The sequence below is a fragment of the Mesoplodon bidens genome, assembly GCF_964165515.1.
Source record: "Mesoplodon bidens genome assembly, chromosome: 3".
NCBI classification, from domain to species: Eukaryota; Metazoa; Chordata; class Mammalia; order Artiodactyla; family Ziphiidae; genus Mesoplodon; species Mesoplodon bidens.
In genome coordinates this window covers 130,683,310-130,827,488 of record NC_138178.1, presented here as the reverse complement: position 1 = coordinate 130,827,488, position 144,179 = coordinate 130,683,310, and the positions used below count along the sequence as shown (strand labels likewise).

The window sequence follows — 144,179 nt, the reverse complement described above, 5'->3', positions numbered from 1 at the left end:
CTATGAAATCTGGTCCTTTTTATGATGGAGAAGAAGCAAATTATGTAAGACCAAAACTGACTGTAGCCACTTCTGCCTTCTAAGGACAGTGGAATAGTGATTCTTACCTGTGGCAAAATATCTGCTCCCCACTTCACATAGAGGCCAAAAAGAAAAGTCTTTGCCAGTATTTCTCCTTGTGGCTCAAGGTTCACTTTCCCTTAGATGAGCCATTGTTTTTGCAAAACACACTGATGAGTTTGGAGATATGCAAAGGCAGGCCTGGGAAAGATCAAAATAGTTCTGCACATAAAGAGAATTGAGCTGATGAGTAGAGAACCCGAGAGCCCAGTTAAGTTTAAGGTAAGAAAGTGTGAAAAGGGTCTCAAAGGAAAAGGGAAACCAAGCAACCTTCTATAAAGTTCACTCCATACATAAATGCCTTGTGTGAATGATAATTTAAGGGGAGATGAGGGGGAAAGGGCTGATGCTCCTCATTGGGACAAAGCAGTGCAGAACAATTGATAAATGAAATTAATTCTCCAAATACTGAGGTGATTGGAAAATGCACAGACTACCCAGATTTCCCTGAGGAGGCACTCAAGAGCTCAAACTAATTCCCTTCGAATTTCAAAGCAGAAGGTAATTCACCTGACTTCTGTCTTATACCTCCCTCCACTAAAGACCTGCACAATGAGATTATGAAAGAGGCAATACATTTATTTATCAACAGTTTAAACAGGCACAAAGGAAGTGCTTGGAATTCCCCACTCCTACCTCTAAGAGGAAACTTTCAGAAGTTTAAACCAACCCATTCTTCAACTGATGGTCAGAAAATCAGACTTCTTAAAACTTCTAATTTCTCCTGAGATTTTTAAAATACTTGCTCCTCCAAAGAGCTTCCAAAATTCTTTCTCCAAAGAACTTCCTAAGAATTTAGAATCTCACAAAAATCTTTCCATGTTTTTTTCTATTAGTTTGTTTACTTTTAAATCTGTTGATCTATCTCAAATTTATCTTGGTCTTTAGGTGAAGTATTGGTTTTCACATCATCCCTCTGTTAACTGTCTAACAGTTTTTAATTTAATAATCAATCCTTTCCCTATGTAATTAAAATACCACTTTTATCATGCTAAAATTCTTCATATATAAGTGTATTTCTGTACTCTGGAATCTATTCCGTTGACTTCATTCACAAAGCACACACTGTTTAGACTACTGCAGTTTTATAATGCTATGTTATCTTGTAAGGCTGGTCTTCCTTCACTGTTCTTCTGTTTTTACATAAGGTTCTTGGCTATTACTTTTTTTTTTCCAGTAAGAACTTTAAAATCAGTTTTTCTACTTTAAAAAATTTCTTTTGGTGTTTTCATTGAGATTGTGTTATATTTCTAGATTATTTGGGATGAAGCAGGCATCTTCTTGACGTTGAAGCGTCCTATCTCAGAAAAGGATGTGTTTTTCCACTCAGGTTTTATTTTGTGTCTCTTAGAGCTTTTTTTAGTTTTCTTTCTATGGATTGTGAACATTTCTTAGTTTTATCCTGTACTGAAGTATTGAGTATTTTGTCTTTTTTGTGACCATTATAAATGGCCTCTTTTACCTGTTATGTTTTCTCAGTGGTTGTTATTTGTATACATTAGGTTAAGCTATATGGAACTACCATTTCTGTGAGTCTAAAAAAGTTAAATATTAGCAATTTAATATAGCTTTCCTAAAAGAAAGGCTAATTATTTTTTACATTTACTTTGTTCCTAATTACCTTAGTGAATACTCATGTTGTTTATCATGTTTTTTCAGGTGATTTTCTTTCTTGAGTTTTTCAGGTGTGTAATCATATTATCTATTAATAATGGTTAATCTTAATTCTATCTTTACAGTCCAATTTTTGTACCTCTTATTTATTTCTGTTGTCTAATTAGGTAGGCTATTACCTGCAGAATGATGATGGTGGGTTATAATTGTGAGGGTAGACATCCCTCTGTTTCCTTATAGAGCATAAGAGCATTGGCTTTCTGGTTGGGATATATATATATATGTGTGTGTGTATATATATATATATATATATATATATATATATGTATGAATGATATAACGTGATTATATCATGTTTTAAGCATTTTAACCAAGAATTGTTGAAATTTTTTAAATGCTTTCTAAAAGCACTTATGAAGATGATCATATGATTTTTCTCTTTTTAACATTAATAGGGTGAATTATATAGATACATATTTCCTCAAATGGAACCATCTTTGCATTTCATATATGAATCATATTTTATCAAGGTATGCTATTCATTTTTTTATTATTTTTTATTGGAGTATAGTTGATTTACAATGTTGTGTTAGTTTCTGCTGTACAGCAAAGTGAATCAGTTATGCATATACATATATCCACTCTTTTTTAGATTCTTTTCCCATATAGGTCATTACAGAGTATTGAGTAGAGTTCCCTGTGCTATACAGTAGGTTCTTATTAGTTATCTATTTATATATAGTAGTGTGTGTATATCAATCCCAATCTCCCAGTTTATCCCTCCTCCCCCTTTCCCCCCTTGGTAACCATAAGTTTGTTTTCTACATCTGTGACTCTATTTCTGTTTTGTAAATAAGTTCATTTGTACTATTTTTTTAGATTCCTCATATAAGCTATATCATATGATAATTGTCTTTCTCTGTCTGACTTACTTCACCTAGTATGATAATCTCTAGGTCCATCCATGTTGCTGCAAATGGCATTATTTCATTCTTTTTTATGGCTGAGTAACATTCCCATTGTATATATGTACCACATTTTTTTATCCATTCCTCCGTTGATGGACATTGAGTTTTTTTCCATGTCCTGGCTATTGTAAATAGTGCTGCAGTGAACACTGGGGTGCATGTATCATCTGTATCGAATTACGGTTTTCACTGGATATAGGCCTAGGAGTGGGATTGCTGGGTCATATGGTAGCTCTATTTTTACTTTTTTAAGGAACCTCCATACTGTTCTCCATAGTGGCTGTATCAATTTACAGTCTCACCAAGAGTGCAGGAGTGTTCCCTTTTCTCCACACCCTCTCCAGCTTTTATTGTTTCTAGATTTTTTGATGATGGCCATTATGACAGGTGTGCAGTGATATCTCACTGTAGTTTTGATTTGCATTTCTCTAATGATTAATGATGTTGAGCATTCTTTCATGTGTTTGTTGGCAATCTGTATATCTTCTTTGGAGAAATGTCTATTTAGGTCTTCTGCCCATTTTTGGATTGGGTTGTTTGTTTTTTTGATATTGAGCTGCATGAGCTGCTTGTAAATTTTGGAGATTAATCCTTTGTCAGTTGCTTCATTTGCAAATATTTTCTCCCATTCTGAGGGTTATCTTTTCGTCTTGTTTCTGGTTTCCTTTGCTGTGCAAAAGCTTTTAAGTTTCATTAGGTCCCATTTGTTTATTTTTGTTTTTATTTCCATTTCTCTAGGAAGTGGGTCAAAAAGGATCTTGCTGTGATTTATGTCACAGAGTGTTCTGCCTATGTTTTCCTCTAAGAGTTTGATAGTGTCTGGCCTTACATTTAGGTCTTTAATCCATTTTGAGCTTATTTTTGTGTATGGTGTTAGGGAGTGTTCTAATTTCATACTTTTACATGTAGCTGTCCTGTTTTCCCAGCACCACTTATTGAAGAGGCTGTCTTTTCTCCACTGTATATTCTTGCCTCCTTTATCAAAGATAAGGTGACCATATGTGCATGGGTTTATCTCTGGGCTTTCTATTCTGTTCCATTGATCTATATTTCTGTTTTTGTGCCAGTACCATACTGTCTTGATCACTGTAGCTTTGTAGTATAGTCTGAAGTCAGGGAGCCTGATTCCTCCAGCTCCATTTTTCGTTCTGAAGATTGCTTTGGCTATTCAGGGTCTTTTGCATTTCCATACAAATTGTGAAATTTTTTGTTCTAGTTCTGTGAAAAATGCCAGTGGTAGTTTGATAGGGATTACATTAAATCTGTAGATTGCTTTGGGTAGTATAGTCATTTTCACAATGTTGATTCTTCCAATCCAAGATCATGGTATATCTCTCCATCTATTTGTATCATTTTTAATTTCTTTCATCAGTGTCTTATAATTTTCTGCATACAGGTCTTTTGTCTCCTTAAGTAGGTTTATTCCTAGATATTTTATTCTTTTTGTTGCAGTGGTAAATGGGAGTGTTTTCTTAATTTCACTTTCAGATTTTTCATCATTAGTGTATAGGAATGCCAGAGATTTCTGTGCATTAATTTTGTATCCTGCTACTTTACCAAATTCATTGATTAGCTCTAGTAGTTTTCTGGTAGCGCCTTTAGGATTCTCTATGTATAGTATCATGTCATCTGCAAACAGTGACAGCTTTACTTCTTCTTTTCCAATTTGTATTCCTTTTATTTCTTTTTCTTCTCTGATTGCTTTGGCTAAAACTTCCAAAACTATGTTGAATAAGAGTGGTGAGAGGGGGTAACCTTGTCTTATTCCTGATCTTAGTGGAAATGGTTTCAGTTTTTCACCATTGAGGACGATGTTGGCTGTGGGTTTGTCATATATGACCTTTATTATGTTGAGGAACGTTCCCTCTATGCCTACTTTCTGCAGGGTTTTTATCATAAATGGGTGTTGAATTTTGTCAAAAGCTTTCTCTGCATCAACTGAGATGATCATATGGTTTTTCTCCTTCAATTTGTTAATATGGTGTATCACTTGAATGATTTGCGTATATTGAAGAATCCTTGCATTCCTGGAATAAACCCCACTTGATCATGGTGTGTGATCCTTTTAATGTGCTGTTGGATTCTGTTTGCTAGTATTTTGTTGAGGATTTTTGCATCTATGTTCATCAGTGATACTGGCCTGTAGTTTTCTTTCTTTGTGACATCTTTGTCTGGTTTTGGTATCAGGGTGATGGTGACCTCATAGAATGAGTTTGGGAGTGTTCCTCCCTCTGCTATATTTTGGAAGAGTTTGAGAAGGATAGGTGTTAGCTCTTCTCTAAATGTTTGATAGAATTTGCCTGTGAAGCAATCTGGTCCTGGGCTTTTGTTTGATGGAAGATTTTTAATCACAGTTTCAATTTCAGTGCTTGTGATTGGTCTATTCATATTTTCTATTTCTTCCTGGTTCAGTCTTGGCAGGTTGTGCATTTCTAAGAATTTGTCCATTTCTTCCAGGTTGTCCATTTTATTGGCATAGAGTTGCTTGTAGTAATCTCTCATGATCTTTTGTATTTCTGCAGTGTCAGTTGTTACTTCTCCTTTTTCATTTCTAATTCTATTGATTTGAGTCTTCTCCCTTTTTTTCTTGATGAGTCTGGCTAATGGTTTATCAATTTTGTTTATCTTCTCAAAGAACCAGCTTTTAGTTTTATTGATCTTTGCTATCGTTTCCTTCATTTCTTTTTCATTTATTTCTGATCTGATCTTTATGATTTCTTTCCTTCTACTAACTTTGGGGGTTTTTTGTTCTTCTTTCTCTAATTGCTTTAGGTGCAAGGTTAGGTTGTTTATTTGAGATGTTTCCTGTTTCTTAAGGTGGGATTGTATTGCTATAAACTTCCCTCTTAGAACTGCTTTTGCTGCATCCCATAGGTTTTGGGTCGTCGTGTCTCCATTGTCATTTGTTTCTAGGTATTTTTTGATTTCCTCTTTGATTTCTTCAGTGATCACTTGGTTATTAAGTAGTGTATTGTTTAGCCTCCATGTGTTTGTATTTTTTACAGATCTTTTCCTGTAATTGATATCTAGTCTCATAGCTTTGTTGTTGGAAAAGATACTTGATATGATTTCAATTTTCTTAAATTTACCAAGGCTTGATTTGTGACCCAAGATATGATCTGTCTTGGAGAATGTTCCATGAGCACTTGAGAAGAATGTGTATTCTGTTGTTTTTGGATGGAATGTTGTATAAATATCAAATAAGTCCATCTTGTTTAATATATCATTTAAAGCCTGTGTTTCCTTATTTATTTTCATTTTGGATGATCTGTCCATTGGTGAAAGTAGGGTTAATTATTAATTTTCTTGGGCTTTGGATTTATTTATTAGTATTACTATTTTCCTGTTTTCTAATTCTTTAAAATCTACTTTTATCTTTATGCACTTCTTCCTTTTGCTGTACTAGGTGCAATAATGTCAGTTCATGCCTAATGTAGCATTTTGGAAATTGTTTAAATAAATAAAAATTAGTATGTCATTTCTATTGTCCTCCATATGAAGAATTTTTTAAAGAGAGAGAATTAAATTTTAGTGAGGAGAAATGGAATAAAGTCCTTAATTTTTTCCTTTGTTTTAGGTAAATGTAATTATAATTTTTTTTCCTTTGCTTTAGGTAAATATAATTATAAATTTAAGTGTCTTGTGATTTTTTTATTTTGGAATTGTTGACAAATTCTCCTAAGTAACAAACCTAATATGACAATAGGAGTAAAAAAAAAAATGCTATTATTGACTTTCTTTAAAATGGCCTTCCTCTCTTTTCTTATTTCTTCATAAATTATTCTACAGTGGGTCAAGCTATAATATGAAGATCAAGGAAAAATACTTTCCCAGCTTCTCTCCCTGCCAAAACGTTGCTTTATCTATTAACTTAATTGTTTAGCTACCTAGCAAATATTCCTTGTTTGTGTATGGTTTTGATATTATGGGCCAGTTAGTTCCACTCCTTTTAGTTCAATTCAATCCAACAGTCCTTTACTACCTGCTTGTAAGTGTTCTTAAGTGCAAGAGAGAGAAAACTCAGTAAGCCAAGCCTCCCTCTTTCCACACCTTCCCAACCCCACCCTAAAGAGCTCACAGCCTGTTCTGTTAGTACAGATAGTTCTTTAAGCCTCAGTCAGACTTTGCTGAAATATGTGTCACAAGACAGGACAGGGAGAAGAAGAGATGGCTTAACCCAGATCATTTGCCATAACTGTAAAAACACGGAACAAAAGTTAGGCTGGTTAATATGCATGCTCAGTAGTCAGAAGGATCCTCACAGCAATATTGCTTTCAGCAGTCCTCATGAGCCTGAATGAAGCCTTGTTTGACTCTCTAAATCCTGCTGGTATTGAATCTCCAGATTGTATTTCCCCTGGAGAAGCCTTGGTCCTCAGTGCTCTGCCAAGGAGAGTTGAAGGTGGGGGAGGCCTTCATTTCCCCACAACTTTTCTCAATTCCTGATGCCAGTGGATCCTGAGAGTGGTAGAACCAGTTTACATACAAGCTAGCAAAAGAGTTTAATGACCTTCAGAGGTTTTTATTTCTTGCAAATGCAAAATAACCTTAATTATTTCAATTCTTACATTCCTCATAGAAGTTAGAAGAGATATGCAAGTAATATATGCACTTCTGAGATATATTTATCATTTCTTACTTGAAATAGTTAATTCAAAATAATCACCATTATTCTCAGAGACACACTGATGATGGAAGTGGCCTTAGATTTATTATGAAGTTGCAAGGAAAGAACAGGGTTTGGGGCTTATCACTCACTTTAACACATTAGAAACCAGAAAGCAAAGTGAGAATATGAGAGTATACAATAGTATACCTTTGGAATATTTCAGTAAATTTAGATCTTATATTTCTTCTGTGATGGAAAAGGTGAATCATCTGGAGCCTCTGGACTCTAGTTATTTAGTTATTTTATGAACATTTTCTGGGAGGAAGATATCTGCATCCCATGAGTAAGGGCTTCCAAGAGGAAAGTGGGTGGAACCAGGAAATGGTCCCTCCAGGCTCATTCTACTAGTGATGGAAGTTAGTTGTTCAATCAACACTCGTTTCTCATCCTAGTCCCATCTGGAAAGTTTCATCTCTCATTTTCTCTCACTTTTTGTGATACCTACCCAGATCCGATATTTGGTGCAGAGAGTGGGTGCTGTTTTTTTAAAGGCCATTTTTCATCTGCCTTTGTACCGTTACATTTTTATAAAATTATCTCAGTGGTAACATAATTTAAAAGAATCATAGAATGTCTTCCGTATGGCTTTTCTAAGTTAAATTTCTCCAGTTCTTCATATAAAGACTCATCACCTTCCTAATCACTCTCCCACTGGACAAATTTTAATTTGTCCCTGTCTGCATTAAAATAAAATGCTTTAAACAGGAAAATACACTCTAGTTGTAGTTAACAAGAGCAGAAGGGTGAGGAAGCAGGCCTCTGACCTTCCTTGTGCTACCTGCTGTAGCCTCTGGCAGCTACGCCACTTTATTGACCCATTATATCATGGTGCACAAAAATTCCTAAGTCTGTTTCACATGAATTGCCAAGTATCCAGGTCTTCTCGGTTGATTTTTGAATCCTGAACCCAGATATATTATACTTGTCAGGGTTCTTGATTATAAATAACAGAAACCAACTACAGTTCCTTAAGTAGAAATGGAATGTATTGGATGGGTATCTGGTGGCTCCTAGAAGCAAAAAAAAGTAGAAATGGATCAGATACTCGCCACAGTAACAGGCTGCTCAGGACGTGCCACTCACCGACAGGGCACTCAGTACCCCAAGACTGGTATCTGCACCACTGGACACCTACCATCCTTGTGCTGGGTTCTACTGTCATTGGACATGCACTTTGCCCTTCCAGACTCTCCTCCCTGCACAGCCACCAGGAAGCATCCCTAATTGGCCTGAGCTGTGTTGTCACCCCCTCAGGATATAAAGTCCAGGTGGCAGCATTTGATTGGCTGTGCTTAGGTCTTGTCCTTGCTCATACTCCCAGGGGGATAACAGCCCTTTTGGCCTCCATAGTGGAGGGGGCTGCTTCCCTATTATAATCTTAGGGTTCCTCCCTGATAGGTAAAGCTTTTGGACACTGAGCAACCATACATTATCTTTTTTTCTTTAATTTTTATTTCGTATTGGAATATAGTTGATTTACAACATTGTGTTAGTTTCAGGTGTATAGCAAAGTGATTCAGTTATATATATACATGTAACTATTCTTTTTCAAATTCTTTTCCCATTTAGGTTATTACAGAATATTGAGTAGAGTTTCCTGTGCTATACAGTAGATCCTTGTTGGTTATCTATTTTAAATATGGCGGTGTGGGGAATCCCTGGCGGTCCAGTGGTTAGGACATGGGCTTTCACTGCCGTGGACCCAGTTTCAATCCCTGGTTGGGGAACTAAAAAAAGCCACATGACACAACCAAAAAACTAATACCAAAAAAATACCAAATCAAAAAAAATAATAATAATAAATAAACAAACAAATAAGTATAGTAGTATGTATATGTCAGTCCCAAACTCCCAATTTATCCCTTTCCCCCACCTTTCCCCCTTGGTAACTATAAGTTTGTTTTCTAAGTCTGTGAATCTGTTTCTGTTTTGGAAATAAGTTCATTTGTATCATTTTTGTTAGATTCCACATATAAGCAATATCATATGATATTTGTCTTTGTCTGACTTACTTCACTTAGTATGATAATCTCCAGGTCCAGCCATGTTGCTGCAAATGGTGTTATTTCATTCTTTTTAATGGCTGAGTAATATTCCATTGTATATATGTACCACATCTTCTTTATCCATTCATCTGTTGATAGACATTTAGGTTGCTTCCATGTCTTGGCTATTGTAAACAGCACTGCAATGAACATTGGGGTGCACGTATCCTTTTGAACCATGGTTTTCTCTGGATATATGCCCAGGAGTGGGATTGCTGGATCATATTTAGTTTTTTAAGGAACTTCCATACTGTTCTCCATAGTGCCTGTACCAATTTACATTCCCACCAGCAGTGTAGGAGGGTTCCCTTACTCCACACCATCTCCAGCATTTATTGTTTGTAGACTTTTTGATGATGGCCATTCTGACCGGTGTGAGGTGATATCTCATTGTAGTTTTGATTTACATTTCTCTAATATTTAGCCATGTTGAGCATCTTGGCATCAATATGTCTTCTTTGGAGAAATGTCTATTTAGATCTTCTGCCCATTTTTTGATTGGGTTGTTTGTTTTTTTGATATTGAGCTACATGAGCAGTTTGTAAATTTTGGAGATTAATCCCTTGTTGGTCACATCGTTTCCAAATATTTTCTCCCATTCTGTGGGTTGTCTTTTTGTTCTGTTTATGGTTTCCTTTGAAGTGAAAAAGCTTTTGAGTTTAATTAGGTCCCATTTGTTTATTTTTGTTTTATTTCCATTACCCTATGGATTGAAAAAGATACTGATACAATTTATGACAAAGAGTGTTTCGCCTATGTTTTCCTCTAAGAGTTTTTGTTATCCATTCAGCCAGTCTATGTCTTTTGGTTGAAACATTTAATCTGTTTATATTTAATGTAATTATTGATATGTATGTTCTTATTGACATTTTGTTAATCATTTTAGATTTGTTTTTGTAGGTGTTTTTTCTCCCCTTCCTGTTTTGTTCTCTTCTCTTGTGATAACTAACTTTAGTGTTGTGTTTGGATTCCTTTTTCTTTTGTATGTGTGTTTCTATTGTAGATTTTTGGTTTGTAGTTACCATGAGGTTTTGATATAGCAGTGTATATATAAACAAGATTGTTTTAAGTGCTGGCCTTTTAATTTCAAATGCATTTCCAATATCCTGCATTTGTACTCTCCTCTTCTCATGACTGCTGGTTTTGATACCATATTTGTATGTGGATGATTTCCTACCTTTACTCTATGTTTGCCTTTACCAGTGAGCTTTTCCATTAGTGATTTTCTTGTTTCTAGTTGTGGCCTTTTCTTATCCACCTAGAGAAGTTCCTTTAGCATTTGTTGCAATGCTGGTCTTGTGGTGCTGAATTCTTTTAGCTTTTGCTTCTCTGTAAAGCTTTTGATTTCCCCAAATCTGAATGAGGACCTTGCTGGGTATATAAATTTTCATTTTGTTAATTTGGGTTCAAACTTAAAACTAATATCTTTCAAGTAATGGTGCTATCATGCAGTTAATTGGTTTTCATTACCAGGTTTCTGCTGCTACACATTTTCTAAGCTAATCCTTTGTGTTTCTCCAGACTAAGTCAAAGGATTGCATAGGATAGGGTAAAAAGTAAGCATTGTGACCAGGCTTCCCTCTGGTTTGAGGACCACATGTATATCTTCAGGAAATAGTTGTCCAAACCTAAACTCAAAAGTATTCCTCCCCACACCCCCCAAGAAGAGAATGCAACCTCCAGCTGGGTGAAAGAAAGCTGGTACAGGATACTTAACAACATTTCAGAAAAGCAGAACTCAAATATTCTAAGACTGAGAATTGCCTCAGCTGATGTCTATCTCCTCTATCCACTACCATCACCTCAAGTCACAGACAGCACAGTGTGAAGACACAAAATTTCCAGCCCTCAAACCATATAGAGAGGTATAGAGAGGGAAACAAAGTGCCGCAAACTGGTTTCAGAAGTTTACAGAGGGAAAAGAATCCTGATTCAAAGCAAATAGAAAGTAGAAAATCTAGATAGAATGTGAGCAAAATGAAAAAAAAAAACTGCAAAGCAATTTTATAAACATACTTGCTTTTCCAACAATTCACAGAAGGAAAAGAACATAAACATGGTAGATAAAGGACACAATTTAGAAGAGCCCTAGAAACAAGGGAATTGCCTACAAATGCTTTCCACCACAAAACATTTTAAGAATATGCATTAAATAAAACAAGAGCTCACATACCCTGTGATGAAAAAAGAAAAAAGCAGGATGAGCTGAAAGAAAATAAGGACAAAACAACATACTTATAAAACTAATAAAAGTAAAACAACAAGGAACAGAGTAGAAATAGCTAAAACTTGATTTACTACAATAGAGCAAAAGTTCGAAGTAATCACAGTAAATACAGATTTCAAAACCCCAAAAAACCCAAGACTAAAGTAAGTAGAAAGAAGGAAGGTAATGGAGACTAAAGACTAAAGATTATCTAATATAATCACAAATGATGGCCCTCATATAGTAAACCCATCAAATTAAGCAAAAATATTCAAGAGAATACCCCTGAAACAAAGGAAAGTGAATCTTCAGAATTAAAAAATACATTTTGTTTCAGAAAACTTCAACATGGAACATTCAATACTGAGACATAGCATGACTTACCTACTGAAACTCAAAAGTACGAAAGAATTCTTTGGGCATTCAGACAAACAATATTAAATTATCTGCAGCGGACAAACTGACCTCAGAATTTAATGTCAGAAAACAGGAACAATGACTAAAGTAACGTTAACCAAGAGTGTCTTATCCAAATAAATTGTCATTCCAGTACATAGGCAAAATGGACTTTCCTAAACGTGCAAAAAATCAGGAAACACAGCACCCATGAGCCTCTCAAAAAAACTACTTGGTGATATCCCAGGATTTAAGAGACAAATTTAAGAAAAAAAGGAACAGAGAAACCATATAAAGGGCTTTTGGTGAACACCAAATCTATTTAAATATAGACCAGAACAAACTGTTGCACTGCCACTGAAGGGAACATTACTGTTGCAAACATATAAAGATAGTACTATAAAAGTTGGGGAGAGAGGGTGTGAAGATGGGGGACCATGTTATCCCCATCTTTCATAAAAGGGGTCAACTAATGTATGAATTTGAAACACGTGACTCAAACACACTTAGTGACTTCGAAAATCTCTAATTAATCTTTTTTTTTTTTTTAAGTTTTTTTTGGCTGCGCCCCATGGCATGTGGGATCTTAGTTCCCCGACCAGGGATTGAACCCGCGCCTCCTGCATTGGAAGGCGGAGTCTCAACCACTGGACTGCTGGGGAAGTCCCTCTCTTCTTAATCTTAAAGAGATCTTTTAGGAGCTAATATTTCTTTTTTTTTCTTTTTTTTTTTTTTTTGCGGTACGCGGGCCTCTCACTGTTGTGGCCTCTCCTGTTGCAGAGCACAGGCTCCAGACGCGCAGGCTCAGTGGCCATGGCTCACAGGCCCAGCTGCTCCGCAGCATGTGGGATCTTCCTGGACCGGGGCACGAACCCGTGTCCCCTGCATCGGCAGGTGGACTCTCAACCACTGTGCCACCAGAGAATCCCAGGAGCTAATATATCTTATAAAGAAGAAAAAGTTATTGGAAATTCAGCAATTCTTTGCACTTAAATTTTGTTTTCTAAGAAATCCAAGTTGTTTTCATCTATGAAACACAAGTGAAACTAAATCAAATACTATTATTTGTTTGATAGTAAAGGAGACTTAACATGAGATGATGTTACACCCATGGGGTTAGGACAATACAGGTGAATATTAAATACAGTTTATCTCCCCTTTAAAAAATGTACATTCATTTCATTGTGTTCATATCTACTAAGCCAGTTGTTTCAAATTATACCTTACACGGGTAGATACAATTTGCCAAAACTTATCAAACTGTACACTTAAAATGGGTGTATTTTATTGTATGCAAATTTACCTTGATGAAGTTTATTTAAAAGATTTGTTTAAATTATGCCCTATTGGAGCCTGCACAGAGGACCAGGGAAGAAATGAAGGTAAAGGTCACTGGGGAGGACTTTCCCCTCCCCCAGCTCCCACCCATGTCTTTTTAATTAACCCAGGCAGTTTAGAATTTCTTTCTTTTACACAAAGACTTCAACACAGGGTTCCATAGCTTTAAGGAAGAAGAAAAAAGAACACAACTGTTTTAAAAGTAGATATCAGTTGACCTGAATATAAACATAGATTGTGTACAGTTGTAGGTGGTGGGTAGGAGAAATAAGCTAACATAGTAATTCCAGTAAATTCAAGGTAAACATATTTGAAGCAAACATTTCTGGATGAGACACACACTTCTGCTTTCCAGAGTGGCTTCAACCCAGGTCCTTCCTGGGCAGATGGAGGTGGTCTCCAGATGGCCTGTGGTGCTTTTGCATGTGTGATTGGGCCTCACCGGGTCTTGGACAACCACTCCCTATAACTCGGCCTCTATGGCTTCCCCCAGCCCTGATCAAATTACCAGCAGGCCCACGCCAGGGAGCGGCTGGCCAGGGTCCTGCTCTCACAAAACGTTTTCAGTTTCCCTAACAATTTTTCCCCTCATACTTGGCAATGTTTTGGCAGCTGCGGGACCTCTTTTGCTCCTCCCTTTCAACTTGCCTAATGCTTTGAGCAGCAGGGGAGACCCAAAACCCTGCAGAACCTCCCGGAATGCAAAGCATTTGCAATGAGTCACAGCTGCAGAGGTGCCAGCAAGGGTTGTTCCAGACTGAGAGAGGGAACGAGGGAGGAGGGGTCGGTGGCAGCAACTGCAGAGCTTGTGTCAAAGGCTAGACCGGGAAAGAGGAGCGGCAGCATTGGCTGAAATGAAGAAAGAAAACAACCAGGGGAAAGCTGTGTAGGGACCACTCCTCTGAAGCATCCCCGCCTGCTCTGCGTGGAGCTGCAGGCTCTTAACAGACACATCCTCTAAGCCCCAAACATTTTCACAGGAAAAACAACCTGGAATATAGAGGATTGCAAGTTAGCTGGAGGAAAATGATCCTGACAGTCCTCTAACCAGCAACCAGAAAGGGCTGAGCCCACTGAGCTTTGCAGTACACTATTTTAAGAAGCTCTTTAAAAATGCAGTAGGCGTTCTCTCCTTTTATGCCAACAGAGGGGGCATTCACTGGCTCTTTCTTCCTGCCTGAAAGCACTCCTCCCTTTTAAGTCCTGGAGAGAGCCTTTGGTGTCAAAACACTACCCTCTTTTAAGTGTTTTTATTGATAATTATGAATAGAGAATACATTCGTAATATCCATGCAAAATATTTGAAAAACTGTAAAATAAGAAGTAAGTGCCCCTCTCACTTGTGTTCACCCCAGTCACCTAGTTCTCCATCCTGGAAGCAAGCATTATTTGTTTCTTGCATATTTTTCCAGAAGTGTTTTTCGCATGTACAACCATGTCTGGTATATGTAAATTTTTGTACAAAGAGTATATGTTACACAATGTTCCATTCTTTGTTTTTAATAAACTTAGAAAACTGTTTCATATCAGTACAAATAGAACTCCCCTGTTTATTTGTTGATTTTTAACTAGATATTTAAACAATAGCCTGTTACATTTTTCACAGAACTAGAACAAAAAATTTCACAATTTGTATGGAAACACAAAAGACCCCAAATAGCCAAAGCAATCTTGAGAAAGTAAAACGGAGCTGGAGGAATCAGGCTCCCAGACTACAGACTATACTACAAAGCTACAGTAATCAAGACAGTATGGTACTGGCACAAAAACAGAAATATAGATCAATGGAACAGGATAGAAAGCCCAGAGATAAACCCACACATATATGGTCACCTTATTTTTGATAAAGGAGGCAAGAATATACAATGGAAAAAAGACACCCTCTTCAATAAGTGGTGCTGGGAAAACTGGACAGCTACATGTAAAAGAATGAAATTAGAACACTCCCTAACACCATACACAAAACTAAACTCAAAATGGATTAAAGACCTAAATGTAAGGCCAGACACTAGCAAACTCTTAGAGGAAAACATAGGCAGAACACTCTATGACAAAAATCACAGCAAGCTCCTTTTTGACCCACCTCCTAGAAGAAGGAAATAAAAACAAAAATAAACAAATGGGACCTAATGAAACTTAAAAGCTTTTGTACAGCAAAGGACACCATAAATAAAACAAAAAGATAACCCTCAGAATGGGAGAAAATAATTGCAAATGAAGCAACTGACAAAGGATTAATCTCTAAAATATACAGCTCATGCAGCTCAATATCAGAAAAACAAACAACCCAATCCAAAAATGGGCAGAAGACCTAAATAGACATTTCTCCAAAGAAGATATACAGATTGCGAACAAACACATGAAAGGATGCTCAACATCACTAATCATTAGAGAAATGCAGGTCAAAACTACAATGAGATATCACCTCACACTAGTCAGAATGGCCATCATCAAAATGTCTACAAACAATAAATGCTGGAGAGAGTGTGGAGAAAAGGGAATCCTCTTGCAGTCTTGGTGGAAATATAAATTGATTTAGCCACTAAGGAGAACAGTATGGGGGTTCCTTAAAAAACTAAAAATAGAACTACCGTACAACCCAGCAATCCCACTACTGGGCATATACCCTGAGAAAACCATAATTCAAAAAGAGTCATGTACCACAGTGTTCACTGCAGCTCTATTTACAATAGCCAGGACATTGAAGCAACCCAAGTGTCCATTGACAGATGGATGGATAAAGAAGATGTGGTACATATATACAATGGAATATTACTTAGCCATGAAAAGAAATGAAATTAAGTTATTTGTAGCAAGGTGACGGACCTAGAGTCTGTCATACAGAGTGAAGTAAGTCAGAAAGAGAAAAGCAAATACTGTATGTTAACACATACATATGGAATCTTAAAAAAAAACATGGTTCTGAAGAACCTAGAGACAGGACAGGAATAACTATGCAGACGTAGACAATGGACTTGAGGACATGGGGAGGGGGAAGGGTAAGCTGGGACGAAGTGAGAGAGTGGCATGGACTTATATATACGACCAAATTTAAAATAGATAGCTAGTGGGAAGCAGCCGCATAGCACAGGGAGGTCAGCTCGGTGCTTTGTGACCACCTAGAGGGGTGGGTTAAGGAGGGTGGGAGGGAGATGTAAGAGGGAGGAGATATGGAGATACATGTATATGTATAGCTGCTTCACTTTGTTATAAAGCAGAAACTAACACACCATTGTATAGCAATTATACTCCAATGAAGATGTTAAAAAAATGTCTACCATTAAAACAATAATAACTAAAAAAAAAAAAAAAAAAAAACAATAGCCTGTTAATACACATGGTGGTTATTTTCAATCTTTGCCTATTCCAAACTGTGCTTCAGTGAATATCTTTGAACATATATCATGTTCAGGTATACATGTAGGTCAGATTTCTAGAGGTGGGATGTCGCATTTTGACATTTTGATAGATAGTTTGTCAAATTTCCCTCCATAGAGATTATACAACTGTATACGCACATCCATGAGAGTTTCCCCTATTCAACTTTTTTACGTTTGCCAATTGATAAGTTAAAAAATGGTATCTCGTTGTAATTTTAATTTAGTTTCTTCTTTAACAAATGAGGCTGAGCATCTTTACCTATGTTTGAGAGCTGCTGGCATTTTCTGTTCTGTGAACTATGTTCTCTGCCCATTCTGTATGGCATTGTTTGTTCTGATTCACTGAACTCTGTATGTTAAGGAAGATAGTCCTTTGTCAATGTATATACAGGACAATTTTTTTCCACTTTATTTTTCTCTTCCCTTTGTACTTACATTGTTTATTTCATACTGAACTCTCTTTAGTTTTATGTTATTGAAGTTATCTTTTTATTCGTGGCATCCAGAAAGTTTAGCATTTAGATTGTATGTCCCCTGAAATGACAAAAGTTTTCCCCATTTCCTTGAAGATTTGTTATTCTATGTTTAGCATTTTAATCTGATCCAGCTGGGATTTATTGTAGTGGCAGGATAAGTAGGTCTCCATCTATATCTTCCTCAGGTGCCTATCCAGTTGTTCCAACACCATTTACTGAATAATCCAATCCTCACCCATGCTACCTCTATCAGAAACTAAGTTTCCATATAAATTTGTGCAGTACTTTTTTATTGCTACATAAAAAATCACGAGAAATTGAGGAACAAAATAACACACATTTATTACCACACAGTTTCTGTGGGTCAGAAATCCAGGCACACATTTACCTGGGTCTTCTGCTTCAGGATCTCTCACAAACCCTCACAATAGCCCGATGAGGGTAAGTACTATTGTTATCCTTATTTTACCTAAGAGCAAAATGAAGTACCGAGAGGTTAAATAACTTTCCAAGAGCGTGCAGGTAGTAAGTGGCAGAGTCAGACATAAGATGAGTATTCCTGGAAGAGTAATTTATAGGAGGTTTGAGTGAAGGAGGAACTGAGCCGGTGTTGTCAGCTGGCAAAAATTCTTCCCTGTTCCGTGTAACACAAAGTTGTATGTGTGCGCGCATGTGTGTGTGCATGTGTGTGATGCTTTAGCCCTTTCTGTTCCCCAGTCGGAGCGATCAACAGCTGTGGGGCTATTCACAATTCATAGGTATTTTTTTCCTACCTTATTTCACTGACAGGCTGTTTCCAGCAAATACAGCAAGGGTGTGTGTTTCTCCTTTTACCCCTCCCAACCCTGCCACTCCTCAGTGCCACCTGGGAACTCCTGCAGCCGCCTAAGCCAGCCTGTTTGCATCCCTCTCTGACAAGGGAGTGTGGAATTCTCCCTCGTGACGTAGGCACGCCACACGGAGGAATCTATCTGGGATCCACACTAAAAGGCCTCTGCCTGACACCTGCACCAGCCCTCACTGAGCCTCACTGCATCTGGCATCACTTCCTCTTTGTTGTAGATCAGGGCTTGTAGTTTCACTTTGGTTGCCCATTCAGTACCATTCCCCTTTTCTCTCCTTCTAATAAAACCCCAACTTTTTTCAAGCATCCAACATGCCCACACACAGCCCAGGAGATTCAGGGGAAGATGGCTCCATCCCTCGATTCTCAGTCAAGAAATGGGCTGTGGTTGGCCTAAACCGATTTCAGTAATTCTTCCCACTCCTTCACCTGTGTTTGGTTCAGTGACCGAGGTTTGAGCCAAACAACACGTGGCAATCCTTTTGGTGACAGTTATTGATCCAGAGGCAGGCATGTGAACTAAGTTGGCCCATGAGGACTTTTATGGCTTTCTCACCTAGAGGATGTGAACAAGAAATCAGGTAGCCCAAATTGCTATGGGCAGCCACAAGAAGAACACAAGGGGAACCAGCCTTCAGATGAATCCTATGGACAAGAGCAAAAAGAGTCAGAAAAAATCTGGGTGACTGATGATATTGTCCAGCCTGACATATCTTTGGAGTTCCTGTTATATGACTTAATACATTTCCCTATTTTTTAAGCCAGTCTGAGTCAGACTTTCTGCTACTTGCAGTCAAAAGCTTCCTAATTAGTACAGAATTAAAGAAGTTGCCTAGTTTGGTCAAACATATATCTTGTATTTTTATTGTTTTAGCTTTTTCACTTATTTTTGAGGATGTTCAAAACTAACTAGGAGTTCAAATTACCTTCATGAACTCTACTAGTTCAATCAGAATTTTAAACTATCGAAAAGTATGATCAGCTTCAAAACACAGAGCAGCAAGGGAAGCTCAGCTTTGCAGTAACTGTCATACTCAAGGAAGCAGGGGGCATCCCACAGCATTACACGTGTACAGGCCTCCTTAGACTTCCCACTTCCCACTGTATTTATCTCTCTATATGCCAGTCACCCGCACTGGGGGGTGCGGGGTGCTTGAGGCAGGGATTGGGTTCTCTTTGTCCCATGTCTTTGTATAGGACCTGCAACTTAAGAATGAGTGCCAGGCACAAAACACTCCAATGTTCATTTCCAAATCTCAGAGTAATTCCAAAAGCCCTCAGGATGCCCCAGGTATAAAAACTGAAATCAGAATAGCACTCTGAGTATATAAGGGGAGGTGCTGAATAAGTAAAGACTTCTCTGAATTTTCAGAACCCGTAACTATGGTGGAGTGTAGGAGGAAATGTTACATCAGGGTTTTTCTTCCTCAATTACTCATTGTGTTGTTTGTGCTAAATTTGTTGTATATTGTGTCTGAGTGGTCCTTACTACTCTTCTTCTCCCAGAGAAAAGAAAAGAGTTTTTGTATTTCAAGCCCAGCATGGAGGATTGATCTAAGTGAATGTAGAGGAGGATGGGATAAGGCTGAGCTTAGAACTAGGCATTTCGGGGCTTCCCTGGTGGCACAGTGGTTAAGAATCCGCCTGCCAATGCAGGGGACACGGGTTTGAGCCCTGGTCCAGGAAGATCCCACATGCTGTGGAGCAACTAAACCTGTGTACCACAACTACTGAGCCCACGAGCCACAACGACTGAGCCCATGCACAACTACTGGGCCTATGAGCCACAACTACTGAGCCTGCAAGCCACAACTACTGAGCCCATGCACAACTACTGGGCCCGCGAGCCACAACTACTGAAGTCCGCACACCTAGAGCCCGTGCTCTGCAACAAGAGAAGCCACTGCAATGAGAAGCCCACGCACCGCAACGAAGAGTAGCCCCCGCTCACTGCAACTAGAGAAAGCCCGTGCACAGCAAAGAAGACCCAACGCAGCCAAAAATAAAAATAAATAAATAGATAAGTTTATTAAAAAAAAAGAACTAGGCATTTCCCCAAACTTGGGTAGCTGGGAAAGGATAGCTTTTACAGGTTTCCAGGAAGTGAGAGGGATGGGACTCCATTTGCACAGTGTCTCAGGTAAGGGATTGAGGGAATGCCTGTGTCTCTGGGAGTGAGTTTACCCATCAGCAGAGTGGACAACTCTGAAGAGCTATCAGGTTGGCTCAGATAAAATTGTCTTAATAAGTGACCCTGGAGGCCCAACACTCAACAGCTGCCTCAGTGAGCAGAAAGGGCAACCTCAACAATATCAAGAAAATCTTGTTTCCACTCATGGTTTGTGCATTTAAGAAGTCCTTTCCCACACATAGGTCACAAGTATATATATATATTTTTCTATTAGCTTCATGATAGCTTTGAAAATAAGTCTTTAACCCTTTTGGAGCCAACATTTGTTTATGTAATTGATAGGGATTTGGTTTAATTTTTCTCAATATAGTGAGCCAGTTTTCCTATCTAGTAAACAGTCCATCCTTTCCCAGACTTATATGTGGGGACCAAGTTCCAATCTAAACACAGTTCTATCTCGGAGTCTGTCATTCTGCTCCAGTTGTCCATTTTGTCTCTTCTTGAACCAGTACCATAATGTTTGAATCATATAGCTTAGTAGTATTCTTAAATACTCTTTGCCTTTCTTTCTCAAGGTAGACTTAGCTAAATCATGGACTTGTGTTTCCAAATAAATTTTAGGATAAATTTTCAGTGTTTCTCAAAAAACAAACAAGCCAACCCTGCCATTTTGACAGAGATTGAATTTAATTTATAGATTAATTTGGAGAGAATCTGCATTTTCATATTATGCCATTCTGTTCATGAGTGTGGAATACCTCTTCATTTATTCAGATCTTCTTTTATGTCCTTTAATAGAGTTTAAAATTTTTTCTTGTAGAGCTCTAGTGTATTCTTTGTTAATTCCTAGATATTCTAATAGTCTGTTGCTACTGTGAAATATGTCTTATTTTTCTACTATATATTTTCTAGTTTATTATTGCTAGTGTACAGGAGTGCTATTGATTTTTGTCTCGTCAATTATTTATACCTTACTGGGGACAGGTTCCATAGATTTTTCCCTGGGAGAGATTTTAGTAGGTAAAAGGGGAAAGGAAAAAGAACATGAAGATACATGTGAGGACAAGAGGCTCTGCAAGAAGCCAAAAGGACAGGCTGCCAGATGCTTTGGAAACCAATTTTATTACTTCATCTTTTTCCCTAAACTTTCATAAAATTATCCTAATTCTAGCAAAGAGAGCAGCCTCTTCAGAAATGTTTCCGCCATTCTTTCCCCCATGACTGGTTCCACCATCAGAATCTATCTGGAGTCCAGTCCCCCTCAGCACTGTCACCACTACCTCTATAACCCAGGTCCTCTCCTCTAATCCAAGCTGTCACCTATGACAGTAGCCTTCCAGTTGGTCTCCCACATTCTACACTCCCCTATACAATCTGTCCCGTCAAGCCTGTCCTTTCCTCATGTCACTCAGCTACTCAAAACTCTGCACTCTGGATACTTACCTCATTCGGCTTAGAAGCCAGAGTGTTACTGTTGCTCTCCATGGCTCCCCGTTTGCTCTCTGACCTCATCACCTACCATGCTCCCTCCTGTTCACTTTGTTCCAGCCACATTCCAACTTGGCAAGCAAGCTGCAGCTTTGAGGCCTTAATGAATTATACTTTTCTGCATAACAAATTATCCTAACACTTAGCATCTTGAAATAACAAAGCTTTATTATTTCTCAGTTTTTGAGGGTCAGAAAGCCGGGGGGTGGGGGCGGTTCTGAATCAAGGTCTCTGATAAGGTTGCTGTCAAGCTTTTGTCTGTGGCTACAGTGTCATCTGAAGGCTCAACTGGGGGAGGGGCTACTTCTAAGCTCATTCACGATGTTGTTGGCAAGCCTCAGGTCCTCGTGGATTTGGGGACTGAAGGCTTCCTTTCCTCCCTGACTGCTGGCCAGACACAGCCCTCAAATTCTTGCTGCGTGAGCCTCTCTGTAGAGCAGAGGGCAGCTCTCCTGGCAGCTTGCTTCCCCAGGCAGAGTGATCTGAGAGAAAATGAGCACCCAGAGTGGAAGCTGTAATCTTTTTAAAACCTAATCTCAGAAGTAACATATCATCAGTTTTGCCATATTCTACTTATTTCAAATTCAGCATACACTCCAGGAGAGGGGAGTCAAGCTCCACCTCTTAAAGAGCACCAAGCATTCATGGACATATTTTTTATAACCATCACAAGAACTTTGCACCCATTACATCTGCTGGGGGTGGGCAGTCACTGAAATGCTGACTCCTTCTCTTATACAGGCCTCTGCTCATCATAGAGGCTTCCTGTGACCTTCCTGTCTAAAACAGCATCATTCCCTGTTCCCTTCCTCTGTTTTTTTTTTCATAGCCCTTATCATCTGACACGTTAGGTTTTATTTGTTTATAATTTGTCTTCCCACTAGAATATTAGCTTGATAAGTGTAGGAACTTTGCTTTGCTTGCTGTTAAATCCCCAGTACCCTAGAATTATGACTGGCATATGGTAAGCATTCAGTAAATACTTGTAGGGAGAGAGGAGAAAGGGGAGAAGGGAATCCCAGAAAAGGGGTCCCTGTCTTTAGTGTCTTCCAGATGGAGACCTTGTTCATGTCTTGAGTCAACTATCCATCCAACCCAGCCCCTTGGGTCTGGGATCCCAGAGGAATCCCAGGTGCTGGATGGCAGGTCAGAAAGGAACCGGTGGCTTATCTACACATGGGAATTTGTAATAGGTTAAATTATGTCACCAAATAAGATATGTCCAAGTCCTAATCCCTACTACCTGTGAATGTGACCTTATTTGAAAATAAGGTCTCTCCAGATGCAATTAAGTTAAAGATCTCAAGATGAAATCATCCTGGAGTTAGGGTGGGCCCTAAATTCAATGGCTGGTGTCCTTATAAGAGGAATGGGAGATCTGAAGCACAAAGACACAGGGAGAAGAAGGCCAAGTGAAGACGGAGGCAGAGATTGTATTTATGCTGCTGTAAGCCAAGGAACGCCTGAAGCCACCAGAAGCCAGAAGGAGAAAGGCAGGATTTTCCCTTTGGTCCTTCAGATGGAGCGCAGCCCTGACAACACCTTGATTGCAGACTTCTCGAGCCTCCACAACCATGGGAGAATACATTTCTATTGGTTAATGCCACCCAGTTTGTGGTCATTTGTTAGGGCAGCCCTAGGAAACTAATACAGGATTTAAGCACTTCTCTGAGACCCTCTTCCTTGGGCCTCTGATTATAAGTGATTAAGAAGAATCATCTCCAAGACTTACATAAAAATGTATGACTCAGATCATTTTTCATAACTTACATGCCAAATAAAAACCCTTTAAAATCATATTGCTAACTACATATATAACTTTTTAAAAACAACTCGCTTATTATATATGCTTAGAATTCTAACTTCAGGATATATAAGATATGGTATCATTTGATGCCTCTACTGAAGGGGGCAAGGGCAGGAGGGAGACATTTTGAAGTATATACCCCTTTGTGCTACTTGAGGTTTTATCTTGCACCTTCCTTTCCTTAACATACAAACGCACAGTTAAGAAAAAATAGCATAGTATTCCTATTGCTTCTATAAACTAGGATGTAGTTTTCACAGAGTTATGTAAGAGTACCTTTTAGCCAACAATTGCTTAATCAAAAACAAACAACTATCAAACTATTCATTTGTTTACATAAAAAACAGCGATAGAAGCAGGGTGGTTATGGGGGGCGGTGGAGAGGAGGGAGAATCGGGAGGTGTTGGCCGAAGGGTACATAGTTTCAGTTATGCAAGATGAGTAAGTTCTAGAAAATCTGCTCTACACTATAGTGCATATAGTTAATAATACTGTTCTGCATATTCCAAAACTTGTTAAGAATGTAGATCTTATATTAAATGTTCTTATCACAAAAAAGAGGGGAGGAGGAGATGTTTAGAGGTGATAGTTCTGTTTATGGCAGTGTTTATTGTGACAGTTTCATGGCTGTATACTTACTTTCAAACTCATCCAGGTAAATATGTACAGCTTTTTTGTATATCAAGCATACTCAATTTAAAAATATTTTTTAAAAGGACACTGATAGGGCTTCCCTGGTGGCGCAGTGGTTGAGAGTCCGCCTGCCGATGCAGGGGACACGGGTTCGTGCCCCGGTCCGGGAAGATCCCACATGCCGCGGAGCGGCTAGGCCCGTGAGCCATGGCCGCTGAGCCTGTGCGTCCGGAGCCTGTGCTCCGCAAGGGGAGAGGCCACAACAGTGAGAGGCCCACGTAACAAAAAAAAAAAAAAAAAAAAAAAGGACACTGATACTACTAATAACAGTTTGGCACACAGTTGTGAGATTTTGGGGCTTTGTTACATTGCTGCTGCCTGAAATCTGTTGGCAAATCAAATGTCTTCCTCCACTTATTTAATTTCTTTGTTGTAGCTTTGGACTGTTCGGGTAGGTTTACACCTTCCACAATATGGTTAGATAAAAGTGAGGGCACGCTGGATGATTGTTACCACTGGATTCTCTTTAAAAAAAAAAAGTAACCCCAGAACATAGGCCATTTTTTGTTTTTGGGTTTTTTTTTTTTTCCATACCGAGAGCTGAGACAAGCTTACATGTGAATGTTAAATTTAAGGACAATGATCATTGTGTCTGTCAGTAAGTAAGCATTTTGGGAGATCCAAAATAAAACTGCACTCATTGATATTCATTTCTTCTTTCTTTCATTCAAATGTGTTGCCTTCATGTGCCTTGTAATGTGTTAGAGGCTAAGGACAAAAGCAATGAGGCAGGGAATCTGCTCTCAAGATGGTGACAGACTTGTAGCTGAGTATGCATGATTCACTACGATGGGTACAGTAATAGCACACAGCAGCCCACATGAAAGGAGTGAATTGCCATGCCAGGGACCAGCGAGGAGCTTAAAGAGGAGACCTCAGACAGTAAAAGTCATAGAGATGATTAATTTTGTTAATGGCTCCAGGATGGACTATATTACTATACTATAACTGTAATACCAGGCCATCTGAACAGAATTGTTTATTTGTCTTATATTATGAATGTCTGTGATTCTTTTTTTTTTTAATGCTTCACAAATTTGTGTGTCATCCTTGCGCAGGGGCCATGCTAATCTTCTCTGTATCGTTTCAATTCTAGTATATGTGCTGCCGAAACGAGCACTGAATGTCTGTGATTCTTGGCAGTGTATATTCCTGATGTGCTCTTAGCGAATTTCAAAGACTTCACTGGGCTCAATCACATATGTCATGGGAGGATGATGACCATCAAACAAGAGGTATAAATTGGAAGCAGAGAGAGATTTCTCTGTAAGGAAAGTAAAATGAAGGAGCTATACATTTTGCAATTAAAATTTGACATTATTGGCTAATTCAGAACTGTAGTGATTTGGTCCATGCACTGCACTACACTTTACAATTCTCACTGTTAGGAGCTAGACAGAAACTTTATAAAACTGTTTTGAATAGTGTGGTTCTATCAAAAGTTTAGTCTTGATTTTAGAATTAAAAAAATTGTTTTAACTTTTTTCAATTAAAAAATATTTTAGTACAAACCTAGTACAAACCAGTTTTGCAAAAGGACATCATTTCCATTCTATGGCAGAGAAGCTAACTGCTTCTCCTCTTCTTCTTGGGTACGTGGCTAGACCACATGGCCCAGCTCCCCTCTTGCTGACAGGAGTAGCCCTGTGACTGAGTCCCAGCAAGTGGGAAGAGTTAAACTGGTGTGTGCCACTGCCAGGCCTGACCCATGAAAACCCCGTGCTGACCCTTCTTGCTCTTTGCCCCTTGCAGCTGTCTGGAAGGCAGATGACCCCCAGGACCACCTTGGAAGCCACCAGTTAAAGACAGCAGAGCCTCTATCAGCTCGGCTGCCCAAATGATACACAAGGAGGAGCCCCACTGACCCATGCAGTTTACCCAGTCCTGTTCTGTGAACAAGAAATAACTCTATAGTATTTCAGCCATGATATATTTTAGGGTCAGTCTGTTGCAGTAGTTAGCCTTTTCTAAGTCATACACTTGCCTAGTAAAATTCTTCCCTCTTACTTTTTTGGGGGAGGGAGGAGACACACAAGAAGGGACAAGTTGAGGGAAATTTAATTATAGTGTTTGTGCTGAGCCTCTGTCATTTGCCCCTTTAAACCCATGCTCCATCCTTCTGTACCCTGCTTTCAGTGCCTGAAGACTGACTTCCATCTCTGGGCCTCTCTGCCCTCTGAGTGCCTGGGAGATGAGTGGGAGGGAGGGTAGGGAGGTCAGGATATTTCTGGCCCTGGTTTGCTCCCTGTGAGGTCCTAACCGAAGTTCACTACTCCTCTCAATCTGGCTGTTTCACATGGCTGTCTCACTGCTTCCGGATTCAAGTAGCAGTTCCCTGCCCTTGTCCACGTGGGCTTTGTGTTGGTCATCCCAGCTTAGTCAGCTTCGGCTGCCGTAACAAAGTACCATAGACTGGGTGGCTTCAACAACAGACATTTATTTCTCATAGTCTAGAAGCTGGGAAGTCTGAGATCAGGGTGCCAGCATGGTGAGCTTCTGGTGAAAGCCAACTTCCTGGCTTGCAGACAGCTGCCTCCTTGCCTTGTCCTCACATGGTGGGGAAAGAAGAGAGAGAGAGAGAGAGAGCGAGAAACTCTGGTCCCTTCTCATAAAAGCAGTAATCCCACCACGGGGACCCCACCTGCATAACCTCCTCTAAACCTAATTACCTCCCAAAGGCCTAATTACCTCTTTGATGCCATCACACTGGGAGGTTGGGGCTGCAGAAGGGTAGGGGGGTCACAAACATTTAGTCCATAACAGGCCTAGGCATGTGTTGTCAGTCAGGCTGCTATGAGACCCAGGTCACCATAGCATCCCTTGCCCACACCTAGCCTACGCCCACACCTGTGTGTTGTCCCTCTGTAAATAAACCCTCCTAGAATCATCCTCCTTTGAATGTGCCATCTGTTTCCTGTTAGCACTCTGACTGAGACCATATTGCTTTGTTTTAACTCTCAAAAATGATAGTAGCAAATACTGTGCGTATTACCAGAACCTAGTAAGGCAATTGTACATTTTAGGACAATAACCATCACAAGCAGTAATTCACAGGCAAAGTATTCCATCTCCGTCTTTAGTGGCAGCGGAACTCTCTCCACAACCCAAACGTAATATGTCAGTCCCCTTAGCCTTTACGCCAGAATCTGAACCTTAGCCCAGCATTCAAAGCCCTTCATAATCTGGTCTCTGTCTCCTCTCCAGCATTATCATCGCCATTTCCTTCCCTCTCACCCGCTGCCCCCATACCATGAGCTGGGAGAATGGTTACTCTATGATTCTGCACATTACAAGCCCTCTCTCTGAATCCCCTCCCATCTTCCTCTTCACTTAACTCCTGGTAGTCTTTTAGAACTCAGCTCACCTCTCTCCTGCTGGGGCAATCCTGACACCTACACCCACACCTTTCCCCATCTGCACACGTGCATGCCTTCCTAGGCTGGAGGACGCGCCTCTCACGCTCTCACACCACTTTACTTTCCTGCCCCCTGACTCCTGGATCATGATTCTTTTTTTTTTTTTTTTTTTGCGGTACGCGGGCCTCTCACTGCTGTGGCCTCTCCCGTCGCGGAGCACAGGCTCCGGACGCGCAGGCCCAGCGGCCACGGCTCACGGGCCCAGCCGCTCCGCGGCACGTGGGATCCTCTGGGACCAGAGCACGACCCTGCGCCCCCTGCATCGGCAGGCAGACTCTCAACCACTGCGCCACCAGGGAAGCCCCTGGATCATGATTCTTTTAAGGACTAGAGTTGACTGTTATTAATGGCTATATGCCCATAGTAGGTACTTCACATTTGTTGAATGCATGTCTCCAATGGTTTTAGGCTTTTGTTAAAAACTTGCATGTGCACTGGACTTCCCATAGGGGACTTGGATAAAGCTAGGACCAAGATAGAGGCATGTTCCTCTTCTCTCCCCATTCATCCACTACAAGAGCTGGAGACTTGGGAGAAAAGTCTGTTTCTCTTCCAGCATCTCTGAACTTCCCTCCTCCCCATGGAATGAAGACAAAACTCACCACCCACCCTGCCTTTAACATGTTCAACTCACCGCAAATTCCCTATGAGTAGGACCTGAGTTACTCAAGTTTTGCTGTTACATACTTTTAGGGTTTCTTTTTTTTTTTTTAATTTATTTTTATTTATTTATTTATTTTTGCGGTACACGGGCCTCTCACTGCTGTGGCCTCTCCTGTTGCGGAGCACAGGCTCCGGACGTGCAGGCTCAGCGGCCATGGCTCACGGGCCCAGCCGCTCCGTGGCATATAGGGATCTTCCCGGACCGGGGCACGAACCCATGTCCCCTGCATCGGCAGGCAGACTCTCAACCACTGCGCCACCAGGGAAGCCCCTTCTTTTTTTTTTTAATTTAACTTTCTGAATAGGTAATACGTCCTCATGAGTCAAAACCAAAACGTATAAAAAGTTATATAGTGAAATGTCTCCCCTCATCCAACCAATGTTTCCATTAACTCAGTTCCTACCCTCCATATGTAACCACTTTTCTTAATTTCTTACATATACTTAGTTCCAGAATTGTTTAATGCAAATACAAGCAAATTTCAAATATACATTCTTATATTTCTCACTTCTTTACCAAAGCATGCCATACTTTTTTGAACTGTGTTTTGTTTTGTTTTGTTTTGTTTTTTACTTAACAGGTTTTGGAAACCTTTCCTTACCTGTTCATAACTTGTTTCCTCATTCTTTTGTACAGCTGAACAATATTCCAGTATGTGAATGCATCATAATTTACTTAACTAAACCTTTATTGATAGACGTTTGAGTTGCTTCTAGTCTTTTTTTGTAACACCTATAATGATGCACATTACAAATTTTTTTAATTTATTTTTTTGTATTGAAGTATAGTTGATTTATAATCCTGTATTTGTTTCAGGTGTACAGCAAAGTGATTCGGTTATACATATATCTATATATATATATCTATACTCTTTTTCATTTTTTTCCATTATAGTTTATTATAAGATAATGAATATAGTTCCCTGTGCTATACAGTAAATCCTTGTTTATCTATTTTATTTATAGTAGTATGCACCTGTTAATACCATACTCCCAATTTATCCCTCCCCTGCTTTCCCTTTGGTAAACATAAGTTTGTTTCTACAATAATGATGCACATTTAATCTAGACGTGATGCTATACTATTCAATGTATAATTCTTTTAACATTTTGACTTTGTACTTTATTTCAAGAAACTTTTTATCTGTGGGCCCATCAATACATGACATTTGCTAAAGAATACATTAAGGTTAAACCACAAATCAATGACCAGAAAAAGTTATTTAACTTTATGAGTTCATTTCTGGGCACTTATCCATAAGAATGTTGGACGACATAGCAGAGTATGAGTTCATTTCAATGGAGCAGGCAGTGCGTGTGTAAGCTTTGCAGTTTCTGCCAAGGTCATTTGGACAAAGGAGCATTCCGGGATTCCCCTTGGGAAAAATCTTAATCATTCTTGTACTTTTGATGATCAGTAATATTTTAATATTACTTGGGATGCTAATGTGTTGTATTCAGCAGAAGTTACAAAAAGAGGAAGGACTCAGTGTGTCCATCCAGAGCACCATAAGCCTTTGAAGGAAGGCATAATGCATCAGTGTCAAACTATGCTCATTCCAAAGGCTAAGAGGTCAGTTGTGGGTTCCCTGTCTACTGCCCAGTACAGAATAGACATGTGTGGGATTCTGTATGTTTATCCTGTACATACCTGCTGCTGTACAGACTGGTGTCCCACTTGGCCACAGGGCATTCCATCCAGCGGCTCCCTCCTATATGGCTGGTTGGCAGGATTGATTAATGAGGTGAGCCCTCAGGCATGGCACATGCTACATCTGCTGCAGGGCAGTGATGGGCTGGAAAGGGCCAATTGAGTATTACTAGAATTTACCAAAGGCTTGTAGCCACTCATTTCCTCAAAGAGAAGGACCGTGGGTCTTATGAAGCTACTCAGCCTAAACAATGTCTGAGCTTTAGACCCAACCTCAATACGAGACGCATCTCCCTTCAAGAAGGCTGGACCTCCAGGACCTCTGAGACAGAACCAACTGAGGACACTCAGTGGGGCCACACCACCCTCTGCCAAACCTTGCTTTGGGGCCTAGAGACCTAAACTCATCTAAAGCAGTGAGGTGCTCCATCTCCTTTATCTCTGTACATGTATATTTTATACTTTCCAAAGTGAAGGTCTTTTTCTGATTTAAGGAAATGAAACAAAAGAAAAAAATGAAGGTAAAATCAGAGGTCTAAATTAGAGAGAACTACTGCTGAAAAATATAGGTTTAAAGCATTTTTATGAATAGTTTTCACAAACCTTGGCTTTATTTTGACTGTGACCCTTCTGAACTCTTCTGAGCCTCTGGTAATGGAATTATATCTCTTTTATAGGTTTCTGGAACTCTCTCCAAGTAACTCATTCCGCCTCTTCCCACCTCACCAGTCATCAGGTTGGAAACCCTAAATTGGATGAACTACTCTATTCCATTTCTGATATTTATTAGGTAAGAATTTTTAATTATATTATGGTTTCCATGTGTGTTTATTTCCTGCCACAAGTCCTCAGTGAGCACTTATGAGTTCCCCTTCCAGTCACCTGGGGATGCATCAGTGAGCAAAACCAGTGAAATCATGTCTCTACCAATCTCTCCACTGAAGGGTGGGGTGGTACATAAATGGTTTTTTATGATCAATAGTTGAACACAAGTCAGTTTAATAAACTGGTTTCCAGTGCTTCTCAAGTTAAAATATGGTCCTGAAAGGTGAGCCCTTCTGTTAACTGCTTTCCCTTTTCTTCTTCCTCCTCCTTCAATTTTCCTAGACATCTCCTTGACCTTCCCCCAACACACACACACATACACACACCTGTCTTTGTAAACTTCCTGACTGAACCCTCATGCAATTGATTAATTAAAATTTTGTATTGTGACAATATTTGTATGTTTCAGTTATCTATTGCTGTGTAACAAACAGCCCCATGATGAAGAGGCTTAACATAACAGCCATTTTATTTGCTCAGGAGTCTGTGGATCAGGAATTTGGGCTGGAGTCAGCTGGTGGCCCTGCTTTATATAACTTTGGCTGGGCTCACTCATGGGACTGTGTTCAGCTGGGAGTTTGGTTGGTGCTGGAGTGTTCAAGGTGTCTTCAGGCCTGTCTCCACTGGTCTCCAGCAGAGCAAGGAAACTTCTTACATGACAGCTGACTTCCAAGATGGAAGACCAGCCTTGGGAATTGCACATCACTTCTGTCACATTTCATTGGTCAAAATAGCTCACAGAGCCAGCACAGATTCAAAGACAGAGGTAACATACACCACTTCTTGTTGAGGGAATGGCAAGGTCACGATGCAGAAGAGCATGTGGGAGGGGTGATAGCATTGCAGCCATCTTTGGAACCATGAGCTACTGTACAGACCTGTTTTATGTTAACTGTTAATCCACTATAAACCATAGTTGTGGGCAGTAGTAATGAACCTAGTATTAGTTTATTTGTTTTCTCTCTGTGTCTGTCTGCTTTTTACTAATCAGTACCTCAGCTCTAAGGAGGTTTTGAACTATAATCCTGAGTTTCATGAGTGTCCATCAGTATTTTCAGCTCCAAGGCACAGGAGGTGATTCTGGCTAGCTTTAGCAGAAGGGAATTTTTGTTGGTTTACCAGTTAGTTCATAGAAGATAGGAAGGTTGGAGAACTAGACTTAGAACATGGACAGAACCTAAGGAAGACTGGGTGGAAGGCATATTCACGGTGACTCCACCATGACACTCTGGGCGGGGCACTGCTGCTGGCACTGCACACACTGCACAGTGGACACAGCTGCCATGGGGCTCTTACTGCCACTATGCCTGTGCCAAAGGCTTTGATTCTTTCTCTTATGGCTCCAAGTCCTAAGAACAATCAATTGCCCAGTCTATTTGCTCCCTCATTGACCGGGAAGTGGGGAGAGGGTCCTTTCCACTTCAAACGTTGGGGCTGAGGGTCAATAAATTGTCCTGATCTGACCTCTGCTACCTCTCTGACCTCAACCCCTATTCACTCTGCTGTAGCCTCAATGCAAAACACCAAGCATGCTCCTGCCTCAGGGCATTTGTACATGCTATTTTCACATCTAAAGTGCTCTTTCCCAAATGTCTGCATGACTATCTCTCACCTTATTCAAATCTTTATACAAACATCATTTTCTCATAAGGCCTTCCAATAGCTATACTATCTAAAATTGTAAGGCTTTACCCCACACTTCCTATCTCCTATCCCTGCTTTTTTTTTTTTTCTTTTTAACTCTTAACTTTATCTAACATAGAGTCTGTATATATTTTCTTTCCCCCTAGGATATAAGCTCCACGGGGGCAATAATTTTAGTCTGCTTTGTTCAATATTGTGTCCCCAGCATCTAGAACAGAGGCTGGAAAATAGTAAGTGTTCAATAAATATGTCTTCCTTAAAATGAATGTAGAGCCAGTATCTACATGATCCCTTTGAAATCCCTTTGGAACACATTTGTTGTAAGGTTGACAATGATTCTTCTTAGAGTTTAATCCTCTTACCAGTATATCTGCCTAGAATATATTTTTCTCATTTTAATTTGTTATACAAGACAAAATGAAATTTTTTGATAGGTTAAAAATTGTTTAATTTATTGTTTCTTTTCCTTCAACCAGGCTTATCCCTCTGCCTAGAAGGAAATTAAACGAGTTAGACAAGGATCATTTATTATAAAACCATACCTTATGCTTTGTTCTCTTCTCAGCATTTCTAAATTGATATTTGGCTGATTTATTGCACTACTTTTCAGGGTATTGCCGCAAGCTTAATAGTTTTCAAGGTCATCCCTTTCATCCCTCATTCAGAAAGACATGAAGTTGGCCTTTTTCCAGTTTTCAGGAATGTATTAGTCCTCAGGAGCGGCTGCAAGCAAAGCAGCACCACTGTGACCTTAACTAATTCATGATGTGTCCCAGGAGGCGAACCATCAGGCCCTTCCCAGAGACTCAAATACATTGATAGTGTCCAAATAGTCATCAGTGAGTCAAAAACACGGACTGAGTATCTACTGAGTGCAAAGCTGTGCTAGCTGTTCCCTTTCTGTGGTTTGATGTCCGGCCTTCTCGTCAGTGGAGGAGTTCATCAAGCTCTGCCATGTGCACACTGGGCAAACAGGAAGCAGAAGGGAGAGGATCCAGCCGGCTTTAACAAGCGCTTCATGACATTTCACATTTGTGTCACTGGCAGGGGGCCCAATTTCAGTGGCCCTGTATCTGATGATAGGGTATTTCCTTCTTTGGATAATAATTGATGAACTCTCATTCATTCATTCATTCATTCACCAAACACATTCAAATAAATGAAATGTTTCAGTAAGTAGGATGATCTCTATATCCACAAGAAGAAATCACTTTAAACAGATGAGTTTTGGTGTTAGAAATTTTAATTTTTAAAACTACAGAAAATTACAACCGCTACAACAAAACCCATATTCCTACCAACCAGAATTAGTAACCATTACTATTTTGTCTTATTTTGTTTCCAGCCTTAAAAAAAAAGTCATACAGTGCATGACAGAAATTAGAATAATATCAAAGGGCTTACAGTAAAAAGTAAGTCACCTGCCCCCAGACCCCTGATTTTCTCCTCCGAGGCAACCTCTATTACAGGTTTCTTGTATTTCCTTACAAAGATATTCTATGCACATATAAGCCTATATGTAAATGTATTCTCCCTTTTTTGTATTCTCTCTTTTGTTCACAAATGGAAGCTCATAACATACAACACTCTGTAACTTAATTTTTTTCAATTAGTATATCTTGGAGACTGTTGAAACAGGAGAGTTTTAAGTCTAACATGAGAAAGTACTTTTTAGCTGCCATAATGATAAAATTCTGGAATGAGTCACTAAAACTGATAATATTAGTTTCAGCTCTCTCAAGCCACTTCCAGCACCACTCTGGTTGACATTCCTGAGAAGCTGACTCTGAAACAGAGACTAATATGCAGGAATTTCACTGGGAAGTGCTCTTGGAATCAACACCTATGGAAGAGAAAGGAAGAGGGAAAAAAGCAGAAATGAACAAAGAGAAAGTTTGGGTTGCAATGCAGTCTCAGCTAAGGCCTCATGTCCCCTTGGGGGGCTGAAGCTGGAATGGCCTTTCCAAGTTGTCCTAATTCAGGAAGGAGTCCAGGCCTTTATAACTCACATCAATCATTCATGGAATTCAGATGGCCCTGGGGAGGGTGTGACCATGGTTTACATGGTCTCCCCAGCTAAGACAATTTCCAGGGAAGGTCGACAGCTAAGGGCTATCTGCCAGTGGCACTCCCAAAATAGGGAGGAATAATTTCTTCATCCCTGAAGGGGCATCTGGGGAAAGCATCGTAATATCTACTATTTAAAAAAAAGCAGTTCTTATTTCTAAGACTATATGCCACAGTATTTAGGAGTGAAATTTCATAATATGTAGAGTTAGCTTTCAAATGGTTCCAGAAAATATATTTGTGGGAGTGTGAGAAAGAGAAAGAGATAAAGCAAATTTACAAGATGCTAACAATTAGTGAATTTAAGCAAAAGATATATGCGTGTTCATAGTACTGCTCTTGCAATTTCTCTATGGCATAAGTGACATAGTATAAGAGCTTGTACCTGGAACCCAAATGCTAGAACTAGGTGACATGACTTGTTAAAGGCAGATTTTATAACTATCTAAGGTAATTATGCTAGAGTTTCATGGTGACATGACTGGGGAGTACAAAAAACTTGGTGAGCGCCCCCTCAGGTCTTCTCCCAACTTTCAGACCTCATTCTGGATAGGAAGGATTTTCCACCAACACAGACATGCCTTTAGTAAAAGGATAGTGGGGAAATTTGAGAAGACTTGCTCTCTGCACATCATTGTAAAGAAAAATACCCAAAACTTAACAAGTAAAACAGAAAGTACTGGGTGCCCTTTCAATATTCTACTAGAGCGTTATCTCTAACAAGACTGCCTAACAAGGCTGATTGTGTAGGAAATGTAATTTTGTTTGGTTGACCATTTACTGTTGATCAGAGCCTAGGCTCTGTAAAGTTAAATATTAACATAGAAAATTGATAATGATTTTTGCCCAGTCAATAAGATAACCTCAAAGATTATGGTTTTACTGCCCTTAGGACATCTACCAGTTTTGTATCTAATTTTGCCATCTTATTCCAGCATTCTTTTTTTCACCAATCCTATATATCAGCTTCCTAGATCCCCTCTGGATCAATTTCACCATCGTACTGTTTCCTTCATTAATAAGTTAAATAAATTTTTAACATATGCTTATTATACATTTATATAAAAGTCAAGTTTTTGAAAATTATACTGTGACCTCCCACAGACTGCCATCTCCTAGTATCCTTTGTAAAAAATGCATTCCTGGGCCTCCCTGGTGGCGCAGTGGTTGAGAGTCCGCCTGCCGATGCAGGGGATGCGGGTTCGTGCCCCGGTCTGGGAGGATCCCACATGCCGCGGAGCGGCTGGGCCCGTGAGCCATGGCCGCTGGGCCTGCGCGTCCGGAGCCTGTGCTCCGCAACGGGAGAGGCCACAGCAGTGAGAGGCCCACATACCGCAAAAAGAAAAAAAAAAAAAAAAAAAATGCATTCCTTTTGCTTATCACCATAAATTCTCTTATTAGAATTTATAGATCAGAATGCTCTTTTACACCAAGGCTTCAACCCTGTCCTCCATGGGATGACTCTGAGGGAGTTTTCTGTGCCTTACCACTGACAGCATTCTCCTTGAGACATGTAGTTTATTCCTCTCCCCCAAGTACTTTAGGGGACCTAAAACTCCACTAGGCCTGCAAAACAAAAACAAAAACAAAAACAAAAAACAAAAAAAACTCTAGACAGTCAATAAAATCAGCTGCACAACTATATTACATAAAAAGAAAATAATACAATACAAACAGCAACATTAGCATGAGTTATATGAGAGAAAAAGAGTTACTGTGCAGGTGTAGGAACTGGCCAGGCTGTGCTGTTCTTTACATCCGTCATCCACTCTGCCTGGGCTGAGCTTTGTTCTCATTGCCCAGGGCCCCTGCCATGCCAATTGTTAAATATTTTGAATGTCACCCTTGAATTAATACAGCTGTAATAAGGTTATTGTTATTTTTGTCATCACTTAAAAGCATAGTTGTTAGAGTTTAGAGGTGTTACTTCCTTTAAAAAATAAGAATAATCTTATATGAAGTGCCTACAGTAGTCAAATTCATAGAGTCAGAAAGCAAAACAGTTACTAGGGACTGGGGTTAGGGGGAATGGCAAGTTAATGCTTAATAGTACAGAGTTTCACTTTGGGAAGATGAAAAAGTTCTGGAGACAGATGTGGTGATAGTTGCACAACAATGTGTATGTACTTAATGCTACTAAACTGTATGCTGGAAATTGGCTAAAATGGTAAATTTTATCTTATGTATATTTTACCACCAAGAAGTCACTACTAAAAAGAGTTAATTTTAAAAAAAGAATGAGACTCAAGTAGAAAATAAGTTCATATAGATAAGGATAGAAAAAATGATAGGTGTTCATAAAATAAATGGTTAGAGGTATTAATTTCATTGAAGAGACTAAAGGAATAGATTGCCTACTGGGAAATTGTTGGTATACTTACACCATATTTGAAAATTTTATCTTCTCACAGAGGGGAAATAATCTCCATGAGAACAAGATGAAATTTTAAAATTTGGGTTGATTACTGGAAACACTCCCTGTCTAGGAGATAAATATTGAATTATGAAATGGTCTCCTCAGGGAAATTGTGAAAGTCATCATCCAAAATATTAAAAATTAAATCAGATAAAACATTAGATAGGCCTAATGTAGGAAATGATCCTGTTCTGGTTTTGGGGAGACAGACTGGAAGACTTGTTGGGGCTTTTCTATTATTTATTTGAAAGGTTCTGCCAAGAAGCAAACCCCACGTGCTCAGTTTCAGGCATAAGCTCTGAAATTACTCTTCAGAGTTCCTGAAAAAAACAAGTATTTTCATAGAGATTGGAGGTAGGGTTTGAGTCCTTTTTTGAGTGTATTCGTCTAGAGACCTAGGCGTGCCCAGATCCTGCACTGCCAAGCATCCTTCATGCTCAGTTGGCTCGACCACATGAAAACAAAGAACCAAGTGCAAAGTGAAGTTGTCCTTCATTAATATCTGAGCAAGCACTTCATACTCCCACAGAGAGGGAGGGAGTCTCTGGCTGGATTGGAGAATGTAGCTTCTGCTTAAGGTCTAAGTGAGGTCTCATTTCTTTCTCCCAAATAGGAGGAGCCTGAGTCTCTGGAAGCCATATAGAATGGAAGAGAGGAGGCACGGAGCCTGCCCCAGGAGGAGGATACCTACCGTGCAAAAGATGCTGGATAGAGGTTCCAACTTTAACATACAGTAAACTTGCCTGTTAACAAAACTGCCCCAACTCATAATCTAAACTACAAATTAACAACTCCTCCCTTGGGGCATGCAGGCAACAGAGATGGGCAAAGACCTAAAGCTATGGGGAGAAGGGGGATGTGTCCTTTCCCATTTTTCTCACACACAAATGTAAATTATTTATGAAGGCTGATTCTCAGGAATGCAAAATTATTTAATATGTATTCATATGTTCACCTCCTGTAGAAGTGTGAAAGCCAATGGAAGCCTTCAATGAAAAGCCTTTATAGGCTTTGAGGATGGATGCCTGGGAATATTGTGATTTGAAATTGAAAGTCTTATTACAGAAGGAGTCGTTTCTATAGTTAGAATAGGAGGACAAATGTTTTGGTTGGAAAGGAAATACTTTAAAAGATAAACTTGGACCAAACTAAGGGAGAGTCATAGTATTATGTGGAGAACGTCATTGTCCTAAACATGAAATGAAAAATATTGAATTTTATGAAAGGAGAGAGGAGACTAGAAGGAATGTAAATGAAAAATATGTTGAAATGTAGGTGACAGAAAACCTGAGAATTTCTCAGCTAGCCCTTCAGCAAGTTATGAATGAAAGGGTACTATCCATTCATTGTCATTCATTCGACAGACATTTACTGGGTGTCTATTTTTGTGCCTGGCACTGGCAGGTGTTGAGGATAAAACAGGGTGGGATAGACAGTGTTCCTTCAAGGTGGGGATGCATACATTAACCAAAGAATCACACAAATATCTAATTATAAACTGTGGAAAGTGCTATGATGCAAAAGAAGAGGGCTTAAAAAGAGCATGTGGCAGAGTGAACTGATTTAGTTTGGGAGTAAAGGAAAGCTTCCCTTACATGGGGTATCTGCACTGTGTATCCTAGTTTGCATTTCCCCAAAAGCAGACCCTAAGACAAAGATTTGGGCACAGGTGACTTATTTAAGAGTTGATTCTGGAAAGCTCTGTGAATGAGTAAGGAAAGGAAGGAAAACCATTAATGAGCAAGTTGCCACTATGAGTAACCAGGGTTCAGTTCTCCCAGGGACCCTCTGGGAGACTTTGTGGAACATCCTTAAGAACGCCTCATGAAGGGGTATGAGGCTGGGATAGTTATCCACCCACTCCCGTTCCTCACTAGTTAAGGGTCACTCCAGGGGTGTTCAATTCTCAGCACTTGCAGCCACCCCCTTAAGCAGAGGGACATAGGAAGCTTATACAGACACTACAAGCCAGTGGTTCTCAAATCATCCGAATCACCTCGAGGACTGAATAAAACACAGATTGCAGGGCCACACCGCAGAGCTTCTGATTCAGTAGGTGTGGGGTGGGGCTGGAGAACGTGCATTTCTAACAAATTCCCAGACGATGCTGATGCTGCTTGTTCAGGGATTACACGTTGAGAACCACTGCTCCAGACCAGCCATGGGGCAGAGCATCAGCAGTATCCGCCACATACTAAGAACTAAGGGATCATAGGCGCTAAGTAGACAAAGGGTGAGAGGGAAGCTAGGGTTATTCAGGTAGAGAAAACCCTCTACAAAGACCCTGAGGCTGGAGGGAGTCTGTGTGGCTAGACCACTGGAAGGTAGTGCCAAAAGGGAGAGAGCAGAATGAGACGAGGCTGGCAAAGTGTGTGGGGGTCAGATGAGTCAGGGCCTGGGGCGTGGGAAGGATGTTGTTCTTCCTAAGAGAAAGGCAAATGCTTCAAGTGGTTTTAAACAGGGGAGGGAGCCCATCAGATTTGCATTCTGGCTACAGTGCTGAGAACATTAGAAGGAGCAAAGGCGGGTGTGAGGACCCCTGTCAGCTTCTATTGCAAATCCAGATGGGACACAATGGTGGCTTGGATTAATGTAGTGGCAGTGAAGATGGAGAGAGGTAGGTGCATCTAATAAATACATAGGAGAAAAAAGTCAACAGAACTTGGTGATGGATTAAGAAGAGGAAAGAGAAAAGGAATGAAACTGGGTCATTTGTAGAGACATGGATGGACTTAGAGACTGTCGTACAGAGTGAAGTAAGTCAGAAAGAGAAAAACAAGTATCGTATATTAACGCATATATGTGGAATCTAGAAAGATGATACAGATGAACTTATTTACAAAGCAGAAATAGAGACACAGGCTTAGAGAACAAACGTATGGACACCAAGGGGGGAAGGTCGGGGGTGGGATGAATTGGGATACTGGGATTGACATATATACACTACTGATACTATGTATAAAATAGATAACTAATGAGAAACTACTGTATAGCTCAGGGAACTCTACTCAATGCTCTGGGGTGACCTAAATGTGAAGGAAATCCAAAAAAAGAGAGGATATACATATATGTATAGCTGATTCACTTTGCTGTACAGTAGAAACTAACACAACATTGTAAAGCAACTATACTCCAATGAAAATTAATTTTAAAAATTAATAAAAAAGAAGAGGAAAGAGGGGAAGAATGCATAAAAGATGACTCCAAAGTGTCTGGTCTGTACAGTTGAATTGATGAATCTCACTGGCAAGAGAAGACCCAGGTTTCACTTGTGTGCATGTTCAGTTTGAGGTCCTTGTGGCACATCCAAGTAGAGATCTGGAATGAGCAATTAGGTATAGAACACTGGTGCTCAGAGAGTACTCTGGGCTGGTGATTTAATTTGGGAGTTATTAACATGGAGCTGGTGTTTGAAGCCATGGGTCAGGGTGAGACCCCAGAAAGAGATCCTTGCATGAGAAGAGAAAGGGGTTCAGAAAGAACCTCAAGGACTCCAACAAATCATGAACATGATGAGGAATGTAAGCCAGCCAAGGGGTCTGAGAAGAAGCAAGGAAGGGCCAGGAAAACATGGTGTGACAGGAGGCAAAGGAAGTGTTGCAAGGCAGAGGTGATTGCCAGCGTTAAGAGTGGCCAAGAGGGCTTCCCTGGTGGCACAGTGGTTAAGAATCTGCCTGCCAATGCAGGGGACATGGGTTCGAGCCCTGGTCCAGGAAGATCCCACATGCTGTGGAGCAACTAAGCCCGTGCGCCACAACCACCAAGCCTGAGCTCTAGAGCCCGTGAGCCACAACTGTTGAGCCTGCGTGCCACAACTACTGAAGCCCACGCGCCTAGATCCCGTGCTCCACAACAAGAGAAGCCACTGCAATGAGAAGCCCGCACACCACCACGAAGACCGAATGCAGCCAAAATAAATAAATAAATAAGATAAAATAAATAAATTTATTTAAAAAAAAAAGAATGGCCAAGAAATCAAGTAAGATGAGGGTTAAAAATGCCTTTGAGGGCTTCCCTGGTGGTGCAGTGGTTGGGAGTCTGCCTGCCAGTGCAGGGGACACGGGTTCAAGCCCTGGTCTGGGAGGATCCCACATGCCGCGGAGCAACTGGGCCCGTGAGCCACAACTGCTGAGCCTGCACTTCTGCAGCCTGTGCTCCACAAGAGAGGCCGCGATAGTGAGAGGCCCATGCACCGCGATGAAGAGTGGCCCCCGCTCGCCGCAACTAGAGAAAGCCCTCACACAGAAACGAAGACCCAACACAGCCATAAATAAATAAATAAATTTATTTTAAAAAACTGCCTTTGAGTTTAATGACCTGGAGGTAATTGTGCCCCCAACATGAGCCACTTCATTGGAGGTAGAAACAAGGATGAAGTGGGTTCCATAGTAAGAGAGTAGCAAGGAAAGGAAGACAGTGAGTATATAGACAATGTTCAACATGCTTTTGAGAAGTTTTGCTCTCTGTGAAGGGGAGGAGAGCAGCTAGGGAGACTGTGAGGTCCAGGAAGGCTTCCTGACCTGTTCTCTACCGGCCTTTCAAATGTTGGGAAAGACTTGAGTGTATTAAAATGCTGATGAGAAGTCTCTGGTTTAAGGAGAGAGTTTGAAGACCCTGGAGAGGCATAATTGAGAATTGATGAATTAAGAATAGGAGGAAGTGGGATGTGGGACACAGGTGGATTAGCTTTTGATAAGAACATGGATGTCTCTTCTGCCTAATGGCAACAAAAGAGGAGAGGGCACCTTGTGCTGCTGCAGGCAGGAGGGAAGATTTGTAATGTAAGTCAAGGCAGTTCTACCCTGATGGCTTCAACATTCACTCTGAGATAGGAGATGAAGACGTGGGAGAGTGAGGAGGGAGGCTGGGATGGAAGGGGCCAGTGTTGACTCTTCAAGGACAGTGGAGAAGATTGGAGAATGACTTTTTTTTAAACACTGGAGAAAAAAATTATTGCTTGAATTCAAACTGATTTTCTCAAGTGGACTCTCCTTGTATGAGGATGAGGACAGCACCTATCTACATTGATACACTTGTTTATAGCTCAAAGACCAGAGGCACCATGCTACTAAATATGCATGTGGCTCCAAGAAACCCATCAGTATTTATATGTGATGTTTATACTTTTGGTTCTAATGGTCTTCTAGAGTGTACGTTTCTTGGAGGCTTGGATCTGAGATGTACATCTGGGATCGTCTGGTTCACTACATTTCACTCTTTCATTGTTTCCACAACCTTTTATTGAGCACTTGCCATGTGCCAGGCACTGTGCTAGATGCTGGGGGGCTATGGCGGTACACAAGGAAGAGGAGGGCAGGTGGCCACAGGGACCTCCATTCCCATGGACTACAACACGAATGGTGCCCACGTGCATCGCGATGCAGTTGGAAGTTTCCTCCCTTCAAGGAGGTTACATTCTAATGGCAGAGGGGAAGCCTGGGTGGGAAGGAGACAAATAAGCAAACAAACAAGATAATTTCAAATTTTTGATAAATTTTATTGAAGAAAAAAAGCAGATGAGGAATTAGAAAGTAACTGGGCAGTAGAGGGTGGGGGCAAAGGCTACTTTAATTGTGTGTCCAGGGAAAGCTTTTCTGAGTTGATGACATTGAGGCTGAGAAAGACAGAGTCATGGAAAGAGCCAGGGAAAAGCCTGGCGGCAGGGGAGTGGCAAACGCTAAGACAGAAGAGCCAGGAGGACTGTCTGACTGGAGACAGTGAGTGGGAGGTCAGCAAGGTAGGTTGGTCTTGGCCTGGTGAAGCCTTTTAAGACACTGTAAGGAGTTTCGATTTTATTCTAAGCACAGTGGAAAGCTGTTGATATTTCTAAGAGAAGAGTAGGGTCTTCCCTGGTGGCGCAGTGGTTAAGAATCTGCCTGCCAATGCAGGGGACGCGGGTTGGAGCCCTGGTCCAGGAATGCCGCAGAGCAACTAAGCCCATGCGCCACAACTACTGAGCCTGCACTCCAGAGCCCGCGAGCCACAAGTACTGAAGCCTGCGCGCCGCAACTACTGAAGCCCGGGCGCCTAGAGCCGGTGCTCCGCAACAAGAGAAGCCACTGCAATGAGAAGCCCACGCACCGCAACGAAGAGTAGCCCCCGCTCACCACAACTAGAGAAAGCCCACACACAGCAACAAAGACCCAATGCAGCCAAAAATAAATTAATTAAAAAAAAAAAGTAAATGTTGTGATTTACATATTTAAAGGATCACTGTAGGTACTGTGTAGGAAATGGACTGGAGAGGGGAAAAGCAGAGAGACAATTTAGGACGCTATTGAATAAATAATACAAGTGAGAAGACAGTGGCCAGGACCAGGTGGGTGATGGTGGAGATGTAAAGAAGTGGGTGAATTTGGGATATATTGTAGAAACAGACTTAGCATGAACTGAGTCACTGGAGGAGGGGTGGTGAAGGAATGTGGGAAACCAAGGCTGACTCCCAGTTTTTTAGGCTGAGCCAGTGGATGCATGATGGTGTCATTTACTGAGATGGTGAACACTGGAGTGGGAATAGATACTGTAGGAAAGTCAGTCTCATGTTGCACAGGTTAGTTTGAAATATCTATTACACATGGATCTCCAGGTCTAGAGCTCCAAGAACAGGTCTGGGCTAGAGACTTGGAATCGTCAGCATAGAGACAGTATTTAAAGTCTCGAGGCAGAAGGAGGTAGGCTAGAGAGAGAATGCATATAGAGAAGGAAAGAGGTCCCAAGCTGGGTCCCCTACGTAGCATGCTGAATTTAGAGATTGGCTAGGGGCAAAGGATCCAGCAAGGGAGACTGAAAAAAGAAGACAGAGAGGTAGAAGAAAGAGTCCAAGAGGAGCGAGCATTCAGAAAGAGCAGACGGACAGCATCAAACGCTGCTGAGAGGTCGAGTGAGAAGAGGCTGGAAAAAGCACTGTGAGTTTTGCAACAGAGAGGCCATTAGTTTCAGTGGAGTGGTGGAAACAGAGACCAATTTGGGGGTGAGTTAAAAAGTAATTTAGACTTGAGGAAGTAGAGATGTTGCATATAGGTATTTCATTTGAGTGGTTTTAAGTTCAAAGGGACCATAGCAGTAACAGGTAGTGCAGGGATGTATGTCATCAAGAAAGACATTTTTCTTTCTTTCTTTAAATGGGAGATGTAGAGTCTGTTTATATGGTGATGGCAATGATCTAGAAAGCAAGGCGAGAATTATATGAAGCAGGAAAAACTGCTGATGCAGGAATAGGTGGCTACCTCCAAGAGTGCTGTCCTAAAGAAAGGATGGGATCCCAAAATGAAGAGTTTAGCTTTTAATAGATGCATTTTTTTCCATTTGCTCCTTAAGTTCACATTGAAATTTATGTTGAATTTGGTTCAAGGGAGAGAAAAGATTTGCAGTGACACCTCCCAGGCACCAGGTGGTGATGTTCAGCTGAGGTCAATCCTCTGTCACCTGAGTACCTGCCTAGGAGCAAGCTGATAAAAGGCACTTTTGTCCTTCCAGGTTGAACTGAGTTGGCCTTAGGGCAACTGGAATTGTAGGTGACTTTCTGGTTTGGCTCTTTTAGTGGAATTGCAACTCCTGGTCTGGGAAGAATAGAGGGTTTATGCATTTGAAGAGGACATTGTGATACAAGCACAAAGGATAGGGAGCCTTTCTCAGAATGAGGGCTGGGAGTAAGCAGTTTACCTGCCAGGAAAAACAGGGAGGAACTTGCTAGACTGTAAACAACACTGAATATCTGGGAGGAGTCTAGTGTGTTCATTAACAAGGAAACACTAATCTAGTGGGAGTTTCTGCTGTGTTGCAGGAATTGACTGCATGAAGGCAGCTCTGGGGGTTGGCCTCGTTGGCCTGTGGCCTTCCAGTGACTTACACGTGATGACTGTACTGTCCCCAGGCCAGCTGATCCCCAGCAGCACCTATGGGCCAGGCAAGTTGGCATCTGTGCTGTTAACACTGGTTTTCCCTTGTGAGCCTCTGAATCTGTCTTCGTTGTACTGAAATAATCTCTTAATCACATCCTTCCTTTCTTACATCCTGGCCCTAATCTGACCTCCTGGGAGGGTGTCCATCCGAGCAGCACAATAACTCAGCCAGCCCCACCCTCTTACTGCCTAAGATAAACATTATTTATTTAAATATGTTTATGCTCTGATTTGTTGTATCCTTTGTGTGTTTCCACACTTATAAGATGGTTCCAGGGCTTCCCTGGTGGCGCAGTGGTTGAGAGTCCGCCTGCCGATGCAGGGGTCACGGGTTCATGCCCCGGTCTGGGAGGATCCCACATGCCTTGGAGCGGCTGGGCCCGTAAGCCATGGCTGCTGAGCCTCCGCGTCCGGAGCCTGTGCTCCGCAGCGGGAGAGGCCACAGCGGTGAGAGGCCTGCGTACCGCAAAAAGCCTTCCAATAACCCAATTCTATCCTTGCAACCTGGTGTGTCTTTCTTCTGTCTTGGCAAGGGCTGCTCCTCTTCCCCCTGAATCTTCGGCATGATCCCAGATAATCCTGGAGGGAATCCTGGTTTCAATGTTAAGCAACAATTTCCCCCTTACATCTTCCATAGTCTTTACGAATGCTTAGGTCTCCTTTGTTTCAAAAAAGCATCTTTGCTCCTGTGGCACCTCCAAGTCACCATCCTATTTCTTGCTTTCCTTTCATTGATAAACTTCCCTTTTCTTTAGCTCTTTGAACTCTGTCTTTGGTCGGTCAGCTATAAAGTGGTCTCTGCAAGGTGAACAATGATTTTCACCAGCCTTGTGTTCTTAAGCACGTCTATTCTCCTGGACTTCTCGGCATCATTTGATACTACTGACCACCTTTCCTTCTTGAAATGGTTTCTTTCTTTCTTTGTTTTGGCTTGTCTGACACTGTACTTACCTGATTGTTTTCCCGCCCCTGATCCTTTCTTCTCTGTTGCCTTAGATGCCTCTTCTTCCAGCTTCTGCCTTTGGGAAGCAGTTCCCCAAGGGTCAGTCTCATTTTGGGGGGTTGAGCCATCCATGAAGGCTCACCTCTTTGTTAATGATTTTTCTCTGTGTGATCTGATCCTCTCACAAGATTGCCAGGCTTATTTATCTAAAATGTTTCCACTGCGATATACAGCTTTCACCGCAAGTTCAATATTTCTTTTTTTAAAAGCCTCATCTTTCCCTTGGTCCCTGAAATCAGCTCCTCCCAATTTCCCTTTCCCAGTTCAGTAACTCCACTGTTTTTCCTGGTCACCCAAACGTGAAAACTTTGAAGGATTTATGACCTTCTGTTTTCAGACCTCGGTTTTAATTCCACTTCTTCCATGTACCAACTGTGTGGCTTAGAACAAGTTATACAACCAGATAATCACTCTGGCTATCAGTTAACTCACATTAAATAAAGATAATAATAAAAACTCAAGGTTGTTGTGAGGAACAAGTAAAGTGTCCTGCATAGCACTTAGAATGTCAAAAATGCACAAAAGCTTTTGATAATAGTAACTTTTTTGAAATTTCCTCCATCTCCCACCCCCTATTACTTACCTCATCAGCCAAAGGCTTTTTCTTACGTCTAAGTTATGAACAGATTCCAAGCCTACCTTCTGAATTCTAGTCCCTTGCTCTTTCAATCCATCATGCATATTTTTCTTGGATTAATCTTATTTGAACATTGCTTTCATGATGCTTCTACTATGTGCCAACTTTTTAATGGCTCCCCATTTTCTATCTCAGACTCTAAATTCCTGTCCTCCCTAGTCAGCCTCACTCCCTGCTCACTCTTCCTCAGAGCACCTCCTGGACATGTCTTCCTCTCTTCTCCCTGGCTGGTGATCATGCCATGCTCACTTCTGCCTCATGATTTCACATATCACTCCCCTGGAAAGGCCAAACTCCATCTACTCCTTCATATCTGCTTAGATTTATCTTCTTCATAAAACGTTCCATGACTGCATTGATGACTTTCTTTCAGAGGCTAGGTTATCACAATCTTCAAAGTGGGTCTGTACTTCACTATTTAGTCCTTAGAGTAATAGAGTTTTTCTCCCTTCTGATTTTTTAATGAATCGCTAAAAAATACCTCTATATGAATATTAATAATAGTCAAAAGATGGAAATAACCCAAATGTCTTTCATTCATCACTTGAAATACACTTGGGTTGTTTCCACCTTTTGGCTATTATTAATATTTGCATATAAGTATTTGTGTGGACATATGTTTCCAATTCTCCTGGGTATATACCTAGGAGTAGGATTGCTAGGTTACATGGTAACTCTATGTTTAATGTTCTAAGGAACTGCCAAATTGTTTTTTGAAAACAGCTGACCATTTTGCATTCCCATCAGCAATGTATGAGGGTTGTAATTTCTCTACATCCTAGCCAATTTGTTACTGTCATCTTTTTTTTTATCATATCATTTTAGTGGGTGTGAAGTGTTAGCTCATTGCAGTTTTGATTTGCATTTCCCTGATGCCTAATGATGTTGAGCATCTTATTATGTGCTTATTGGCCATTTGCACATCTTCTTTAGAGAACTGCCTATTCAGATCATTTGCCCATTTTTTTTTTTTTTTTTTTTTTTTTAAATTCGTTTTTAATCTTATTTATTTTTGGCTGTGTTGGGTTTTTGTTGCTGCACGCGGGCTTTCTCGAGTTGCGGCGAGTGGGGGCTACTCTTCCTTGCAGTGCACGGGCTTCTCATTTTGGTGGCTTCTCTTGTTGCGGAGCACGGGCTCCAGAGCACAGACTCAGTAGTTGTGGCGCACGGGGTCAGTTGCTCCGCAGCATATGTGGGATCTTCCCAGACCAGGGCCCGAACCCGTGTCCCCTGCTTTGGCAGGCGGATTCTTAACCACTGCGCCACCAGGGAAGTCCCCATTTGCCCATTTTTAATCGGCTTGTTTTTCTTCTTATTGTTGAGTTGTAATAGCTCTTTATATAGTCTAGATATAAGTCCCTTAAAAGATAAATGATTTGCAAATATTTTTTCCTATTCTGTGGGTCTTTTCACTTTTTTTTTTTTTTTTTTTGGCTGCACTACTTGGCTTATGGGATCTTAGTTCCCCGACCAGGGAATCAAACCTGGGGCCCCCTGAAGTGGAAGTGTGGAGTCCTAATCACTGGACTGCTAGGGAATTCCCTCCTTTTCACATTTTTGATGCTGTCCTTTGAAATACAGGCATTTTTGACTTTGATAAAATCCAACTTAGTTTTTCTTTCATCATTTTGGCTTTGATGTCCTATCTAAGAAGCCATTGTTGAATCCAAGGTCACAAAGATTTACTTTTATGTTTTCTTCTAAGAATTTTATAGTTTAGATCTTACATTTAAGTCTACAATCCGTTTTGAGTTGATTTTTGTATATGGTGTAAGGCAGCGGTCTAATTTAACTGTTTTTGCATATGGACATCCTTTCTGGTGTTTTAAATATGTCTCCTGTATTAGATGTTCCTTAAGCGCTTGTGGCGTGTGCTATACATCAACACATGTGTCTCAGTGCCCTGCACTGTGCTACGCACACAGTGAGCTGCCTTGTTTGTGTGTTTGTGTGAATCGTTCATATTTTTGTCAGAGGCAGAACATTTCACAAGATGACGTGGTGCTCAAAAATTGTTTTCTAAGTATCACCCAGCATGGTTTTCTACAAAAAGCTTTCTATAATCTAGACCAGTAAATGCAAGCAGTGCATTTCTTTCCCCTTGAAGTAGAGATTTCATTGTTATCTGAGAGGCTTTCTTTAGATCTGTGTCAAAACAGCCCCACTCCGAAGCAAGTCTTCCTTGCTGCTCAGTTTGCCAGGCCTTTTCTTTTTGTTTACCGTGAGTATCCACTTCTATCAAAAAAGTGGCCCCTGCAACCTTCCTTCCTATTCTTAGTTCACACTCCATGCTCCTTGATTTCTACCTCCTTAGTAGCTTTACCAGTGGGCTCCATTTTTGGTAATCCCTGAGACAAACAGGAATTCTGCTCACCTGGTATTTGACAGGAATAGTTCATTACATTTCATCTTGCTGGCCTCATATGGCATTTTTACGTGCATTTTAAACTACCCTTACACATTCACACTCACACAAACCTTCCCTTATGTTCTCCTCTCCCCCAACCTCTCTTTCTTTCAAATTCAGTGGTTATATTTTGTATTAACCTTTTAAGAATATAAAGCACAGTTTAAGTAGGCTCAGAGAAAAAGCTGAAGTCAACCTGCGGATAACCAAGCCGGAGGGAGGGCTGCATTAGACGGCTGATCTGTGAGGTATCATTTGGTCTAAACCTAAGCCCAGTGCTTGGTACCTTATTTGGATATTGCTGCTTTCAATGCTTGAGCTGTTCTTCCAAACACTGGAGTTCTCGGCTACTTTTCAGTATGATGTAAGTACCAGAAGTATTGCATTGTCTTAGAGGTTCTAGTGGGGGATTTCAGATAAGATTCCACATCTGAACACACTGGGAAACGTTAGGTGGAAGTAAACATCTAAGAAATGCACTTGAAGGTCTCACTCGATAATCTACAAAAAAATCCCGCTTCAGAGATTCAAGTCTGACTCTTCTTTAATCTTCAAAGCAATCAACAGCTTGAAATACTCAAAAAGAAGGCCTAAAGGGACCAGCTGCACCCATCTCAGCCTAACTATTCCTCCAGTGGTTCCTTCAGAGGGTCACTGCCTTCCTGTGCTTTATACTGCTCAAACACAAACTGCTGACTTTCTAAAGCTAGTAAAGTCTCTTATAAAGATATAATTAAGCTGTTTCCAATGCTAAGAAATGGGGCTGGTATTTGCAATATTAACATCTCCCCTTCCCGCTCCCCGTCCCTTATGTAGGGATCATTCACAGAAGTGGGCAGCAGTCAGAGTAGTGGGCACTGTGGAGGGAGGTTGTTCAGAAAGTAACTCACTGGAGAGTCAGAAAACAAGAACTAGAATGTGGAAACTGAGCATTAAAAGGGTTTCTGAGACACGACAGTTGGCTTCGACAAATTTGTCTGAAGAAAAGGGAATATTCAGAAAGGACATGGATATTTTGGGTCCTATAAAGGCATGTTTGAGAAGCCATAGTCATTCAGAGCTTACTGGAGCACTTGTAAAGGTTGTTAAGGTACAGTTCTTAGCCTCATTCCTGGCTCTATTTGAAATTTCTAACCCTCCACTTCCCACCTTTTTTTCCTGTTGTTTTTTGCCTTTTATAATGTATGCTATCTCACAGTTTATGCATCTTATACATTGCCATAAGTCTTTGGGGGATAAGGTGTGGAAATAAACCGCACAGATTTAAAAGCCAGGATTTTCCCCAAAGTGAAATCTCTCTGGGGCAGACCTAGTGTTTTCTTGACATTTGTGTTGATTTGGTACCAGCATGTTTTCCGTTTTCTTTGTGCCAAGCTATTTGTGAATCTGTGGGCAACGCAAAGAATTTGAAGTCCCTGCTCTCAAAGTACTCACGTTTTATTTGGGGATATTAAAAAACACAAAAGGAAACCTCTGAAAGTCCTGTCCAGGTGTCCAGCAGCTGCTCTATCAGTTGTGTCTATCATTGTGAAGGTAATGGCATGCCCAGAGAAATCGAGATGCTGGATGCAATTAAAGCCGGCGACAGACAAGTCCTGAATGCAAAGCTTTGGAGTTTTCAGAAAATAAAGAATAGAGGAAAAAAAAATCTCCTGATCTCAACACCCAGAGAGCTTCTTAACATTTTGGTGTATTTCCTTTCAGTATTTTTTCTCTGAATATTTAGGACTAGATACGCTTGTGATTTTACAGCTGCATGTACAGTTCTGTACAGTTTTTTTTTACCCTAACAAGCTATTCTCTATTTTATTAAAAACATTTTCCTATATATTTCCAACACCATAATTTACATAAACATTCCCTCTTCTCAGGAAGTTCATACTGCTTCCAAGTGCACTATTTAGACCCTCTATGAGTAGAAATGATTGGAGAGTGGAGAGACTACAGACTCGAGGCATCAATTTCTCCATGATGACGAGCTGAAAATACTGTAGTGGTTTTCCCTATTTTTGGTGCCAAACCTCTGGCATCTTGACTAAATTTCTCTGCTTTTCTTTCACTCCTTTATGGGTCCCACCCCTTACTTGAGGCCTCTAACCTCGTTTCCCAACTGTGTTGCTTGAACACAGGGTTATTTGCGGGGGGGAGGGGGGGAGGTCCGTCTTTTTGACACAGTTCAAGAAGACTTCGAGACTTTTAAAACGGGGGTCTTTTGTGGGATCTGGGATATCTTATCTGCATCTTCCTGACCTAAATTCGTCGAGCCATGCGTTTGCCAGCGAGGCAATTTCCCCGGCTGGCTGTTTCTGACTGGAGCCCTCGCCACAGAGTGCGCCAGTAAAAGGGGGAAGTGGAAGTAAAGTGGGAAGCAGGAGGACCGTTCTCCATCACTGGTCAGTCTCCACAGGTAACATTCTTTAGTTCTTCCCATACCTGCTGGCACCGGTCCAGAGCTATTAAAATTCCTTCAAGGTGTGGCCCAGGGTGCGGGTGAGGATGTATATCCATCTAAATGCCTTAGTAGGCTGTTAGTGCTAAATTGCATATAAAAATACACAAATACATACAACGAGTTGAAAAGGCTGGAAAAAACAGTTTCCGAGTAAAACTCACTGCCCTGATATTTTTCCCCCTCTAACAAGCGCATCGTAGGACCTAAATGACTCACTTCTGGTTGGAGCTTCCGAATGGGTTAAGAGCGCAAGCAAACTCTTGGGAGTCCAGTAGGAGTTGCTGATTGTGCCGGACATTGCTTGCAAAGCAATTTTTGTGGTTCATCTCCCTCCGGGTTTTCTCATTCTTTTATTGGAGGTTCACGGAGCTGGCCTGGGCATTTACTTTTTAAAGTTTTTACGTCCCCAACCCTCTGCCTCCAGCTCCCAGAGTGCGGCCCCTCTCACCGCCCTGAGACTTTTGGGCTCGCTCCAGGCAAGGGAAGGGGGCGGGGGGACTTTGTTCCCTGCAAACGACATTGCCCTGGGAATTTCCTGTGGCCGTTTCTCACGGACGAGCCCCCTCCGCCGGCTGCAAGCGCCGACACCCACCGTCGCGAGCCCTCGCTGAGCCAGAGACGCGAGCGCGGAACCCAGCGCCCGGCGCCCATCCGCGCCCCGGTGCTAGGCAGCTGCGCTCCCTTGGCTCCCCCTCCTCAGGTCCCGCCGCCGAGAGCCCGGATGTTGGATTCAATCCCTACGCCGGGTCCTTCATTTCCATAAAAGGGCAGCCGCACGGCGGGGCAGAGATTGCTGCTGCCGAGGGCGCCCCCGCCTCCCCCGCACTGCTCGCTCCCCCGCCGCGCGCCGCCCCGCCCCCAGCCCGGGAGTCCGCGCGGCCTCGGCCCCGAGTGCGGCCGCAGGGGACGCGGGGGGAGGGGCGAGGCGGCTGGACCCGCTGCGTGCGCCTTGGCGGGGCGAGGGGGAGGGAGCCGGACTCGGACTGAGGGGGCGGGGAGAGAGGGGTGGAGCGCGGAGGGAGAGGCGAGGGGCCGCGACGACCGGACTCCATTAGTCGCTCCGGCTGGGACGCAGCGTTTCGCCCGCAGAGAAGGGGACCCGCCGCCGCCGCCGCCGCCGGGCGAGCCTTCGCCCCGCGCCTGTTGCCGCGCGAGCCCCGGGCCGGGAGCGCGAGGAGCGCGCGGTGAGGGGCCGGGCTCGGCGGGGACTGAGGGGGAGCGCGGGCGGGGAGGAGGACTGTGGAGCCCGCAGGCGGCGTCTCCCGAGCCTGGGTGCGGCCAGCAGGCGGGCAGGTGAAGCCCGCCGCGGTCCGCTAGGCGAGGGCCGCTAGGCTGGGGCCGCGCGGGGCGGGCGGCGCCGTGTCCGCCGAGGGCCGCCGTGGGGCGGGAGCGCGGGGCAGTCGCTGGGAAGGGGCGCGGGGCGCAGGATCCTGCCTGCAGCTGGTCTCGCCGCCTCTCTCCCGAACTTGGGTTCTTCCGGAAACCCTCGCGTTCTCCGCCTTCTCTCACCTCGCGGCCGACTCTGCGAGTTCGGTGGGATTTGCCTGCCTTTGGGGGAGTGACGCTGACGAGAGCCATTTCCTCCGTGCTTGCAGGAAGGAGCCATGGCTCTAGACGGGATAAGGATGCCAGATGGCTGCTATGCGGATGGGACGTGGGAACTTAGCGTTCATGTGACGGACCTGAACCGCGATGTCACCCTAAGAGTGACCGGGGAGGTGCACATTGGAGGGGTGATGCTCAAGTTGGTGGAAAAACTCGGTGAGTAGCATCCCGGCCGCGTCAAAGTAACGACTACCCAGACTGGGCGCGGGGTTGGGGGGGTGACTTAAGGCGGGAGGACGGGTGGATTTTGGAAATCTTGCTTGGCATCCCGTAAATACTTTTTTAAAAAATGTAAGCTCTTTCAGTATTTAAGCAAATAGACCTTTTCCCCTTTGAATCTTGTTTTGTATCGTTACTCTGAAATTTTCGTAATGTGATTAATACGCTCAACTGCGTAGTAAAGGGAGAAGATTCCTTAATTCTTTACACTTGCGATTTCACATTAAAAGAAATGAGAAGAGTGCGCAAGTGAATGTTGAGAGGGTTATATTACAGGGTTTGTGGTTATCAATTACTTATCTTCAGTGTACCTGGATGTTGGTGACGTTTGGTATTGAGGATGATGCAAAATCTATTTAAGAATAAATTCTACTGGAAATTGTTCAACTTTGGCGCTGATATGAAGGTCTTGTAGCTGTACTACTACGTGATGGAGTATATTAAAATGTTGCAGTCATCCACTCTTAGAAGGGGTAGGGCAGTGTTTGACTACCTATAGTAGTCCGTGCTTTAAATTATTTCCCGCGTTCGATTTTATATAAATAACAAGCTGGTGCAAGAAATTTGTTTTAAAAAGCAGACATTATTGAACTTATTCGAGATTGACATATTTGCTTAGGTACAAATATATTGATTTAAAGCTGTTGATTGATTTAAAACTGACTCAGTCTTAAATAATAGGGTATCCAACAATGTGAAGTGTAAGAAAATTTTTCAGTACACATTTGTGATGAATGAAACCATTTTCAGCTGGAAGAATCAACTAAAATGATTCAATAGATGCTTTTATCACAAGAGAAATGCTTGGAGGACTATTCCTGAGCTTTAATGGGCCATTTGTTTGTAATACAGGTTCTGAAAAGTGGAAATGCATGGCATTATCTTTTTAGGCTTTGTGTGTTTGTCTCTTTAAAACACAGCATTCCTTCTTCTGGCCATTCTGGAAAAGTAGAGAAGTAGTTATTTATCAGGAAATGTATTTCTTACCAAGGGATTAGTGTATACCTACCACATAAACTTACCGAAATAGTGCTCCAATGTAATTTGCAGTGTAAGACAGCATTCATTTAGGTGGGCCTTCTTTGGATTCCTGCAGGAAGTTTAATTATTGAAGGACCATAAAGAAGCTCTTTGCAGGGTAGCGTCCTCCTTAGGACTGTGCATTGTTTGGTTCTCTGAGACATAACCCAGGACAGAGCCCCCCTGGGTGGCCCTTTGAAAACGAGATTTTGCTGTGTGTTTATCCACTTAACTGTTGGTTAGCATTGTTCTTATCTGATTAATCAATCACTGTGCAGAATATTTCTGAACCTTTTTTGTTCAGCACTAGTGAGGGATTATGTTTAAGGAAGAAAATTTCAAATATAATTGTTTGTATTTCCTTTGTTTTCAACGGAAGCAAGCATTTTCTTCAGAGATTGCTTTATATATGATAAATGGACCTTATTAATACTCCGGTTTCAATAAGAGATATTTCTTATTGTGAAAAAGGACCTGTTGAAGGTGACTGAGATAACTTGTAGTTCTTGAAAGCCAGGCTTTATCTAATGAATAAATAATGACTTCTATATTTATATTGCATTGATTAGAACTGTTTATTACAGAATCACAGGCATAAATAGAAATACAGAGAAGAAACTTTTTAGACAGAACTGATGTTAATTTGCAGTGACTATAATTTTAATCTTTTAATGTTGATGCATTTTAAATATTTTATGCAGTGAAAAGAAGCCCAACAAGGTAGGAGATGTTGTGTATGTGAAAGCCTTACATCTTTCTTGAACTGAGCCAATATTTATTCTCTTAGATTTTGACTTTCAAATAGAAAGTGTTTTTCAGCATAATTCTAACTCTCCTGTTTGGTAAAAAGTAAGGCTAAATGATTTTTTGCTCCTGGTTTTAGGATTAGATACTTTGAATGGCAAGCTGTTTTGTTACCTATTGGCAAATAAATAGAGGAGAAATTCAGGACAGCATTTAAAATTTACAAACTAGGCTACTCAGATTAGAAAAGAACTTTATAATGCTTCAGAGCTGCCTAAAACTGGAATGGCCTGCCTTCTGAAGCCCTAAGTTGTGTTACTGAAGGTACTAAAGGGCAGACTGGATGGTTACTTGTCAAGGAGGTAGATCAGAGCAGCTTGCCGAGTGTAGATAAGAGGTGGAGGTCATGGTAGGGATGAGACAGGGTGTCATGTTGGAGGGGATTGCAGAGCAGAGATGGACAGTTAGCAGGACCAGGGTGCTCTGGCCTCAGAACACTTACGGTGCCGCAGAACAGCCTTCACCTACGTTTTCAAACTCTGGATGCGTGTTTGATACCCTTCTCATTCTCATCAGAGTGTGTATGAATACCAAAGCATTATGTTTTAAGGCTGTCTTCCATATAATCAGCGGTAGCAATTACTTCTCTGGGATGGATAGAGTCCATGATGACTCCTTCCCTCAACATTGTGTTAAAATTTTGTGTGTATGTACACATGTGAAATTTTCTGGTTAGAGGCTTCTTAGCTTTCATTAGATTCACAAAGAGGTCTGTGATCAAAAAAAGGGTTATGATATACAACACTAAGGTTTGGCCCTTGAAGGTCAGCCTTATTTTGAAAGTACAGTGTTCATCCCAGACTTAGGCACTTTAATTAAGCAAGCTGTAAAAGTAAATAATTGTTCCTTAGAATGTCAACAACATCTTTGTATTTAGTTAGAATTTTATAAAGAACTTGTGTGCTTCTTCAGCTAAGATCATTCAACCATGATTCTTAGATTTATGACTTTCATTCAAAGATCTGAACGATCCCTTTTAAATTTTAGTACACAACACATTTGTCATTTTGCACTAACCTTTTACAAGAAAATAAAGAGTGTATACCATGAAAAGGTGGGCTTTAGGGAATTATATCCTGATGTCACAGAAACTTTTTGCATCTGTGACTTCAGGTTGCTACTAGACAAATAATTTCGACCTCATTCTGAAAATGAAAAGTTACTTCACTTTATTTTTTTTAAAAATCCAGATTTGAAGCTTTAAATAGAATTTTTAAAACTTATTGTACTTTTTGTTAAAAACAGTTTTGAAAGCTTATAGTTGTTTTTTTTCTTTGGGCCGCACTAGGAGGCATGTGGGATCTAGTTCCCTGACCAGGGATGGAACCCGCGCCCCCTACAGTGGAAGCACGGCATCTTAACCACTGGATCTCCAGGGAAGTCCCTAGTTTTTTTTGTTTGTTTTTTTTAAGAAAAGAGTTAAAATATAAGACACCAGCGTTAAGGATTATAAAAATAAGACATTATAAAAATAAGACAATAAAATAATTGTATTCAAAAGTAAATGTTGTAAGGAAGAGGCCCAATTTTATGGGATTCCCTGACGTTCCTCTGGAGATCATTGAGAATTATTAAAACTGTTCTACTCAATAGGATTCAGAGGTTAGTAAGTGTTGAGGATTCCAAATGCCAGAGAGATACTTTGTTTCACTGCATTTTATTAGTATCACTTTATAAAAATTGTCTTTTTAGGACTGTGTACAATTAGATCTTTAATTTTCTGGAAAAATTTGTGGTAGTTAGAGAGTAAGGAATTTATTATAACATGGAACTTAGTGAATGGAAATCTCCAGCCAACAGCTCTATGAGGTTGGAGGGAATAGGCTGTGTGATTTCTAAGTTTCTTCTAACTCTGATTCTATGAGTAGGAAGAATGTAGAAGTTGGGTTAAATCAGATTTAATGATAATCCAGAGGAAAAAATGTAAATTGGCAGACTCAGGAGCACCTAAAAAAATATATGGAGTTGACTTAGAAAATTTGAGGAGTATGTTTCTGGATGTAGCCTTTGGAAAGAAGTCATCCTTGCTTTAAAGTGTGTCATGTTCTTGCTATAATAATGAAATAGAGTACATTTGCGTTGGAGTTGCATGTTAGGATTGAGTTAAACTGTGAAATTTAGCATACGTGATGACCCTCCCCCCCAAAAAAAATATTTTGGTTCAAATTGCCTTAAAAATTCCTTAAAGTCATCATGAAGTATGGTTTCCATACATTCATTCCATCTCACAGAAGTGCAAAATAGCTAGTTTTTCCTTCAGAAACTCCAAAAATAAATTTCTTTAGTTGAGCACCAGATGAAGAAATTGGCTTGCATTAGGGGCTTTGTTACACAAAAATACTTTGAATACTAGGATCAGAGCTTGGCAAGATGCACACAGGGAGAGACACATATGTTACTGGACAGCTCCCTTATACTCTTGCTTAGTGCTCCTTGGGGAAGGTATGCTTATTTCGTGGAATGGTGCTGTGCTGTTGAAATCCTCAGTTTTTCCCCCTGAGAGCTTATGGTTGAATTCACGGAAGTGAAATGTCTACATGATGCAGCTTCACTGCATTCGTAGTGAAATATATTAAGATAAAAATAAATTTGAAAATCTTTTGAAGTGGGGTGGGAGAAACACCTAATGGTGAAATCATATATATTAGAGTGAGTAAAATTTTAGTTAAATATGTACTGTCTTATAAGTGTTTAGAGTACTGTTAATGATCCACAGGAGCTGGACATTGAATTTTATGTTTCTCAGCACATCTTAAGTTCCTTAAAATAAAGGGCAGTATGTAAATTTTACTGAAATTCTCATAGCACCTAATAAAGTATAAGCTATTCCTTGGATACATTATGTGTGGTTTGCTCCCGTGTTTTATACCCAATTTTTAAAAGATCAACAAATACTGTTTGATTCCAACTAGAGTTGACTTATTTATAGAGGCACTAGAAAGAATATATCTTTTTTATTCAATTTCTTAGAAAAGATCTTGTCAGAAACGTCTATTAGCTATTGAAGAAGATTGAAAGAAAATTTAAAGTTTTGTTTTTTACCTTCAACTACTTATTTTTTGAAATTTCAAACTTACAAGTTCAAGAATAATAACTGTGAACACTATAATCTTCATCTAGACCATCAGTTAACATTTTGTCATTTGGTTTCTCTGTACACGTAAACACATACACATTTTTTGGGAACCATTTGAGGTAGTTGCACACATCATAACCCTCCATCCATAAGTACTTAAAATATGTATCACCTAAGAACAAGGACTTTCTCTTAGGTGTTACGTTACAGTTAACAAATTCAGGAGATGTAATATTGATTCAGTACTAACAGGTCTAACATGTTCAATACTAATTGTCTGGCATGCATCCGTATTTCAGATTTGCCAGTTGTTCCAGTACTGGCCTTTGTCTTTTCCATCCAGGATTTCATTCTACATTTAACTGTCACTAAATTGACCTCTTTACTTAGTTTCCTTTAATATACACAATGACTACCAAGTTTGGAACCATAGGAGAGTATGTAATATGTGGCCTATTAATATTACATTAAGATACGTGTAAAGCAATTGTACCTGTTTTCAGACTTCATAGCCATCCTGTGGAACAGTTCCTTAGCCTTTGTCTTTTCAAGACATTGTTTTACCTTTTTTCAATGATAAGATTCTTTATCAGTGTGAATTTCACTTAGAATGATATTTTTATAGGTTCTTTTTCATACACTTTTATCTTTAAAGTTCAGTTTTCTTCTTAGCTTTCTATTGGATAAGGTACAGATAATAGTTTTAGACATCATTGGGTATAGATTTCCCATAGTGTTGGTTGTCTTTAGACTGTAGTAAATGTTAATGCATCCATAGAATAATAAACGATATTCTGGCTCTGCCACATATTGGTTTGTGTGATCACTGGACAACTAATCCAATCTGCTGAGTGGGTTTTGACATCTGTAAAATGCAAATTTAAGAAAACTTTCTCATAGGTCTTGGTGGGAAAAGAGATACTACATATGAAAATGCATTACATGGACTCTTTGTGCTCTACAAATGAGAGTGGCATTGAAAGTCCCTGAATACCCTGAACTGGGGGTGGGGGTCCGGGAGGGACTCCTTTTGAAAGGAGTTAAGATATAATCTAGACTGTTTAATAGTGGAGAATTGTACTCCTCAGAAGGAGTCTAGTTCGGGACTGCTTTGTGCTCTCACCGCCTAAACAGCAAGGAAAATAGCTATCATTCCGCTCTTTCGTTCACTTCCAAACACACCTGCCCCTGTAATGTAGCAAAGAGCTATTTAACTACTGTTTTCATGAGATTTCTGAAATGGAATGGACCAACAAGTGGACGATGGTATTCCAGAGATTTGAAAAATTTATAACCACGAAGGCCTCAGTAGTATGTTTTTTATTCACTTAAAACAAAGGAATGGTATAAAATTGTGTCTTGGCATATGAAAACATTAAGCCCATTTAGAAACTAATGAAAGTGGTTTAAGAAAAAAGCTAACATATTCAGTTTTTTTTTTTTTTTTTTTTTTTTTTTTTGCGGTACGCGGGCCTCTCACTGTTGTGGCCTCTCCCGTTGCGGAGCACAGGCTCCGGACGCGCAGGCTCAGCGGCCATGGCTCACGGGCCCAGCTGCTCCACGGCATGTGGGATCTTCCCGGACTGGGGCACGAACCCGTGTCCCCTGCATCGGCAGGCAGACTCTCAACCACTGCGCCACCAGGGAAGCCCCATATTCAGTATTTTTATTTAAATAATTATATTACTGAAATAAAAATTAATAATGCTGATGCTACTGTACATTACAAAATGGTATATATGCCCAGTGTGAGGTAAACAGATATTCTAAAAGAATATTATAAAATAATTTTTTAAATGAGATGTGACATTCTATACTTGGGTTTGTGGTTACAAATTCATATCCAGTATAATTCATTTGTAACAAATTTTTGCATAATTGCATTTTTTGCTTGTTAATTTTTTTCCTAATGTCAAGCTTACTGAGGTATAATTTACATATAGTAAAATTCATACTTTTTAGTATCATGTGCTGAGTTTTGACAAACCCATGCAGTCATGTAAAACAATCACAATCAAGATATAGAGCTTTTCCAGCACTACAAAAAATGTCTTTGTGTTGCTTTATAATCAGCCCATCCCTTCAACCCCAGCTTCTGAAAACCACTGAATGCCTTTTCTAGAATGTCATATAAATGGAACCATGTAGCTTTGAGGGTGGTTTCTTTTGCTTAGTATAATACATTTTATTTTATTTAAAAAATATTTTTAGCATAATACATTTTAGATTTGTGTGTATCAGTAGTTTTTTGTTGTTGTTGAGTTATAGTTCATTGTATGGATGTGTACCACAGTTTATCCATCTACCACTTGTTTCCAGTGTTTCCAGTCTACCAGTGTTGTTTTCAGTTTGGGGAGATTATGAATTGGACTGTTGTAAACATTTCCATGAATGTGTATTTTCATTTCTCTTGGATAACTACCAAGGAGAGGGATTGCTGGGTAGTATCCTAAGTATATGCTTAAATTTATTTTTTGAATTTTATTTTATTTTATTTTTTATGCAGCAGGTTCTCATTAGTTGTCTATTTTATGCATGTTAGTGTATACATGTCAATCCCAATCTCCCAGTTCATCCCACCACCACCACCACCACCCCCACCGTCCCCCATGCTTAGATTTTTTAGGAAACTGCCAAGCTTTTCCAAAGTGACCACATCATTTTGCATGCCTATCAGCATGGTATAAGAATTGGAAAAAAATTTTGTGAGAGTTCCAATTGCTGTCAGTCCTCCCTTAGCACTTGGTATTGTCAGGTGTTTTTGTTTTTGTTTAGTCTAATAAAGTATGTAGTGGTATCTCATTATGATTTTAATTCACATTTCCCTAATGACTAATGATGGGAAGCTTTTCACATGCTTATATGTCATCTGTGTATCTTAGTGAACAGTCTTCATATCTTTTGCCTATTTTTTTAAATTGTGTTGTTTGTTTTCTTACTGAGTTTTAAGAGTTCTTTCTTCTAGATACAAGTACTTTATCAGATATGTGTTTTGCAGTATTTCCTCCCAATCTATGGCTTGTCTTTTTATTTTAACAGTATCTTTCAGAGAGCAAAATTTAAAAATTTTGAGGAAGTCCATTTTATCAAGTTTTTTCTTTCCTGGATTGAACTTTTAAAAAATTGTCTCATGCAAGGAAATTGGCCTAGTCAAGGTCTCAAAGATTTTGTCCTGTAAGTTGCATAGCTTCTGTCTATTTGTATGTTAATAAGGAGGAATATGTGAGGTACAGTAGTGATAATGTATTAGAAAGGAAATAATTGCATCATATCAATTTAAAATAATTACAACTTTAATTTGGTAGAATCTGGGGTGTAAAATAATAGTCCAATGAAAACTGGTTTATCATCAATCTACTAGAAAAGTTAGATTTTTTAGAACTTTAGTCATAAAAATAAATCTGTAGTAAAGCATCATTGAATAATAAACGTTTTAGGGTTTAATATTATAGAAAGAATTAAGTCTGGATTCCAATCCTGACCATCCCACTTAATAGCTATGTGATTTTTTTAAAGTTTTAAAGTCAGGGTTTTCACATTAAGGATCTCAGTTTCCTTATTTGTACAATATAGATAAACACAGAATAAGCCTTCATTTATGTTTGTTCCCTTACCCCTGTAATGTTATTAGAGTTCTTTGAAAATTATTTTTCAAGTATGATCTTTCTCTAAACTGGAAGATAAACTAAAACAGTACTGTTGTGTATAAAAGGTCATTATTTGAATCCTGGTCTACCTTCCTTCATTGAGAATACTACACTGTTTATTCATAGTGACTCAGAGTTACGTGGTAAAATGTTTTGAAAATTTTATTTTCTGGTATTTTCTCTCAGTTTCAATAATTTTGCTTCTAAGTGAATCAGTGTTCTTAAGAAGATAAGCAATAAATCATTGAAATGTGGAGTTTACATTTCAATTTCCTTTCCTTTCACGATTCAGTTTTCAGACTCGATTATCTACTATTTAGTTGTATAAGGACCATCCAGTTTCAGTGTATCCTTGGGCAACCCCTATACAGTTTTCAAGGTTATGGAGCTGATAACTTTCGGCCCAGAGGAGGTGACATTTGCTTTGGAATCTGTAGTGAATCTTTTCTGAGATATTTACCTATCTTATATTATGCTGTAACTAAAAACTACATTAAGTATTTTAAAGATCAATTGTGATGTTAAAGCATCAGTGTATTGATGGTTTTGATATCTTTTCTTAATGGAACACTCAAGGTTATGAATAAAACACCAATAAAGTGCCAGCATTATTTATTGTAGATGAAGATGTCTGTTGGAGAAGTGCCTCCCAGCTTATTGTTCCTTAATGCAGTTCCTGAATTTCATAACCTTTGAAATTAAAAATAATTTGAAGAAAGCAAACAATTGCTGTATCATTTTGAGGTTTTATGCAAGGTGTTGATGAAATCGGTTGCTGTGATAGAATGCCCTTGTTGTGGACCACAGACTGTGGGAGGGCCTCCTGACTGTCACAGTCCTGACTTTACCATATTCTAGCTGTGCAGCTCTGTGACCTACCTGTCTGTGCCTCTGCTTGCTCATCTGTAAAATGGGAATAATAATAGTATCTTTATCCTAGGATTATTATAAGGATTCAGTTAGTTAATATATATGAAGTGTTTTAGAATAGCCTTTGTAAATGTAGCTATGTTGATGATGAAATGTAGCTGTGTAAAATGTTCCCTTTTACTGAGCTAGAGAAATAATATTTTATAAAAGATTGAGAAAGTGTCATTTATAAAGGTAAGCCAAATAGTACTGATTTATCCTCTACCATATTAGGAATGCATTTTAACTTTATTATGCTAACTTGCATCACTATGGGTAATATTTTTAAAAAGTATAACATGTTTTAAACACAGTAGATTTTATGCTTCAATATGTACAAAATTATAGATGAACTATGCTTAAATGGAGGGTATTTCCAATAAATTTAATATTCTGGTTTAGGCAAGTGCCTTCTTTAAAAGGTGAACTTTGTTAGTGTTTAAGAACTTAAGTCTAAGACATGCCACTTAGAGTTATATATGACCTTGGCATGTTATTTTAACCTCTCCTGATTATTAGTCTCATTTAACCTTAACCTTAGTTTACTTCCCTGTTTCTTGGAGTTACTCAGTTAACCAGCTGAGTATGGTGTTAAAAGTATTAACAGAATCCCTGGTAATAAGTAGACTGCCTATATTAAGAGCTCAAAAAAATGTTATCCTCAGTTGTCCTTCAAATACTGTGTAAACCTAAAACATAAATTTGAACTGTGGATTGAGGTAGGCTAATTCATTTTCATTGTATTTAGGTAGTACTTACCCAGAAACCCCTTCTTATTTTCTTGCTTTTGTAAGTTTTGTTTAATGGTTCTGAACTCCGAATATATTCCCCGAAGCCACACTGCCTTGGGTTTAAATACTGGCTTCACTCCCTATAAGCTTTGTGACCTCGTGTCAAGTTATTTAGCATTGCTGTGACTTAGTTTCCTTACAAGTAAAATGGAGATAATGGTATACTTACCTCATAGGGTTGTTGTGAGGATTAAATGAATACATATGTGTAAAGCACACAGTGGCACATAGTAAGTTCTGTTAGAGTAACTGGTGTTATTTTATTGAGGGTCCTAATGGACCTCTGGGATATCTCACTATTAAATATCTTACCTTATGAGTTTGGGGAATAAATGCCTTAAAGAACTTAGACTAGGAAAGAGGGGCTTTAGAGCAAGAGGAGACATTCGCATGTAAATATTCCTACCTAAAGTCTGTACACTCATATTCTGTTTTCAATAGGTTAGAGAAGTTTATAACATGAGACTTTTTTGGGGATTAAAGAGGTACATGAACTTGACCTCATCAGTAGTAGCAGCAAGCAAAACGTTTATGGAGGGCCAACCATTATATTAGGTAATGGGACATAGTCCCCACTCAAAATGTGAGCAGCTTTCTAGTACCAAAATGAAAACAGAAGATTGCTTTGAGTTGACAGTCTGGTTGTGAAGTGCCAAATAAGTGGTACAGGAAGGTGGTGGAGATTTAGAAGCATGAACAGAGACTGACTTTATTTAAAGAGGGCCAGGGTGAAAAGTTAGGAAGAAAGGCATTCTGGATTGAGGATTGCGGTGTTTATGGTGTTCTGGAGACCAGCTTAGAGAAGTAGAAGATAGTAATTATAGAGAGGAAAGATATAGTTAAGTAAGTGAGGAAATGATATTCTGTTCTATTATTCCTTCACTCACCCACTTAATGTTTTAAATGAGAACCTGCTGAATGCTGGATACCGTACTATGAATGGGAGAGACAAGAAGTGAACAAAATTAGCTTATTCCTTACACTCATTCAACTTATAGTCTTAGGGGCAAGGCAGTCTTTAAATAAGTAATTGCTATAATGTGATGAGTGTTAGGATAATTGAAATAGTTATGAGAGTATGTACTGGGGAACCTGACCTAGTCAATGGGGAAGGGTTTCTGGAGGAAATTACTTTTAAAACGAGGGCTGACGGTAGAGTAGGAATTAGCCAGAAGAGTGACAGAGGATCTTCGCATGGGGGCATGGGATAAAAGAACAACAGGTTGGGAGAAGATGAGAAGTCCCAGCATGAGAGCATGGGAACAAGGGAAGGCTGCCATTTGAGGAACTGAAAGAAGTCTAATGATGATAGAGGCATGGTCCTGGGGAACCCATGACTTGACAGGCTTAAGAAATAAGCAAGTGCTTGAAGTGCATTGTAAACCAGGTTTAAAAGACTTAGTGTTGTACTAAGAGCTGTGAGATACCAATAATAGATTTTAAATTGGAAGAGACATTGGATCTTTACAAATTTGGAGTTCATCGTGTACATATGTGTCAGTAACATAAAATACAAGCAGTAATAAGCCTCTTGGATTCCAAGAAATATTTTTTCAGTAGTCTGCACTCCAGTCCTGTATTAGAATTTGTTTCTGAGATAAATTTTAAATGTCAAAGCCAATAAAATATTCTTAAGTTACTTCTTTTTTGAACTATAGAATAGCTAGTGCCTTTGACCAACTTGAAAAGACAAATCCAGTTATTACCTCTGTGAGTCAAATACTAACTGATACATTCAGCCTTGATGTTAACTCCCTTAAAATTTGTTACATGTTGACATTGCATGGACTCTGAGTCCAGTCTTCTAAGAACTAAGTCAAGTTGAACCAAATTAGTAGTAAGCCGTTGGATTGGATAGAAAGCTACCCACCCTCTGGAAATGAATAAGTGACATGACTTCTATTTGTGCGCACTCTGTAATTGCATGCATGTATGTCATCTGGTAAAGCTTCTTAACTACTTTGAGTTAGTATATTTTGTAATAGGAAATAATTGATATTGAAATTGATAAACATTATTTTGGGTTTGTGAGTAACTTCAGAAGGCCATTTGTAAACTTAGTTGATTTTGTTTTGTTTTGATGAGTGAATTCCTAATTTTCAATCAAGTTAGCTATGTCAAAGAAACATCAGTTAGTCACTTTTTAGTCAGGAGTTTAGTTTCTAAATGTTTTTGAAAACTGGATGATGCATCTGCTTTAGTCAGTCATTGAAGTCTTAATGTAAACCAATAATTTTCTTAAGCTAAAATTGAATGGGGTACTTTAATTGAAATAATTTGGCAATTTGAATGATATGTAAAGTTTGAAGCAGTTTACTGCTTATGCTAACAGATGAAAAACATCTTTTTTAAGAAAAGGACATATCAGATTTTTGGAAACCATCAGTATTTTGCACAGTTTAAGTATGCACATATTTCAGTTATCATGGTTTAGTTAACACCAGTTATCCAACAACATGGTTCACATTTTAGTTACCACCATACTTTGAGTAATTGCATAAAGTACCAACTTTGCTTCTAGCTCTTCAGTCTACAATTCACTGTGTCAATAACATGTGTATCATGATCAGTGACCAGTCATATCACATATTTCAGTCTGTCCATGATTGGTTACTGTATATTTGTGTTCATGCATAGACAGCATATGTAGTTGTGTTGCTTCTTTTTCTCCCACTGATAAACTCATGAGATTTTTTTTTAATGGATAACTGAAAGAGGGAGTTGGCCAACAAAGATAAATGTGCAGCAGAAAAATCCAAAAAGTGGTGATGCCAGAACTGAAATTTGAATCAAGCATAAATGGAGTTATAGAAGAAACAGTTCACCATGGGAATGTGGGTGCTGTTGCCATTTGAGAGACTCCAGATATACAGCCAGAGGAATTTAGTGAAGGCAAACTTATTGACATAAATGAGATAAGTGGTATGACAAAAAAGACAAAGATGTCTCAGAGGAAGTGACACCAGCAAAAAATTGCATATTAAAGGAACTCTCGGAGATATAGCATGGCATTGAAAGTATGCAGGATAAAATGTTGGAAATTGCTCCAAACCTAGAAAGGAGTGTGATAATTTGCCAGGGCATAGACAAGTAGTATTTAAACTATTCTTGGGGACTTCCCTGGTGGCCCAGTGGGTAAGACTCCACGCTCCCAATGCAGGGGGCCTGGGTTCGGTCCCTGGTCGGGGAACTAGATCCCACATGCATGCCTCAACTAAGAGTCCACATGCTGCAACTAAGAAGTCTGCATGCTGCAACTAGAGATCCCTCATGCAGCAAGACCTGGTGCAGCGAAAATAAATAAATAAATGAATAAAACTACTCTTGGTAAGTTTTTACAAAGAGGTGTAACACTTCTCAGTACTTCTAATGTTTTAAATTACAGTACAGTAAATAACCAGTTTTATTATTTTTTCATTTGCCTGTATACACTTAAGAGTTTACACGTTGCCTGCATATTACAAATATTTATTGGTTTAATTCTATGTGCCAGGCCCTGGGCTCTGCCTTTTTAAAAATTTATTTATTATTTATTTTCGGCTATGTTGGGTCTTCATTGCTGCACGCGGGCTTTCTCTAGTTGCGGCGAACGGGGGCTACTCTTCCTTGGGGTGCACGTGTTTCTCATTGTGGTGGCTTCTCTTGTTGTGGAGCACGGGCTCTCGGCACACGTGGGCTTCAGTAGTTGTGGCATGAGGGCTCAGTAGTTGTGGCTTGCGAGCTCTAGAGTGCAGGCTCAGTAGTTGTGACGCATGGGTTTAGTTGCTCTGCGGCATGTGGGATCTTCCTGGACCAGGGATCGAACCCGTGTCTCCTGCATTGGCAGGTGGATTCTTAACCGCTGCACCACCAGGAAAGTCCCTGGGCTCTGCCTTTGAGGTACAAGATAAATAAGATCAAAGACCCTTAATCGAGTGGAAGAAGGTAGTTACATAAAATCAATTATAATGAAGTGTGGTATATTATTCAGAGTGCTAAGATGTACGTAACTGCTTTAACAGGAGGGTCAGTGAAGGCTTGGAGATGGTAATATTTGGTTTTTGTGTAGGATTTTGTCAGCTTGATGAGGGGGGAAGAGAAAGGTATCCAATCAAGGACGCACAAAACATCAAGTTGTTTCACAAACTGGGCCAGAGCATGAGCTGTACCTGGGGATAGCCAAGCAGTGTGGGGCACAGGTAGTTAAGGTTTGTGTAACCTGCTAAGAGGTGATAAAACACTTCAGCAACAGAAGGACCTGTATACGTAGAGAAGTAAAATGATCAAATTTGCATTTTAAAAGATAACTCAGATAGTTTTGTAAAAAATGGGATTATAGTAGTTCACACAAGAGATGCTGAGGGCTTAAGCTAAAGCAGTGTAATAAAAAGAAAGGAAGGGACAAATTTAACAGCTGTTTGAGAGGTAAATTCCATAGTACTTGGATGGAAAGAAGAGCTGAGGAAGAAACTAGACCTTGGAGAGAGATATTCAATTTTAAAGATTTAAAAGTTAGGTTAATATAATTACTATTTGTATGATCTTGGTGTAGTCTCCCTTAATTTGTTGAATGGATGGGGTGAGTGGGGGACAGTTACTGAATTATGGAATATTTACATGTTCATTGCTAGTGTTTCCTTTTTTCATTTTATTGATCAACAAAAGTATATGTCAGCTGAGTTAGCTCTGGGACTTTTTTTTAAAGCAGTCTGTTTCTGCTTTTCATAGCTGTGGAAAATCAGGAATATACTTCTTTCTAGTATACTTTTTAGTATACTATACTATACTAGTATAGTACTAGTATACTAGTAACTTTGATTCAGTCATAGATAGCGTTGTAGTAATGTAGTATAGAATACACTGCTGAGAATCTGTTGGGGATTATTCCTCTAGAACGAAGCGTAGTCTGGAAGGGAGGGTTACTTTTCTAGAATAAGATTAAAAATAATTGAGGAATTTACTTCTGGTCTCTGTAGAACAGTCTTAAAGAAGAGAGGAATGACTTGGAAGTTATTTCAATTATTTTTAGATGATAGAGTATTCATTTTATATAATTCTAGTTTCTAATGTAAAATCAAAAGTGGTTAATTACATTATTTTTCTAAATTGCGTCTTTGCAGTTGATACCTGTTTGTGTTCTTCACTTATTTTGAACTCAGTTTAATTTTGCATAGTACTATACGCATTCTTCAAATAGTAAAATAGCTACTAACCATAACCTTTTTGAGTTTTATGGTCTGTAGCTGCCATTGTTAAATCAGTTAAAGACATGCATAATATAAATATTCCTTCACACTTGGTGTTTCGAGAGTGAACCGATGAGTGACTTTGTAGTGTTGGCCGGTTCTAGGAAGGACCTCCTGAAACCAGCCCTCACTTGAATCACAGTTTCCATGGTGTAGTCCTTAATTATCTGGTGTAATCCTTATCTTTCTTAGGATATATCTTGAATTGATTAGCTTCTTGGTGTATGGTGGGGACTGGAGTCCATTATATATAAATAAATTGACATTCCAAGGTATGGATAGTATTGGAACAGAGAAATGGAGTGGTTTGAGTGACTATTTCCCCGTAGTTCTTTGAGACCCTAATGACCTAGCAGTCTTATAGGAAATAGGTATTTAGGAGTGAGGAAGAGGATAGATTGGACATCTGTAGGGAGGTAAAGAAATTATTAAATAAAGTGGAAATACCAGGTCTCTGTGTGCCTGGGAGACAGAGTTTGTTTACCTTGGGCAGAGCTGAGTGAACATAAATTTAGTCTGTGAGCCCATTTTTTCATGCTGACTCTTCAGTTGAGATATCAGTTAGATACCTATTAGAACTGGATTCTGATCTTTCTGCCACTGTCTGCGTCCCTCACTTGGACTGTAAGTGACTCTTTGATGGGAATTCTTACGTAACTAATTATATATTCCCATGGCCTAGTTTAGTGTCTGGCCTATGGTAGGTCCTTGGAAAATGTTTATTGATTCATTTATTGGTTGTGTACCTGAAGAGCATCACTTCTTCCATTTTGCCTGTTTCCTTTTTTGAAGGTCTGAGTGATTAAAAACAAGAACAAGAGGGCACATCCTAAAAACAAGGGAGCAGTATCCTCAGCTGCTTCACCTCTGAAATTAAAAGGAGTTTGGGAGGAGAGAGACCTAAAAGAGTGAGAGTGAGGAGTTCTTAAGAACAAAAGATTATGTGATCGAAAAGCAAAATTAATATATAATGTCCTTTACATTTCAGTAAACATTAGGGATAACATTATAGAGATAATTTTTTAAACTTACTTAAGCATTAATTTTACTTGTAGACTTTGTCTTTACACATTATTGGCAATAACATCTCATTAGAAACATCAGAATAGTTGTATGTTTCAGGAATTAGAGAGGAAAGCAGAAGGTAAAGCTCTTCTGTTTTTAGGAGCTTTAGTAGAGGAAAGAAACCTTGGCCTAAGACAACAAATTGTAGCTGGGAATGAGGAAGGAGGCCAGTTAATTCCTGGAGTTTATGGAAGGATGAGGAGGGAGTAGCCAAGTGCCCTACTTTAGCCGGAAGCCCTTGTCTCCCTCACAGCTTACCAGCAACATTGTCTTTCTTCCTCTCCATCCAACCCACAGTCTGCAGGTGCCACTTAGCAGTTTTCCTTACATCTCTAGTTGAACATCAACCATATATTCTGCAAAAGCCTTATATCAGTTTAGTGTAATATTGCTAGTAGTATACTTGGGGCTATTTTAGATTTGAGTAACAGTCTGGAACCTATTTATAATGTTTCTTCGTGGCAAATCTAAATTCTAAGACTTAAAAGAACTTTTGGAACATAATCATTTCATATAGGAGGGATTGTCTTGAGCGAAAGAAGAGGAAAAATTCACTCCTCTGCTTAAAATCAATTTCTAGACCCACACCCAGAGTGGTTTGGGCTGAGTCCAGGCATTACTCTATTTGAAAAGTTGCTCAGATAATTCTAATGCCAAACAAGCTGAAAAACACTGCTCTAGTGGCTTCTCTCACACACATAATAAAAGCTAAACAACTTTATGATATACAAGGCTTCTGCCGAGCACTCTGATGCTTCACCTCCTCAATTCTAGTCATATTGACCTTGGAAAGATGCTGGAACTTTGTTCTTCTCATCACTGTATCTCTAGCCTAGAATAGTGCCTTCTGGCACATAGTAAATGTTCAGTAGATATTTGGGGAATTAATGAATATTTTATAGATGCTGTTTGTTCTTCTCCTGTAGTAGTGATTATCTTATAATTAATGCTGATTAGGTTGCTGGTATTTTGAGTCTTCAGGAATGCTACCAAAAATTACACAATTTGAACATATGTTACAGGCTCCCATAGTCCAACCATTCCATCTTCTAACACTGACTACTTCTTTTGCTGTCAGAATGCCTGCTTTTCTCTGTTTTTGTCTCTTGGCATGTGCCCTATCGACACTTAAGATCTTTTCTGGTGTCCTGTTTCTGCTTTTATTTGGGGTAATTTTTCTTTCCTATATTGTTACTTATCTACTATTTTCTGTGGGTAAAAAAGACTGATTTTACCAGTGTTGCCAGTCAGTAAAAGATTTTCTCTCTTTCTGTGGGTAAACAAACTATTCATAGGTTTCTAGTACACAATCTTTGGATTATATGTCCTTCTTGTCAATGTTTATTCTTATTGGATGCAGGGGTGCTGTTCCTTTGGTGTAAAAAACCAAGGTGGAATTGATGGGGAGGGTTAAATTTTTAAAGAGGAAGATCACGGGAAGTACCTGTTTCTGAGGTCAGCGTTTGAAGCCTAATTGATGCAAAGTTGAGATTTTATTGCATCCGGGCCTACAAAGTCTTTCTGTAAAAGTCCATGTAGTAAATATTTCAGCCTTGGTGAGTTAACTGCTTGAGTGTAGGGTGGCCAGCCCGTGCGTGGCAGCTGGGGAAATGCTGGGAATTTAATGGCCCTAGGAGCAACCCTCAACCAAGGAATTGGATAGATGCCCCAGCTTTCTCTTTCCTTAGGGGGATAATTCTAAGTCATATTCTATGTAATTCCCCGGAGGGTATCTCACAGGACTGAACTCCAGTTATCCACAGAAGTTAATGAATCGTTCATAGACTTTTCTCCCTCTGTTTCGCCTTTCCTAATCCCCTCAGGTATGCTTCCTGGGGTCCCCCCCACCCCGCCCCGACCCCAAATAAGCTACTTGTGCCAAAGTTCTTATTTCAGGATTGTCTTTTGATTTAAGTCAAAGGGAACCCAAATGACTTAAGTCAGTATTTACAAAACTATTATTATTATTAGCGGTGTACAGCTTTTTCCTCTCTTCTCCCCCCACTGGGAATACATGTTGTAGCTTCCTTAATGGTTGATGTTGGCAGCAGAAGTGAATGGATTGAGACATGGGGAAGAAAGTACAATCAATTAATTCAGTTCAGCTCAGCCTTGCTCTGCTTGGTTACTATCATTCTTTACAAATCATCTTTTTCTGCCTTGGGTTCTTTATTCCTGAAGAAAAAAGTAAACCATCTGTAACGTGTGTGACATTTACCTCATAGTATATGAAAAGGTCCCAACCTTGGTTGTGTTCTTGTGAGCTAGATCAGATTTGCTGTTTCTAAAATCTAGTTGATAAATTCTGTGCTGGATGGGACTTCCCTGGTGGTCCAGTGGTTAAGACTCCATGCTCCCAAGGCAGGGGGCCTGGGTTCGATACCTGGTCAGGGAGCTGGATCCCACATGCCACAACTAAGACCCGGCACAGCCAAATAAATAAATAAATATTAAAAAAAAAAATTCTGTGCTGGAAAATAATTTAAGATGCAGGGTACTATATACATTGTGTCACAACTAAGTAAGTAGTAGTAAAATATGTGTTTCTGCAGCCAAACTTCAAGTAACATAATTGACTGGGCTTTCCCAAAACAAATATTGAAATTTCAAAATGGCAATATAATCACAAGTAATTACAGTTCTCCCATTAAAGTACTTACTAATTAAAATATTTTTTTAAATGTCTGGGGGAATTGAAAGTCTTTTTCCCACCTGTGATGTGTTTCTTCCATAATGAGGAGAAGTTAATTATATCAAGTAAATTTCACCATTATAGAAAGTGTTTCTAGGCTCATAATCAGTGTGGTGGTTTGATTTTTTACTCTGAAGCTTTCTGGTAGACAGGTGCTAAAAAAAACATTTCAGGTTAGTGTATACTTTTAAATTTATCTTCTTAAAATTGACCAATTCTTTTTAAAACTGTATTAAAATGAACATGATAATCATGATAATATTTCTCACTTTTTTTTCTTCCTTTGCAAAGCTTTGTTTGGCTAATACTGTTTTTTTTTTTAATATCCTCTCCCCCTTTTTTGGTTCTTAGTTTATCATATAATTGATACAAAAAGTCTTTACTTTTATTGCTACTTTAAGAACTAGCTAAAGTTGGCTTTTATTTGCAAGTTTATTGTTATGATCTGCTGTATCTGGGGGTAGCCAAATCTTGTGTAGATTATACTCTTTATTTTTTATAAATTTATTTTCATTTAATTTAATTGCATGAGGATGTTAAAGAGTATAACAGATACTAATGTTTTCTCTTGTACCGAAATATATTGGGGAAAAAATGTTGGACAGTGTGACTTATAAGTTACTTTTCTTGGAATGTATTTGGGTGTGTGGTTGGGAGTGTAGTTTTTTTGTTTTTGTTTTCTCTTAATAAGTTATTAAGTGTTACTCGTGGATGTTTTCTTTTCCAGTCTCTTCTTTACCTAGGATATTGGGTTTTTGTTCACTTTGGTTCCATCTTACTTTTCGCCACTCATTAACCTCAGCATGCCTCTGCAGCCTCATATACCTCACACCTATTTTATCATCAGAATATTGTCCATTCCTCGAGGCTGGGCTCAGAATCCACCAACTCCACCTCATCATGAATCCTTCTGATTCTAGTCCCCAGGGTTCTCTTTGTTCTCGGAATGCCTACAGAGAGTACTTACTCTCTTCGTCATTTGTGTGTCCCCCTTAAGCATTACTAGTTACCCTGTGTATTCTGCCTCAGCTCCCTTCTATACTAGCTTTCAAGGGCAGAATGTTTTCTCAGCTATTTAGTATTTCTTTTGTACCTATCACAAAACAGGCACTTAGTATTTAATTAGTTGATCATATTAAATACCCAGTTATTTAGTTTTCTGCTTATGATTTCTCTCAAGGTGATCTTGATGATTTTTAGAAGTGTTTTGTTTGTTTGTTTAACAGATGTAAAAAAAGATTGGTCTGACCATGCTCTGTGGTGGGAAAAGAAGAGAACTTGGCTCCTCAAGACACATTGGACCTTGGACAAGTATGGCGTTCAGGCAGATGCTAAGCTTCAGTTCACCCCCCAGCACAAGCTGCTCCGTCTGCAACTTCCCAACATGAAGTATGTGAAGGTGAAAGTGAATTTCTCTGACAGAGTCTTCAAAGCTGTTTCTGACATCTGTAAGACTTTTAGTAAGTATTAGATAAATTCATGAAATTATGAGTTGCATGATATGTATGTGACTGATGACTGACATTGAGTTTATCTCAAGGAGTAGGGATTGGGGTGAGCTATCTGTGTTTGTGTATTTGTGAAATTATTACTTTATTCTTTAAAGTTTTTATATTACTTTAAGGTAAAGAAATGTTGAGTTATGGTAGAACAGGAGGTGTCTAGTATTTCCTTATTAGAAATATATATTATTATTTAATGCCTCATTCTGATGACTTTATTTTTATGGGAAGGAGAAGGGAACAGGCAATTATTTTCAGAGTGATGTAGCTTTTGTAGTATTTCCGTTAACGTAAGTCAGTATTCGATTTTAGTGATTCAGGCAGTAGTGTTCCTTCATTGAAGGCCTGACACAGCTCCTAAGGAAATGACCATGAGTGTTGTCGTCCTTAACCAGTCTACAATTTGAAAACTCTTGTAGCAGTTCTGTTTATGTTTTCTGAAATGAGATGTAGATTACTTTTGGCTGACCCAGTTCTGTCATATGACAGGAAATATTCAACCATCAGAGAAAATGTGAACCATTGTCATTATCATTAGTACATAACTCCATTGTACCATAGATTTGGGGGAGATACAGGACGTTACTGTTTTGTTCTAATGACTCAAATTATAAGGTTTTTTAAAATGTTTAATGGAATTTCTAAGACAAAAATTAAAATACAGAAAAATACAAAGAATTATGTAACATTTACCTAAATCCTATTATCTAGAATTAATAGCTGATATTTTATCATTTTGCTAAACTATTTTTTAAGTCAAAATAATATAGGTAAAGTTCTTGATTCATATTCTCCTCTAATCTCTTCACAAAGCAACTACTGCATAAGGTTAATATGTATCTTCCAGTACTTTTGAAAATACGTAAACATACATACATGTATCCACATCTGTGAGTGTATATATCCAAAAACAAAACTTTCCTGCAGTTGCTGTGCAGGTATCTTCTTAATGCCGTTTTGCACGAGTGTGGAGGAATTTCTCTTTTGTGTTTGTGTAGAAGTAGAAAGTAGAATTGCTGTGTTTTAAGTGTACACATAATTCATTTCAGATACCGTCAAATTGCTCTCCCAAGTGGTTATACCAGTTTACATTCCAACCGTCAATGTGTGAAAACCCATTGCCTCAAGTTGTCACTAACACTTGAATGTTGTCAGTTTTTAGTGTTTGCTTCTCTGAGTGAAAAAATACAGTATTTCATTTTAGTTTATAAAGATAACTATTTTTTTATGTCTTTACTGGCCATTTCAGTTTCTTTTTTGAATTGCCTGTTTATATCATTTATCAGTTTTTTTAATAAACTTTTTTTACAGCAGTTTTAGGTTCACAGCAAAATTAAGCAGAAAGTACAGAGTGTTCCCATTTACCCTCATTCCCACACATACAACCTCCCCACTATCAAGACCCCACACCAGACTGGGACATTTGTTGTAATGATAAACCTTCATTGATACATCATTATCATCCAGACTCCATGGTTTACATTAGCATTTACTCTTGGTGTTGTACAGTCTACGGCTTTGGACAAATGTATAATGACATATCCATCATTGTAATATCATACAGAATAGTTTCACTGCCCTGAAAAATCTGTACTCTGCCTTTTCATCCCTCCCCTAACAACCCCTGGCAATGGTTAATCTGTTTACTGTCTCCATAGTTTTGCCTTTTTTACAGAATGTCATACAATTGGAATCATACAATATGTAGCTTTTCAGATTGGTGTCTTTTGCTTAGTAATGTACATTTAAGTTTCCTTCATGTCTTTTCGTAGCTTGGTAACTCATTTTTTTAAGCGCTGAATAATATCCCATTGTCTGGATGTGCCACAGTTTATTTTCCACACCTACTGACAGATATCTTAGTTATTTCCAAGTTTTGCAATTATAAATAAAGCTGCTGTAAACATTCATGTACGGGTTTTTTTTTTTGTGAACATGTGTTTTTTACTCCTTTGGGTAAATACTAAGGAGTATGATTGTTGGATCATATGGTAAGAAATATGCTTAGTTTTGTAGGAAACCGCTAAATTGTCTTCCAAAGTAGCTATACCATTTTGCATTCACATTCAGCAGTGAATGAGAATTCCTGTTGCTCTTGAATTCTCACCAGCATTTGGTGTTGTCAGTGTTCTGGATTGTGGCCATTCTTATAGATGTATAGTGGTGTATCATTGTTTTAATTTTGCATTTCCGTGATGACATGTGATGTGGAACATCTTTTCAAACGCTCATTTGCCATCTGTACATCTTCTTTGGTGAGGTATCTGTTAAAGTCTGTGGCCTATTTTTCAGTCAAGTTTTTTGTTTTTTGTTGAGTTTTAATAGTTCTTTGTATATCTTGGGTAACAGTCCTTTATCAGATATGTCTTGCAAATGTTTTATCCCAGTCAGTGGCTTATCTTTTCATTATCTTTGGCAGTTTCTTTCACAGAGCAGAAATTTTTAATTTTTATAAAGTCTGGCTTATCAGTTATTTCTTTCATGGATCATGCCTTTGTTATCATATCTAAAAAGTCATCACCAAACCCAGGGTCATTAGATTTTTTTTTATGTCATCTTTTAAGGCTTTCACAGTTTACATTTAGGTCTGTGATCCATTTTGGGTTCATTTTTGTGAAGGGTGTGTGGTCTGGGTCTAGATTCATTTTTTTTTTGCATGTGGATGTCCAGTTGTTATAGCACTGTTTATTGAAAAATTATCTTTTCTCCATTGTGTTGCCTTTGCTGCTTTGTCAAAGACCAGTTGACTATATTTATGTAGGTCTCTTGCTGGGCTCTATATTCTTTTCCATTGATCTGTTTGCTGTTCTTTTGCCAATACCACCTTGTCCTGTAGCTTTTTACAGTAAGAATTGAAGTCAGGTAGCATCAATCCTCCAAATTTGCTCTTCTTCAATATTGTGTTGGGTATCCTGGGTCTTTTGCCTTTCCATATAAACTTTAGAATTAGTTTGTCAGTATCCATAAAATAACTTGCTGAGATTTTGTTTGGGATTGCATTGAATCTATAGATCAAGATGAGAAGAACTGACATCTTGACAGATCAAGTCTTCCTAACCATGAACATGGAATGTCTCTCCCCTTATTTCTTACTTTAATTTCTTTCATCACAGTTTTGTAGTTCTCCTTATATAGATCCTGTGCATATTGTCATATATATATCTAAATATTTTATTTTTTGGTGCTAATGTAAATAGTATTAGGTTTTACATTTCAAATTCCACATGCTCACTGCTGGAAAGCAATTTACTTTTTTTTTTTGCAATTTACTTCTGTATATTAACCTTGTGTCCTTTACCTTGCTATAAGTGTTTGTTTCTGGAGTTTTTGTCAGTTCTTTTAGATTTTCTGTAGAGATGATCATGTTATCTGTGAACAAAGACAGATTTCTTCCTTCCCAATCTGTACACTTTTTATTTCCTTTTCTTGTCTTATTGCATAAGCTAGGGCTTCCAGTACAATATTGAAAAGCAGTGATAAGAGAGGACATCCTTGCCTCGTTCCTGATTTTAGTGGGAAAGCTTCTAGTTTCTCATCATTACGTACGCTGTTAGCTGAAGGGTTTTTGTAGATACTCTTTCAAGTATCTCTATCAAGTTGAGGAAGTGTTCCCCAACCACGGATTGAACTCGGACCGCAGCAGTGAAAGCGCTGAATCCTAACCACTAGACCACCAAGGAGATCATACAAGCCACACAGCACAGCCAAAAAAAAAAAAAGTTGAGGAAGTGTTCCCCTCTATTTTAGTTTACTGTGTTTTATCATGAATAAGTATTGGATTTTGTCATGCTTTTTTCTTTTTAACATCTATTGATATGGTCATGTGATTTTTCCTCTTCAGCCTTGTGATGTGATGGGTTATATTGATTTTTGGATGTTGAACCAGCCTTGCGTACTTGGCATAAATCCCACTTGGTCATGGTGTATAATTCTATTTATACATTGTTGGATTTGATTTGCTAATAGTTTATTAAAGATTTTTGCATTTATGTTCATTAGAGATACTGGTCTGTAGTTTTCTTTTCTTGCGGTGTCTTTGATTTTAGTATTAGAGTAATGCTGGCTTCATAGAATGAATTAGGAAGTATTTCCTCTGCTTCTATCTTTTGAAAGAGATTATAGAGAATTAGTATAATTTCTTCCTCAGATGTCAAGAAAAAAGCTCCTTGACATGGGTTTTGGCAATGACTTTTTGGATATAACACCTAAAGTACAAGCAAAAATAAACAAGTAGAATTACATCAAACAAAAAAATTTTCTGCGTGGCCAAAGAAATGACCAACAAAATGAAAAACAACCTGTGGAATGGGAAAAATTATCTGCAATCCATATATCTGATGAGTTAATACCCAAAATATATAAAGAGCTCATATAGCTTAATAGCAAAAAACCCCCAAATAATCCACTTTTAAAAATAGGCAAAGGGCCTGAATGGACCTTTTTCCAAACAAGTTATACACATGGTCAACAGGCATATGGAAATGTGCTCAACATCACTAAATCATTAGGGAAATACAAATTGAAACCACAATGAGATATATCTCACACTTGTTAGAATGGTTATCAAAAAGACAAGTGATAAATGCTGGCAAGGATGTAGAGAAAAGGGAACCCTTGTGCACTGTTGGTGGGATTGTAAATTGATGTAGCCACTATGGAAAACTGTATGGAGGTTCCTCAAAAAACTAAAAGTAGAACTACCATATGATGCAGCAGTTCTACTTCTGGGAATATATCCAAAGGAAAGCACTGTGTCGGAGAGATAGCTGCACCCCCATGTTTATAGCAGCATTATTTATAATAGCCAAGACATGGAAACAACCTAAGGGGAGGAATTGGATTAAGGTAGTCAAAAGGTACAAACCCCCAGTTACAAGATAAGTAAGTACTGGCGATGTGGTATATAGCACAGTGACTAGAGTTAACACTACTCTATGGTTTATTTGGAAGTTGTTAAGAGAGTAGATCATAAGAGTTCTTACCATAAGGAAAATAAACTTTTTTTCGGTATCTGTATGAGATAATGGATGTTAACTAAACTTACTGTGGTAAGATTATGTAAATCAAGTCATTATGCTGTGCACCTTAAACTTACACAGTGTTGTATGTCAGTTATACCTCAGTAAAACTAGAAAAAATGTTTGGTAGAATTCACCAGTGAACCTGTCTGGCCCTAGTGCTTTCTGTTTTGGAAGGTTATTAATTATTGATTCAATTTCTTTAATAGGTATAGACTTATTCAGATTGTCTATTGTGTGAGTTTTGGCAGACTGCTTTTCTAAGTTTTCTATTTGGTAAAAATTATCTTGATTTTTTTATAACATAACTCTTAAGAAGATGCTTCTGTGTAACGATTAAGTGAGGATTTTAGTTACATTTTCCTTTCCTTTTTGAAAGAAACACTGCTGGCAAAGCATGCTAAGCTCTTTTATGTAAGGTGGGTTCTGACATGCAGGCTTTACAAACGACGAGCCTTTTTAAGAGTAAATGGAAAGTTCATTTGTATCATTTTTTTAGATTCCACATATAAATGATATCATATGACATTTATCTTTCTCTGTCTACTTCATTTCCTATGATAATCTCTAGGTCCATCTGTTACTGCTAATGGCATTATTTCATTCTTTTTTTATGGCTGAGTAATATTCCATTACATGCACACATGTACACTCACACACCTCACATCTTCTTTATCCATTCATCTGTCAATGGACATTTAGGTTGCTTCCATTAGATTGTTTATCTTTTTCCAGTGGTTTAGATGTAGGAATAGAAATTCACTATTTTTATTACATTTCAAAACAAAATTGAATATGTTGAAGCCATAGGACTTCATAGACATTGCCTTTTAAAGGAAACTTCATCTAGGACAGTTAATTTAAATACTTCAGAGAGGAAATGCTAGGAAGTTGGAAAAAAGATATCAGAGAATTCAGTGATTATGGGAAAACAGGTTTCTAAGTGTAATATTGCTTTATAGTGATAATATCAAATTGGCATGCAACACAGTTGATAGACCATTTACTTTTAATGTGATTATCAGTGTCGTTGAGTTTAAATCTATCACCTTGGTATTTGTTTTTTATATGGTATTTATTTTAAGGTTTCTGTGTGCTCTATTTTTTTTCTTTTCCCTCTTTTCTTTCTTTTTTTTTTTTTTTTGTGGTACGTGGGCCTCTCACCATTGTGGCCTCTCCTGCCGCGGAGCACAGGCTCCGGACGTGCAGGCTCAGCGGCCATGGCTCACGGGCCCAGCCGCTCCGCGGCATGTGGGATCTTCCCGGACCGGGGCACGAACCCGTGTCCCCTGCATCGGCAGGCGAACTCTCAACCACTGCGCAACCAGGGAAGCCCCAAAGTCATGTTTTTTAGTGTTTATGATCCTTGGCACTTTCTATCATATACCAGAATAATTTATAACTCTACAAATGAGAGTCAGTGTTTCTGAAACTTATATGATAGTGAAATTTTCAGAATACTTTGGAAAACTCTGTGTTAGATCCTCTCTTTTACATAAAGGGAGGGTATCCTACATTAAAAATAGTTCATATGTTAAATTCCATAGTTGTGAAAACCTCCCTTTAAAGTAATTTGCTTTTTCCTTTAGGGCGGATTTTATATCTGTATTTTTTAAAATTAATTAATTTTAAAAAGTAGCATTGGCTTTTTTTCCTGTCAAATTTTTCAGTCAAATTACTTGAAATCAGTTGGATCCTTTTGACACTTGCTTTTAAGCTCTGTTAGGGCAGGTCCAGAGCCACCATTAGTCCAGGGTTAATTTCCTTCTGGGGATTCTTCTCAATATCCTGTGTATTAGGAAGACTTTCCCCTCACAACTGCACAGATCAGTATTCACCCAGATCCCAGCGGATAACTACAGATCTCCAGATCTCTCTGTGGAGCTCTCTTCTCTCTGGTACTCTGACCCACAAATTTTAGCCATCTTGGCCTCCCTGGATTCAGATCTCTGAGAGATCTCAGATCTCAACTCAGCAAGACCTGACTCTGTTTGCCCCCTCCCCACCCCGAACTACTTCTAGGCAGTGAGCTGGTACAGTCAAAGAGCTCATTCTGTTTTTTTTCTCTTCTCTCTTGTGCTCCTTGTTGTCTAATACCTGAAAAAGTTTCTTTTCCTTTCTTATTGTTTAACTAAAGCAGGAGGGTAAATCAAATTCTTGTTACTCCGTCTTAGCTGAGACCATTCTTAACTCATCCTTGATTTTCTTCTAGCCATGTACCTTTTTTAGGAAGCCATCATTTGCTCATTGAAGCATTATTTATAATAACAAAACCATTTCTTTCACAGAAGTTTCAAATTGAACATGTTCAAAACTGAGCTCATGGTATTCCTTTCCAAATCTCTGTGTTCCGCCCTTCCCACTCTGCCCCTCAGAAGTCCCCATAGCAGTAAAAGCACCATCCCAGATATACGTCAGAAACTTGGGAGTGATCCTTAGCACCACTCTCTTCCTTATACACATTTCATCCATCACCCAGAAGTGTTAATTTTGCCTCCAAGATATATCTTGAATCTTTCCACATCTTTCCATCTCTACCATCCTTACTGTTCTCATAGGCCACACCACCACCATGTCTCTTCTGGACTGTTCCAGCAGCCTCTTAAGTGGTCTACTTTATCCATCCTTGTTCCTTCCAATTCATTCTTTACAAAATAAGCAGAAAGATTTTGAAATTATTTTTTTAATCAAAGCCATATATAACAGAGTTAAAGCTAAAAAAAGCATATAACATAAAATGACTTTTCTGTCCTATATCGCCCCAACCCCAAGCACATTCCCTACCACTTTCTACTTTTTTACTGTTTCTTTTAGCTCCGCAATTTAAATAATGTGCTTATGCTGTTATTTCTTGATTTATCCATTTTAGATATCTGTTCACTTCTTTTTTCTCAACTTTTTCTTTCTCACTTTATTATAACTATTATAATTTTTTATTAAATCAGTATCATTGTTTGCATTATTTTAACAAGGCAAATATTTTTACTTGCTGAACCAAAGTGTATACTTTTCCCTTTTCTATCTTATATGCCTTTTTGTTTATCATTTACTTAGTTTTGAAACTGCTCTGTTGTTGATTCTTCTACATTCTAGATTCTCTATAATTTTCATGATCAACTACATTATCTGATAATAATCTCCCTCCCTCCCTCCTTTTTTTTTCTGCCTAAACACACTGTGAAGTCCCTCCATCCTCCTGCTCCAATTTGGAGTAGATGGCTTCTAGGTCAAGTGGTACAGTCATAGCCCCAGAACTTCCCTCCACCATTGTCCAGGGAAAGTGTCTTCTCTCTCATACTTGATCCTTGCATTTTCCTCAGTGTTGATTTGCTCTTTTATTTTGATAGACTATATCCTCCATCATCAAAGGTGGATGGGATGTAAATTTTTGAGATGTTATATTTGAAAATGTCTTTATTTTGTCCTTTGATAGGAATTGTTGGGTTGAAAATTAATTTCCCTCAGAATTGGGAATTCATTGTTCAGTTGTTTTAGCTTCCAGTATTGCTATTTATAGTCCTGATAGTGTTCTTAATTTTTATTTTCATCCTTTCTTGTAGACTGCTTTTTCTCTCTGGAACGTTTTAGGATTTTTTTCCCTGCCATTTTGAAATTTCATAGTAATGTGCCCTAATTCCTCCCCTGTGTTTTGTTTTCTTCTTTTTGTTGCTAGTAATTAGTCCGATATTGTTCTTGGATTGATCCTCTTACCTGACTTTATATTTTGTCTGTTGCTTTTTTATTGTGGCTCTCAAATTTTATTTTTCAGTGTTTTATGTTTCTATCTGGATCTTTGTTACCCAGGTATTCATGAATATATTTAAGAGTTGTAGACTTTATATAAGTTAAACCTTATCAAAATCGTTCTTTTTAAAAATGGAAAGGACCCTTCTTCCCCCTTGTTAATATCCAAGAGCCCCTTATTATCTTTTTTTTTTAATTAAAAAAATTTTTTTTTATTTTTATTTATTTTATTTTTGGCCGCGTTGGGTCTTTGTTGCTGCGTGTGTGGGCTTTAGTTGCGGCGAGCGGAGGCTACTCTTCATTGCAGTATGTGGGCTTCTCACTGTGGTGGCTTCTCTTGTTGCGGAGCACGGGCTCTAGAGCACAGGCTCTGTAGTTGTGGCTCAAAGGCTTAGTTGCTTCGCGGCATGTGGAATCTTCCCGGACCAGGGCTCAAACCCGTGTCGCCTGTATTGGCAGGTGGGTACTTAATCACTGCACCACTAGGGAAGTCCCTCTGGTTATTTTTTAACATCCTATTCATCTCTCACGGATGCCATTGTCTTACCTTTCTGAGATTTGTAATTAAGAGGTTTATGTTTTATTTTATTCTGTTCTTCACATTATTTCTGTTTCCGTAAGTTGTTCTTTTTCATTTCATTTGCTCTCTTTCACATTGGAAGGTCTGTGAGTTTTCCATTGCTGCCATACACTTAGCAGCCTAAAACACACATTTATTATCTCACAGTTTCTGTGTGAAAAGTCTGGGCACAGCATGGCTCAGCTGGATTCTCTGCTTAGAATTTTATAAGGCCAAAATTAAGGTGTCTGGCAGGGCTCTGTTCCTTCCTGAAGGCCCTGAGAAAGAATTCTGCGTGGTAGAATTGGGTTCCCTGTGGCTGTAGGACTGACGTTCCCCTTGGCTTGTCTGCTAGCTTCCACAGGCCTTCCGAATTCCTTGACTTGTGGTCTCTTCGTTTGTCAAAGCCAGCAACAGCAAGTCCAGCTCTTCTTAACTCCTCAGATCTATATGACCCCTCCTCTGCTTCCCTCTTCTGCCTTTCTCTTCTGTTAGGCAGGCTTCCTGTGATTGCATTGGACTCACTGAGAGAATTCAGGATAATCTCCCTAAAATCAGTTGATCAGTAACCTAAATTCCATTTGCAAAGTCTCTTCACAGCAGTCCCTAAATTAGCGTATGATTGTATAACCAGGGACAGGAATTTTAAGGAGATATCTCTAGAATTCTGCCTACCACAGAGTCCTTTCTGTAATGTCTGTCAGTCATTGATTGTCCATTCTAATTGTCCATTCATACATATACCTAATAGGAAACTCTAGTTGAACGGGGTTTAGCTTGTCACTCTTTTGCAGGGTATTTAGACATTAAGCACACTTTTTCAAATGTCAGTATCTAAAAGATCTTTTCCCTAGGGCTTTTCAGATTTTCCTGTAAGGAATTCTAAAGGGTGCGTATCTAAGGGTAGGTGTAATCCGATGTGGGGCAGGATTCATTTTTCTTGTCTCTCTGTTTTCAGTACATGATCATGCTTGATGTTTGGCACAGTGAGTCCGTGTGTTTCCCATTGGTACTTCCGGCCAACACCTTGATTCTCTATTAGTCCACTTTGCTAAGTCATTTGCTTCTTTCCCATCTGGCTTTTGTCTCAGCATTCTTCTGATGTTGCTTATCTGATGTTTTTCCCCTATTATTTTTGTCCTTTTAGGTTCATGTTTTATTTCTTTACATTTTGGCATGATTTTTGGAAAGGAGTGAAAGTAAATGCACAAACTCAACATACATGTTTAACTGGAAACGCTCCAGAAATTTTTATTTTTAAACTAAAATGATTATTATTTTACCTGAGAACCCTTCTCTGCTCCTTAGTTTCCCACTTCCTCAGCCCCATAGTTTTGGAGATATATATATGTACTATATATAATTACATAAAATATATATATGTACTATATATAATTACATAATTATATAGATAATTTATGTAGTCTGTCTTCCACTAGATTTGTATTCTACTTGATAACAGTGTATTGATTTTGAACGTTAAATTTTATTGCTATGTAGTTTATCCTTTTGTTATAAATAGATCCTGGATCACTGCTTTGTGTAGTGATTCATAATGCTAGTATATCTTTATTATTGAACTATAATTTAGCATAAAAGAAAGATAGCATTGTATTTTGGTGTGCCCATTTTAAAGTTTTTATAACTCATAGTCCTCTAGGTGTATTTTATTTTAGTATAAACCTTGTTTAATTACTTATGCTCCTCACCAAGTCCAGTCTTATACATGTGATTCAGATTCCTAAAGTCACTAGTTTAACTTCCTCTTGATATAAGACACAGTAAGTAATAAGTCCTAAATTCCTGTATCAATGAAATAGTATTTTATATGGATTTACTTCACTTTTTCTGTTATTGTTGTAATGAAATGAAAACCACTTATTCACAGACTTCATGTGTAGCCAATGGCTACGTTGCTCCAATTAGAGAAATAAGATGTTGTTCTTCTCCCTCCTCCCCTTTCCCTAAGCTACTAGCTCTCAAGGAAAAGTTGGAATCAAAATTACCGATAGTGCTTTCTTTAAAATAGAGATGTAATTGACATATAACATTATATTAGTTTCAGGTGCACAAAATAATGATTCAGTATTTGTATATATTGTGACATGATCACCACAGTAAGTTTAGTTAACATCCATCACTAGAACTTTCATAAAACAAGCTGTTGGAACCCCTGAGTCACTAAGAGTATTATCTGGGGGTGTGGCCTAAGCATATATTTTTAATATAATTATTTTTACATCACAGGCAATTCTCATGGGCACATACAAGTTAGGAGTTGCTTCATCTGCCTATGACTGACCAAAAAGCTAGTTAACAGTACTGATTTTTCTAATAATAGTTGGCTTGTGAGCTGACAGGAAATGACCTAGGAACAAAAATCTCAAAGGATGAATCATGTAGTGCAGTGTTTCTCCAGCAGAAAGGACATACCAGAAACATTTAGGAGGCTTTTTCCAATTATACATGCTTGCTTTCCCCTCTCCTGCTAAACTTGTTAATGGTAAATTGTGATAGAAGCGTGTCATATTTCTCAGGCGTGATTAGTTTTATGTCCCTATATACTTTTTAGATTTTTCAACCTGTACCAGTTTATGATTTACTTTGGGGAAATGAATGGGTGGAGAGAGAGATTACCACTCTGCCCACACTTAATACCGAAGCAGAGGGGACAAGTGATTATTCAGAAGCTAGGAATTTTCTAAAGCCTTTATTTTCTCCCAACATGGCAGTGATAGCAAAGCTGAGGGTACACTGAGAATTGAAAGTACAGCCCGTAAATCATTAGGTCTCTTATTAGCATGTTGAATCTTGTTTCTTTTAAAAGTAGTCTAGGAAATGATGATTCACTTCTGCTAATTAGATAAATATGGCTCAAAAGACATACTTGAAATATCTTCTGAGTTTCTGAATCTACATAATCATAGCAATTAGCGCTACTGATTCAAACCCCAAAAGTTACTTTTGAGGGTAAATGGGTTAACTTTGTTACCGACTTGTGCCCTTGGACTCTTTAATCAATAGAAATCAATAAAAGGCCAGACAAAGAATTCAGCAAGGCTTTACTGAGACTTGTGCTGCAGCACAAGAGAGCAGAAACAAGCAACAGTTTCCCTTGCTGGCTCTCTGAGGAGGGCGGTCTGGTCCCTTAAATAGGGTGAGGGTGGGGGCAGGTTGGTGGGCTGGGCTGGAGCGGTGGCTTAGATGGTCTGCCCACCCCTTGGTGCTGTGTGTAGGGATCATGCTCAGTACCCTAGTTTTGCTTCCCAACACCTCCAGAATGGCAGTTGGTTTGTGGCCTTTTTGTATCTTATTGTTCATAATTGCCCTAACTGCACATGCATGCAGCTATTTTTAGTCCCTTATAGTTTCTGTGTATTCTGTTGCTTCAGGAGACATTTGTCCAGGTGCAAGCACTCTGGTAAAGGGTCCCAGGTCCCAGCCTATCTCAACTTGAATATACAAGACTGAAGAAAATCTCTGATTTTTAATTTTGTAACTTTATTTATTTATTCATGCATGCATGCAGTGCTGAGTCTTAGTTGCAGCATGAGGGATCTTTAGTTGCGACATGCAGACTTCTTAGTTGCGGCATGCATGCAGGATCTAGTTCCTGGATCAGGGATCGAACCCGGGCCCCCTGCATTGGGAGCGGGGAGTCTTACCCACTGGACCACCAGGGAAGTCCCCAAATTTTGTAACTTTAGCTAAAGAATATTTTTAACTTGAAAAAGACATGCCGGGAAGCTTTTAAGAAAATGACAGAATTTAAGAATTTATTTTTAACGTGATTTCTGCTGTTTAGTACCTAAGATGTACTTGGCCCAAATTTATTAATTTATTAATAAGTAAGGAGCAGTTACGTTCACCTACTCTCTGGTAAAGTATTTGTTCAGGACAGTTTTACTGCTGATTCCATTTTCATGTTTCAGAATAATATTCCCCCCCAAAATAGCATGTAAAATACAGAACAAGGGACTTGCCTTGTGGTCCAGTGAGTAAGACTCTGTGGTCCCAATGCACAGGGCCCGGGTTTGATCCCTGGTCGGGCAACTAGATCCCACATGCATGCTGCAACTAAGAGTCCACATGCTGCAACTAAAGATCCCTCATGCTGAAACGAAGATCCCATGTGCCACAACTAAGACCCAGTGCAGCCTAAATAAATAAATCAATATTAAAAAAATAAGACTTAACTTATTAAAAAATATATACAGAACAAAACAAAAACCTAATGTGTACTGGAGTGTTCCTAATAGTAAAAATCAAATAACCAACAGAGAAACAAAAAATCCATATAGTTATTAAAAGATTTATTTGAATTTCTTTTTTAAACATGGTATAAGATATATATTAAATTAAATTAAGAAGAAAGTTCAGTGTGGTTTGCAGTGATTGCTACCATGTTAATCTTTATATGCAATTTAACTTTGATTTGAAGAAATCTAACAAAAATGAGTGAAGGAAGGAAATAATATAAATGGCTAAAAACCTATGAGGAAGTGTACAACATCAGTATTAATCAAAGAAATGTAAATTAAAACAAGGAGATAAACATACAGTTTTAAAAATAAAGCTTTAAAAAAATAACACAGGTGCCCATCTTCCTCCATTTTTGCCTTAAAATTATTATAACCTTTGATCCAGTAATTCTGTTCCAATGAATTTCTAAAGAAATAAAATGTGGAAAAACATGTATATAGATAGATGTTTGTAGAACCATTATTTATAATGGGCACAGTATTAGAAGAATTGTTAAATTATTGTTATATTAATACAATTTTATACATCTATTAAAATGATCACTGATTCACAGTCATAGTCCATTTTTCAAGAACAGATTTTAAATGTCTTATACTTTTTCATAATTTCCAAATTTATACCATAATTGTATACTTTTTAAAATTAGGAAAAAACCATTAATACTTAATACTTACAAAGTACTTGTCAGGCCCTGTGCAAGAAACTTTACCCATATTAATCACTGAATTTTCACAAAAACCTCCTGCGGTAGTATTAGTAGTATTAGTCTCATTTTACAGCTGAGGAAACTTGGATGCTGGCAGGCTAATAAGTAGCTTGCCCAAGTCATACAGCTCATAAATAGTGGAGCTGAGATCCAGGTAGTTTGGCCGTGTGCTTCTGCCTCAAATTGTGCCTCATCAGCTCTGCAGCAGTTCCCCTACTGATAAAAAGCTTCCTGAACTTGTAATGCTGGATTGAATCCAGTGAATACTGTGGGTTCCTGAAGGTACAAACTAGCCCCTGTCAAATTCTGATCCAGTGACTTAGCAGTCTGCATCATCACAAGTTATGCAGCGACTTGGATTTTGTTGTCTGTGACGTATGGGGTAGTGCCACCAAACACTGTGAGATACGACCTAGTGCTTCTTTTTTTTCCTGCTTTTTTCTTTTATTGTTTTTCTTTGCTCTCCCTCTCCTTACCCTCTTTATTTTTTAATTAACTTTATTTTGGTATAATTGATGTACACTAAACTGCACCCATTTAAAGTGGACAGTTGGATGAGTTTTGACAGATGCTTACATCTCTGAAACTACCACAATCAGGATATAGAACATTTCCATTAGCTCTCAAACTCTAGCCTAACAGTCATTGCTCTGCTCTGTCACTCTGGATTTGTTATCATTTTCTGGAATATTGTGAGTGGAATCATGCAGTGTATACCCTTTTCTAATTGGCTTCTTCCACTTAGATAATGATTTTGAGATACATTCAGGTTATTGCATGTATTAATAGTTTGTTTCTTTTTACTGATGAGTTGTGTTACATTGTAAGAGTAGTATTCCACTGATATGAAAGGAGCACATTTTGTTTATCCAGCGGGGTTATTTCCAGTTTTGGCTTTTGTGAGTAAAGCTTACAAATATGCTTTTCATTGTCTTAAGTAAATAACTAGGAGTGGAGTGTCTGAGTTGTATATGTTTAACTTTATGAGGAACTGCCAAAGTGTTTTCAAAAATTCTCATTTCACATTCCCAACAGCTGGTTATGAGAGTTCCAGTTCTTCCACATCCTCACCAACACTGGGTATTATCAGTTTTATTAATGTTGGCCACTCTGATGGGTGTATATGTGTGTTGTGGTTTTAATTTGCACTTCCCTGACCAGTAATGTTGAGCATCTTTGCATATGCTTCTTGGTTATTCTTACGTATTCTTTGGTGAAGTGCTTGTCCAAATCTTTAGCCCACTGGTCTGCTTATTATTGAGTTGTATGGGTTCTATATGTATTTTGGATACAACTCCTTTGTCAGATATGCATAATATATTTTGTGAAAATTTTGTCCCAATATACAGCTTGCCTTTTGTTTTCTTAACAGTCTTTCAAGAAGCAGGGTGGTGGTGGGTGGCGGTGGTGTTGTTTTCTTGTAGTAAAGGCCAGTTTTTTTATGGGGGGTGTGGGTGTCTAAGAAATCTTTGTCTACTTAAATTTTCTTTTAGGTCTATGATACATTTAGAATTAACTTTTGCATATTGTGTTAGGTGAGGGCTAATGTTCTTTTAGAAAAATATATGAATCTCTTGTTTCCTTTTTCCCTTGAATTGCCATGACGCCTTTGTCCAAAATAATTGACCACCTGTATCTGGGTTTGTTTCTGGGTCCTCTCTTCTATTCCATTCATTTATACGTCTTATCATTTAGCCAGTAATTGCACTGTTTTAATTGCTGTAGTTTTATGATGTCTTCAAATCAGGTGGTATAAGTCTTCCAACTTTATTTTAAATTGCTTTGACTCATAAAATTTATAAGGAAATGAGAACAATTCTACAATCAACTTGTTCAAAAGAGTAAGCTGGAATTTTGATTAGAATTCCATTGAATCTTTAGCTCAGTTTGGGGGGAACTGACTTCTTAACCATTCTTGCAATTTATAAACATGGTATATAATATATAATATGTAATGTGATATTTATACTTATTTGGGTCATTTTAATTCTTTTTGTTCCTTTCCTGTAACCATTTTGCTTCTCATCAGGTTCTTCACATGAAAATGAATAGAATAAACACAAAAACTTGTAGCCATTCGATATCAAGGTAGAAAAGTTTGAGTCGACTAAGATTTTGAGATTTGTTAATGATGGGAAAATATTTTCTTTACATTTACTTCACATATCTTGTGTTAACTTACGGCATGCAGAATGAATGAGGGCTACCATATAATATAAACCTTAATTTCTTACAGTTTGGGATTTAAAAATATATAAATAAGAGTTCTAATATTTTCTTTCTGTACCCTAGTAGATTATTATCTTTCCACTTTGAGGTAACTACATTTATTGGATAGTTATGAATTTAGAGTGCTTTGGTATATGGTTTTTAAAAGTGTCATACTCCAATCTTTTGCATGGCATTAGTATCTGGCAAAACACAAACACACACATACATACACAGAAGGAAATTACAAATTCTTTTCTTGAATGGATTAATAGATTTACCAAGTGTAATGTGTTTAAATTTTCTGTTATGCTAGTAAAATAATGTTTTTTTATTTTAACAGATATCAGACACCCTGAAGAGCTTTCTCTATTGAAAAAACCCAGAGATCCAACAAAGAAAAAAAAGAAAAAGCTAGATGACCAGTCTGAAGATGAGGCACTTGAATTAGAGGGGCCTCTTATCACTCCTGGATCTGGTGAGGCTTTGACTAAACATGGGCTCAGTGTGAGAACCATGGACTATATGCCTCTGTGTGTGTGTATGTGTTTAATTGAAGTATAGTTGATTTACAATATAGTGTTAGTTTCAGGTGTACAGCACAGTGATTCATTTATACACACATACACGTGTGTGTGTGTGTAAATCAGAAAAAGAATATGTATATTCTTTTTCAGATTCTTTTCCCTTATACGTTATTAAAAAATATTGAGTATAGTTCCCTGTGCTATACAGTAGGTCTCCCTCTGTGTTTTTTTTTTTTTTTTTTTTTTTTTTTTTTTTTTTTTGTGGTACGCGGGCCTCTCACTGTTGTGGCCTCTCCCGTTGCGGAGCACAGGCTCCGGACGACGAACAGGCTCAGCGGCCATGGCTCACGGGCCCAGCCGCTCCACGGCATGTGGGATCTTCCCGCACCAGGGCACGAACCCGTGTCCCCTGCATCGGCAGGCGGACTCTCAACCACTGCGCCACCAGGGAAGCCCCTCCCTCTGTGTTTTTGATATCGGGATAAATGGACTGTGTAGGTCAGGAGAGTGGTCAAGTTAAAGAACACTCTCCCTCAGCATCTTTTCCCTCAATCTTGAAATCATCACCAGAGTCTGTTATGTGCAGACCATCATGTCAGGTGTTAGCAGTTGTGTCAATAAAAAGAAAAGCTGGTTCTCTGCTCAGGAAGAGTCAAAAGGAGACAGTACCTTAACTGGCCTCGGTTCTTTGCTTTGTGGAAATTGGACAGGTTTCTTTTTAGCATTTAGTTCCATTTTTTGGGTATTTTGTGGAAACCACCAGTATTTAGTTAAGACATTATTGTTTTTATCAGGTTACTTAAAACTGTCTCAGTGCTTTGCATATGCTGGTCTCTTAGTGCCTCTCTTTTTCCTTTAAGGTGTTGCTCCTTTAAGAAGCTTTCTCAGACTTCCTTCTATTACCTCCCCGACCTGAATTAGGTTATCCTTCTGTCATAAGGAGAAGGTTATCTTTCTGTCATATCCTTCTGTCATTTTCTGTGTTTGGTATTATACTACATGTTCTCCCCTAATAATCGTGAGCCCCTGCATGAAGAGACTGTTTCTTACCTTTTTGTTACCAGGACCCAACTCAGCATATGGCATGCAATAGGAACGTAGGCAGTGTCTTTTGAGAAGCTAAATGACTAATTAATTAGATTACATGGTTCTTTAGTCCCGGGAAATTAGTTTCCCATGTTTCCATTGGCCACACATTTACAAATCCATTTCTTAGGATAGATCCCAGCAGCAAATAAGTAAACTAATTTTACTATTCATTTCATTCCTGGTTTTTTAAATTCTGGGGTGATGATGATGGTAATGAAAGTACACAGTGAACATAGAGGTTATGTATGCCCAGACCTATTTCATACACTTTACTCCTGGAAACTCATCTAATTCTCACTACAACCCATTGAGGTGGATTGTGTTATTACTCACATATAAGGATGAAGATATTATGCCACAGTAAGTTTAGGAATGTCTAAGGTCACATACCTTGTAACTTTTATGTCACTACTCATGTACTGATTACATTTGGGAGATACCAAGAAATAAGACAATCCTTACTCTTAAGTAGTTTATAGGCTCATTGAAAAGCACAATTACAGGTACTGTATTTAAGGAGGTAATACATCAATGTTAAATGAGTGTTGCAGAAAATAATGTTATAAGAATTCAGAAGACAAAGCAATTCCAAATAGGGTATGTTCAGTTTTGGGATTGGGGAGGTAAGTTTGTGAATTAGCTAGAATTCCAGTGGCTAGGATTTTGATGGGAAGAAAAGGCAATCCTACTAGAAAGAATGATATTAACAAAGAACATCCTGGCAAAAGAAGAGTACAAGACGTGTAAATAAACCATTTGAGCCAATTCATGGGAGAGAGACCTCCAAGGAACTTCTGGATCACACTGGAGGGTATTTAATGTCAGGCTGAGGAATATAGGCTAGTTCATTGTAGAGTCATTGGTTTCTGAATATGTTACAAAATTAACAAATCATTATTTTAGAAAGAATATCAAATTTAATTCCAGTAAAATGTGGAGGAGGGAATGAGGGGAAAGAGTGGTAGAAGCCTACAGATTAGGAGGTGAAAGAGAATAAAAGAATGTGTCTGTCATTGGAATAAGGTAAAAAATCTGATTTAGACTTGACTATGTAGATGAAGGCATCCTGCTTTAAGTTATTTTTTAGTTTAAATGGAAACTCATTTAATTCTTAAGACAAAGAACTACATAGAAAAGTATATTTATGGGATGATTTTGGAGTGGTTGAAATCAGGATTGGTCTTAGAATTGCAAGTGAGAGCTTTTATATAGTGCTTTAAGAAAATACAATTTGAAGACAAAAGATAATTAAGACAAGGGAAATCTCCAAACCTTTTAAGAGCAAGTAACTATGGGTTTCTTTTCTTTCTTGTTTTAAATTGAGGTGTTACATACAGTAAAATGAACAGATTTTAAATTACAGATGAATATTTGAAGATGTATATACCTTGTAACCACCCAGAACTTGATGTAGCATATAGCATGATACCAACACCCCAGAAGGCCTCTCTCATGCCTTTTCCCAAACAGCCACTGTTTGCCTCTCTCAGCACAGAATAGTGTTACCAGTTCTTAAACCTCATGTGAATGGAATCATACACTATGTGTGCTCTCTTGTGTCTGTGAAGTGACTGTGTTTTCAGTGAAAGAATTTAAAAAAAAGTTTTATTTGTCTACACCCAAGCAGTTTAATTAAAAACATTTCTACACTCAAGCAGTTTGATTAAAAACATTTGGGCTTCCCTGGTGGTGCAGTGGTTAAGAATCTGCGTGCCAATGCAGGAGACCCAGGTTCAAGCCCTGGTCCGGGAAGATCCCACATGCCGCGGAGCAGCTAAACTCGTATGCCACAACTACTGAACCTGTGCTCTAGAGCCTGCAAGCCACAACTACTGAGCCCACATTCTACAACTACTGAAGCCCACATGCCTAGAGCCCATGCTCCACAACAAGAGAAGCCACTGCAATGAGAAGCTCGCACACGTTAACTAAGAGTAGCCCCCACTCGCTGCAACTAGAGAAAGCCTGCATGCAGCAGTGAAGACCCAATGCAGCCAAAAAAAGTTAAATAAATTAATTAATTAAAAAGAAAACATTTGAGGAGTTGATGTGAAATCCTAAGAAAGTACACAAAGATAGTGACATGTAGAGGACTGATTATCTATAGAGAAGTCCCATATACACATGAAAAGTAACGTGATTAATTTTTTTTTAATTTATTTAATTTATTTTATTTTTGGCTGCATTGGGTCTTTGTTGCTGCGTGCGAGCTTTCTCTAGTTGTGGCAAGTGTGGGCTACTCTTCGTTGCTGTGCGTGGGCTTCTCATTGCGGTGGCTTCTCTTGTTGCAGGGCACGGGCTCTAGGCGCACGGGCTTCAGTAATTGTGGCATGCGGGCTCAGTAGTTATGGCTCTCGGGCTCTAGAGCACAGGCTCAGCAGTTGTGGCCCACGGGCTTAGTTGCTCTGCGACATGTGGAATCTTCCCGGACCAGGGCTCAAACCCATGTCCCCTGCATTGGCAGGCGGATTCTTAACCACTGCGCCACCAGGGAAACCCCAACATGTGATTAATTTTTAAAACATATTAAATATCTAGTTTGCATGACTTTATGATTTATCAGTCATGTTAGTCAATTATTGGACCAAATACTGAGAAATATGATCACTTGCATGTTGTGCCCATAATAACTAGCATCAGGTCCATATGTCTCAGTTTATGATATCTTTGGGGTGTCAGATACTGTGCTCAGTGCTTCACAGATGTTCCTGTAGTGCAGGGTGTGGTAAGGAGTAGGTGTAATTTTCATTTTACTGAGGAGGAAACAGGCTCAGTTTCCCTTAGTGCCCATGTGCTTCTTGAATTGTGAGCCATCTCTGTGAGCATGGTTAACAATTATATATATGTGTGTATATATTCAATAAGTGATGATTATTATTTATTATATACATTATCTTTCATTTTATCCTCATAGAACACCTATGATTCTGGTGGCATTATCCCCATTTTACTTATAAGGAAAGAACATTACCAGGGTTAAGTAATTTGCCCAAGGTCACAAAGCTATTTAGGGACACAGCTAGGATTCAAATCCAGGTTGCTCTGGCTCTAGCACTCATGTTTCTAACCATTATGTAACATTATCTCTCCAGTTATAATATTTAAAGTAAATATTTTATGAATTCTAATATGAACATTTGATAAAATATTGGTGTGTAAATTATACCTCAACAAAGCTTTTTTTAAAAGTAATGTTTTAAGAGGTAAAGGATCATGAGTGAATTAATGATTCTCAGACTTTAGTCAAACTCTTATACAGAATTATAAAATTCTCAGTTTTTAAATACCTTGCTTACAGACTGAGCTCAAGTGATACACTCTTGAGTGCTTTGCCACTTTGTAGCTGTAACTAGGTAATTATCTAATCTCCAAATACCTGTGAAGAGGGAACCATTTAAGTAGCCCGATCCCATGTCTGCGGGAAACAATTTTTCCAAGTAAGAATTAACTTTACTGTATAGTACTGACTTACTACCAATTTCAGGATTTATTATGTAAATAGAAATAGAAAATTACTTCATTAGAAACTTTCCTAAGAAATCTTAAAAGCAGCTAGACAAAGGAAAAGTCTGGGTCCTAAAGTAATAGAGAAAGTAATCAGTACTTAACTTGCTTGGCACTGTCAGGAAAATCACCATGCACGATGCCATTTTTCCTAACTGGAATTTGCCACTTTAAACATCAAACAAATTTTTTAAAAACTATTCTTTAATTATAAAAGCAATGGGAGTTCCCTGGTGGCCTAGTGGTTAGGATTCTGGGCTTTAACTGCTGTGGCTCGGGTTCAATCCCTGGTTGGAGAATTGAGATCTTGCAAGCTGTGCGACATGGCCAAAATAAAATATTATAAAAGTAATGCATGCTCATAGTAAAAATTCAAATATTACAGAATTATGTTTTTGTTTTTAATGATTAAAGTGGGACTGTGTTATACATGCATTTGTTTTTTTTCACTCAGTGATACATACTAATGGACTTTATATCATTTTTTAATTACAAAAGTTATACATTAGTACAGCCTCATTATAAAAAATAAAAGTACCATAGTATAGAAAATGTACTAAACCAAAGCTGAAAATTTGACTTCAGTTTATTCCCTTGGTACTCCCTATCAAGAAGTAGCCATTTCTTAATCACTGTGTATAACTATATTGTAAACAGTTGGAGTACAAGTTGCCAGTACCTTTTCTATATGTTTTATATCTACTTGCATGTCTAGTTTTGTTTTTATAACATTAATGAGATACATATATATTATATATTTGTTCTGCAGTATGAGTTTTTTCATTGAACGGTATGTTTTGGTGATCTTTCTGTGTGTCAGAGTAGAGGTCTCCCTACTTCTATGTATATATAGTGTCAAATTTTTCCATGCAGAAGAACTACATTTAACTGTTTCTCTAGCTAACTAGTATCTAATTTTTCTGTCAAATATACTCCAGAAAGTTTCTCCAAGATTCAGACATACAGTTGACCCTTGAACAATGTGGGGTTGGGAGGTCAACCTTCTTCGAAATCGAAAATCTGTGTATGACCTGTGGTTACCCCTCCATACCCGAAGTTCCACATCCACAGACTCAACCAACCACAGATCTTGTAGTACTGTAGTATTTAGGATTGAAAAAAATCCACATGTAAGTGGACGCACGCAGTTCAAACGTGGTTGCACGTTCTTCAAGGGTTGACTGTACTCCCAGAAAGAGTTTTGAAGGTGACGGTTTTGCACTCCCATCAACAGTATATGAAAGTGCCCCTTTTCCTACATTCTGCCCAATACTGAATGTTGTAAATCTTTACAAAATGTTTGCCAGTGTGACAGGTATCTCAGAATTACTTTTTTATTTCCCTGATAAACACTGAGTGTGAACAATAGTTGAATAATATTTCATATATTTATTAGCCATTCCTGTTTCTTCTCTTAATTTTCAGTTATGGACTTTGTCCATTTTCTTTTATCTGTGTTTTTGTTTTAGTGATATTAATCTTTTGATGTGATAAACATTTTCCCTATACTGGCATTCTGTATTTAAGTTTGTGTTCTTTTTTACTATACTGTAAAGTCTTACATTTTTATGTAGTCAAATCTGGCATTTATTTTGTAGTTCTCTGTTTTCACTGTTAATAAAATCTTCACAAATATTACAGAAAATTTTCTATATTTCCTTTTAATACCTTTATAATTACTTCATATTTATATATTTTAATTTATCTGTAATATCAATATTCATATTTTTAATTCACCTGTAATGTGTTTTCTAAGTATGGTATGAGCTAGATACTTCGGAAAAATTTCTGAAGTGTATTAAATACTTTAGTACTTTTTAAAAAAGGATAATGTGTATATAATAACTAAGTTATGAGGCAGATTCTACTGTATTAAAATATAGGGATACTCTCAGGAGCTATTAGGTTACGTTGGGTTTTTAATATTTATAGTAGGGGTCCCAAGACTGTAGTGCTTGTTGAAGTCTTTGTTTCTCATCCTTATAGTTTTTAAGTTATCATTGCATGTTGTTCAGCAAACTCATATTTTATTGCTACTTCATCTTACCCTGTGTTAGTTTTCTGCTTCAAATACGGCTTAAATTGGGCAATCAGGAATACAGGCTGGTTGGGATTATCACTGAACTGGGACTTAAATACACATACCCTCTGACCCAGCAATGCTGCTAGAATTGGGGAAGAGGTACAAAACTGTTTATTGGAAGGCACTGTTTGCAATAGCAGTGGTGACATCAATAATAAAACTCTAAAATGAATAAATGCACATCAACTGGGAATGGTACCTGGGAGGCAGTGTATTTAGCTGCAGTCAAACTGCTGATTTACAGTTTGGCTCTGCGACTTAATAGCTCTTGACATTGGACATGTATATTAACTTCTCCTTGCCTCAGTTTGCTCCTCTGAAATGACAGTAATAGGTTTGTTGGGAACATTAAATGAGTTATTACTGTAGATTGCCTAACAAAAAAGAACAAATGGGAAAAATGAAGTGGTCAGATATGACGTGTAGATTACACAAAGTATAGGTAAATAAGAGGGAAGGGAATTGATTGGGTGGCTGATTCTATTAAATGATGTGTAATGTAGGGGAATATATTTTCTGTTTTAGAAACTTCATAAAGAAGTTTCTAAATCAATTCTAACTTTACTCAGTTCTTAGTAGTAATTATAGTTCATACCAGGAATGAATTTTCAGTATTCTGACATGTTTAGTAAAAGATTTGTTTGCTAGATCTTTGAAATAAACAATGAGAAGATTCTGCCTAGAAGGTAATGTTTTTTTTCCACACCGTATTTACATGTATACTCCCTATAGCAGAATTATTCTTTGCCCAGATGAGCTGGAGTAATGTTTTCAGCCTTTAAATAAGTAACTCTTTCACAAAATGCCCTTGTAGTTTAAGGTTCTTGCTTTTAAAGGTACAACTAAATATCTCAGTGTTCTTCCTTGAAGGCTGAAAAGGAGCATTCACAGCTTTCTTTGTTGCTTATTTAACAATGTTTCACATTCTACAAGTTGTTTAAGTATCCATTGGGAGAATACATTTAGGGGTATCAAATCAGATACCCTGAGGCTAGTAAGAGATTTTTTTTTTTTTCACTTTGTGTTCTCTTCCTAGACTCCGTCTTGACAACTTCAAAAATCTCTAGCATTACCACCACTTTTTCATAGGTAATTGTTTCTGTCATTGTGTGTTTGGGGGTGGTATGTCATTAGAGATGAAAGGAGAGAAGTTCCTAAGCATATTCCTAAATTAGGTAAGGAAAACAGCCATTCCATTAACATCATCCATTAACAGTGTGACACCCATTTACACATTTTCTTTTTAAATATTATGACTACAGGATAAAATATATTAACAGAGTTAGAACTTTGAAGGGATGCTTTTATTTAATGTCATTCTGAATTTTTTTAGTCTTAATTTAATTTAATCTCCTTAATTTTTGTAGTCTAAAAGACAGAGGATAGATCATCAGTGGACTAATTCAACAATTTTTTTTAATGTTGCCTCTACTACATACCTAGCCCTTTAACACTGAGAAAGCAGAAGATTAAAAAGACAGTATCTCTACAGCTTCAGGGGTTTAATTATAAAATACACCTTGTTAGCCTCTTTCTAGGGCAATATTTATATATCTCTTTGCTCGAATACCTTATTTGTAAATCTGTTGGAGCCAGTTTAGGTATTCGCTGAGAAAATTATTCCCTTAATTTATGTGAATTTATTCAGTTACATTGAGCTGTCTTAAAACAGGGTACAGTGATTTCAAAGGGTGATAAATGTATACATGTTTGTCACTAACACATGACTAGAGCACAACCTCTTTTTTTTAATGCCTTTTTAAAAAAATTATTTTTATTTATTTATTTATTGGGCTGCATTGGGTCTTCGTTGCTGCACAGGCTTTCTCTAGCTGTGGTGAGCGGGGGCCACTCCTCATTGCGGTGCACGGGCTTCTCATTGCGGTGGCCTCTTGTGGAGCACAGGCTCCAGGTGCGTGGGCTTCAGTAGTTGCAGCATGCGGGCTCCAGAGCGCAGGCTCAGTAGCTGTGGCACACGAGCCCAGTTGCTCTGCGGCATGTGGGATCTTCCCAAACCAGGGCTCGAACCCGTGTTCCCTGCATTGGCAGGCGGACTCTTAACCACTGTGCCACCAGGGAAGCCCAACCTCATTGTTCTGAATTGGACAAAACTTGTTTTACTTAGATTATGGCTTCTAAGGTTCTTTACTCTTAAATACACTTGGAATGTTTACTTCAGTTTATGATTCACAATTAGGAAAAAATCTGTATTTTCTTCTTCCCATTTTCTTTTCATTTTCATTCTTTGTTTCTGTCTTCTATTATTGCCTTTCTTTACCTTCTGAATTCCTTTCTTTCCTTTTCTATAGGCACTGATGTTCTTTACATTGGCCCTCTGAAAGGTGAGCCTTGGCACAATTAAAAAACAAAAGTGTTGGTCTATCTGCTTCAGCAATATCCTTAACTTATATTCTAACTCTCTGGAACTGATTTTTTCCCTAGAGTTTCCAACTTAGTTATATTTTTTTACCTTGTTGTTATACATGTTCTTAATGTTATACAAGTAAAGTTAATTTCACTTGTTTTTAAGAGAAGTAAAATAATGTACTAAAGCTTTTCCTTCCAGGATGAAGCTTGTGTTTCACAGTATGCTTTATATCATTATAGCATGTATTACTGAAAACTAAGATAACTATACTTCATACTTACTACCTGTTTTTCATGTTATTTATTAGGAAGTATATATTCAAGCCCAGGACTTTATAGTAAAACAATGACCCCCACTTACGATGCTCATGATGGAAGCCCCTTGTCACCAACTTCTGCTTGGTTCGGTGACAGTGCTTTGTCAGAAGGCAACCCTGGTATACTTGCTGTCAGTCAGCCAATAACATCACCGGAAATCTTGGCCAAAATGTTCAAGCCTCAAGCCCTTCTTGACAAAGCAAAAATCAACCAAGGGTAAGTTTTTTGTTTTGTTTTGTTTTTCTGCTGTTTACCAATTACTTTACAAGTTTTTTTTTTTTTTTTTTTTACTGAAGTTATAGTTAATTTACACTATTGTGTTAGTTTCAATTGTACGGCACAGTGGTTCACTTATATATATGTGTGTGTGTATATATATATATATATACACACACATATACAGCGGTTCAGCTATATATACATACAGCATATGTGTGTGTGTATATATGTGTGTGTGTGTATGTATATATGTATATATAGTCTTCTTCAGTTTCTCTTCCCTTATAGCTTATTACAAAATATTGAATATAGTTCCCTGTGCTATATAGTAGGTCCTTGTTGGTTATCTATTTTATAAATAGTAGTGTGTATATGTTCATCCCAGCCTCCTAATTTATCCCGCCCAACCAAGAGTAAGTTTTAAAGTATAGATACAGTTTAAGAATTTCCTTTTCCACATAGAGGTAGAATTAATTTTGTCTTGCTCTGTTCCACTATTGCTAATTTGTCCAGGTGGCTTGATTCCTCAAGATCTCTCATGGAACAAGATGTGAAGGAAAATGAGGCCTTGCTGCTCCGATTCAAGTATTACAGCTTTTTTGATTTGAATCCAAAGGTACCGAGGGTTTAGAGGGATCTCTTTTGTTCCTTTTTGTTTGCTTTTTGGAAGTTGGTGGGGTAAGGAATTGTTTGGATATATATAGCAAGTCTTGAATAATATTAAAAACTCAAAGCTTTGGACAAAGGCATCTGTATTTTAAAGTAGTCTATTGTTTTAGTAAGTTGGAAGCATAACTAAACCCTTTTCTTTTTGTTAAAGAATTGAATTTTTGGTTGATTTGTGTTTTAAAGGAACTAGTTAGGTACTAGGGAATTGGTAAAGTTAGTTTATGTGTTTTTTTTAACATCTCTCTTCAACTGTACATAATTATATATCCCAGAAGATGTTGCTTCAAAAAAAAATTCTTTTTAAGTCTATATTTCTCTCAATTTAATAGCCAAACATTGTAATGTGTTTTTACTATCAGATGGTTGGCATCATCTGTGCTATTGAAGTACTTTGCTTTTCTGATAAGATTTAAATTTGCTGTAGAGATCTGGAGTGTTTTCCCCCAGAAAACACATGGCACAGAGATTTTGGTCTTTTGCTTTCATGTCATCCTTGCGGGTGAGGGGACCTCTCTTGTCTGCTTCTCATCCTTTTCATGTCCAGATTATAGCCTAGATTTTAATGTATATATTTATCATTTTAAATTATGTGCTTAAATAATTCTTCATACAACAGTAAAATGTATATAGTAGAATTACAAAAAATCATTTTAATCCCTTTTTAGGCTATATCATACCTAATTTTGGTAAAGCCAAAGCTGTTCTGGGAACATAGTTATATTTGCATGGGGTGGGAGGGGGCTATGTATTTTGTTACCATTCTAAGATAGTATTGTTACAGTATTGATTTTTATTAATGTAACTAAATGGATAATTCAGTAACATTTAAGTAAATCTTTTCTACAAATGTGTGTGTGTGCTTAGGTATGTTTGTGTATGCCCTCTATTTTGGATTCCTAAAATAATTACTGTTTCCAAGGACCTGCCACTTTGTCTGGTATGCTGTTCCCCGAAATAATTAATTTACTGTCTGATTATGACATGTTAGTGTGGTAAATTGCAACAACAATACTGAAAAACAGTCAGTTCTACCTTACTTTAATGTCTTCAAGTTAAATTCCTTTTATTAAGGGCTGTAATACCTAATGGTTATTTCCCTGGATAATAACTTACAGAATCTACTTCTATTACTGAATATGTAAAAATCTTATGGCATATTTTAATGCCATTTTTAATGAAAAATTAGATGTGGATACATTTAGGTATACATAACCCTATAGGTAGCTTTTTTCCTTACTGTTAATGTAAAAGGTAATATATTACAAAAGAATTGTGTCTCTTTTGCTGCAGTATGATGCAATCAGAATTAATCAGCTTTATGAGCAGGCCAAATGGGCTATTCTCTTGGAAGAAATTGAATGCACCGAAGAAGAAATGATGATGTTTGCAGCCTTGCAGGTAGTGGCGAATATTGGTAAATGGGACTTTTCTGGGGAAAGGGTAGGGAATTATTTAAATGGTAAAGTGGCATAGGAATTCCAGTAGCTTTTTTTTTTTTTTTTTGCGGTATGTGGGCCTCTCATTGTTGTGGCCTCTCCCGTTGCGAAGCACAGGCTCCGGACGCGCAGGCCCAGCAGCCATGGCTCACAGGCCCAGCCGCTCTGCGGCATGTGGGATCTTCCCAGACCGGGGCACGAACCCGTGTCCCCTGCATCGGCAGGCGGACTCTCAACCACTGCACCACCAGGGAAGCCCTCCAGTAGCATTTTGATAGGTAGTGTTTTACTTTTTGCTATGTAGAATAGCACTTAGAAGGCAAAATATGTGTGAATTTAATTTAATTTTTGTCTTATATAAGAGATTAGTGGTGTACTTAATAGTTACTTTTCTATATCCTGTAGGAGAAAAATATCCTTCCACCCCTAGTGGTATATAAGCTTAAGACTGTCCAATTTTCCCCTGGAAATAAAATCTATATTAAGAATCAGATTTCTGAAATGAAGCTTTGCATAACTTCATAAATAACTGGGGATGGTAATATTTGTAAAATGGGCTGTGGCAGAAATTAATACCTTTTAAGATGATAAAATTTTAAGAGACTAGTGAAACTAAACATAGATAAGTTTTTAGAATGGTAATCCTTAAGAAGTAGGTAGCTGGGCTTCCCTGGTGGCACAGTGGTTGAGAGTCCGCCTGCCTACGCAGGGGACACGGGTTCGTGCCCCGGTCTAGGAGGATCCCACATGCCGCGGAGCGGCTGGGCCTGTGAGCCGTGGTCGCTGAGCCTGCGCATCCGGAACCTGTGCATCCGGAGCCTGTGCTTCACAACGGGAGAGGCCACAACAGTGAGAGGCCCGTGTACCACACACAACACACACACACACACAAAGTAGGTAGCTAATGTTAAACTAGTATTTTTCCAAATGTGGTTCTTGCTTACAACCTGTTTCAGAATTACAGTAGGGCTTATTAAAAAATTAATTGCCCACTTCATTACTGCTGTTCCACTGGTAAAGTAATATTAAGGTGGCATCCACAAATCATTCTTGGAGACGCTGAGGTCTGATTGACCACTAGATTAATTTTTCTAGATTAATAATTTCAGATATCTGAGTGAGGCTTTGGTGAGTGTTCTCAGATTATGGTGGAATTCTATTTAAGTACTGGAAGCAAGGTTGACATTCAGTTATGAATATCTTTCACTATCATAATATTTAATTTTTTCCTTAGAACACAAATAAAAATGCTCCCAATCTTCCAAATGTTTTTATGTACCCAGAAGAGTTTCTCAGTTGAGACTCAAGAAAGTTGTCCTTTAGAGAGGAAGAGCAGCTCATTTCTCCTTAGTTTACACACTGAAAGAAGGGAATCAAAATGAAGCTTAGACAGGGAAAATTAGTAATGACAGATGAATTAGCTTAGTTATTTTCTAGAGACTTGCTTAATCAGTTAAGACTCTTATATTGTGTTTGTGGGTGATTCAGACTACCTGAAGAATTTCTTTAATTAAATTCTGGAGCAATTTTGTTCAAAGTTATCTCACTTGGTTATATAGTGTTCTCTCTACGTCTTTCTCACTTAGAGTATGGGCTCTTAATTTTCTAGTGAAAGTTTTGCTAATGACAGAATAATAATACATGTAAAATGTATGTGGGGAAAACCACAGGTTTTCTTATATAGTATTTCTTATGTTTTTATTATAAAAATAATGCATTTTTTTAAAAAGCCAACAGATATATCCCAGCACATAGTTGTTCAAAAAATATTTGTTGAATGAGTATACACACAGTTGTACTGTCATAGAAATGGGATTATTCTTCAGCTTTGCCCAACTCCCACCCCAACCCAATAAACATTAGATTCCATTTCAATTCAATGAAAAACACCTCAGAACCGTGGATTTTAATTCATGGAGACTGAATGCCCCAAAGCATAGCTTTCCTGGACTATTTTAGAATATAGATTCATTGAGAGAATTTTGGACTACAAATCCCCTGAGTTGTTGGAAGCCTTCCAAGAGACTGACCCAAAGCCTCTTGGAAGCCATCCAGTACAAGAAGGGGGAAACTGAAAGTATGGCTAGGAGATGCCTAGGGTTTTTTATTTTAGACATACGTTACAATCTGAACTATTCTCTCGTTAGAGCTTCTGGTTCCTTGTGTAAAATAAGTCTACAATAGTAAAAAGAAACAAAATAATTCAAAGTAAGAAGCTGTGGATAAAAAAAATTAAATTAGGTAAGTTAGTAACACTGTTTTTCAAGTATTTAGGTCCAATCATGTATTGTAACATTTAATAGATACCCCATGCCCCTTTGAAATCAAAACTGGATTTTATGACTAGTCCCATTCACATCCAGGATTTCTCCAGTATAACTCAGAAGGACCTTTTGCATGAGAATCATCTAAGGTACTTAGTAAAAATGCAGACTCCAGGCTGGACCCCATATTTGCTGAATCAGAATCTCTGGGGGTAAACGAACCTAAGCATCTATATTTTTAACCAGCTCTCCATATGCTTCTTAATATGCTCTGATATTTGCAGCCACTACCTGGGGGCCTCACCTTGCCTTTTTGTTCATGATTTGTGAATATGAAAATTTCTACCACTATAAGGATCTCATTTCAGCACAACTGAAGATATAGCCAGAGAGTAGTCATTACTAATTCACTAAATCTTAAAATACAGAGGAATGTTGATATTTGGCCTCAGGATTAGTTCACTAAATGTTCCCATGAATAGATTGTATTCAGTGAATGAATCCTTCAGAAATATGGATTGCTACTTAGTGTTTTGAAAGGTAACTGATTAAGTGATTTAAAAGTTCTGCTTAACTTTGTATAAAACCTCTCTAAAGTTTAGCATCTAATCTAATCATTAATATTTGTTCTAAACCACTTACCTAAGTGTATTTAAAATCATAACTAGTTCTATACCCAAAGATCTTTCTATCTACATATAGGAGGAGTTATCACTGCTCATTATATATATACATATATGTATATGGGAGTATTCATGTGTGTCAGTGCTGGTATATGTATTCACATATAAACGTATTCTACCTTATTCTAATGTGTGAATGAGAAGGTAAATGTCATTTCTCTCTGATCAGGTTTTCAGCATTGAGTTGAGGATGGGGGAAAGTGGAACTTTAGTTTTCAACATAATAGTGATAACTAAATTTCCTCTGCTGGATAATAGTAGTAATATAAGGTAACCAGTGTTAATCCATTTCTACAGAAGACCTTATGCATATTCTGTTCATTCATCCAATACTTGTTGGTTCTAGCATGCGTTTTAGACGTGGAATACTGCAGTGGGAAAAAAAGACAGTTAAAAGTCTCTGCTCGTGGACTTCCCTGGTGGCGCAGTGGTTATGAATCCACCTGCCGGTGCAGGGGACACAGGTTTGAGCCCTAGTCCGGGAAGATCCCACATGCCACAGAGCAACTAAGCCTGTGCGCCACAACTACTGAGCCTGCACTCTAGAGCCCGCGAGCCACAACTACTGAAGCCCGTGTGCCTAGAGCCCGTGCTCCGCAACAAGAAAAGCCACTCCAATGAGAAGCCCGCGCACCACAACAAAGAGTAGCCCCCGCTCGCCACAACTAGAGAAAGCCCGTGCACAGCAATGAAGACCCAGTGCAGCCAAAAATAAATAAATAAATTTATTACCAAAAAAAAAAAAAAAGTCTCTGCTCATGTAGAGTTCAGTGGGAGAGGCGTTAACTCTCTAAATTCTACGGACACCCAAACTGAATTCATTTGTATTTGTCCAGGGACCCTACTTTTTTGAGTAAACATTTATTAGCAGGTTTAGGACATTGATTTCAGGTGCCATGCCCATTATTTTCCTATCCTTCTAATTCTTAGAGACGTTTAGGTTTTCAGATTAGGTGATGAAAGACATTCAGTATAGATACAGATAATAATCTCATTTTAGAATTTATAGTTAGAACAATCATTTAAATAAAATATCACTTCTGGTTTCAGTATCATATCAATAAGCTGTCGATCATGACATCAGAGAATCATTTGAACAACAGTGACAAAGAAGTGGATGAAGTTGATGCTGCCCTTTCAGACCTGGAGATTACTTTGGAAGGGGGTAAAACATCAACAATTTTGGTAGGGTGAATCTTTTACCTACTAATTTAGTTTGAACTGATCTTTATACCTTTCTGTGGAATTAGGTTTTCATGGGGGATACAGAGAAATATTTAGTGCTTTAGAAAATACAGACATCAATTTTCCAGAAAACTTCCAGGGAAATTTTTTAACATTAATATTGTTCTAGTGTCTAGTGCTTCCAACACAGTAAAGATAGATCTTGACAGTCTGCACACTCTCTTACAAGTAGTGGGAGAATATTTCTTCAGCGGAAAAATTAATCTCAGGTCATGGTAAAATCCATTTAGTGATCTCCAAATTTGAAATATTACAAAAAGAAGAGAAAAATAGATCTCAGGAAAATTTTTAAATGCTTAGGTGTTAGTTATCACAGAAGAAACACTATTTTAAGGACTGTTACGAGTTACAAAAGTTCCATATGCAGCTATAAGCAGTTTTAGCTATATTAAAATCAACAGTATATTCTTGTGGGTTGTATAACTTGCTATTTTGATCAAATTTTTAATAGCTTTTTATGCCATTTGAAAATACCATTGTACTATGTGACCATATAATATGATTGTACCTTTAAAATCTTTATAATCTGTATTTTATGTAATTTTCCTTGTTTACTGAATAAGCTGGTTCTTGATATCAGATACTAAACAGTAGAGTTTCAAATTTTTTTTTCATGAGAAAAAAATGATTTAATTCTTTTCCTAGGGGGACATCACTTCCATTCCTGAACTTGCTGACTATATTAAAGTTTTCAAGTAAGTACAAAAGGGGAGGAATTCCAAATATTAATGAATAAATGTCAGTTTTATAGCCATGTTTACGTTTTTGAAATTTACTCTGACTGGCAAATGAGGGAAAATAACCATCTTTACCAAATTAAAATTGCAGTACTTATTAAGTTGTTTTATCTGATAAACATTTTCCTTAAGGTGGGGGAGGAGATTGTGTAAACCTAGATGGATTGCATCATGCAGATTCTGAAACATACAGTGGCATATCAGTATAAAGCATCCCGTCTGGGTGAAAGCAGTACATAATGAACTGCTATTGTCAGTGGCTGCTTCTTTGTTTAGAGCCCCAGAATCTATTGAGTTCTATTCATTTGTTGATGGGACATTTTATAACAAGGTTCCAGTGTATCTTACCTAGACTTTTAAACGGTCGATCTAGTCATACTCCACAGAATCAAGAGCGCTAGGCATTAAGGCAGAAAGAGGAAAGGAGGTGATGTGGAATATAAGATATAAAGCCATTTTGGAATAAACCACTTACTGTAGGTGAACATATAACAGCTCCACATATGTAACATTTCTGAGCTAATGGCACAATTTCAAATGCTGCTCTCTACCCTACTTTGTTCTCCCTTTACACACCTTTTTTAACTACCTGCACTTTTCCTTATCCTCTCTTCCTCATGCTTCATGTTTGACATTGGAGTGACAAGTTAAAATCACCACTGAAATACATGCCTGAGAGATAAGCACTTCCCTCACTTTAGTCTTGCCAGGTAAACTTGCTTGTTTAGAGAGGCTCCAAAGGCAGCCCTATGGACGTCATGAGCTTGCAGGTAATTACAGGACCTAGGAACCTTCCAATTATTGACATTTACTTCACCTTTATTTTCCTATGCTTTCCATGTGACCTGCTAGTGATAGGGACAGCTACAACTGACAGAAATACTGGAATGTTTGCCTTAGTGTCTTCCTCTGCCCACTCACTGAAAGATCTTCCTGAGTAGATTGAGAAAGGAGGGGCAAATCCAGTAACAGCAACATTGAATATAACACACTGGCCAAAAGGGAACTGAATTCAGCATATGTAAAACTTGGTCTCAGACTTTTAACATTGTGAAACTTTGCTGCTAAAACATAGCATTGATAAAGTTATTTCAAAAGTGTTTTTTTTTTTTCTTCTAATTCTCTTTGACACATAGGCCAAAAAAGCTGACTCTAAAAGGTTACAAGCAGTATTGGTGCACCTTTAAAGACACATCTATTTCTTGCTATAAGAGCAAAGAAGAATCCAGTGGCACACCAGCTCATCAGATGAACCTAAGAGGTAAGGAAAGCCTTGGAATGACCAATATTGATGGTGGAATATCTGTTAGCTAACATTCAGTATACTTTGTTTTGCTGGGGGATAAAGTTGTTTAGTTTTTCAGTTTCTTAACTCCTTTAGGTACTTTTTTATGTTTAGTATTCAATTTCACATGAATATTTTGTTGTAATCTCTGTGCAGTCCTCACTTGAAGTGTGTGATTCTACTTCTATCCCAAGTACATTTATGATGGCTCTTTTCTGTTCTTCAGTATTAGGACATTTAGGTTTGCCTCATTCTGCAGGAGCCGCCCACTTAATTTTCAGATTCTGCCTCATTCTCATCTGTGCTGTAGGCACCTCCTCCCAGATTTGCTGGTTTCTCCCTTCCTCATCAGCATCCTACTCCTCTTTCTGACCTTCACTGGTAACAAGCTGGTCCAGCTCAGGTCCCCAGTCTCCTGGTTTTCTGGCTCACCAGTGGGTTAGCCACCTGCAGGGTTTGGCTGAGTGCTTCCCCTTTCCCAACACCTCTTCCCTGCACGTTTTCGTCATCTTCCACACTGCTCTTGTCCTGGCCCCTGGGGCAGCCCCAGGATACCCCTCGGAGGCTCCTGCTAGCTGACAACCTGAATCTCATTGGTTTCCTCTTATTTCTTCAGATCCAAAGCTGTCTCAGAACAGGGGCTGGTATTTGAGGCACACATTGCTGGACCTGTTTCCGCGGTCCTGTGGCAGCTGTGGCGGGCTTGCTTCCTGTGGCCCAGACTGAGCCTGGCTGAGGGTCAGAGCTGCTGGTTTTGGTCTTTTTTTTCTGTTCAGGTCTGTGGAGTTGCAGCTTCATTTGGTTTTAGTGAGTTCTGTTGGTTCTTCACACTGCTCCTTCACCACTCTCATCTGTTGGATGCACTGGTTCAGGTGGTAGGAGAGTTCCCGCTCCAGGTTGGTCTGGTTCTTCTGTGGCTGGAGGACATCCTGCTGCCTCTTTCTGTGATTCTCTGCAGCCTTTATCTGGTCTTGCAGATTGTTCATGAGCCTCTCACTTGCGGTGATGTTACTTAAAACTGCCAGCTCACTTCCGGTGTAGATACCAGTTCCTCCAGGAAGCCTGCTCTCCCCAGGCTCCCCGGCACTCGCTGCCCCAGGCACCCAGCATGCTTGGTGGGGGACGCGGCAGGTTGGCTCCTTGCTGCTCCACACTCCTTTTACTGTGCCTTCCCTTACAGCAAAGCTGCAGGACCAAAATACATCTTCCAGACTCATTTCCAGTGGTATTTAGATTCCAGTCAGATGCATTCTTGTGAGACTTGAATTCCTGAGTTAAGAAGGGGTTGGAGAGGCAGTTAAGAAAGGAGTTAGGTGCTTCCGGGCCCTGGAGTTACATCTGTAGATCTGTATTCTTAATTTTTCTTAGTAAATTGTGCATTAGTATATTTCAACACGATGTCCAAATCTCTACCCTATCTCTATTCTGCCCAGTAGTCATCCGAACTATTGCTGTATAGTTACACACATTTTAATAAATAGAAAGACCTCTGCCCTGGGTAGATGATTGCTATGCCCATGTGTTGAAATTCTGTAATTTTCCTAAAACTTCTAGTTAGATTCACTGTCTTTTTCTCTAAGTCACGAGCTTAACTTTTAAGTCTTTACCATTATTTGTTACTCTCAAAATCTATTGCAGCTGTCCTCTTGCTCCCCTTCTAAGCTGCTCAGGACCAGCTGCAATTATCCACTCTTGATTTAGAGACTTAATCTGTCTTCTGGCCCCTGTCTTCTCTGTCCCTATTACATCCTTAATCATCTCCTTCTATAACTGAGAAGTTAAGTCCTGGTATGGAGAACAGCCTACAGGGTGTCCCAACCCCACTTCTCCCAAGTCCTCCCAAAGGAGCACTTTTCTAGCACATCACACTGGTGAAGGTAACACTAGACTAAGAATCAAACGGCCTAGATTCTGCTCTGCCACTAAACTAAATCAAATGGCCTAGATTCTGTTCTGCTCTGTGATTTTGGAAAAGTAGCCTATCTGGACCTTAGTATCTTCCTCTGAGTAATGAGAGTGTTGGACTGGATGTTCTCTAAGGCCCCTAAGATATCTAAAATGCACAGTTCTAAAAAGTGCAGTTCAGCAGATGCCGATTGATCTCCTGCCATGAACTGTGCTAGGTACTAGAGACAGGAGCAAGAAGAGATTATAGTCGCATCCTTCAAGATGTTTAGAGCATGTCAGGAGATAAACTGCTACAATTCGGGCAATAAATAGTACTTTAAAAAGTAAGCAATAGGGCTTCCCTGGTGGCTCAGTGGTTGAGAGTCCGCCTGCCGATGCAGGGGACACGGGTTCATGCCCCGGTCCGGGAAGATCCCACATGCCACAGAGCGGCTGGGCCCGTGAGCCATGGCCGCCGAGCCTGCGTGTCCGGAGCCTGTGCTCCGCAACAGGAGAGGCCACAGCAGTGAGAGGCCCAAGTACCGCAAAAAAAAAAAAAAAAAAAAAAAGGTAAGCAATAGATCAGAGGAGCAAAGAGGTAAGGGTGCTGTACCAGTTAGTCTTCAGTGACGTTGGAGAGAATTAGGAGAGACTTCATGGAAAATAATGTCACAGTTAAGATCCAAAACAGAAAATTGTGATCTGTGGAAGGAAGGAGGAGAGTTGGTAAAAGAGACTGGTGTGCAAATGCGTGGAGAGAAGCATCAGCAGTCACAGGGCGGGTTGTGCTTCCGGAATATGGAGTTTAAGTGGGGAGGGTGAACCCTTCCTTAATAGCTGTTGAATCCATTCCTGCTAATTATGAGAGGTAATAGCAGAAGAAATTGGCAGGAATTAGAGGATAAAATGGTTAAGTTTTTTAAACTGGCAGCAATGAAGTGACACTGAAAGATTATTATGAAAATGATGGGATCCATCATATTTATATTGGCTACAGTATAGAGGAGTAATTTTAGAGCAGTGATAGTGATGCGAATTATGTTTATCAATATGGGTGGAGAAAAGGGCGCAACTTCATTAGGTTCTGAGGAAGTTCAATCAACAGACTGGGTGATTGACCTGGGAGAGGCTTGGGGAGGGACTTGATTCTGGCTTATATAGCTGGGTGGATAGGGTGGTATTGGGATTGAGAATATAGAAGAGATGAGCTTGGGGAGGAAGATGAGCTTAATTTAATTGGGTTATTTTAAATTTGCGGTGCTGGTGGGATATCTGTTTGGCGCGTGGGCGAGATCCAGGCTGCAGATAGTGATGTGGCGGCAGTTAGTATTAACGGGGGATGTGGCCACTGGAATAGTTGTCTGAGGGCAGGATCCTGCAGGACGCCCATGTTTAGGGGACAGGGCAGATGAGAGGAGGGGGAACTTGCAAGGGACGTAAACCACAAAAAATAATACATAGGAAGACCATGGAAATGACGCATGAGGGAAGTTAAGGTAAAAGTTGTTTCGAAAAGGACAGTGTAGTCAATAGTGTCAAATGCTACAGAAAAGTAAGATTACGGCTACATGGAGGTGGTTAGTAACCTTGATTAAGAACAGATTCAGCAGATTTCAGTGGGCTTTTAAGTATGGGAGCCAAAGTACAGTCATTGAGAGGTAAATAGGAAACAAAGATAGATTTTTTTTTTTTTTTTTTTTTTTTTTTTCCTGTACTCGGGCCTCTCACTGTTGTGGCCTCTCCCGTTGCGGAGCACAGGCTCCGGACGCGCAGGTTCAGCGGCCATGGCTCACGGGCCCAGCCACTCCGCGGCATGTGGGATCTTCCCAGACCGGGGCACGAACCCGTGTCCCCTGCATCGGCAGGTGGACTCTCAACCACTGCGCCACCAGGGAAGCCCCCAAAGATAGCTTTTTGATGAACCTCATCTGTGACAGAGAAGGAGGAAAGAGGGCAGTAATAGAAGAGAGAGGTATAAGGTAGAGGAGAGAGGCATTTTATGGTTTAAGATGAGAGACTCAAGGAAGTTAAATGCTGATGGAAACGTCACAGTAGAAAGAAAGGAAGGGAGGTGGGAGGAGAAGATCTCTGTGATGGAGCAAGGCTCCTGACGGGTGGTAGAAAATTCAGCCCACTCGGACGTAAGAGCCTTGGGAGGAGAGACACCTCTTCCACTGTGTGGAAGCAAGGGCAGCCAGGTTTATCTGCTTTGGTGGCAGGAAGTTGGGGCACCTCACTTTTGATGGCTTTCATCTTCTTGGGAAAGTAATGTGAGGTTGTCCCCTGAGAATGAGTGGCATAGGAGGCCTGAGAAGATGTGAAATAAACATTGTTGAGAATGTCTGTTAACACAGAAGGCTTCCCAGCCTCAACGGGCAGGCTAAGGTTGGGAATTGACGAATTTCTGGTGAAACTTATCTGCCCAGTTTTGTGATTTTTTTTTTTTCTCCCCCTTTCCCTCCTAGAGTGCTCAGCAGCCAGAGCAGAGGCAAGTAAGTGGTAGATGGCTGGGTTGAGCTAGGGTTAAGGTTTTACTGAGTGTGTATAATGGAAAGACAGTGAGTCTGGGGAGTTGGAGGTGACAGCTGGTGCAGTGGGGTCCAGGTGGGACTGCAGAGAAGGAAGATGTGGAAACATGATGGGGAGAAAGTGATAGGGTCGCAGGATTGGGTCTCTCAAAGACTTTGAGGAGATTTAGGATGGAAGATTGTGGTCAGAGTGGGCTGTTTGCATTTAATGCTTCAGAGGACTAGTAATTGGGTTACAGTGAGGTCCAGCATGGTTACCATGGAAGCAGGTAGCCTGTGCTTGGAGCAGGCGTGGGGTGAATACTGTCTGAAAGGTGGCTACTGAGTGCCTCTGTGCTTACACTAGTGCCTGAGTTACCACTCGCTTGGTCTCTCACTTTTTAGGTTTTTTTGGTATTTTACTTTAAAAAGAGGTCTAATTATAATGGGCTTGGGTACTTTAAATCTACTTGCATGATTAATGAAATTTGTGGCAAAGATTGTGTATCTTCAAACATCTCTTTGTTTTAACTTTGCAGGTTAAACACATTGCCACACAACTTCCTAATTGTTTCCAATGATTGTATAGGAGTTAATGTGGTAGCTATTTATGTGGAGTAAATATTCTAAAAAGAAAGCAAAGAGGGGAGAAGGTCCATCAAATTAATGATTGAAGTTAATTCTAGAGAGGAGAGGATCTCTCCTTTATCTGACATGTTCTGTTTCTTTTATATGATACTTAAAACATTTATGTGATGGGGGAAAAATGACAATTTAAACATATGTTCTTTTTGTGTGATAGATACATAGAGGTTTATTATCTTGTTCCTTGTACTCTCTGTGCCGGGAGAAGTTGCTCCAGTACAAGGAGAAAGGCAACAGCAGGCCCTGCTAACAGTTTACATTCTTCCTCATAGAGCCTACTGGATGGTCTTAACATGTATTGAGGGTGACATGGACTAAGTACTAACACTTGGAATACTCTTTAGGGAGCTTTGACATGTTCATTATCTTATTGATCCTTACAGCATCCCTGTGAGGTAGAGTTTAAAGGTCAGGGTATTTGGGCATAAATAAATTGGACATGATTATGAAGTGGTTGAGAAGGGTCTGGAACCCAAATCTGTCTGCTTGCAGAGCTCTTCTTCACTCTATTATACTGGTTACTAATTTATTCTGACCATTGTCCCATTATCTAACTGGGTATATACATTCAATAAATCTGTGTTCTCTTCTGTAAAGCCACCAGCTAACGGTTAACAGAGTTGGTTACATGGATTTTTATAATCCATAAATGTATGTATTCCTGAAAACCTGCCAGTAGAGTGAAATTCTGCATGCCACTTATTTTCATACTGACTTCCCATGTATATAAGTTTATGTTACCTTCTATACCAGATGGACTCCTAATATATTGTGCTTACAGTTAATTTTCCATATGTACAAAGAAATGATTAAGAAACTATTTTTGTTCAAATGATCACCCTCTGAATCGAACTACTTGTTAAATATTCCAACACCCTGGAGTTTTGGAAGGAGGCCTGTGCCCAGGAGCATTCAGTTGAATCAGGAGATCCTGTGCCTCCCCTCCCCTGTGCCGTTAAGCTTCTTGCTTCCACACAGGAATAGGAGAGGAGAGCAGCTGAGTTAGGGAGCAGTGGGTCCTAAGGAGGCCCTTACATAGGACTCTAGCTCAAACTGGGTAATCCACCCAAAACATGCCTTTTTTTAAAAGCATCATAAAAGTCATTTATTCTGACCCAAACACAGTTAAGTTAGAATTTAATTAGAGAAAGATATTTAAAAATCCCTGTACATTTAGAATCTTAGGGAAAAAATCCCAAATAACTTAAGATTCAAAGAACTGAATGATACTAAAACAATACATATAAAACTTGTGGGATGGAGTGCAAGTGTTTTTGGTAAAATATCCTTTTAATAGGACTCTTTCCTTCTCTTCTCAATCAAGGGCCACAAACTCTGTGCCGTTAAATCTCTTGTGTATTATATAGATCTGATTCTTTGCTCCACCCCCGGACAAAATTACTGAGCATAAAGAATTTATTCCCTGTTTTATAGATTCCATGGCACCAAACTTTCAACACGTTAAGATGCCATAAAATGAGGGCTGCCTGTATTGGCTTGGGATTTCTTAAGAGTAAATTTGATCATTTTAATAATTTTTTTACTACAGGGTGTGAAGTTACCCCAGATGTGAACATTTCAGGCCAAAAATTTAACATTAAACTCCTCATTCCAGTTGCAGAGGGCATGAATGAAATCTGGCTTCGTTGTGACAATGTAAGTTTTCTGATTAAAAGTAAACCTCAATTTTCTTTGCTTCCTTACTTAGTGAGCTGACCATTCATTCTTATATTTTATACTCAAAGGACCCATCATGTGATAGATTTCAAACCTCAGCATTTCTTTTCAACAGGAAAAACAGTATGCACACTGGATGGCAGCCTGCAGATTGGCCTCCAAAGGCAAGACCATGGCGGACAGTTCTTATAACTTAGAAGTTCAAAATATTCTTTCCTTTCTGAAGATGCAGCATTTAAATCCAGATCCTCAGTTAATACCAGAGCAGATCACAACTGATATAAATCCTGAATGTTTGGTGTCCCCTCGCTATCTAAAAAAGTACAAGAATAAGCAGGTACTTGATTCATTTTACTTCATCTGCTATTTTCTGCTGATTTGTTTTATAATTTTCTACATATACTTTAGTTTCCCCCTCTTAAACACAACTTTTTTATTTTCAGTGGTGGTCTTAATTTCATATCAGGTGGTTAAAATATAAAATAAGAAATAAATAGCTTTCAGTCAGTTTAAATTGGTCGTTTAAGAAAAGCCTTATTATTTTAATATGAAAGATAATGAGGTGGAATATTGGGAGCATATTTATTCTAAACAACCTGAGGAAATCACTCTGCTAACAGGATGTTCTTTCAGGAAATTGAATATGGTCTTACCGCATTGTGTTCCTTAATTCATGCAGCTTTATTCCTTATATAAAGTAAGTCTGATACAAAGCACAGCCAGCATTTCCCAACCAAATCTGTGATGACTCTTCTTGCTGTCAAAATTGATTTTTTTCAGCTTTGGAAATAAACTTTACGAGGGTAGATATAGTCCACGTTGAACATTGTCTTTTCTTAACATTAACAGTCAAAACCTAAGCAACATTGGCATAATGTGACAAAGTTTGGTAAATTTTCATTGAAATTCACTGCTTTTGTTCCCTCTGTTTAGAATTCCTTTCCTGGAAATTAATACCATAAGAGGATTGCTATTTAGGAAAAAGGTTCTTTGGTACAACATAAAAGGTTCTTTGCCAGGGGAGTTTCACTTGGGCTACCCCATAAAAGGTTCTTTGCCAGGGGAGTTTCACTTGGGATAGCCCCCAATATTCTCTACACCCAACATCATGCCATAAAAGGAAAAGGCTCCAGTTTAGGAGGGGAGTGAAGAAGAACTTTGAAATAAGTATTTCATTTTTATTTTTGTTAAGGAGTAATTTTAAAACATTACTGGAAAGGCCCAATGATATATCCAGAACACTTACTAATTCTTAACTTTAAATACAGTCTTTATCATATGGATCTGAAATCACTTAGCTAGAAATGTTCAGAAGTTTTAATCACCAAGTATTCGTCTTTAAGTTACAGAGGTTGTGTAAACTGCATGGAAATGGTCTATCCCACGGTCATATGATGTGGGAGTAGTGAGGAATGGAGGAAATGCTGCCCTGGGGAGCTTTGTGGAATGTAGATTGTAAGTTAAAAAGGGAAAGTGAATCGAGTTCTAATTTCATTTTTTATTCTTAGTTAATTCATTTAAAAAGTATTTATAAAGAGACTTGTTTCTAAAAGTGGATTCATTTGCCTTCAAAGTCAATGAATAGTTTCAGATCTTTAGCAATCTCATTTCACTATCAGGTATTAGGAATAAAAGATCTTAAAGTATAATTGTGAAGATTGCCAAATGTTAGTTTAGTTGTCAGACAGGTATTGTTTTCTCAGAAGCCTTTAAAATGATAGTTTTTGCTTTAAAAAGGTACTTTTCTGTTGGTGAGTTCTTGAATAGATGTCAGCTGAAAATTCTCTTGAGAACAGAGAATGTGTGACTGTCTTTAGCTGGCAGGATGGCAGTATGTGTGTGGTCTGAGATTAAGGATCTTTCTAGCCCTGTCTTCCACATTGGCATCTTATCAAATGCACATTCTTTTTGAGTTCTCCTTTCCCTAACTAGACTTGGAGGTTGAGTCATATTATTGCCCTGACACCTAGTAAGTACTAATAAGCAGGAGTTTAGTTTAGTTTAGTTGTGTCAGGTGTGTACCAGTCATTGGACATATTGCTCAGTAATTGTTTGTTAAACTGTATGATCCAGTGGCACTCCAGGGTCAGGTAGGTCTAAGATGTGCAGGCCATGGGGTCATTCAGCCCTACCAGGGCATAAAGTCTTTGGGTCCATCAATATAGCCTTTGTTATAGTTAATCTACTTTAATTCCTAACAACTATATATTAATTAAATTTGCTATGGATATTTTTTACATAGATGTCTCCCAAACTGGATTTTAACATTTTAAAGGAAAGAATTTTTCTACATCTTATCCATGTTAATCCAAATTGAAATGGACCAATATGTTTATAGCCACCACTCCTACTGTAGTGTATGGCATATTTTTATTTTCCTTTCCAGGAAAAAGGATGCAAAAAACAGATGGTAATTGAGGGATTTGCTTTTCTTGTGTAAATAAAAAAACAGTATGGTCACTGCACTTATTTTATGCCTTCAACTTATTTCTGAAAAGCGGTGCATGGATATATTATCTGACTCAATATGAGACAACATTAAAGGCTTTTGAATATTAATTTTTATTTTGCTACTAAAATAATTAGCTTTACCCTAACCAGTAAGAACTGGTACATGAAGGGGGAAAGGTTATTTGCTCTTAATTTTCTCCCTACAAATTTCTACCCTTAATTTTAGTAACACTTAACAATCTAAAATAATGTGGAGTGTTTCTCAGTATTCTAAATGGAAAGTGAATCGCTGCTTTCTCATTTTCATTTTCATGCTTGCATTTACTTTGCTTGGTTTCCATCTAAAGTAATTTTTTGCATGGTTTTTGGCTGGAATTTTGGTTTGCAGGTGTTACCGCAACTTTTTCTTTGCTTCATTGCCATTTTTTCTGATTGCCTTTTTTTCTTTCTGCTTCCTTTTTCTTTTCCTCGCATTGTCATCTACAGCCAGGCTATATAAGAGATTTGGTAAGTTCTCCATATTTACAAAAAAAAAAGAAAGAAAGAAAAAGAAAAGAAATAACTAAAAATATTTAAAGCCCTAGCTACAATCTCCCCTCATGGATTAATTTCTTTCTACTCTTTGAGGGAATAGTCATCCCAAAGTGAGTATAATTTAAATTAAAAAATTAACCTTTCTAATGATTCCTTTAGAAAAATTTTAAAGTTATTACAGTGATTTCAAGTACTTTAAAGCTGCTAAAATATATATTATTCCTGCTAGAAAGTTGTATGCCAGGTACTCATTCTGATCATATATCTTGGTGCTGAATTTAAAACCCATCATGTATATGAGGATTAGAAAATATAGTTTTATAATGCAGTATCATATGTATGTGTACTTGAATATGTCTCAAGAATGGCAGTTATGCAGTCCTAATAGTTCACTGTTTCTTGACATATGGAAACTAAAATTAAGAAAAAATATATATTGAGGTTTATTTTGGAAAGTCATTATTTTACTAAAATTCCCAAATGTAGCTTCAGATATTTTCTAATTCCAACTCTTGCAATACATAATTTTGGGTGGGGCACATAATTCAATGTTTTAATCTTTTTTGTCTTGATTCTACCATGAAAGAATAATATCTAATGGTAAAGATGATGTTTAACCATGTTTAGATAACAGCAAGAATCTTGGAGGCCCATCAGAATGTAGCTCAGATGAGTCTAATTGAAGCCAAGATGAGATTTATTCAAGCTTGGCAGTCATTACCAGAATTCGGCATCACACACTTTATTGCAAGGTCAGTGGTTCTACTAAGCACCTATGTGTAAACCTTAATCTGTGCCTTTTTACTTAATCTACTTCATATAATTAGAAATTAAACATTTAAAGCTACCTCCTGAGACCCATTAACCTGTTACACAGTAAAATTTAAAGAATGTTGGAATGTATTTTCTATACTTAAAATTGTTTCATCAAAAATTCAAAATGATTGCATTTCTGTTTTGTGCAAGAATAGCACTTTTTTTAGAATTAAAACACACGTGTCTTGAAGAAAAACAGACCAACATGTCCCCCTCCCACCCCCAACATGTTTTAAAACATTTATTTATGTTTTTAATGCTGTAGATTCCAAGGGGGCAAAAAAGAAGAACTTATTGGAATTGCATACAACAGACTGATTAGGATGGACGCCAGCACAGGAGATGCAATTAAAACCTGGCGTTTCAGTAACATGAAACAGTGGAATGTAAACTGGGAAATAAAAATGGTAAGCTGTAACTATGCTACTTGAATGCGTATGTAGTCTGTCTGCTAAAAATGAATGAATTAAGAAGAAAAAGGCCTATAAATTCTATTCATTTCCTACTTAAACTTGCCTATTTCATAACTAGCCTAGATATTCTAAGAACATAAGATGTTACAATATTGCCTCATCTTTAAGGTTATCTTTCTATAACGGATAAATAGATAAATATTTCTATTTAGATAAATATTTGTGAGTGGAAATAAATATTTCCACTCACAAACAGCAGCCACTCTTTATTGAATGCCTGTGCCAGGCATGATACTAGATGTTTTATATGTGTACCGTATTTCTAAACCTCACCTCAGCCCTGTAAGGTTGATGGATTATCCCCACTTTACAAATGAGGACACTAGAATTTAGAGGACTGAGGGCCGTCACTGTCCATGACCACACACTTAGTAACAGAATCAGAATTCAAACTGGGATACTTAGGGCTCTAAAGCCTGGCACATCATGCTGCCCCTAGCCTTGGAGTACATGATCATCACTTAAACAGAATGTTTTACTAGTAAGTCATCTGTTTTAGGGTCGCTGGGTTTGTTGTATCGATTTCAGTTACTTCATAGAATCTTGTATTTCTGAAATACTCAAACATGAAACCTAAAGGTTAAATATCTAAAGCAGATATTAAACACAGGAAGTAGGTTTTCTCCCAGGACTTCAAGAGAGACATTCTCATTAATTGAATCACCAGAGACCATTTGGGAACCTAATGACCTAAAGCCCCCTTGCATTCAGTCTTCCTTTTCAGAACAAGAAAACTAAAAAAGAGGAGGGGAGGGGTTAGTAAACTTGAGTTATGCTTTTGGACTTAAAGGCATTATTAGTTTAGGATTAAAAAATATTTGAGGACCAGCAAGTATTTTGTGATAAGGACAGACCTTAATTAAGCACAGTAGCTTCACTTGGACCCAACCATCTGGAGTTTTGCAGGGACTGATCGTTCTCTGTCTTTGTTCTAGGTCACTGTAGAGTTTGCAGATGAAGTACGATTGTCCTTCATTTGTACTGAAGTAGATTGCAAAGTGGTTCATGAATTCATTGGTGGCTACATATTTCTCTCAACACGTGCAAAAGACCAAAATGAGAGTTTAGATGAAGAGATGTTCTACAAACTTACCAGTGGTTGGGTGTGAACAGAAATGCTGTGTAATGAAGCTCCATGGCCATAACAGTTATTTAAGTTTAAAAGCTGTTGTTTGTTATATGCTGCTTAATAAAGTAAGCTTGAAATTTATTATTTTATCATGAAAACATTTTTGCCTTACCAGACCAGTTAATATGTGCACTAACAAGCACGACTATTAATCGCTATCATGATACAATATATGGACTTGAATATGGCACACGTTCCTTAGGGCCATGAATTGAAAACTGAAGTAGTGGGCAAGTCAGAAACAAAACATCACTGATTCAAGCTAGCCAAACTATGTAAGAAACTCAAGCCATCTACTTTAAAGCTATCCAGGGCTTAAACTATATGAAGTCTGTTTATCATGTTTAATGCATGTGTTTTAATGTATGCTTAATTTGACCTCGTATTTTTCAAACAGCCTACTTCTGGTCGCCATTTGTCGTCCGTCTGCCCCCAACCCCCCCAAGATAAATCAGGCCTGCAGAAGGTGCCTGATATTTAATACTGTCGTTGTTTGATCTTGAAGGAAATAGCTGTTAGTCGTCATGCCTGGTTTGTTTTTGTCCTTGAATAAGCATGTATGTATATTGTCTTGTGTTTTTATTTTTACACCATATTGTATTACAACACTTTTAGTATTCACCAGCATATTCACTGTCTGCCTAAAATATGCAACCTTTGCATTACAATATGAAGTAAAGGTCTATGAAGTATGCATTTTGTGTAACTAATGTACAAACACAAATTTTATAAAATTGTACAGTTTTTTAAAGAACTACTCACAACTAGCAAGTGGCTTGGATGTTGCATCTTTGCATTAATTAAATGCTCTTTAACATATAATTAATGTGCAGTTTTAATATCTGCTAAATTAAGGATGACTTCATTATAGTCATGATTTGCCACAGTGTCCTTAACTCGAATGCCTGGACTGGCTGTGTTCTAGTCTGTTGCGCTGTTACAATCTGCATTGGTGCTAGTCAGAAAATTCCTAGCTCACGTAGCCCAGAAGGGTGCCAGGGAGGGGTAGATTACCAGTATTGTTCAATAATCCATGGTTTAAAGACTGTGTAAATGCATTGTATTTTAAATAAAAGCAAACTCTTTTATTTAATGTTTCTTTCGTACTTCTTGTTTTGACTGTTCACATGGCGTTAACTTTGCAGAAATGATCTTTTGCCTTTGGAAGTGCTCCACCTGCAGCTTGTGAGCACAGCTTGCTTAGTGTTCTGGAGTGTCACCAGACAGACAGGCTTACTCTCTAAGATGGAGCCTTCCACTTAAATAGAAACCCCTCATTTTTCCTACTACTTAGGAATGAACTGTAAAAGATTTATATGTTAGACATGCAGCTATAAACAGAAATATGACAGATGAACCGCACTGTTGACTTGGGCAGAACTGGTTTTAAACAGCAAAATGACTCAGTTTCAAAAACTACAATTTTTATGAATTTACTCCGTATTGTTACTGCTATCCCATCATCACTGAGACTCAGAACTTCAGTTCTGGACTTTCTCCTTTACCCCGTGTGCAGTTCATCAGGCCAAGCCCTGCTGATATTTCCCTCATGCAGCCCAGCATCTTTCATTTGTCATTGCTCTCACCATCCCCTGAATTCAGGCCTTTGGTCTGTGTCACATTCTCCATGGCTTTTCTTCGTGCTCTAAGGCCAGGTCATAACATAAATTTAAGAGCTCCTTCCCATTAAAAAAAAAAAGTAATAATATGTTCCCTTAAGTACAGATCACCAACTTGTACAGTCACTTGCTAAAAGCCCTAAAATATATTTAGTCTGTGGCGTGCCCGAGTCGTTGATGGCCCCACGGCCTCCCCACAAGGGAGAGAGTAGCCTCTGTGCTGACTTCCCTGCCTCTGGTTGCCCCACTGCCCTCCCAGTGATTTCAAGAATAATTTAGCCCCAGCACAGCAACAGCCTATGCTCTAATAACTCTTGGTTGCTTACAGCATAAAAGAGAAAAGTCCCCAGTTAAGTGCTCAGAGGTCTTCTGTGGCCTGTTTCCCAGGTCACATTTTTTCACCCTATCTCCCAACAGTCTTCTGCGTACTTCACTCAAACTGGGCGGCTGCAGACACACTTTGCACTTGCCCATCTCCATGTCATCCCCCAAACCTGGGATGTCTTCATCCCCAAACCTTCTAGTCTCCACCTGTCCAAATCTCAGCTTTCCACAGCATTTTAGAAATTTTAGAAAGAGCTCAAGTGTTCTTTCTTCCATGAATACTTCCAAGTTTCCTTGTAGCCAAAAATTTTCTCTTTCTCTGAACTGCCATTGAATTTGGTCCTTTTTGGAACTTAAGAGCAATCATCTTTATTGAATATATCCTATTGCCCCTAATAAATTATTACTTCCTTGAGGACTGGATCTGAGCCTCATGGTTTCTACCTAGGATCAGTTAACATACATTTGTTTACTGAATATAGTGATGGCCATCTTGGAAATCAAGGAATTATTACAACTTAGAATTTTTCAGCCTCAGCATAGTTTAATACGGAGGAAACAAACATTTTTGGCACACCAACTGCGTGCACTGAGAGGCATGCTAAGTGCTTTCACATACATTATCTAAAGATTCGTGCAATTCAACCTCATTTTATATGTGAAGCTCAGAGAGGCCAAGTGACCTGTTTGAAGTCACACAGCTATAACTGACAAGTGCCAAGGCAGAGCTAGAAGTGGAACCCTGGTTTCCATCTCCCTGTCCAGTGGTATTAAAAACAAAGCCTTCATGAATCCTGGGGAACCCTATTGGTGGTGATCTCTCTACAGAGATGATACCAGTCCATGAAAAGAACACTGGCAGGGCCTGCAGCAACATAGTTTCTGGTTTCTGCTCAGTGACTCAGCTTTAAGTGGATGTGAAGGCTCAGGGGATGGGAGACTAAGCTCCCTCCTGACTCTCTCTTAAATCAGGAGGTTATAGACCAGCTGGAAGCCCCTGATGTAGTTAATCAGTAATCTTCACTTCGTACAAATTATTTTTTACAAAACCTTGAACTTCAAGTCAGGTACCTAGAGACGTGAACTTATTTTTCCCCGGTATTACTGAGGTATAATTGACAAAACGGTAAGATATTTAAAGTGTACATTGTGAGTTGAGGTAGGTACACACTATGAAAGGATTCCCACCACCTAGCTAATTAACACATCTGTAACCCCAGAGACATGAACTTTGTAGAAGGAAAGCCACTTGGCAGTCCTTGACTTGCTCTTACACAGGCCAAAAGGCAACAGTGTAGCAGATAGTGCTTATTTCATTTTGTATTCCATAGGTTTTTTTTTTATGTTAAAAGTCTTATTAAGGTGCTTTAGTTATCAGTGATGTAGTGGGATCAGACCAACCTAGGTTCCTGACCCTTAATTTATGTAGGAAAAACCACAGAGTTAACTGTACCTACACTGAATGTAGTAGTTTCTTAGTAAAATGTTAGGTGGTTTTAAACTCAAAACTTTTTTGATTCTCTGGAATGCATCCTTATCCTATACCTTTCATAATTCTTTCTACCCCCTATAATTAAGTTTGACAAGGGCTGCTGCTGTTCTTAGACCATCAATCAAAACATGGTAATGTCTTCACCACTTTGATAATTCAGAAAATAAGAACAGGGCTTTCTGAAATCCATCCCTCTGTGACAGAGTATCATCACTGATACTTCCTGAATGCCTCTCCTCCACACATGATCCTGCACAGCTGCCATCTATGCTCTGCTTTATTCTAAAAATGCAGACACTGATTCCAAAAAATCCTGCCACCCCCTCCCAAAACGTTTTTGTGGCTACTGTAGCCATTCCCTCTTTTTGCAGCTATATAGTTGCAAAGAAAGGCAGAGGTGAGCTGACTTGCTATCTGGGTGTAGACCTAATAGACATGTACAGTAAGAAGTTGATCCAGTTATTCTGCTGATAAAGCTCCTGTCATCTCTACAGTCTTATGCAGAAAGAAGGTGTTTACTGAAAGCTCTGTGCTCTTCAACAAATTAACTGTGTCTCTTCATCTGTGTGAACTGCTTTGGTTTGGCAGCTCAAGAATGGGGGAGGTGACAGAGAGAGTGACAGGAAATGGGAAATTGTCAAGCTGGGTAAGAGGAATGAAGCTCCGAGAGGACAGGCAGAGCCATCCAGAACAGGAAACAGGGTAGCAAAGAAGCCTTATCTGGTGACCTTATTTCCCGCTGTGCTGACTCCTCTCTTGCTTTCTCTGCTTTATTTAATAAACAATACAAAGTTTCCCAGGCTGAATGTGTACATTAAAATTCTCTATTTATTCCCTTAGTGAACAGTTACCAGAGTGTGCGTGCACACACACACACATGCGCGCACGCACGTACGCGCGCGCACACACACACACACACACACACACACACCCCTAGTTGAGTTTCCCTTTTGATATCTGTGCCTGGGCCTGCATATTACTAAAAATTTCAAGCACTTAAAATAATTTGAGACCATTATTTCATGAGCTCTAGTTATAGTCTCATGTGGCTTCATTGGCCAAGCACTATCTATATTACTGCTCGTCCAAGTTCAATGTTAATTAAATTTGTGATAAAAACAGCACGACCAACCAGACAGGTTTAACATATCTGTATTAATATGGTTTGTAGATATTGGACAATTTTTTTAAAAAACACCTTCTGAGCATAAATTCTCATCTCAAATCTAAATTTCATGAACTTAATTTTTATGACCAAGTAAAATTCAAGTAAACACATTTACTCTGATATTTACTGTTCAGAACATCTAAACCTTGTTTCTATCTTCCTTGCCTAACTGCAAATTCAGTTAGCTCTTAGAAGGAACATTTAGAAAACAGCATTTCTTCTATTCCAGGAGCACAAAGGGCCAAGAATAGCTAAGATGCTCCTAGAGAACACCAGGTGAGGCCTTACCAGACAGCGAGAAGTCAAATAACACTAGACGGAAAGTGTGGTGTTGGCACAGAGATAAACACAATAATCGAAGATCCCAAACAGACCCCAGAAGCAAACATGCCCACGTAGGGAAACTTGATTTCCAAAAGCCAGCCTTGCAGATCAGCATGAAACACAAGGACTTCCCACCAAACGGTGCTGGTGGTTATCTTTATGGAAGGAATTTAGACCACTAACCTCATCTATGAATGCAGTAGTCCAAGTCAACTCCAGATGGATTAAATACTTAAATAGGGAAAGAATAAAACTTTTAAAAGATAACATAAGAGAGCATTTATATGACAGTGGGGAAAGAGCTTGTGTGTTAATAAGACAAAAAGTACAAACCAGTTACATCAAAATGAGAACTATAAAGATATTAAAGTGTAAAAAGGCAAATCAAACTGGGAGAGATATTTGCAACACATAATTGACAGAGCATTACCATCTGGAATGTAAGTACACATGCTCACTGATGAAGCCAAAAGAAAAATGGACAGAAGACTGGAATGGGTACTTCACAAAAGAGGAAGGCTGAATGGCCAGTAAATCTACAAAAAACTGTACAACTCTACTAGTATTCTAGAAAATGGAGGAAAAAACCAATTTTAAATAAAATTAAAATATGGCTTCACACTTGCCACATTGGTAAAATGTTTAAAGTCTGACAATATCAAGTATTGGCCAGGATGCGTAATCACTGGAATACTTATAAAGTGGAGCGGAGCCCTGCACAAACACTTTGATATCAAATGGTAAAAGTAAAGATGTATCCTATAGGCCAGTAATTCCACTCCTAGGTATGTATAGAACCTGGAGAAACTCTTGCACGTGCAATCCAGAAGACACAAACGTGAATATGCACAGCAGAACTACTTATAATAGCAAAAAACCGGAAATCAAGTGTCCATTACGGTAGAACGGATCAAATATAATAGTCATAAAATGCAATCAAAATAGTGAATAAATTCCAATACACAAAACAACATAGATGAATCTCAACCTAATGATGAATCAGAAATCTAGCTTGCAGAACACACAGTATGATTCAAGTTTTAAAATGTACAAGATTTTTTTAACATTAAAAATGGAAGTAAGCGAATCTTGCTCTTGACAGCTGCCACTCTATTCTTCTGATAGCCTTTCCTGGATCTGGACTGGATCAGCACATGGGTCTGGCCCGTCCTGCCAAGTGAATCACTAATTGGCTGACTGTTGGGCTGCCCTGGTTTACGAATGGAGGTAATGAGCCCAGGGTCAGGGGTTCATTCCCCTTGCAGTCCAGTTAGTTTTGCTCTGTTTAATGCTCACGGGCGGCACCACTATTCTGTGAACAGGCAGGCTTAGTCACATGAGGGAGTGGATAAGAAAAGATCTATCGGCTTCCCTGGGAGAACGCACGGCGCGCCTCGGGCTGGTGCAACGTCACGCCGACCTCTGCCGCTGCAGGCTCGCCCCGCACTCCGTGCCCCTCCCTCCCGCCCGGCCTGAGTGAGCCAGAGTCCCCGAAGCGGCTGCTCCTTTAACCCTGTCCTGAGTGAAGAACAGACGCCCTCCGGCGACCTACACGCAGAGGCGGGGCCAAATCCAAAGCTGAGACCCAGGAGCTGTGAGAACAAAGAAGAGAAAGGGAAACCTCTCCCAGCAGCCTCAGAAGCAGCGGATTAAAGCTCCACAATCAACTTGATGTACCCTGCATCTGTGGAACACATGAATAGACAACAAATCATCCCAAATTGAGGAGCCCGGAGTCAGTGCTGTGCCTCTGAGGTGGGAGAGCCAACTTCAGGACACTGGTCCACAAGAGACCTCCCAGCTCCACATAATATCAAACGGCGAAAATCTTCCAGAGATCTCCATCTCAACACCAGCACCCAGCTTCACTCAACGACCAGCAAGCTACAGTGCTGGACACCCTAAGCCAAACAACTAGCAAGACAGGAACACAACGCCACCCATTAGCAGAGAGGTGGCCTAAAATCATAAAAAGTCCACAGACACCCCAAAACACACCACCAGACGTGGACCTGCCCACCAGAAAGACAAGATCCAGCCTCATCCACCAGAACACAGGCACTAGTCCCCTCCACCAGGAAGCTTACACAACCCACTAAACCAACCTTAGCCACTGGGGACAGACACCAAAAACAACGGGAACTACGAACCTGCAGCCTGCAAAAAGGAGACCCCAAACACAGTAAGATAAGCAAAATGAGAAGACAGAAAAACACACAGCAGATGAAGGAGCAAGGTAAAAACCCACCAGATCTAACAAATGAAGAGGTAATAGGCAGTCTACCTGAAAAAGAATTCAGAATAATGATGGTAAAGATGCTCCAAGATTCTATTTCCCAGATCCAAAATCTTGGAAATAGAATAGACAAAATGCAAGAAACAGTTAACAAGGACCTAGAAGAACTAAAGATGAATCAAGCATCGATTAAAAACACAATACATGAAATAAAAAATACTCTAGATGGGATCAATAGCAGAATAACTGAGGCAGAAGAACGGATAAATGAGGTGGAAGATAAAATAGTGGAAATAAGTGATGCAGAGCAAAATAAAGAAAAAAGAATGAAAAGAACAGAGGACAGTCTCAGAGACCTCTGGGACAACATTAAACGCACCAACATTCGAATTACAGGGGTTCCAGAAGAAGAAGAGAAAAAGAAAGGGACTGAGAAAATATTTGAAGAGATTATAGTTGAAAACTTCCCTAATATGGGAAAGGAAATAGTTAATCAAGTCCAGGAGGCACAGAGAGTCCCATACAGAATAAATCCAAGGAGAAATACTCAAGACACATATTAATCAAACTGTCAAAAATTAAACACAAAGAAATCATATTAAAAGCAGCAAGGGAAAAACAACAAATAACACACAAGGGAATCCCCATCAGGTTAACAGCTGATCTCTCAGCAGAAACTCTACAAGCCAGAAGGGAGTGGCAGGACATAATTAAAGTGATGAAGGAGAAAAACCTGCAACCAAGATTACTCTACCCAGCAAGGATCTCATTCAGATTTGATGGAGAAATTAAAACGTTTACAGACAAACAAAAGCTGAGAGAGTTCAGCACCACCAAACCAGCTTTACAACAAATGCTAAAGGAACTTCTCTAGGCAAGAAACACAACAGAAGGAAAAGACCTACAATAACGAACCCAAAACAATTAAGAAAATGGGAACAGGAACATACATATCGATAATTACCTTAAATGTAAATGGACTAAATGCTCCCACCAAAAGATACAGATTGGCTGAATGGATACAAAAACAAGACCCATATATATGCTGTCTACAAGAGACCCACTTCAGACCTAGAGACACATACAGACTGAAAGTGGGGGGTGGAAAAAGATATTCCATGCAAATGGAAACCAAAAGAAAGCTGGAGTAGCAATTCTCATATCAGACAAAATAGACTTTAAAATAAAGACTACTAGAAGAGACAAAGAAGTACACTACATAATGATCAAGGGATCGATCCAAGAAGATATAACAATTGTAAATATTTATGCACCAAACATAGGAGCACCTCAATACATAAGGCAAATACTAACAGCCATAAAAGGGGAAATCGACAGTAACACACTCATAGTAGGGGACTTTAACACCCCACTTTCACCAATGGACGGATCATCCAAAATGAAAATAAATAAGGAAACACAAGCTTTAAATGATACATTAAACAAGATGGACTTAATTGATATTTATAGGACATTCCATCCAAAAACAACAGAATACACATTTTTCTCAAGTGCTCATGGAACATTCTCCAGGATAGATCATATCTTGGGTCACAAATCAAGCCTTGGTAAATTTAAGAAAATTGAAATTGTATCAAGTATCTTTTCCGACCACAATGCTATAAGACTAGATATCAATTACAGGAAAAGAGCTGTAAAAAATACAAACACATGGAGGCTAAACAATACACTACTTAATAACGAAGTGATCACTGAAGAAATCAAAGAGGAAATTAAAAAATACCTAGAAACAAATGACAATGGAGACACGACGACCCAAAACCTATGGGATGCAGCAAAAGCAGTTCTAAGAGGGAAGTTTATAGCAATACAATCCCACCTTAAGAAACAGGAAACATCTCGAATAAACAACCTAACCTTGTACCTAAAGCAATTAGAGAAAGAAGAACAAAAACATCCCAAAGTTAGCAGAAGGAAAGAAATCATAAAAATCAGATCAGAAATAAATGAAAAAGAAATGAAGGAAACGATAGCAAAGATCAATAAAACTAAAAGCTGGTTCTTTGAGAAGATAAACAAAATTGATAAACCATTAGCCAGACTCATCAAGAAAAAAAGGGAGAAGACTCAAATCAATCGAATTAGAAATAAAAAAGGAGAAGTAACAACTGACACTGCAGAAATACAAAAGATCATGAGAGATTACTATAAGCAACTCTATGCCAATAAAATGGACAACCTGGAAGAAATGGACAAATTCTTAGAAATGCACAACCTGCCAAGACTGAATCAGGAAGAAATAGAAAATATGAACAGACCAATCACAAGCACTGAAATTGAAACTGTGATAAAAAATCTTCCAACAAACAAAAGCCCAGGACCAGATGGCTTCACAGGCGAATTCTATCAAGCATTTAGAGAAGAGCTAACACCTATCCTTCGGAAACTCTTCCAAAATATAGCAGAGGGAGGAACACTCCCAAACTCATTCTACGAGGCCACCATCACCTTGATACCAAAACCAGACAAGGATGTCACAAAGAAAGAAAACTACAGGCCAATATCACTGATGAACATAGATGCAAAAATCCTCAACAAAATACTAGCAAACAGAATCCAACAGCACATTAAAAGGATCATACACCATGATCAAGTGGGGTTTATTCCAGGAATGCAAGGATTCTTCAATATACGCAAATCAATCAACGTGATACACCATATTAACAAATTGAAGGAGAAAAACCATATGATCATCTCAATAGATGCAGAGAAAGCTTTCGACAAAATTCAACACCCATTTATGATAAAAACCCTGCAGAAAGTAGGCATAGAGGGAACTTTCCTCAACATAATAAAGGCCATATATGACAAACCCACAGCCAGCGTCGTCCTCAATGGTGAAAAACTGAAACCATTTCCACTAAGATCAGGAACAAGACAAGGTTGCCCACTCTCACCACTCTTATTCAACATAGTTTTGGAAGTTTTAGCCACAGCAATCAGAGAAGAAAAGGAAATAAAAGGAATCCAAATTGGAAAAGAAGAAGTAAAGCTGTCACTGTTTGCAGATGACATGATACTATACATAGAGAATCCTAAAGATGCTACCAGAAAACGAGTAGAGTTAATCAATGAATTTGGTAAAGTTGCAGGATACAAAATTAATGCACAGAAATCTCTGGCATTCCTATATACTAATGATGAAAAATCTGAAAGTGAAATCAAGGAAACACTCCCATTTACCACTGCAACAAAAAGAATAAAATATCTAGGAATAAACCTACTTAAGGAGACAAAAGACCTGTATGCAGAAAATTATAAGACACTGATGAAAGAAATTAAAGGTGATACAAATAGATGGAGAGATGTACCATGTTCTTGGATTGGAAGAATCAACATTGTGAAAATGACTCTACTACCCAAAGCAATCTACAGATTCAATGCAATCCCTATCAAACTACCACTGGCATTTTTCACAGAACTAGAACAAAAAATTTCACAATTTGTATGGAAACACAAAAGACCCCGAATAGCCAAAGCAATCTTGAGAACGAAAAATGGAGCTGGAGGAATCAGGCTCCCTGACTTCAGACTATACTACAAAGCTACAGTAATCAAGACAGTATGGTACTGGCACAAAAACAGAAAGATAGATCAATGGAACAGGATAGAAAGCCCAGAGTTAAACCCACGGACATATGGTCACCTTATCTTTGATAAAGGAGACAGGAATGTACAGTGGAGAAAGGACAGTCTCTTCAATAAGTGGTGCTGGGAAAACTGGATAGGGACATGTAAAAGTTTGAGATTAGATCACTCCCTAACACCATACACAAAAATAAGCTCAAAATGGATTAAAGACCTAAATGTAAGGCCAGACACTATCAAACTCTTAGAGGAAAACATAGGCAGAACACTCTATGACATAAATCACAGCAAGATCCTTTTTGACCCACCTCCTAGAGAAATGGAAATAAAGACAAAAAAATAAACACATGGGACCTAATGAAACTTAAAAGCTTTTGCACAGCAAAGGACCATAAGCAAGACCAAAAGACAACCCTCAGAATGGGAGAAAATATTTGCAAATGAAGCAACTGACAAAGGATTAATCTCCAAAATTTATAAGCAGCTCATGCAGCTCAATAACAAAAAAACAAACAACCCAATCCAAAAATGGGCAGAAGACCTAAATAGACATTTCTCCACAGAAGATATACAGACTGCCAACAAACACATGAAAGGATGCTCAACATCTTTACTCATTAGAGAAATGCAAATCAAAACTACAATGAGATATCATCTCACACCAGTCAAAATGGCCATCATCAAAAAATCTAGAAACAATAAATGCTGGAGAGGGTGTGGAAAAAAGGGAACACTCTTGCACTGCTGGTGGGAATGTGAATTGGTACAGCCGCTATGGAGAACGGTATGGAGGTTCCTTAAAAAACTACAAATAGAACTACCATATGACCCAGCAATCCCACTACTGGGCATATACACTGAGAAAACCATAATTCAAAAAGAGACATGTACCAAAATGTTCATAGCAGCCCTATTTACAATAGCCCGGAGATGGAAACAACCTACGTGTCCATCATCGGATGAATGGATAAAGAAGATGTGGCACATATATACAATGGAATATTACTCAGCCATAAAAAGAAATGAAATTGAGCTATTTGTAATGAGGTGGATAGACCTAGAGTCTGTCATACAGAGTGAAGTAAGTCAGAAAGAGAAAGACAAATACTGTATGCTAACACATATATATGGAATTTAAGAAAAAAAATGTCATGAAGAACATAGGGGTAAGACAGGAATAAAGACACAGACCTACTAGAGAATGGACTTGAGGATATGGGGAGGGGGAAGGGTAAGCTGTGGCAAAGTGAAAGAGCGGCATGGACATATATACACTACCAAACGTAAAATAGATAGCTAGTGGGAAGCAGCCGCATAGCACAGGGAGATCAGCTCGGTGCTTTGTGACCGCCTGGAGGGGTGGGATAGGGAGGGTGGGAGGGAGACGCAAAAGGGAGGGGATATGGAAACATATGTATATGTATATGTATATGTATAACTGATTAAATTTGTTATATGTATAACTGATTAAATTTGTTATAAAGCAAAAAATAAAAAAAATAAAAAAAATAAAAAGAAAAGATCTATCAGCTCAATCAGAAAATCAACTTAAAGCTCAAGGCTCAGGGCTTCCCCGGTGGCGCAGTGGTTAAGAATCTGCCTGCCAATGCACAGGACATGGGTTTGAGCCCTGGACCGGGAAGATCCCACATGCCGCGGGGACAACTAAGCCTGTGCACCACAACTACTGAGCCCGCACACCTAGAGTCTGTGTTCTGCAACAAGAGAAACCACCACAACGAAGAGTAGCCCCTGCTCACCACAACTAGAGAAAGTCTGCGTGCAGCAATGAAGACCCAACACAGACAAAAATAAATTAATTAAATAAAATTTTTTTAAAAAGCTCAAGGCTCTGGTCAATATACAAATCACAGCATTGTTACTTATAAGCCTTTGTGAGGATGTCAACTCAGATCTTATTAAACCATCCAGGTCATAGCAGAGGAGTCAGGGAACTTACTGGACACCTTCCCTTGCTGCCCACCTTAGTATTAAGGTGTGTCCTTCAGATCCAGCCTTCTACAGATGCTGACTTTATAAGAGAGGAATTCTGAACAAAATGTTGACTCTCAAGAAATTAGGCTTTCATGATTTGAAAGTGCTTTATAAATATATGAACAGAAAGTCAACAGGATAGGAATGATAGATAAAAGCCACTGCTTACATAGCAGGGCAATCTGGAAAACAGCTGGAATCTATTTTGATTTGTTTGTTTTAAAAATGTCCCTGTTCATACAGAAAGTACCAGAATAAGGAGTGATGCAAGTAAGTAAAACTGTCAGAAGGTTAAAAATAATGGATTAGTAAGACTAGTTCAGCATGGCTTCAGTGAGAATGGAAAAAGACACATAGAATCATGGACTAATCAAGTGTTCTTACAAGGGTATATTTTGAAAAGCCATCATTTGTACCAGGGGGTGATGATACCAGTTGTTCTGTACAGAAGATGGGGAAAAAGGAGCTTCAAAAGTAGCTTTAACAGGGAAGAAACTTACTTAACAAGAGCAAAGAACAGACAGCAAATAGACTGTTTTGAGGTCATCTTTGTCACTCAGGTTTGACTTTTATTTTTAAATGTTATATTCAAGAAATAACTTTGTATAATCAGCCTATACGTCTTTACAGAAGGTCTGGAAATGCTTCAGTTTCAAAAGAGGCCTGGATGTCTTGTCCTAAATAGGTTATGCTTCTTTCTGATTGGGTTTTAGTCTCATTTCAGTGCCCCAAGTACTTGCCATATGGCAGTAGTTTAGAAACTTCCTTTTGCTTTCTCATAAATTTTGTTGAAAGCAACCACATAATGAAGAGTAAATGCCTTCTACTGATCCTTAGCAGGAAGCCAGAACTGAGTTCCTTGCAACGCCCTATCCAGACCTGGCTGTACTGTAGATGGAAGCCTATACTGTGACCTTGACTCCTTTCACATGCCCAGAATTCCTCCTATGAAGATCTTTAAAGAGGGGACTGGACAGATGTTTCCTTTCATCTTCACTGGTTAAGACAAATCTGTGGAATGTAGAAATTCTAGAGGGTTTTTGTCTTTTGATTTTTGTTTTTTAGGCAAACAAAATGAATTTAAAATATTTCCGCTAGTCCCAAGAACTGTTTGAGATCAAATTATGTTGATTTCTAAGCAAAAATGATTCTTAAACCTATGAGATTTGATTATAAACCTTGCCCTTGATTTATATTCTGAGAAAGTGCACTAAGAAGCTGTGCTCCATAAAAGCCTGGGGCACAGTCTTTTGCAATCTGTTAGGCAACTATTTAAAGGGGGGTTGTTGGTGGTGTAATACCTAATTGAGTTCTGTCTCTAAGTAAGAGGTCACAAATCACTGGAGGCCAGTCAGCTCATTTTGTTCCAACACATCTATAAATTCAGATGAGTTCCTCAGTGACGCAGTAAAGCTGCCTGGTTGACTATTCTTTTGAGAAAGGGAGAAACTTTTCTTGGTCATCTGAAAACCAAAGTAGGTGCCTGAAGCTAAAGTTGGATAAGTAGAAGGCAAGGAGCTATTAATCTTTTTTAAAAAATCAAATATTTTGAACACTCAGGAGGAAGAGAGTGATGTAGGACCCAGAGATGAAAAGACTCTAGCAATCGTGGAAGACAGTACAGGAGAAGTTTGGTACATGTCACATGGCTGTTTATGACTAACTGCCAGGCCAGTGATGGAGGTGATAAGCGCTCACGAGGCAGAGAAGGCCGCAGGCCAGAGCAGCCCAGGAGCACCGCCTGACCGCGGGGACACTGGAGTGGCGAGGCCTGGAAGGACACGGAGAGAAGTGTGTGTGTGTGTGTGTGTGTGTGTGTGTGTGTGTGTGTGTGTGTGTGCGCGCGCGCGCGCGTTGGGGGGGTGCCTGAAGGCAGGAGGGTGAGAAGCAAGGGTCCAGGTTACTGAGAAAATCCCGATCCTGACATGAGGAAATGGTAGGTGCTCAATAAATATTTGTGAAAACCTAAAAGAGGGATTAAAAAAAAAAAAAAAAAACTGATTAAAATACTCAGAGAAATCATGTGGAGTAATGTGATATGTGTTTGAGTTATGCAAATGAAGCTAAATTTAGCCAATTATTTCAGAAGTACAGTTGGGGAAACCAGACTGTGAGGGAGGCAAACCCTTCAAAATCATCCTGAAGAAATGTGGAAAATAATACACACACGTAAAGCAGCAGCTATAACCTTAATTAGCATAAACGCCTCTATTTTTAAAAAGCGGAGGAAAACGATGAAAAAGCAACAACAAAAGAGGTTTTATAAAAATGCAAGATAGGGCTTCCCTGGTGGCGCAGTGGTTGAGAGTCCGCCTGCAGATGCAGGGGACACGGGTTCGTGCCCCGGTCTGGGAGGATCCCACATGCCGCGGAGCGGCTGGGCCCGTGAGCCATGGCCGCTGAGCCTGTGCGTCCGGAGCCTGCGCTCTGCGAGGGGAGAGGCCACAGCAGTGAGAGGCCCGCATAACGCAAAAAAAAAAAAAAAAAAATGCAAGATAAAGGGGAATAACACACTGAAGCTTCCAAAACAAGATGTCCTGGAGAAGACTCCTGGGAAGGCCAACTTCCATCTGAAAAGACGCTCCTTACATTTCAGGATGAGGAGGGAGATGGCGGAAACAGATCGGAGCGTGTGAGCACCCTCAGGGGCCGAGGGAAGGAGGGAATCACAGGCCGGCGCCCAGAGCCCAAGCGTGGGAACCTCTCTGCTACACGTGAGGGTGTGTGGAGAACTTTGACCCTGAGCAGATGGGCCGAAATCTGCTTTTCTACAACGAAATATGTGTGGTGCTCAGAGAAACTAATGTGAAGTGGAAAGACTGTCACCACACATCAGTCTTCAAAGCCAGCTCTGTCTGGCAAATTCCATTTAGGTCCTTTAAAGAAAAATGACACCAAAACCCAACAGTATGTAAAGCAAGAAAAAGAGACCAACGGAGCCCTTCTCATCCGACAGGACATGCACCCATGAATCTTGGAGACACCTTCCCTGACAACCCTTCCTGTGTCCCCATGAGATCATCCTTATTTACTGAGTGTGTCCCAGCCTTAGAGCCAAGGGCTGTGCTCGGCCTCGCCTCCCCAGCGCCTGACAGCCGGGATAAACAAGGTGCTCAAAACGTATTCCCTGAATGAATGAGGTTACTAATTCCAGCCATAAAGGAAAAGATGTCTTATAACAATGTGAAGGCTTGGAGTTAGAAGCTGCTAACAAAAGACACTGAGTCAAGTGTTCTCCAGGCCTGAGAGTGAATATGGTTGTATACTTGGTTTTTTATCAGCCAGCTGGGGATTATTTATTTTGCTATTTTTAGGTCCCAACATCTTAGCCTTCTCTCCCTACCACTAGCTGTTTTGAAGTTACAAAACAGCCAATTTAAATATTGGCCCAAGCAAAACATCCCAGAGACAGATGCTATCAAAAGAGAAGAAAAAAAAGTTCAAATCTGAAAAGCGAACAAATAAGAAAAAAAGATTTCGGGATTGTCTACGTCATCATTTCATGTTAGGAATTTGAAGACAACCTCATGGAGATAAAGTTTAGGTGTTAATTTCCAAGTTCACTGCAAAGGCAGGAGCGCTTTTCTAATTTCTTCTCAGCCAAACCTTCCCCAGTGGGATCCTATCATATCGATTCCTCAAATATCAGAAACAGTCACACTCAAATTACACAGAAAAGGATTTTTTCAAAGTCAAGTAAAAATAAATTTTTAAAGTGATCTCTGCCACATCTTCCCTCTGCTAATTGTAATAGCTAATAACATTTATTGAGCAAGAACTTGGCAAAGCACTTTATACATATTTTGTCTCATTTAAACCTCACAAAGCCCTATGACAGACCTGAACTATGGAGAAATCAAGTTTTCTCAAAGCCATGGAGCTAGTAAATGGTTCCAAAGCTTGTAATCTTCAACCACTGTTCTCCCCCATTAATATGGATAATTGAACATCGCCCAGAAAAGTATGGCAACCAGAGCAACCCATGATCCATCCATCAATTCACTTTTTAATTTCATACACACTTTCAAAACTTTTTCTTATGGAAAAATTCAAACACATATAAAGAGAACCGTATAATGAACCTCCACGTATCCATCACACATGTTTAACAATTACCAATATCCTGACATTCTTGCATCACCTTTATGTCTTTCTACTCCTCACTCAATTATTATGTTTTTGAGGTAAAAATTACATCCACTGACATGCACAAGTCTCAGTTGTACAACTTGACAAATGGATACACACTTGTAATCCACACTCCTCATTCAATTCAGAACATTCCGTCTCCCCAGAAAGTGCCTCTATGTCTTCCCAGTTCCTCCCCATCCTCAGAGGCAACCCCTGCTTTGTTGTTGTTGTTTTTCCCACCTTAGTTTGCCTCTTCTAGAATTTCTATAAATGGAATCACACAGCATGTCCTCTTGCGTCTGGCTTCCTTTGCTCCGTGTGTTTTTGAGATTTATCCAATGTTGTTGGATGTATCAGTAGTTCACTCTTTCTATGAATACACCACAATTTGTCTATCCGTTCTCCTACTGAGGCATATGTGGGATGTTTCCATTCTCAAGCTATTATGAATAAAGCTCCTGTGAACATTCTTGTACAAGCCTTTTTGTGAACATGTGTTTCATTTCTCTCTGGGAGTGGAATTTCCAAGTCAAAGCGTAGTGCATGTTTGATTTTTATCTGAAACTGCTAAACCTTTTCCCAAAGTGGATATACTCTTTTATATTTCTACTAGCATTGCACAGGAGTTGCTTACAGCCTCACCAACATTTGATGTTGTCAGTCTTCTTAATTTTAGCCATTTTAATGGGTGTGTAATCCTAGTTCATTGTGGTTGGAACTTGAATTTCTCTGATGACTAATTATGTTGAGCATCTTTCCATGTGTTTGCTGACCATTCATGTATCTTCCTTTGTGAAGTGTGAGTTTAAGATTTCTGTCCATCTTTTAAAATGTGGGCTGTCTTTCGCTTCATGACAGGAAGGACTGAAATGTCTCATGGATGCCTAGTCCTTCCCGGATGTCCTCACGGCCACTGGGTGGGGCAGAGATGGACACCCCTGGTCTTTGCCTGTGTGTGTGTGTGTGTGTGCGCACGCGTGTGTCCCAGGAGGCTAACCATGCATGCTGGTCCTGCTCCTTCCTTCCTCTTCCCCCTATGTCCCATCTCCCTGCATTCCCCCATGTCTCCTTTCTACCCTCTGGTGTTTGGGGTGGTCCTTCTCTAGGCTTCCTTTTCAAGCGGAAACTGAGAGAGGGATTGGAGTGAGTGAGACTGAGATTTCAGCAGTATTTGCAATGGTTCACAATTCAATACATGTTGATGAGGTTAAAAGAAGAAGTGGGTTGTCTTTATTATTGAATTGTGGAGTTCCTTATATCTTCTGGATACAACTCCTTTATTAGATATACATTTGCCACTGTCTTCTTCCAGGCCATGGATTGCTTATTTTCTTAACAGTGTTTCTAATAAACAAATATTTAATTTGGAAGAAATCGGATTTATAAATTTTTTCTTTCATGGTTATTGCTTTCTTTTTTTTTTTTTTTTTTTTTTTTTTTTTTTTTTTTTTTCTTTTTGCGGTATGTGGGCCTCTCACTGTTGTGGCCTCTCCCCTTGCGGAGCACAGGCTCCGGATGCGCAGGCTCAGCGGCCATGGCCCACGGGCCCAGCCGCTCCGCGGCATGTGGGATCCTCCCAGACCGGGGCACGAACCCGCGTCCCCTGCATCGGCAGGCGGACTCTCAACCACTGCGCCACCAGGGAGGCCCGGTTATTGCTTTCTGAGTCCTGTCTGAATAGCTGCCTACCCCCACTTCATGAATGTTTTCTCTTATGTTCTCTTTCTAGCGCTTTATAGTTTTAGCTTTTATATTTATGTCTAGGATCCGTCTTAAGTTTTGCATATGCTGTGAGGTACTGGTTGAGGTTCATTTTTATACATGCGGTTGTCCAGTTATTCCTGCACCATTTGTTGAAAACACTATTGTTTCCTGGATTGAATTACCTTGACCCTTTGACAAAAATCAGCTGACCACGTAAGTGAGGATCTATTTCTGGGCTTTCTGTCCTGTCCTTACTCCATACTTTCCTCTTTATTTCCTAGCTTTATTCTTCTTAAAGGTTGTTTTGACAAGTCTAGGTCCTTTGCATTTCCATATAGATTTTACAATTATCTTGTTAATTTCTAACACATTAAAAAGCCTGCTGAGATTACATTGAATCTTTACACTTCTTTGGAGAGAACTGACATTTTAACAATATTGAGTCTTCCAATCAATGAATATGGTATCTCTTTCCATTTATTGGAAACTTTTTTTTTTTTGACAAGACTGAGTCTCTATTTACCTGACAGAAACAAAGCTATTTTTTTTAAAGCAGCTTAATTGAGACATAACTGATACACAAAAAACCCTGCACATATTTAATGTTGCAATTTGATGAGTTTGGACATACGCATACACCCATGATACCACACTGGAATCTTTATTTTTATTTATGTATTTTAAAAAATATTTATTTATCTAACTATTTATTTATTTATTTTTGGCTGCGTTGGGTCTTTGTTGTTGTGTGCGGGCTTTCTCTAGTTGCGACAAGAGAGGGCTACTCTTCATTGCAGCGCGTGGGCTTCTCATTGCGGTGGCTTCTCTTGTTGCGGAGCATGGGCTCCAGGTGCGCGGGCTTCAGTAGTTGTGGCTTGTGGGCTCTAGAGCACAGGCTCAGTAGTTGTGGTGCACGGGCTTAGTTGCTCCGCGGCATGTGGGATCTTCCTGGACCAGGGCTCAAACCCGTGTCCCCTGCATTGGCAGGCAGGTTCTTAACCACTGTGCCACCAGGGAAGTCCCCACACTGGAATCTTTAAAAGAAAAAGTCTTATTCCAAGGTTAAAGGTGCTTTCTATTCTATTCTACCCTATTCATAAACTTTCTAGGGGCTTCCCTGGTGACGCAGTGGTTGAGAGTCTGCCTGCCGATGCAGGGGACACGGGTTCGTGCCCTGGTCTGGGAAGATCCCAAATGCCGTGGAGCAGCTGGGCCCATGAGCCATGGCCGCTGAGCATGTGCGTCCGGAGCCTGTGCTCCGCAACTGGAGAGGCCACAACAGTGACAGGCCCGCATACCACAAAAAAAAAACAAAAAAAATCCCCCAAAAAACCCAAAAAAATCTTTCTAGCTATTTTAGTCAGAGATTACCTCAAATAATAGTAATAATTCCAAATAGGAAAAAAATGTGTTCCCCAAAATGTAAATAAAGGAAATATATAAGAGCTAATCAAGCAAGATGTCTACTACTGTGTTAAAATACATTTTTCTTTGTTTGTCGTATATATATATATTTGCAGCTAAGGGGATCGTCACATAGTCTACCTGAAAGTAGGGGAAATTAGTCACACAATTTGAGGGCCTGAAGTGTTGGACAACATAAGTGGAAAAAAAAAAAAGAAAGAAAGTAGATGCTGATGGAAAGATAATGGAAAGTGGAAGCCCCAGCTTCCTAATGATAGCACAAGATAGCCTCTCTTGTAACGGTCAAGTGTGATTTGTTAAAGAGAAAAAGCATTGGCTGGAGTGCTTTGTGATATCCTGCACTCTAGTGTCACAAGTCAACTCTCTTGTAACAGTACAAAGATGGAGAAGTGAGAGATAAGTAGTTCTGTAATAGAAAAGGGAAAACCCTTAGCTCCTGGCTAAGGGTATGGCCTATGTGATACTTTTCTATGGGACTAACACCCAGCAATGGTCAAGTCTTATGTGGCCAAATTAATTAGATCAATGAGGCATTAGTGAAATTTTGAATGTGATCTAGATACATCTTTCCCTTTGTGAATAAAAGATGCTTTAAAGATAACCAAACCAAATTGTAAAGCTACTTTTCTCTACTGTGTAGCAGGGACGATTTTGGCTAGAAACAGGAGCTTACAGGACAAATTGTCGATCTTTAATAATTTACAAATCATCCTAATTCTCGAAACGTACTAATGGAACTTTTAAAATAACCAGTGGGCTTCCCTGGTGGCGCAGTGGTTGAGAATCTGCCTGCCAATGCAGGGGACACGGGTTCAAGCCCTGGTCTGGGAAGATCCCACATGCTGCGGAGCAACTAGGTCCGTGAGCCACAACTACTGAGCCTGTGCGTCTGGAGCCTGTGCTCCGCAACAAGAGAGGCCGCGACACTGAGACGCCCGCGCACCACGATGAAGAGTGGCCCCCACTCCTTGCCGCAACTGGAGAAAGCCCTCGCACAGAAACGAATACCCAACACAGACATAAATAAATAAATAAATAAATAAGTTTTTAAAAGTAAATAAATAAATAAAATAAAATACCCAGTACTCACCAGAGGTACACCAGCATCAACAATATAGTCTACATTTTAAATATCTGTTATGTAAATATGTGCAATCAACTCAAATTAGAATCATTACAAAATGAGGACAAATTCCCGAGAGGGGTGTGTGTGTGTGTGTGTGTGTGTGTGCGTGCGTGCGTGTGTGCACGCGCGCACGCGCGCACGCGCGCGCTTTGGAGGTGGAGGCGAAGGTCACAGAAACATTAGCTGTCTGAGAGCTCCCACTCCCCCAGTAAGATGTTCTTCAGCACTGTGCTCTTTTCATGTTTTCCTTAAAAGAAGGATTAGACACACAATACCTAAAAGAAATGTCTCCAGGCCTAGAGAAATGTGGGCTACTGCTTTAAAATAACCAAGAAAGAGCCGGGCCTTGGCTCTGCACATCTCTGGGTTACTCATGCTCACTTCCACAGCCCCTCCCTGGCACAGCTGTGGAGTGTGCAAAATTTATCTTTAGATTCTCCTACTTCCCTGTCTGGGCCATGGTCCTCTCTGTGGGTCCATCCACAGTGCTCGATGCCTCATGTGTCTGGGGTAGCACCACACCTGGGCCTGCCCTTCTTGAAATGTTGCCTTGTCCTTAAAATAGTGTTTCTCCCTCTCCCTCTACTTCGCCCCAACCCTCTAATCAAGTTAAAGTTAAAATTGCCTTCTTCTCAGTAATCAACTGGGGGGCAAGTAATATAAATGAATTCACACTTGCATGTGAGTGACTAATATTTTTTATTCCTCCCATGTGCACTGGCATTCCATTAGTTTGTTAATATGTTCCTTAGGAGGAGAGCTCAATCTGTAGGATACCCAACAGAGAAAATGTGGAGCAGTCCGGATTCCCCAAACCATCCAAGTACCATCAGACTGGCAGAGTTTTGTCATCCCTAATAAAGGAAAAGTCACTACCCCCATTGACTCTCAAGCAAAGGTCTGGTAAAAAACTGTGGCAGATGGATAGATTTTGAAAACCTATCAAAAAGTGAAATGTAAATCTAAAAGATGAAATGTAATTCTAACAGTTTCCTCTTCTCAATGTAAAATAAAAGTGAATGATCGAGGGTGCCAAAACCATTCAATAGGGAAAGGACAGTCTTTTCAACAAATGGTGCTTGCAAACTGAATAACCACATGCAAAAGAATGAAACTGGACCCATGCCTTACACCATACATAAAAATTAACTCCAAATAGGTCAAAGACCTAATGTGAGAGCCAAAAACTATAAAACTCTTAGAAGAAAACATAGGAGAAAAGCTTCATGACACTGGATTTGGCAATGAATTCTTAGGTATGACACCAAAACACAGACCACAAAAGAAAAATAAATAAATTGGACCTTATCAAAATTCAAAACTTGTCTTTATCAAAGGACGCTATTAACAGAGTGAAAAGGCAACCTACAGAATGGGAGAAAATATTTACAAATCATATATCTGATAAGCGATTAATATCCAGAATATATAAGGAACTCTAAACAACTCAACAACAAAAAAACAAATGACCTAATTTAAAAATAGGCAAAGGATTTGAATACACATTTCTCCAAAGAAGATATACAAATGGCCATAGTCACAGGAAAAGATGCTTTATATCATCAATTATGAGGGAAATGCAAATCAAAACTACAATGAAATACCACTTCATACCCATTAGGAAGGCTACTATAAAAGAAAACAGAAGATAAATGTTGGCGAGGTTATGGAGAATTCGGAATTCTTGTGCATTGCTGGTGGGAATGTAAAATGGTATAGCCACTGGAAAACAGTATGATGGTTCCTCAAAAAATTAAAAATGGAATTACCAAATGATCTAGTATATACCCAAAAGAATTGAAAGCAGGGACTCAAACAGATATTTGTACACCCATGCTCATAGCAGCATTATTCACAGTAGCCAAAAGTTGGAAGCAACCCAACTGTCCACTGACAGATAAATGGATAAACAAAATGTGGTACACATACAATGGAATATTAGTCAGCCTTAAAAAGGAAGGAAATTTTTTTCTTTTTTTTTTTTTATTAGTTTCTGCTTTATAACAAAGTGAATCAGTCATACATATACATCTGTTCCCACATCCCTTCCCTCATGCATCTCCCTCCCTCCCACCCTCCCCATCCCACCCCTCCAGGCGGTCACAAAGCACCGAGCTGATCTCCCTGTGGTCTGCGGCTGCTTCCCACTATCTATCTACCTTACGTTTGGT

General features: G+C 39.1%; 1 protein-coding gene across 1 annotated transcript; it reads left to right on the top strand.

Moving 5' to 3' along the window:
- Positions 1-52,302: 52,302 nt before the first annotated feature.
- On the top strand, positions 52,303-121,948 carry FERMT2 (FERM domain containing kindlin 2). Its single transcript, XM_081228092.1, has 15 exons — positions 52,303-52,441; positions 52,853-53,018; positions 73,537-73,770; positions 90,654-90,788; positions 100,189-100,414; positions 100,931-101,033; positions 102,377-102,484; positions 106,520-106,654; positions 107,360-107,409; positions 108,588-108,712; positions 115,325-115,431; positions 115,568-115,789; positions 119,065-119,189; positions 119,519-119,660; positions 120,662-121,948. The coding sequence occupies exons 2-15, from the start codon at positions 52,862-52,864 to the stop codon at positions 120,833-120,835; spliced, it is 2,043 nt and encodes a 680-aa protein (XP_081084218.1). The 5' UTR covers positions 52,303-52,441; positions 52,853-52,861; the 3' UTR covers positions 120,836-121,948.
- The last annotated feature ends 22,231 nt before the right edge of the window (positions 121,949-144,179 follow it).

Excerpts from the sequence above, each read along its gene's own strand:
- FERMT2 (XM_081228092.1), top strand. The coding sequence starts at position 52,862 with ATGGCTCTAGACGGGATAAGGATGCCAGATGGCTGCTATGCGGATGGG. Across the intron at positions 115,790-119,064 it reads AAAAGTACAAGAATAAGCAG|ATAACAGCAAGAATCTTGGA; the intron begins GTACTTGATTCA and ends AACCATGTTTAG. Across the intron at positions 119,661-120,661 it reads TAAACTGGGAAATAAAAATG|GTCACTGTAGAGTTTGCAGA; the intron begins GTAAGCTGTAAC and ends TCTTTGTTCTAG.